Source organism: Babylonia areolata, chromosome 8 (assembly GCF_041734735.1).
Source record: "Babylonia areolata isolate BAREFJ2019XMU chromosome 8, ASM4173473v1, whole genome shotgun sequence".
Lineage (NCBI taxonomy): Eukaryota > Metazoa > Mollusca > Gastropoda > Neogastropoda > Buccinidae > Babylonia > Babylonia areolata.
In genome coordinates, this window is record NC_134883.1 from 6919766 (window position 1) to 7063944 (window position 144179).

The window sequence follows — 144179 nt, forward strand, 5'->3', positions numbered from 1 at the left end:
GCGGGTGAGCTGTAAGTTCTAAAGCCGGCTGTAAGAAAACACGGCGGGTGAGCTGTAAGTTCTTCAGCCGGCTGTAAGAAAACACGGCGGGTGAGCTGTAAGTTCTTCAGCTGGCTGTAAGAAAACAGGGCGGGTGAGCTGTAAGTTCTTCAGCCGGCTGTAAAAAAACAACAACACGCGGGTGAGCTGTAAGTTCTTCAGTCGGCTGTAAAAAAACAACAACACGCGGGTGAGCTGTAAGTTCTTCAACCGGCTGTAAGAAAACACGGCGGGTGAGCTGTAAGTTCTTCAGCCGGCTGTAAGAAAACACGCGGGTGAGCTGTAAGTTCTTCAGCCGGCTGTAAGAAAACACGGCGGGTGAGCTGTAAGTTCTTCAGCCGGCTGTAAGAAAACACACGGGTGAGCTGTAAGTTCTTCAGCCGGCTGTAAGAAAACACTAGCGGGTGAGTTGTAAGTTCTTCAGCCGGCTGTAAGAAAACACGGCGGGTGAGCTGTAAGTTCTTCAGCCGGCTGTAAGAAAACACTAGCGGGAGAGCTGTAAGTTCTAAAGCCGGCTGTAAGAAAACACGGTGGGTGAGCTGTAAGTTCTAAAGCCGGCTGTAAGAAAACACGGCGGGTGAGCTGTAAGTTCTTCAGCCGGCTGTACACGCCCCGGAATTCACTGCCTGTTTCAGTCCATCACAGCCCCCTCTCTCACATCCTTGGAAAACAAGACCTCTCAAAACCTATCTTTTTCAAACAGTCTCTACATGAAATGAGGCACTTTCCACCATGTCTGCGGTACATGGAGGAGAAGGAGGAATTTTGTTTAATGTCCCGTCACACATATCGGTGATTGAAGACATTTTGTTAAAGTATTTATGAATACATTTGCGTGCAACTGGGCAAATGAGGTTGAAATGAGGGTGAAATTTGAAAATAAATCTAAATACAATTACAGGAAATCATTTAAATGACTTCGTAAAAGAGAAGTCGTTAAACTGACAAGTGAAACAACTGATAATGAATGCAAAAAGTCAAAAACATCAACGTTCTCAGTCACTTGTGAGGACACACTTTCGTGTACATAAGGCTTCATCAAGCTACAGTCAAAAATGATATGCTTAATTGTCAGGTTACTAAAGCATATGCACATGGATCTGTTTCTTCCATGCATGTTGTGTGTGTGTGCGTGCGTGTGTGTGTGTCTCTGTGTGTGCGTGCGTGTCTGTGTGTGTGTGTGTGTGTGTGTGTGTGTGTGTGTGTGTCCATCACATGGATCCAAAGGGCCACATGTGTACAAATAAACACACTGTCCATTTTCTTTATTTTACCACCCCATACTCTCACCAGCAGTGTGTGTGTGTGTGTGTGTGTGTGTGTGTGTGTGTGTGTGTGTGTGTGTGTGTGTTGCCTGTTTTCTGTCTGACTTCGTGTGATTGTAAAACAATGCAAGACGATTGGAAACGCTACATTATCATTATTGTTAGTAGTAGTAGTAGTAGTGTTAATGTATTCTTGTTGTTATTATTGCAACAATCACAACAACAACAACAACAACGAAGACGAAGATGATGATTATGACTGACGAAGACGACGATGACAACAGTCACCAACAACGAAGACGAAGATGATGATTATGACTGACGACGACGATGATGACAACAATCACCAACAACAACGGAAACGATAATGATGACGACATGACGATGACGACAATGACAACACTCATAACTAACAACAACACCACCACCACCACCATCAACAACCTCCTCCTCGTGTGCTGAAAGCAGGACAGAGGCAGAGACAGAGCCAGCACCACGAGCAGGAGACGATCGGGGCAGAGGCAGCAGCAACAGCAGCTGCTGCAACGGAGCACGGGGAAACAGTGTGTGTCCGGCCCGGCCATTGACCGGTCCCTGTTGGACACCTGTACACGTACAGGCAGTGGTACCCTGCTGCCCACCTGCTCCACACCTGACTTTGAGGACACCAAGGTAGGAAAACATCGTTTATTGTAAATGTCATGGTATAGCGCTCTGGAGTTTCTTCTGTTGACTTTTTTTTTTTTAACTAGACTTTCTTCTTCTTCTTCTTCTTCTTCCTCTTCTTCTTTTTCTTCTTCTTCTTCTTCTTCTTCTTCTTCTTCTTCTTCTCCGCCTCCTCCTCATCCTCAGTCTTCCTCCTCTTCCACCTCTTCCTCCTCCTCCACCTCCTCCTCCATCTTCTTTTTCTCTCCCTCCTCCTCCTCCATCTTCTTCTTTTTCTCCTCCTCCTCCTCCATCTTCTTCTTTTTATCCTCCTCCTCCTCCTCCTCCATCTTCTTCTTTTTCTCCTCCTCCTCCATCTTCTTCTTTTTATCCTCCTCCTTCTCCTCCATCTTCTTCTTTTCTCCTCCTCTTTCTCCTTCTCCTCCATCTTCTTCTTTTTCTCCTCCTCCTCCATCTTCTTCTTTTTCTTCTCCTCCTCCTCCTTCTTTTTCTCCTCCTCCTTCTCCTCCATCTTCTTTTTCTCCTCCTTCTCCTCCATCTTCTTCTGTTTCTCCTCCTCCAACTTCTTCTTTTTCTCCTCCTCCTCTTTCTCCTCCTCCTCCTCCATCTTCTTCTTTTTTCTCCTCCTCCTCTTTTTTCTTCTCCTCCTCCATCTTCTTCTTTTTCTCCTCCTCCTCCTCCATCTTCTTCTTTTTCTCCTCCTCCTTCTCCTCCATCTTCTCTTTCTCCTCCTCCTCCTCCTCTTTGTCCTTCTCCTCCTTCTCCACCATCTTCTTTTTCTCCTCCTCCTCCTCCGTCTTATTCTTTTTCTCCTCCTCTGTCTTTGTTGTTTCTGCTGCCTTTTTGTTTTGCCTCTGTCTTTGTGGGTTTGATCCCGGCTACCCCTGTGTGTGTGTGTGTGTGTGTGTGTGTGTGTGTGTTTTCTTTCATTTCTTTTGTTTTGTGTGTGTGTTGGGGGGGGGGGGTCGATTATATGGTAGGTCTATGTAAAAGTGTGTTAAATTTGTTGATTGAAATCACAGCTTGGCTACTACCGTAGTGTGTGTGTGTGTGTGTGTGTGTGTGTGTGTGTGTGTGTGTGTGTGTGTGTGTTTCTCTGTATGTGTTTGTGTGCGTCTCTCTCTCTCTCTCTCTCTCTCTCTCTCTCTCTCTCTCTCTCTCTCGCCCTGCCTCTCTCCACCCCCACCCCCCTCTCTCTATTAACGCAAATGCGTGCGTGTGTGTTTCTCTGTGTGTCTCACCTTTCCCCTTGCACTTGATTGCTATCTTTGAATGTGTACTGATGCCCGTAGCCATCACTGACTGACTGACATATCCACCAGGTGCACCAGTGTGTATGCGCACACATCAACTGGTGCAGTTTACGAGTGCGCATGCTAGTCAGTGAGTAGGCGTATAATAAATTTATGTGCATGTGTGTGTGACTGAACTCTGGAGTTACTTACATGTACCTTCCGTTCGCTGTTCGCCTATTGCGACACTGCAGTTTAATTAAAGAGACAGACCAGAAGCCTTCTTTTTCCCCCTTATATATATATGTGTGTGTGTGTGTGTATATATATATATATATATATATGTATATATATATATTGTAAATATGATCGTAGTTTACCGCTGAGAGTGGGTGTGCGATCAGTAAGGAGAAAGGTAGGCGAAAAAAACCCAACCAAAATAGACTAGAGGGACAATACTCCTGCTTCGCTGAAAGTAACGTGACTACAAGATTGTTTCCCTTCAATTTTCACATGGCCATGAACAACCCCGCACCCCACCTGACCCCATTTCCCCTCCTCCAATCCCTATATTTATCTTTTCTTTCTGTTTCAATCAATTGTTTTTCTTTTGTTTCAGATGTAATTCTTTGACATCCGAGAGACACCTGCCATCCTACCTTTGAATATAGAAAGTGAATGAATGAGTCAATGTGGGCTGTAGTTTTGTTGATATTCGAGTGCACGGACAGAACTGAATCGTAATTGAAAATGTCCAGGATGTGGTTCCCTTAATGTCCATTGTGTCATAGTTTTATTGCTATTTTCATACATTTTTACGTGCATTATATTTTTCATGGATGTAAAGTGCTTTACATTCTTGTTTTCTAGAATGTAGCGCACACACTTTTGTTTTTGATAGAGAGGGGGAGTATGAGAGGGCTTGCTTCCAAAAGAAACACAAACACACTTTGGACCAGTTTGATCTCGTGTCAGCATTTAAAACAATAGATAGATACACTGTGTCAGCAGTTTGCGATTTGAAAGACCAGTTATAGGTTTAATCATGATCTTGTCAACGACTCTGTACTTATGTCAGAACTACAAAAACTGCTGAACAGTTTGGGGGGTATGCACACTTCAGTGAGTGGGTCAGCTAATGAGCAAACACAATGTTAACGTCTTCAGACTCTGTGCAAACTCTGTTCAAATGCTGTTGAAAAGGACCTCTAACCTCCAAACAGAAACAAATGTATTAATATTTAAAACAACATATCCACATTTATTTTCAAATCCAGTCATTCAGGTTCAGTTGCTAAACCCTGTGTTGGCGCGATGATATTGGTGTAGGTATACTTTAGTTTAATCTTAGCCAGTCGTGTCAAAACTGTTCGACATCTGCACTGGTTCGTAATGGGTGCAAAAAGACATTGTTGATCAGCCTTTGTGGTTGCAGACTTTTGTGTGTACCATTTATTGTATTATTGGCAATATTTCCTTAGTATTCTTACAGCTCATCACTGAACCGATGCATGAGTGGAGTTTGTGACATGTTGGAGCCAGCCTGAGTTCCTAGCTTGCTGCAATCATGTTGCTGTATACCACTCTGTGGTTGCGGGTATCAGTGTATTTCACATGTTCTGATTTACGACTGACCTATCAAAACCAACAATAATAACCATAATGACAATGCGGGAAAGTGATGCATGATGACTAGGATTTTAAAATGATGCCAGGACGCTTTCAACATAAAATGTGTACAATTATTTTTCAGTGACATCCAGCACGCACTCACACACATGGTACGCACACACACACACACACACACACACACACACACACACACACACACACACAGAGAGAGAGAGAGAGAGAGGGTGAACAGGGGAAGTACGTCAAGTCTGAAATGCAGCAACCATAGTAGAGAGATATACGTGGTGGGCAGGGAATTGGAGATAATGACCAGATCTGCAGAATATGGTTTACGCTGTACCCGTTGTTTCAAGTTCCTGTTCCAGCTCTGAATAAGTCGGGAGAAACATGAGGCCCATCACCATGAAGAACAAATTAAGAGATCGAGATACAGATGTACAGGTGCAGAAGTTCTGGAAGATATGGTGGAATAGAACCAAAACTATCATTGTTTGTTAATTTCCAGCTGAAAAACCACCGAGGCAACCATGTGTTTGTTCTGTATTGTCCATGTGTTCTGTGTGGCTTGTTCAGGATTCAAGTTAAAGAGGCTATGCCAGTCTTGAATAAAAGCCAGTTTGTTTGCATATTTCTTCTGTCTTTGCTGCTGTGTGCACATGTCAAATGATCGGTATAAGGACAGGCCCGGCGTTTCCTTTTTTGAGGAAGCTGGGTTTGTTCCAATGTACCTTTTATTTACCTGTGTGCTAGCTGAATCGGTAGCATAAGCAGCACTGACTTGAAGTTGTGTTCCTTGTGAATGGAGAGAGTTACCAGTCTTTACTATTTGTTAATCATTTCATCTCCTGGCCTCATTGTTTGTTAATTATCATTGCAACGGTTTCAGTTTCAAGGAGATGTCAGAGCGTGCGGACAGACCCCATATACGCTTCACTACATCTGCTATGAAGAAAAGTAGATACCTGACCTTCGCATAAATCGAAAGCGTTGATCAGGCATTGAAAGCCTATCCTGGGTTTGTGTAAAACATAATATGCATACAAATGAAATAGAAAATAATTAAAACGCATAGTCGCAGTTTTCATATCGACTTGGGCGGGTGCAAAATTACCCATGTGGCTCAAGCAGAAGATGGGTGACATTGTGATCGTCATAAAGTAGCTTGCTGTGCAGCACGATACATAACTTTCTTAGTGAATTCTGCTGTTGTATGTCAGTCGTAGGCCTTCTGCCAACAAAGTTTCAGATGATTGAAAATTCAGACAGATGCTATTATCTTCATCTCAAAATAGGCCTGTATGTAGGCTGGCTTGGAAACCAGGTCTTCATTGAAAGTTTTTTATGTCAACAGCATCACCCAAATTAGGAGCCGTTTGTTTAAAAACAACAACGACAACAACAACAACAACAACAACCCTCCCACACCCACCCACCCCTACACCCCCCAAAAATCCTAAGCTATCTGAGGTAAAGAGGAGAATAGATCTGAAAGGTTAAAAGGATCTAAGTATGTATGTGTTAAGGGATTCTGTCTTGTCTTCTTTTGACCAAAGGTCACTGGTACATGTCCTGAGCCTAGCCTGCAAGACTACATAGCCGACTATATCAATGAATGAGCACACGGACCATCAGCAGACTTGTAGTTCGGTGACCTAACTGAGCTGACACGACAATTTTTAACGAAGTGGTAGGCTGTAACTCAAGATATATTTTTTATTTATTTACTAATTATGAAAAAGAAGAAAATAAAAAAAAGAAATCGTATGTACAAAACGAACAAGACATACTCCAGTTCCAGACTCTGGTCAGACTCGTGCCCAAACACTGAGAGAATATATCGATACTTTAATCGGTGACGTTTGTTAGATTTTATGAGTATACCTATATTCAGGAAATTATCAATAACTTTATCGCTGCGCTGTGTACAGAATCAAGATGTTTAATGAGTATTCTCATGAAACTATCACAAGTATATAAAGACATATTTATGAGCTATACTCCGGAAATTATCAACACCGTTATCTCTGGTATTTAGTTATCGGTCTTATTCTATAACATAGCCACCTCCGTGACAAGATTTGTCAACCTATTGCCTCATCTACAACCTGTTTTGAGTCGTTTATGTGAGTTGAGGTAACTTCAAGTGCATTGTATATATGATTTATTACATGCTGCCTAATCGGCTGGTTGTATTTGGTTGACTTGACTGATAACGTGTTGTGTTTATCTTGTTTGGTTGCTTACGCAGCAGTGAATCTTTGTGATCTCGGTTGATGTGATGAACTATAAAGGGGGAAATGCCATTGTTTTTTGGGTTTTTTATCCGTGTCCACATTTATTGTTAGCATTGAAATTTTCCAAAGAAATGACACCTGTCCTGCTAGGTAATATATTTTTTTTCTATTCTTTGTGTGTTCCAGTAAATTGATGGATTTGACTGGTCGATAGACTGGTTGGCTGATGTTCTAGAATTTACTTTTGTTGGTGTTGTTGCTCAGTGCTGCTGTTTAGAATCAGTGCCTATTTTTAATCCGTTCTTTAACATTCACATCACACACACACACACACACACACACACACACACACACACACACACTACACACACACACACACACACACTGACACTACACACACACACACACACACACACACACACACACACACACACTGACACTACACACACACACACACACACACACACACACACACACACACACACTGACACACACACGCACACACACTGACACACACACACACACACACACACACACACACACACACACACTGACACACACACACACATACACACACACACACACACACACACACTGGCACACGCACGCACGCACACACACACACACACACACACACACGCACGCACGCACACACACACATGCACGCAAGCACGCGCCGCGCAAACACACACATACAACACACACACACACACACACACACACACACATATATATGTGTCTGATTGTGTGTGTGCGTGGGGTGGGGGTAGGGGTTAAATCGAAAGAATGAAGAAAAAAAAAAAGTCAGTAGGACGAATAAGACCTCGGAAAACTAGGCTGCTGTCTCTAATGTCGCAACGGAGACACCGATTCGGAATTGCACCGCCATTCCAGCAAGCGTTGAAAATGCTACGTTCAAATGTCATCCCATGGAAAGGTTTTTCAGACACCCACTTTTCACCTCTTTTCGGTGGGAATGGAGAAATAATCCATGGCAGTCCGTTCCATCAGAGCCAGCTGAGTGGCTGCGAACATACTGAAGTGACGAAATTGAATCTCACCCCAACTTTTTTAAGGACTAAGAAAAGATCGATCCAAAAACGGAGAAAGGGGGAGTTTCGTGTATGTGTGTGTGTGTGTGTGTGTGGGGTGGGGGTGGGGGGGCCAGGATGTGGGGGTGTGAGTGAGGACGACATGGGATTGATTGGTGTAGAGAGGTGGAAGGTAGACCGACCTCTGGATATGAAGGGAAAAGAAAAAGAAGGAAAATGACCAAGAAATGGAAAAAAAGAAATGAATAAAGAAAGGGAGAAAAAAAAAACGGAACTTTTTGTGAAGAAAGGAATGAAGAAAGAAAGAAAGAAAACGAAAAATGGATGTGAAAGTAAAGAACGAAAAGAAAAGAAAGAAGAAAACCCATATATCTTTTCTTTCTTTCTTTTTTTTTTTTTTTTTTTTTTTTTTTTAGTGTCAAGGTAAGTGTTCATCCTTTTTAAGGTCTGGCATATACATCTATATATGATTTTCACTCAGTCATTGACAGAACTCATACCTTTTAATTATGTGTGAAGGTCTGTAAACACGTGACACAGAACCGCATCCACTATATATACTTTCATCGACAGTTACAGAGCAGACTTAATGAATGTCCTCAAACGATTCGGGTGTTGTGTATTTAAGAAGCGAATGTACGGAGCACAATGATTGTTTTAAGGTGAAACAGATCAAATTCTAATTAGATCATCATAATATTTGCAGAGCGTTGTTTGTAGATATAGAATAAACAGAAATGAAACATGTTTACAACTTTTTATTCCTTCTTTTTTTCTTCTTCTTTTTTAAAAATAAAGTAACATTAATGAAATATAATGAAAAATCTTTAGAAATATTAAATTGAACCGTAAAGCTGCGAAAAATTAATGTACTTTGTTTGGATAAACTTATGTCCTGCGTGTAGGTTATGTAGGTCTTTTTTTAATTTTTTTTTATATTCTTTTTATTCATTTATTCTTTCTAAGAAAGTCGAACCCATGATGCGGGAAACTCGTATCAATCGTTTATATTGCGTAAACTGTTATCGATGTAATGGCCAACAAAGTTTTATTGAATTAAAAGAGACAGGGGTGAATTAACAGCGATCTATGCAGTTTCTGTTATATAACGAAAGGCAGTATGAAGACAGGAATGGTAGTGCACGATTATTCAACGTTTCTGGTCAAGCACTGATGAACATGATGAATGAAAGATGTCCAAATATTCGAAATTTGTATATGTTTATAGATACACACTAAAGTAAGAATTTTTTTTACAGTTAAATTCATGTTATACAACTACAGTACTGATATAGATGTATTATGTTCTATATTTTACATCTCAGCACAAGACTACAACGACAGCGGAAATGACAATCCCCCCCTCCCCCATCAAGCTTTCCAAATCCCGGCGTTTATGTACATGTCTATGTGTCTATGATTATAGTATATGTACAGGGAATTGTGGATTTGTATCTATACCCCAGTTTTTTTCTGATTTTCTTTAACATATTATGTTTTTCTTTTCTTATGTTCCTCGAGTCTACCTTTGGTTATCATTGATATCTGTATATGTATACAGATGTGGTGGAGCGTATATGGATTTGTCCGAACGCAGTGACGCCTCCTTGAGCTACTGAAACTGAAACTGAAACTGATATCTGTATGTTTCTGTCTGTTGAAATGTACAAGTGAGATTTTGAACAAATATATATATATATATATATATATATATATATATAAAAGCTACATTGACGAAGAAGTTTTCCATTTGATTTGACTTGGTTGGTGGGTTTTCTTGTTGTTGTTTTTGTTTTGTTTTGATTTTTATGTGTTTCCAAAGTTGTACCTCAGTGACACTGACATGCGCGCGCGCATGTGCATGCAGTGCATTGAAAGAGAAAGGAAGAACCGTTGCAAATAGACCAGGTCCAGCGGCACTGCCAGTGGACGTAATTAAATCGGGCCTGGAAATCTTGTGTGAAATGTCTGCAAGTCAAAGGGCACCTGGAGACAGAACGAAGCACATACACACGCAGGCTCTGTAGTACACATCGCCGGCTGTTGGTAATATAGACTACCAGTAATGATGTGATATATGACTTACACTTAAAAAGTCTCACCAGAACACACGACTCCCAGTGATGCAATTTGACCGCGCTGACATGCGTCGTCTACACTATGAATCGAAGCTATTTCCCCTATCATCAGTGATCACCCCAGACATAAAGCCTTGAGGAGGAGGAGGAGGAATTTTGTTTAATGCCCCGTCACACATATCGGTGATTGAAGACATTTTGTTAAAGCATTTATGAATACATTTGAGTATTATCGGTTAGGGGAGTGGGTGGGAGATGTGAATGAATGGAGGGTTGGGGGAAACTGGGCAAATGAGGGTGAAATGAGGGTGAAATTAGAAAAACAAAAATCTAAATACAATTACAGGAAATTACTTAAAGGATTTCGTAAAAGAGAAGTCATTAAACTGACAAGTGAAACAACTGATAATGAATGCAAAAAGTCAAAAACATCAACGTTCTCAGTCACTTGTGAAGACACACTTTCGTGTACATAAGGCTTCATCAAGCTACAGTCAAAAACGATATGCCTAATTGTCAGGTTACTAAAGCATATGCACTTGACATTAGAACAATACTTGGTCCGTAATGAATTTGATAATAGTCTGAGAGCTAAACTCAGAATTGGTCTGCGAATCGGACCAAAGTCTGAAAGAGTCAGCCGACGAGACGAGGTTTTATACTTGAATTCAAGCACCTGTAAAAGTCTCTTTCTAGTATATTGCTTATTTCCTTGTATGACAATGGGCAATATACTTTTATACTATCTGTATGATTCTTTGCTCCCCTCAAGTTTTTGCTGCCCTGTCTGCTTGGTCGTTATGAAGGAATCCAGTATGGGGTGGTATCCAACAAAAATCAACATTTGTACCCTTCACAAATAGGGAGTGCAGTAAAGCCTGGGTGGGAAAATTAAGTCATGCAACAAGAAGAATAAAGGGGTGGGGGGTAGTGAATAGAAAAGGGGGTGGCAATGCAGTGCTGACACTGAAACACCACAGCAGTGTCAACCTGCCCTGTCGCCTACAGTGTACACGATCGCATTTCATTGCACCTACAGTAGTCAGGGTACAATGGATTAGAGAGTGTGACAGGAAGGGAATCACTGAGTAGACTGACGACACTTCTCGAAAACAGATATTAATTTTGAGAAAGAGTATTCGTGGCAGGAAGCATATCATTGACCTAGTGCAAACGCTGAGGAAGAAGACACGAGGGGAAAATGATTTCTCGAAAAAAAATACAGTAAAAACAAAAAAAAAGAAAGAAAAAAAAGAGGACATTATTGAGGCATGAGAGACAATGAAAAAGGGAGACAGACAGATACTAGTAGTCACACACACACACACACACACACACACACACACACTACACACACACACACACACACACACACACACACACACACACACACGCCGTCACTCACACACACACACACACACACACACACACACACACACACTACACACACACACACACACACACACACGCCGTCACACACTGACACACACACACACACTGACGCACACACACACACACACACACACCGTGGCACACAAGGACTGACTGAAGAACTGACACCTGATATTGAACGACATGCGCGGCACCCGCGACACCCGTATCATATGCACTTGCACACCTGCATTACCCCGGCTGAACCAGGGCCACACACCAGGCCCGCCGTGTACACTGGACTGAGTACATAACTTGAGGCACGCGCGCGCGTGCAGGCACACTTACACACACACACACACACACGGCTCAAATTATATACCAATATCGGCAACCACCATCACCAGACTCAGTACACACTCAGTCACACATACACACAGAACACACACACACACACACACTGACACACACACACACACACACACACACACACACACACACACACTGACACTGGCTGACGGACACACGCACTGTACGCACACACGGCATATAGAAGTCTGTCACGATCAGTGTGGCATATATAGGTAGCTGGCTTGTCATACCTTCAGGCCTGTTAATGTGTTATGTGGGCTGTTGGCAAGTGGATCAGAACACGGTTCTACCAGAGACTGACGTACTATTAAAGTAGGTTTAACAAAGATAGAAACAGTGAGATAAATGGCCCGTATGGATGGCCGGGGTGGCGAATCTCACTGAGCAAATTAAACAGGGATGGCAGCAGCTTGTGATGCCATAGACACTGACGGCTGTGGGGATGAGAGGGGGCCGGAGAGGTGGGCCAGTGGGGGTGGGGGTGGGGGTGTTCAGTGGTGAGGGAGTGGTGTGTCAGTTTCAGGGGTGGGAGGGAGGTGGTTGTACTAGAACTGACTCGGAGGCTATGTGTGTGTGTGGTGTGTGTGTGTGTGGGGGGGGGGGGGGGGGGGGGGGGGGGGGGGGGGGGGGAGGGGGGGGTGATGGATGGGGAGAAGGTTGGAGGGGCGTACGAAACCTGAAAGAGAGCGAGAGGGAGAAAAGAGAAAAGAGGACATTGATAAGAGCTAGGCGTCCACGGAAGCAGAGTATGAGACACAAAAAACAGACTTGTCAAAAGCACGTCAGAAAAATTTGTGGCGCTGGGCGCAGTTGTAAGAAATAGTCTTTATCATGGCGTGGTTTTACAAACATTTTCTCTCTCGGTAATGTTTCTCGACTTCATCATTTTATTCCATATCCTCGAAACTTCTGTCAAGAGAAACAGACTTTTGATCTTGAACCGTTGATGGGACTTCTCACACGGTCTGTCACTGGCCTGAAGTGCCAGATAGTCACGTGACCGGAAGTAATTATCAAGAGAAATGGCGACTGCTGTCTGAAGGAGTCGATTATTCGTGGTTTGCCAGATAATTAATCTGCTAGGCGTATGGTTATCTGTCCTGTCTTGCACGTGCTTAGTTTATGTGAAAGACATGTAGGTTTTGCATCTTTTCCTGGATCCCTTTTGTGGTGGAATTGTGAAACCGTGTATGTGTGCCAGGCCGACTGTGTGTGTGTGTGTGTGTGCTTGTGTGAGTCCCAGTCAGCCAGTGTGGAGAAACACGGCGATACTCGTAGTGAACGCACTGCAGCGGATTGAAAGATCATAATTGATATCTTGGATGGTATGTAATATTTTATTCATACATTTTGTTTTTTCCTGTTGAAAGATGTGCGTTGTTTTTGAGATCTATGGTTTTTACTGGCGCCGAACGAACACTGAGTCAGAGAATGGCAGCTGCACCCCCCATCCCTATTTGCTTCACCTCCCTTCTCTGTTCTCATTTTGGTTTTCTTGTCTTTTTTGTCGATTTGTAATATGTCTCTTATGATTAAAAAAGAAACAAGAAAGAAAAATACTCAAGAAAATACCCTGGAATAAAAAAAATCATAGTTTCCAGTTTTGAAATTTGTTCAAAACGATTGGTTTTAAATTTCATTTCCAGTTGTTTTTTTAACCGATTTTTGCGGATTCTTCACACATACACACACACACACACACACACACACACACACACACACACACTCACACACACACACACACACACACACACACACACACACACACACACACACACACACACACACACACACACACAGAGGGAGAGAGAGATAGAGCATTCATCATTGTGTACTGGAAATTGGTCGGGGTTTTTTTTCCATTCTGACCACATAGAATTATTATACACATTTTTATATGCTGCCTTTTATGTAAGTTCTATATACTCACAAACACCACTCTCCTTCTCTTTCTAAACACACATACACACATGCACACACACATACACACACACACACACACACACAAACACACACACACACTAAACAGTGATGTTTTTATGTTGAATTTTATGCATTGACTTTCACGCTTTGAATATATATATATGTATGTATGTATATTTATCTATATATTCAAATTAAAAACGAAATGAAAAAGAATAAGAAAAGAATATATATAGATCTATCTGTTCAGACTGCATCCAAAGCCCGTGGTTATTTAGTTTATCTAATTGCCTTGATGAGTTGATCATTTGAACTGTGGCGGCATCTGCATCATCATAGTGACCGCATTTTCCGTACTAGTTTCCTGTCATGGTCCGGCAGTTTGCTCCCGATGGTGTATTGCTGACACTGTCACACTGTCTGTGAAGTCATGACCGGTGATGTTTGTCGTAAAGTCGTAAAGATGATGTGACTGTCTATTTCAGAGTTTAACTCACTTTGGCTCCTTGACAAAATTATTGTTCAAGTACTTCAAAGCGGGCCTACTGTGAGAAGGCAGACTGCTTAGGTAGTTTAGATTGGAGCAGATCCATTGTACCAAGGATATTACACTTGTACTGTTGTAGATCATCTCAAAGTCAAGAGCATCAATTAATAAAGTTTCCTCATGGTTGACATGTCTCTTGATGACAATGAACAAAGGGTTGTATTGTATTTGTGATCAGTTTAAAAGACAGCCGTCCTTACACCACTATGGGCTGCACCTCGTGATACACATAGTGATGATAGTGCTAGCGTAGTGCAGCAAAATGAGGCAACAAAATGAGAATGATTTTGAAATTATACTTAAGCGGGGCAGTAAAGTCTCTCTTCTGAGACTGACTGATAGAGAGCCAGGTGATATCAAGCGCGGAACAGTAACAACAATAAGCAGTTTTATGTTGCAGTATTTCCAAGAGTGAGAGGGAGGGAGCACAGGAAAAAAAAGATTATTTGTTGTGTCTGTTTCAGATTATTTACAAACTAGTATGAGATCTTTGGACAGAGGTGGTTGCTCAGGAATTGAAGAATGCGTCCATTACTTCTACAATTACTCTTGCTCCTTGGTATCTTTATCTCATCAAACTCAGGTATGAACATTTTATGTCATTTGTGTAATGTTGTTAATGATCATGTTTCAGGTTTGTGTTTCGAGGGTGAGGGGGTGGTACTGTGTGTCTTTGTGTATTTTTTGTTGTTTGTTTGTTGTTGTTTTATCTCCAGTTCATTCGGTGTTCTTTCCTGTTTGTTATACATATGTGTTTGGTGTTGATTCTGAACATTTTTTGTTCAGAAATGAACGTTTGCTAAGAACTTTGTTGTTTGTTTTGTTTTTATAGATCTCCAGTATTCACCATTTTTTCCTGTTTCTTATTAAGTGTTTGATGTTGATTGTGAACATTGTTTTTTTGTTTATAAATGAATGTTGCTGAGAACTTTGTGTATGCATACATCTAAAAATTTTCAGTTATTTAGAATGAGATTAATTCAAAGAACAATAACAAACATACCAAAAAACACAAAACAAAAGGAAAACAGTATTTCAGTAGCTCAAGGAGGCGTCACTGCGTTCGGACAAATCCATATACGCTACACCACATCTGCTGAGCAGATGCCTGACCAGCAGCGTAACCCAACGCGCTTAGTCAGGCCTTGACACACAAAAAAAAAAAAAGAATAAAAAAAGGAAAACAACAAAAACAAAAAGCAAAACCCCAAGGTAAATCCAAGGAAAAAAAGCAAACAACAAAACGATAAAACAACAACCAAACATTGAAACAAACAAAGCCAGACATACAAATATTTAAGCAAAAACAGAGAACACCTTCTCATTTTCTTGCATAAGTTATGATCATTGATTCATGTTGGGAAGTGGAGGTGGGGGAGAGATAAAACAAAACTAAACAAATTTTATTTCATGAGGGTAGTGGAGTAAGCACAGCTGCTTTGGATTTTTATTTATTTATTTATTTTTTACATCCAGCTCTCAGGGGCAAAAAACACACAAGGAAAGAAGAAGACAGAAATTATTATCATACTTGTAAACAAGTGAGAGAAAAAAAAGAAGAAAAAAGCTATCACATGAAGAGAAAACAACAGAAGAGAGACAGAGACACACAGAGAAAGAGAAGTCAACATCTGATTTTTTTTATTTTTTATTTTTTTTTAAAGACCTGTACACAATGTCACAAGTGTAAACAAATAGTTTGGACACATTTTTTTTTTTTTTTTTTTTTTTTAATAAAGAAATAAGAATTTAATATTACTGTATTGGGTCACTTTCATGTTGCACAGATTCAGAAAAAAGGTAATCATTGCTGTCAAAATGTTAATGTATATATTGGGAGCTAGAAAGTGTTTTATTGGATATATGTTAGTTTCCATAATTAATTGGTATAATTTGGTTTGATAGGCTTGGGGGCAGTCTCTGTTAAACTAAAGTGATAATTAAAAAGATTTTGATTTTTTACACACACACGCACGCACGCACACACATGCACACTCTCTCTCTCTTTCTCTCTCTTTCTCTCTCTCACACTAACTCATGCACAGTCACACACACACACACACACACACACACACACACACACACACACACACACACACACACACACTTGGTTGACATAATTTAACAGTCATTATACTTAAATACAAGTTATAGTGTAAATGGATAATGAAGTCTGAAATTGCTGAAACTGACAGTTTCTGTAGAGAGTAAATTATTACCAGTGCTATCCTTAGAGTGTCATATATATAGAGAGAGATATACTTTGTACTGAGTAAATGAAGTCTTTGTCTTCTCTGTGCACTTGTCATTCAGTATTTCTCTCTGTCTCAGCCTGGCTACCAGGTCAGTAATAGTCTGTACTATCACCACACAGCGTCATTTCACGTATTGTGCATATGCTGGTCATAGGTGTGCCAGTAGTATAGTATCAGTAATCCATCTCTTAAATGCAGTTACTGGCGCTTTTGCCAGTAGTGTAGTGTTGATAATCTATCTCTTATACAGTTTCTGGAGCTTGACCATTAGGCAGTGCCACTGAAAGGGCTCAAGTATGATGTACAGCTACTGTACTAGTGTTAAATTTAACACTCAGCTGTTTGGCGACTTTCATTTCCTCTGCCTGGCTATTTACATGGTGTTATTTAGCCAGACATAAAAAACAAACAAAAAAAAAAAAAAAAACGTGTGCCACTGCCAGCATCAGAAATGACTTCCACAAGCAATTATTGTTAAGCAAGCCCTCTCGTCTCATTTCCTTTGATTGCCCATTTCGGGCAATCCACATCAGGATACTGTGGCTTATGAGGCTAAGTCATAACAGATATTGAGATAATATGGCTGTGTATTTCAGACTTCCTCATCAGTGAACCAACAACAGACAAGTTGCTTCAGAAACAAAATGTATTAACCAGTGTCACCCACTGACTGCTAATTTTCAGTGCTCTGCAGTTTAATTTTTAGATGCTTTTGGCAGTTATTTCTCGACTTCAGTCTTTTAGGTTACTGGTTTGATTGATACCCATATCATAATATGTGTAAAAAGTCAAATGATGCCAATCAGTTCTTTGTGGTATCAGTTTTCAGTGTATAAATTTATCAAAATTATCATGTTACTGGAACTTTTCTTTTTTTATAACTTGAACTATTTACGGGGAAATAAAACTAATCCTATATCAGTGAAAATATTGTAGAATTTGTGTCACATCCTGTTTTTATGGACTCTGTGACTGGCCCATAGTCCTTTGTCAGAAGGGTTTGGTTGACCACTGCTATGTTTGCACTGGAAATTAGGCTCAAATCTTGGTCGTCTTGGCAGTGTTGACATAAGAACTCAGTGAGCCATTTCCCTATTTTCAGTTGGGCCCACAGATATATCTGAGGAAGGAAATAAATATGATGTCAGTCATGAATGTTTATCTGTTGAAGATTCTAGTCATGCAATATTTATTTTGTTTACTTTGTACAAGTTTCATCATACATGTATAGTTTTTTTGTTGGTTTTGTTTTTGTTTTGTTTTTTGTTTGTTTTTGTTTAGGCATCTTTGCTGAGTGAGACCTTTGTTCGTTGTTTTTAGAGGTACTAGATACTGAAACTTCTCTCTCTCTCTCTCTCTCTCTCTCTCTCTCTCTCTCTCTCTCTCTCTCTCTCTCTCTCTCAGTCTCTGTCTTCATCTCTGATCCTGACTTTACAAGTTGTTCAAAATAAAAGAAGTTTGCCATGTTCCATCCTATTGCTTTTTTTTTTTTCTGCTTATTTTCATTCTGCCTTGAAAAAACAACCACCACCCAACTCTCCTTTCTCTGGGTTCAGCTACTACCATGCTACCATTCCATTTATTTATTTATTTTATCTATGTTATTATCATTATCTTTGTTATTATTTCAAACTTCTCAGATTATGGTTTGACATTTTGTGGGAAAAAAAAGGCTGTATGGAGAAGGGGAACTGGGAGGAAGGTGGCATTCCCCCCCACCCACCTGCTCTTTTTGCTTCTCTCTCCCTACCTCCCCCATCCTCTGTTCTTTCATGCAGTTCCCCTACAGCCACCTCTCCTGTATTGTGTGTGTGTGTGTGTCTGTGTATATATTGGTATGGACTAGCTACTTTTAGGTTGTTTTTCTTTTGGATACAGTTGTGTTCCTCTCAGCATGGAATGCCAGGAAACATGGATTGGACTGCTCCTCCATTCTTCGTTGCTTTAGAATTCAGGGCTGTCTTGCTCAAACTTGAAGCGTTTCATTGCTATTACTAGTATTAGTGTCAGTCTCTCTGATCTCATACTTTGTTGTTCACATTGCCAGCCATCAGTGCCAGATCTTTCTTGTGCTTTTCACTGGTTCCAGTCTCTTTCATTCTTTTTCTTCTTCTTCTTCTTCTTCTCTCTCTCTCTCTCTCTCTCTCTCTCTCTCTCTCTCTCTGTGTTTGTTCTTTAGTTTAACGTCTTTTCACTGTAAGTGATATTAGAGGAGGGAAGGAAAAAAATCTAGGGGGGTGGTGGGGGGAATTACTGTGTACGCATACGAGTAAGTGAAAGTGTGTGTGTGTGTGTGTGTGTACATGTTCATATAATACATGTGTGTGTGTGTGAGTGCATTTGCATGCATGTGTGTGTGCTTGTGTGCAGACAAGCCTCTCAGCTTGGCATACTTTTTCACATCATAGTTACTGTGCATGTGTTGTGTGTCTGCTTATGTTTGTCTCCCACTCTTCCAGTCATGGAATTTTTTCTTCAGTAACCAAGCAGTGCTTTTGGTACAGTGTAACTGTTAGGAAATGCTGCAAGCTTTAGTTTCCCGTCCATTGCTGGCAGTTGATAGTGATACCTTTTCTACCTGTCTACCCCACCTGCCCTTACGTCTGCTGGTGGAGATCGTGTGTGAAGGAGCTGGGTCAAAAGAAAGGATTGTGTCAAGATATTTCCTACAGAACTGTCATGGATAGGGTCTACCTTGTCAGTTGATCTGGTCGGAGACAGTAACTGAGAAAGAATAAGACTAAGAGTGATCTTTTTTAGTTTTTATGACTTGAGATGAAGCTAAGCAGTGCTACCACTGGTAATGACAAAGAAAAAAAAACGCCCCAAAGACAGGAAAGCAAAAAAAAAAAAAAAAAAGAACCAGTTGGAAAAATTTACAAATTCGTTTGGGTGGGGGTGGGGTATTTTTTGTTTCGTTTTTGTTTAACTTTTAAGGCTTGCTTTGATCTCAGTGATCCATTCAAGTATTTTTAGTGACAGAAAAAATGGGGAGGAACAATAGGAATATTTTTTTTTTTTAATACATCACGACAATCAGGAGTATACAATGCTGTTTGTTGACTTGCTGTGTTATTTGCTTACTAATCTTAGTCTCTCATGATCTCTCTTTCAGTCAGCTGGGTTGTTTTTCTCAAATATTCTTTTATATTGTTTAAATATTTTGCAGTTAGTATTGTAAAAAATAATAAGTTTCTTTTATCAGTTTTAGATCATGATTATTTTGATGGTACACAATATTCAAGAATATATATATACATTGTTTATATGTATACCTGTACAAGTTAATGAATCCATAATACTAATACTAGCAGTAGCTTCTAAGGAAGCATAAGCAATACACAGATGTATTTTTCAGTACTATTGCTATCCCAGATAAAATGATTGCAGGTAGATTTTGTTTTTTCAAAGGAGTATTTTTAAATGTTTGCTTTTGTCACTTTTAACAGTGGCAAAAGAAGGAGAAGTACAGTGGGTACATTGTATAATTGTGTTCGTTCAGTCATTGACTCGCTGAGTGTTAGTGTTCACAGACTGGTCTTGCGTTTAGTGTAACATCACTTGAGATGTGAATGCAGACACACACACACACACACACACACACACACACACACACACACACACACACACACACACACACACACACACACCACTTCTCTTCCTTCCCCACCCACCTCTCCACACACACACACAGATTGTGATAGAGGCGCAACCACACATGCTCTTGACCCCATGACTGACATCACTGCTGAAACTCTTCCTGAGGAAGACCCACCCAGCAACTGGAGACAAGGTAGTCCCCTGTCCTCTTGGGCCAGTTCATCACAAAAGGAACCCTTTCTTTCCCAGCCGCCTAGGTCCTCCACAGGACCCCTCCCCCTCCACACACACACACACACACACACACACACACACACACACACACACACACACACACACACACACACACTCGTCCCCATACCTCACCCCCTACACACACACACACACACACACACACACACACACAAGACCCCTCCACCTCCACACAAATACACACACCCACCCCTCCCCCTCCACACACACACACAAACACAAGACCCCTCCCCCTCCACACACACACACACACACACACACACACACACACACACACACACACACCCACCCACCCACCCACCCACCCTATTGATCCTTCCCCAGCCCCAGCTCTTTGAACTTGACCATTCAGACTGTGTCAGCCAATTGTTCTCCCCACCCTCCTGCTCTCCGGATCCTAGTGCCCATTGTTGTGGGTAGGAGCTATGGCACGATGTTGGTGTCAAAACATCATCAGAATGTGAGTGTGGCTTCATGAAATTGTGCCCGTTTTGAAGAGAGGTGTCAACGTTTTCTGCTGTTGATTTTAGCGCAGGGCTGTTGGCACTAAAAGCAGAGGAACATTGTAAAAAGAGTATATATATATATATATAAAGGGATGTTTCAGTGTTATTGTTGCTTTCCTAAAATATCAGTAGCCTTCAAAGAGCATTGTAAGACATCAAACAAATAAACAAACAAGATTCAAAAAGCAAACTTTTAATGTTTATTTGGGACAAGCCCACATATCAGAGAGCCGCAAAAATGAAAATCGGCATTTTGCACAATTTTGAACTTAGTTAACAATTTTTTAGCTGAGTTGAAACTGTCAGTCAATTTTTAGCTAATTTTTAGTTTTCCATAAGTATGATTTTGGAAGAAATCAACAGCCATGATGATAACAGAAAAAGGAAACAAGTGATGGTTTTCTGTGAGTGCATTTTTTATATAAACAAGCAAGGGTGTTTTACCACCACTTACAGTACAGACCATTTCTGTATGTTGACATCAAGTATGATTTATAAGATGATCCATAATGAGAAACAAAAAAAATCCATCCAGGCACCTGAGCAGTGTAATCATTGATGAACATTTCAACAACTTGCGCCAGTTAACGCTAACACTAACAGTGGAATTATCCACACTGAAATTTGCATTGCGCCCCCAGACAGCATGTGTCGTCCCTGGGTGCACAGACTCCAGGGAAGCTAGCTGTCTCTGTGACAGTGCATGCGTCTGAAATTCCCATAACTTTGACACTTGCACGTTACCATGAATAAAGACCCCAGAAGGATCTAGGAGAGTCTGAGAGGATGGGGGGGGGGGGGGGGGGGGGGGGAGGAAGAATGAAGAGTAATGAGTGGTGCAGTGTGGCAATGGCAGGACACCAGGGCTTGGTGGGAAGGGGTGGGGGTTGGAAGGATGGGAGGGAGGCGGGGCTAGGGTGGTGGGGGGGGGGGGGGGGGTGGGGAGCAGACATGAGGGATAGGAGACAGCCAGTGGAGGAGGAGGAGTTTAAAAATAGAGAGCTCCGTCTGTCTGGGAAGTTCTCTTTTGATACTGTTTTAAAATTCCCTTGCTTTGCTGTGACATTTCAGTTGTTTTTGTTTGGTTTTGGTGTTATATATATATATATATATATATATATCAAACAGTATTATTCTAGACAACAAGCAAGTACTGGTGTTACTCTAATACAGCAAAAGCCACACAATTTCAGATATTAATTAATGTTGATTTGATTTCTAACCTTTGATTTTGTTTGTTATTGATTCATTTACTATGTTGTTGGTGTTGTTCTTGGTGGTTGTGATGGTGGTCATGTGTGTGTGTGTGTGGAACTGGAAGGGTGACCACTACATGTATATATTTTGTATTTGTATTTGTATTTCTTTTTATCACAACAGATTTCTCTGTGTGAAATTCGGGCTGCTCTCCCCAGGGAGAGCGCGTCGCTATACCACAGCGCCACCCATTTTTTTTGTATTTTTTCCTGCGTGCACTTTTTTATTTGTTTTTCCTATCGAAGTGGATTTTCCTACAGAATTTTGCCAGGAACAACCCCTTTGTTGCCGTGGGTTCTTTTACATGTGCTAAGTGCATGCTGCACACGGGACCTCGGTTTATCGTCTCATCCGAATGACTAGCGTCCAGACCACCACTCAAGGTCTAGTGGAGGGGGAGAAAATATCGGCGGCTGAGCCGTGCTTCGAACCAGCGCGCTCAAATTCTCTCGCTTCCTAGGCGGACGCGTTACCTCCAGGCCATCACTCCAGATATATATATGATGTCCTTTCTTCAGCAACCGCTAAAGAGTGGTACAAAATCATAATTAATGGGAAAAAAGTATTTGGAACAATATAATTAGTCGTATTAGAAACCATGAGTTCGAGGGTTGATTGGTCCTTGTTTATTGTTGATGGTGATGTCCATGAAAAATTGAAATAGTCATTATATTCCTCCACCTACTCCTCCTCTTCCTGTTCTTTCTCTTTTCTCCTTTCTTCATTCAGATTCATTGACTCACTTGTGTAAACAAAGTGACTTAGTGAGTCTATGTTTTAACCCGGTGTTCGGTTGTCTATGTGTGTGTTTGTGTATGTGTCTGTGTCCGTGGTAAACTTTTAACATTGCCATTTTCTCTGCAAATACTTTGTCAGTTGAAACCAAATTTGGCATAAAAATAGGAAACATTCAGTTCTTTCCAGTCATCTTGTTTAAAACAATATTGCACTTCTGGGATGGGCACAAAAAAAAATAAAAAAATAAAAAAAAGAAGCCAGATTATATGCAAACTGAATTTACTGTTATATTTATATTTTTTAAATTCTCTAAACTTGGCACTTTGATCTGATATTCTGACACAACAACAAGAGCAGTCATTTTTATCATTTTTTGAACTTCATTTGCTAGGCATGGAAGTTATATTTATTTTGCATGTCTTTGGTGCAGAGAGTAAAAAAGGGAAATTAATCTGTAATTAATGCTAGGGGGCTTAATTTGCTTTAAACTGATCTTTCTCATCTTCAACATTACGTTTTGAAATTATACTCGAATCTGTCGTTAGGACTTTTTTTCTTTTCTTTTCTTTTAACCCGAAGCTTTATAATAACAAATACAGAACACATTTTAACGATAAGATTTTTTTTTAAACACAAGTGAGTCTTGAAGGCCTTGCCTCTCTTGTTTTCTCTCTGTTCTTATCTTCTCTTATCATCCTCTTCATCTCATTGTCATTTTTGGTTTGTTTGTCTTTTTTCTCTTCCCTGTGTTTTTCTTCCTTTTTTTTTCTCACTAGTTTTTCTCCTCTTTCATGCATTCCTTTCTCTCCTTCACACAGACCTCCTTCTCACCATTAGCCTTCACAAAACAGCACCTGACTTTCTCTCAGTTACTGACAATTTCATTGACTGAAAGGAGTGTGCATAGAAGGGTAGACCCGGCAAAAATGTTGAAGTTTGATGAAAGTACATCATGAATTATTCACAACATTTTGTGGTTCACACTTAGTTACTGTATGCAGTTCAGTGATAATGAAGGCGGTCACAGGTGTCCACCCACCCACCCACTCATGCACAGTACCTATGGAGAGTGATACTAAAGCAAGCAAGCAAGATGGTTTTAATGAACTATCTAAAATGCAAGATGATTATTATGAACAACCTAAATCTTTGATGAAAAAATATTTCTCATTGAGGGAATAAAGGAATGATCATTATAATGATGACTTGTTTACCTCTTGATAAAATACAATGACTGCAAATAAAAACGAATCATACAAACACATGTATTTTATTGTTCAACAGCTTTTTTTTTTTTCCTTTTTTTTCTACAACCAATTCTAAAGAAAACTATTCACAGAGAGAGAGAGAATGAACGAACGAACGAACATTTTTATTCAATAAAGGCGGTAGCCCCTCATGAAGGGGATCAGTGAACACAAATTGTTACATTCCAGAACAATGTGGAACAGAAAACATTTAACTACAATTCTAGCAATGCGCATGCACACACAAAAAGCACAATTAATCACATATCAAACTGCGGATTTTGAATGCCTTATACAAGTATATAGCGAACTGTTTTAGAATGGTTTCATTTGTTGACATTAGCAAGGAAAGTCGAAACAGAGATGGATGTCTATGATATTTTTGTGGAATTAACTGGAGAGAGAGAGAGAGAGATAGAGATTCATCAGTCTCCAGGGCAGGGGAAGCACCACTGAGTCAATATGATGTTTGGTTGTGCACCACGGAGCGATATTTAATAAGGAAAACCCTGTCGGCCCAGCCAGACCCTTGGAAGTGGTATTGATTGAGTTTGCCTCAGCCTTGTGGGCAGATGTGCTTTTGAGGCCCATCCCCTGCCTGCCTCTACACCCCCCCACCCCCCACCCTCTCTCTCTCTCTCTCTCTCTCACTGCCTCTGTCTCTCTATACTTCTGCTCCCTTCACTCTCTGTGACTCTGACTGTCTGTCACTGTCACTCTGTCTCTGTGTGACTATTTGTCTTTCTCTCTCTCTCTCACTTGTATCAGGTTCTGTCTCTCATTCATCTGACACTCTCTCTGTCTCTCTGTGTTTCTGTCTGTCTCTGTCTCTCTCTCTCTCTCTCTCTCTCTCTCTCTCTCTCCCTCCCTCCCCCCCTCTCGCCCTCCATCTCTCTCAGTGTCTCTCTCTCTCTCTCTCTCTCTCTCTCTCTCTCTCTCTCTCTCTCTCTCTCTCTCTCTCTCTCTCTCTCTCCCTCCATCTCTCACAGTGTGTCTCAGAGCTCATTCTCATGCTTCATGTGCATGTTCCTGTGTCTCTCTCGACCCCCTCCTTGTCTGTCGCCATCTTCGCAGAGCCAGCCGCCCATCCAGCGTGCCTCTGCAGAGCTATAATGCAGTAATCGTTCTCACGACGGGTCCCTCTTTCTCCCTCCATATCTCTCCGTGTCAGCCCGTCTGTTCCTGTCTGGAACTCGGTGGTCTCGTCTCCAAAATTAGTTCCCTCCATCTGCCCCTCCCTCGCTGTCAATATCTGTCTCTTCCCCCCCCCCTCCCCCCCCCCCCACCCTCGTCTTCTTATCCCACTTTCTCCTCCCACTTCTTACGCGTCAGGCTCTCTTTTATTACCCACCGCAACCCCCACTCATCCCCTCTCTCTCTCTCTAGAAGACAAAATCCTGTCTTGTCTGGCCGTCTCCGTCCACACTCCCTCCAGTTCCAGTCTTCCTCCTTACCCCGATTCGCCATTTTTGTACCATGGATACTTTCTCAGAGAGAGAGAGAAATTCGTATCACTATCAGTTTCGATACATGTAGTTTTTGTGACCCGTACCGCCTGACTAATAATGATCATCGTCTTCCTCCTCCATCCTCCCCTTTCTCCCCTTTCTTTTCGCTTGAACCTTTCAAGCTTGGGACTTGCCGCCACTGATGACTGCGCGACTCTTTCCATTGCTCAAGGACGTTCACTGTTTGATTTTGTCACTGTCGTGCAGTGGAGGAGGCCGAGGACGTGCACGCACATTATGACTGTGTATACGTGTGTGCGTGCGCGCGTGCGTGCGGGCCCGCCCGTCGGCCCGCCCGCGCGTGTGTGTGAGTCATGCAGCTCATTAAAGTTTCATACAGCTGCAGCGCCTATTGTTCTTTTGTTGCGTTGCAAATGTTAAATGGAAGGATAAGGGGGAAGGATGTCGTCTTCCTACGTCCTACGTGTGGGAAGTGGAGGGTGTCACCTTTGTCTGTCTGTCTGGGTGTCGGTATTGTGACAACCCCATTTCTTTCCTAGTCAGTCAGTCTGTTCCCTCTTCTCTCTTCTGTGTGTGTGTCAGTGTGTGTGTCTGTGTCTGTGTGTTTGTTTGTGCTTGTGTTTGTGTTTGTGCTTGCATGATTGTGTTCATGCTCGCACTTGTGAGAGAGAATGTGTAGTAGTACACACACACACACACACACACACACACACACACAGATATATATATATATATATATATATATATATATATATATATATATATATAAGCTGTGTTATTTTGATCTGCTTTCCTATCAGTGTCTGTAGATACACACACACACACACACACACACACACACACACACACACACATATATATATATATATATAACACATATATATATATTTGTATATGTATATATATAATATATATATATACACATAAATACAGTTTCTTCTACCCCCATACCTCATCTTTCTCTCTGTGTGTGTGGTGGGTGGGGGGTTGGTAGGGATGAAGAGAGAGAGAGAGAGAGAATATGATAAACAAAGTTGTCTCATAAATGGGGAATTTGTTCATATAATTTCAATTCTGATTCATGCTTAGCAACTGAATTTTTGTCTTCCTCTTCCTCACACTCACATACATGTATACACACCACCACACCAGATAATACACACATCCACATACACAGACTTACATATTCCTTATTGTTCACTTGGATATTAACTTATTCTTCATTTGTTCACTTCACTTGGGTATGTTACCCCTCATTTGTTTACTTCACTTAGGCATGTTAATAATTTCTTTTTTGTTTATAAGTAAATGCTCAAAGAAAGTAATGACTTGTACAAGACTTAACTAGACACTGGAAAGAATTATTACATTTGTAAAAGAAACAGTTTGCTGGTGATGCTTGATGCAGACCTTCATGGCATATGGCCATTATGCTTCAAAGTATTACATGATTTTTTTTTTTTTTTTTTTTTTTTTTAATAATAATCTGTACCCTTCTTTCTGAAACATCAGTGCAGCAAGACAGAGCTAAACCTTTGTATATGTCTGAGTTTGTATACCACAGTTCCTGCATTCACCAGTGTAGACTTAGAATGATAAATCGACCTGTCAGCCTTTTCATGTGTGACCATTTTTAGCCAGCCGTATTGGCAGCCGTACTTCTTTGGGGTGGAAGTCAGAGACGATAGCAAACCGTTTGTAAAGTCCTACACACACACACACACACACACGCATGCACACACAACTTGTCCCCATTTATGTCCACCTCACTTAAGTTGTCTCATTGGGTAATTTGACACATTTTTTAGGCTTTGACCAGCAGCCTTATCAATAAAAATTTTCCCGCTTAGCTGGACCTCATGCAAGTTGAACACCCCCTCTTCCCTCCCCACTCCACCTGGCCCCCCCACCCCACACCACCCCTCGCTCACACACTTGTAATCATTCATCAGAGGCCAGGACGCCTGACTGGGGTCCCCAGTGAAGGTTTTGGCAGCCAGCTAGCTAGCTGTATGCTTTTTTTGTGTGTGTGGCCTGCACACACTGCTGGTTGTGTGGGTTTGGCCAAAACGACATTGATTTGTTTGCATGCTTCTACCAGTTCTGTGTACCGGGGGAACTCGTCTGTGAAAGCACTCAAGCAGGCCAAAGCTTTGCTTTGAGCAAACGCTCATCTGAAAAGGAAATCATTCAGAGCTTTGCTACAGAAGCACAACAAAGTTGGGTTGTGTTTTTTGTTTGTTTGTTTGTTTTTTTAAGTTTAACAAAAAAGGAAGAGAATTCCAAAAAATAGGGAAAATCTCTGGCAATATAGAATACCAATGCTTTGAAGGTTCCAGGCTGGAATGCTCATGGGAAGAAAGTGTGGAAGTATTGGACTGTTAGTGTTACTCTTTGGGCTAGATTTTTTTTTACTTTAGTTCTCTTTGGTCTAGTCCGTGTATATGTATACACACCACACATGTATGTAAACACTTTGCAGGTATGAGCAGCAGCGAATAGAGGAATCTCTTAATAAGTTTTGTAGAAAAAACACATTTGCAGTATAATCAATATTATAATAATTTTCCAGGGAAATTAAAACAAACAGCAAGAAAGATAATAGTATAGGCTAGTGGTGGAGAATGATCGAGGTAATATTGCTATTAGTATAGCAGAGGGCTTCAGCTTTAATGTGAAAGAAACTATGTCATTGTGTGTATGTATAATATGTATGGATGTATGTGTGCATGCATGTGTAACATTTTCTGTTGTGTGTGATCTGGCAGTCAGCAGAGTGTATATATATATATATATATATATATATATATATATATAACACAAGTCAAGCTGCATAATTATGGTACATATGTGTTGGTATTCATTTGCAAAAGTTTGTGTTTATCAGCTTTATGCAAGACTGAGTGAGCATTGAGGTCTGAGTCCTGCATTCATGATGCATTCAAAAAGTCGAAAACTCAGCTGCCCGTCTTGTATTGAAACACCCTAGTAAGAGTAAGACAGTAAGAGTGACCGTCATTTGGACTCTTCTGAAACAACTCCACTGGTTGCCAGTACTGTCCAGGATTGAATATAAACTCTCCACCCACTGCATTCATGCTTTCTCTGATCATTCACCCATCTTTCTGATCTCCTCACTGTTTACATTCCAGCAATGTTCATCATCAGACGGTTGCATTCCCCAAATTCCCTCTGCTATGACTAGGTCCTTTAGTCAACGATCCTTCACATTCACCACCCAACTTGGGGTCCACTGGAACTCCTTCCTTGCCATATGAATTGGATGCCATTCTTTCTCTGTCTCTGGACCTTGCATTTGGAATGAACTTCCTCTTTCGCTTCATCATGTCTCCGCACTCAGCTCTTTCAAGTCTGGCCATAAAACCCACCTCTTCACAAGATAGCCTACCTACCTGCCTCGTCCTTGTCTTCAGTTTCTTCAGTTTTAGAGTGATACATGCGTGTGAATGACTGGTGTGAAAGCGTTTAGATTTGTCTCTGCACAAGATTCAACACTATATAAATACTATCATTATAATAATAATAATTATTATTATTATGAATTAAGACGCTCCCACTCCCACTCTCAGTCCCAGTATATTTCCAGCCTAAGGACTAACCTCAAGACTCCAGTTCAAAACTGCCTTTGGTTTAATTGACCTGATGCCTGTGACAGTGTGGGGTGTGTGGTTGTTTCTGTTTTCTGAGGTGTTGTGTGGAAGGGATGGAGGGAGAGTGGGACTGATTTTTAGGATGTTGTAAGGTTTTTTTTGTTTTTTATTGTTTGGATGTTGGGATGTATACAGCTGGCTTTGGATGTTCAAGCTGGTTTTGAGGTATTAGCTGTGGACATTTGAGTTTAGTAAACGTACTTTTGATGCAATATCTTGTCATAATTTGTCATGTTTGCTTTCTTTGTTGGACTAATCTGCATGTTTTGATGGATGATATTTTTTTTTATTGGAACCATTGTAACTGTGAGGTGCTTAGAGCAGAATCATTTTAATACTAATAGGCACTACATATGAACTTATTCTTGTTTATTATTATTAAATGCACACACACACAACACACACACACACACACACACACACACACACACACACATATATATATATATATATATATATATATATATATATATATGCCAATACAACAATGCAGAAGATAGGGCAACAAAAACAACAAAAAACAAACAAACAAAAAAATAAACAAACCCGAAACAAACAAAAAACACAAAAAACAAAACAAAATAAAGCCAAAAAACCCCCCCCAAAAAAACACAAGCACCACACACAAACACACAGACACAGACACACACCAAAACAAAATAAAATAGAATAACAAACAAACAGAACCTACTACTAATCATAATCTGATTCAGTCAACGTGTGAAGAATGTTCACAATCTTCTACAACTTTTTACTATGTATAAAAATAAATCTATGGAAGTGAACATAAATTTCAGAAACTATATGACAGGTGATGTATAGCTTTAGATTACTTATATTACCCACCTAAACCATTCCCCGCTCCCAGTCCTGGCCGTCTCCAGCGCCTTAATTCAGTTGGACAAAAATGGTGAATTTGGCCTGTTCTTCCCCAGCTCTAGTTTGTGCACCAGGGGCATGTCTTCCAGAAGGAACGGTATTGATCATGTCTCTTTCGGGGAATCTCCTTTACAACCCCGGCAACATCCGTGGGTGATCTTTTGTAACCATTGTTTGAAAGGGAACTTTTCTGATGTCATCTGTCTGCCTGTGTTTATGACCAGGGCGTAGTGACGTTGTGGCTGTATGTGTAGGGGGTATGGATTTGACAGGAGGCTGTTTTGAGTGTCTTCAGAGGGCACAGAGAGAGAGAGGGGGGGGGGGAGATTTATAATGACTTGGTGGAGGAGTTGGAATGCCTTTATTTTATGGTTCTCTCTCCGTGAGCAAAAATATTTGAGCAAGAGTTTCCTTTTAGTAATATTGCCATCAATCTTTACGCTTTAGGGCACCTTTTTCATCAAGGGAACTCATTTTGTGTTTCAAGAAATAAGCTGCAAATGCTTCATATATAATTTGTTTGTTTGTTTGTTGGCTGTTTTTTTTTTTTTTTTTTTTGTTGTTTTTTTTTTTGGTGGGGAGGAGTGGGGGTTATTTTGCATTGTTTAAATTGTAAGTAAGTAAACTGTCTTTCAGTTTCAGTCTTTCTTTCATTCATAAGTCAAATCCTTTCTCTAGGAGAGAGAGAGAGAGGGGGGGGGGGGGGGGGAGAGATGAAGCTGGATCGAGACAGTGACAGAGACAGCTAGAGAGACATGTCAGAGAGACACAGAAGGAAAGATGCTGTGTGGATTTACTGCTCTTTTGGAATTAATTTCCAAATGGATCAGTATCAGTATCAGTAGCTCAAGGAGGCGTCACTGCGTTCAGTCAAATCCATGTACGCTACACCACATCTGCCAAGCGGATGCCTGACCAACAGCGTAACCCAACGCGTTTAGTCAGGCCTTGAAAAAAAAACACATTTTAAAATAAAATAAAATAAATACATAAATAAATAAATGCATAAATAAGTAATTAAAATAAAATAACACACACACACACACACACACACACACACACACACACACACACACACACACAAAAGGATGAATAAAGGTGTATTTTATCGTATTTGTATGTGTGTAAAACTGATGTCACACACATGCACATAAGCACACCTGCGTGCATGCAAATGCTCATGAACAAACTCGCACACACACACACACACACACACACACACACACACACACACACACAGAGTGTGAGCAGTCTTTCAGTTTCACCCTGCTTGCCAAACTGGACCAAAGGGGAAACCAGTTCTGTCAAGCACCCTTTGATGCCAACTGAGGCCAGTGACCTGACCCAGTCGTTTGGCCAGACCTGGACCACAGAGTATTTATAGGTTGGAGACTGCTCTGCGTCTGTGTCTAACACTTTCATGCCACAGTGCTGTATACTGAGGCTCGACAGTATTGCTGAACTTTTTTTCATTTCAAAAGTATTAAGGGTTATAAATCAGTGCAACACATAGTAAGGTTTATGCATGCACATATATGCACACGCACACACACACACAGAGACACACACACACACACGCATGCGCACTCTCTCTCTCTCTCTCTCTCTCTCTCTCACACACACACACACACACTCACGGCTCTCCATGATCAGCCCACAGTTATTTTTGTGAATACCATGTGACCCCGAAATGTAAGTGCCAGCACTCTCGCACACATGTGCGCGTGCACACACACACTCTCTCTTTCTCTCTCTCTCTTTCTCTCTCTCTCTTTCTCTCTCTCTCTCTCTCTCTCTCTCTCTCTCTCTCTCTCTCTCTCTCTCTGTCCATGTTGCAGTGCTCGTATCACACATGCATGCAACCCTTGTCTTATGCAAGCCATCTACAAATGAACCACGTGATAGAGGTGAGCACCAGATACCACAGGAGTGGAGGATGTGGAGTGCTGCTTGCAGAGCATGGCACATCTGGTCAAGGGCTAGCCTTTAACTAACTAAGAGATGCATACAGTTACATCATTAGCATGGGCAAATCCTGAGAAGAGAGTCTGGGAGTGTTACGATAGGTCATGTGGTGTGGAACTGGGGCAGTCTGAGAAGCTGTTGAGGACTTTCTTCCTTATCCATGCCATCTGCCTGGGAAAGACTTGAGGGAAAAAAAATGAATGCCTTAAGAGTTAGACAAGTTAGAGCTTGCTTTGGGGAGTCTTTGCAAGAAATGTGGGGCAACATGAAAATGGGTTGTCTTTATTATTTGACAGTGTGAGTTAATGAACCTATACTGGCTATAGTCTTATCCCATAATTGGTAATGTGTGAGTGATCTTCAAGTACATATTATGATGTCTCTTCTTCTGCGTTCGTGGGCTGCAACTCCCACGTTCACTCGTATAAATGCGTGTGGGCTTTTACGTGTATGACCGTTTTTACCCCGCCATGTAGGCAGCCATACTCCGCTTTCGGGGGTGTGCATGCTGGGTATGCTCTTGTTTCCATAACCCACCGAACGCTGACATTAATTACAGGATCTTTAACGTGCGTATTTGATCTTCTGCTTGCGTATACACACAAAGGGGGTTCAGGCACTAGCAGGTCTGCACATATGTTGACCTGGGAGATCGTAAAAATCTCCACCCTTTACCCACCAGGCGCCGTCACCATGATTCAAACCCAGGACCCTCAAATTGAAAGTCCATCAATTTAACCATTCAGCTATTGCGCCTGTCATATTATGATGTCAAAAAAGTAAGTAATCAATAAAACACTGATTATTGATACATATACACACAAATGGGATGGAAGTCTGCAAATATTCAGAATAGAGATATTAAAAAAAAAAAAAATCTTCTGTTCACCTGCCTGGCTTCTCAGTTCTGTATTCAAACCCATTCTCATGATCGATTGTGATCTTGATACTCTAACCATCTATTTGTCTCCTGATTTGAAGTTATAGGGCAGTGTGGAATGAATCTATCGTGCCCATGTATTGTTGAAATGAAGCCATTTATGTAGGACCATGATATCCCTGGATATTACAGCATCCTCAGAACGAAATAAGGGAGACAGAAAGAGAGAGAGGGAAAGCATGTGTGCATGTGTATCTGTGTGGTTTATGGCAAGTAACACGACATTTCTTCTTCTTCGAGTTGAGTAGCCACAGTCAGCATGCTGAATTTTTAGTCCCAGTTTTCGCTTGGAGAGATGCTGTATTTTCCCATTGGTGGTGAGAAAAAAAAAGTATTTGCGCACATGAAAATTAATGTTCTCATGTAGTTGATGTACATTGCCTTTTCTCGTCCTCTAATTAGCGTGAGAATACTTTACACTGGGTCGCTAGGAACAATATTGCAGCCTTTCAAAACAGTGCAAGAGAGCGCTGAGCAGGAAAACCCGAAGTTCAAGGGGAATGGCAGTGTAATTTCTCCCATCGTTTTTATTTTTTGTGTATGTACGTGTGTTTGCGGGGGAGGGGGAGGCGGGATGAGGGGGAGGTGCACTTTAGGCAAATGACTGGTGTCGTGTTACCTGGTAACGAGATGGGGGATCGTCACATAAAGTGGCTGCCAGTGTGAATGGACGCGCATGTCACCTTGCCGGGACAGCAGCAATTAGTTCCTGAAGGGGCAACTGAGAACAGTTGTTGAGATGTAAAGGTTGGCAAAGGGGGGCAGAGGAGGTGGTGGAGGGGGAGGTATTCTGGGAGGGAGAGAAAGGGGGTGGAGGGAAAGGGGGCGGGGGAGCGGTTGGAAAGGAGAAAAGGAGGAAGTGTGATTCAGCTGGGGACCAGTATTCTTTATGGTTTGTTTTCACTCCATTTCGAGGAGTAATGACAACATTAACCTGGTTTCTCTCTCTCTCTCTCTCTCTCTCTCTCTCTATATATATATATATATATATAATATTCTCTCTCTCAGTATAGTATTCACTCTCTCTCTCATTCTCTCTGTCTCTGTCTGTCTGCCTATCTTGGTCTTAATGCCTGTGACAGTGCCTGGCAGATCCACACACATACACATGCACGCACACATACACGTGAATGCACACGCTCATGCTCACACACACACAGAGTTAATTCAAGGGATAATGAATGGTGTGACTCACTAGGAAAAGCTACCACACAACAAATTGATACTGTTCACGCTGCTGACTTTATAAGGGGGATGGGCACATCAAGCGCATAGTTTAGGTGCTGTATAAGCATCTGTGTCAATCAGTCAGTGACTTCCCAGTTAACTCTCTCCATACGAACGGCGAAAGAGACGACGTTAACAGCGTTTCACCCCAATTACCACCATCAAAATATTGCAAGCGGAAGGCTCTTATACTGAAGAGGTGAATATTGACAAAGAATACCACAATTCTGATGACAGAAGCTAAAGGTTGGGTCATTGAGACACCCACTGGACATCCGAAGGGTCTGTGTAGAGGAGAAGAGAGGGCTGGCCGTACTGAGTGAGTTAATTTGACAGTGGTGGGTACTGTGTTGCCATTGTTTAACCATTTTGTGCTGCTTCTTCCCCATCCTCCCCTCTCCCTGTGTCGTTTTCACATGAGGGTGTGTCTCCTCTCCTTCCTTCTCCTCACTGACTTCCAGTGGACATGCACACACATTTACTACCATACACATGCCTATAGTGTACGCACTCGCATGACTATAGTGTGCACACTCGCACACACATGCATGCACACACACACACATGCGCTCACACACCCTCCCCATTCCTCCCCCCCCACCCCCCACACACACTCATACACACGCACACTTGCACATACGTGCATGTATACATGCACACAGAGTTGATCCATTCGATAATGAATAATGTGACTCACCAGGATAAGTTGTAAGGGATTTTTTTTTTTTTTTTTTAATAACACAACAAATTAATACAGTTGATATTGGTGACCCCAGAATGGAAATGACGCATCAAGCACATTGTTTGGCAAGGTTAACTCCCCAATTTATTTGACTGTGACTGGTACTGTGTAGCCATTGTTTAACCACTGTGTGCTGGCCTCTTCCCCACCCTCCCCTCTCCATGTGTCATTTTGACATCAGGGTCTGTCTTCTCTCCTGCCTTCTCTTCACTGACTTCTTGTGTACATGCATATACATTTACCGCCATATATATATATATATATATATATATATATATATATACACATGACTATAGTATACACACCTGCACACGGATGCATCTGCACACAGGTGGGTGTGCACACACACACACATGCATGCATGCATGCATGCACACGTGCGCACAAACAGAGTAAATCCATGAGATAATGAATAGTGTAATTCATCTACATAAGTTATGCATATGCTACCATACACATGACTATGTTATACTTTTTATGACTATATATTGACTATGTCTATTATGCATTATTATGATTATACACACACATACTCGCGTGCGCGCGCGCACACACACACGCACGCACACACACATACACACAAATGTCAAATAACTGATTGCAATAAGCTCATCAATATAGACATGCTATCGAAATGCAGCCCATGGACTCGTATGGTAGGGACTCACATCACTGCACTGAATACCAGGCGCAAGAACATGCAGAACCTGGACTCAAACCTCACTTCCAACTTACAGCATTTCACATGTCAAAGCATTCACACACATGTATACACAAATGCGCGCACGCACGCGCGCGCACACACACGCACACACACACACACACACACACACACTCATATGCATGCACATACTTATGCACATGTACACACATTTAAACTCCCAGCACACACACATTCACACACACACACACATTATTGCATGCACATGCATGCATGCATGCATACACACACACACACACACACACACACACACACACACACACACACACACACACACACACACACAAATGCTGCCACATCAGCAAAAAAAAAAAAAAAAAAAAATCACTCAGTTACACCCCTCCCCCCGCCCCCTTCCACCTTCCCTCCCCCCTCCACACACACACACACACACACACACACACACACCAAATAAAAAATTTTAAAAAAGACACAAAAAAAACCCCACCAAAAAACTACTCCCCAAACCTGTGTGTCTGGTGAATCCATGTTCCCTGGGTAACACAGTCTCCTCCCTTCACATGGGGATGATCAAGAAGATTCAAGTGCTGTTAAACAGAGTGTAAACAGACTACAGACTCCTGTCAGTGTTTCCCTTCTATCTGATGTCTGGCAAAAACCCCATGGATGATGTTGGGAGGAAAAGAAATTTATCTCGATGAAGAAAGTAGACCAGAGGATATATGGGGAGATGTGGTGGTGGGGGTGGGTGGAGGACTGTGAAGGAAAAAGGCAGCTCTGTAGTCTCCTGTTTCACTTTTATTTTCCCCTTCACTTCTTTAAAAAAAAAAATAAATAAATAAAAAATTTAAAAAAACCGACTTAGATGGAAATCTTGAAATGATGCAAACAGAGAAGACAAATCTGGGAGAGAGGTGTTGGATTGAAGTTGTGCATAGAGAGAGAGAGAGAGACAGAGACAGAGATAGGAAAAGAAAGAGAGAGAGAGGTGAAGGGGGTTTAGGGGGCGAGGTTGCAGAGTTATTCAACTCAAGAGCAGAAGTACATTTGGAATATTAAATATTGATCTCAGACATTTGGAGTATATGTACATATATATCTATGGCTGCATTGTTCAGAAAAGGAAGGAGAGAGGGTGGAAGGAGAGAGGGGGAAGGGGAGGGAATGGTGCTCGTAGAAGCTGACAAAATCCTTTTTTTTCTTCTTCTTCTTCTTCTTTTTTTAAAATTTAATTTTATTTATTTTATTTATTTTTTATATTGAGGGGGAAGTTTATGGACAGACTCTTGAATTTCGGGGGTGGGGTGGGGGGGCTCTTGCCCTTCTGCAAGAGGGCAAGAAGTCAATGTCTTCAGGTCTTCAGGTAATACAGTTGTCAACACACATGCACACACACACACACACACACACACACACACACACACACACACACACACACACGCACACACACACTCAACACACACAACACACACACACACACACACACTCAACACACACACACACACACACAACACACACAACACACCCACACCCACATCCACCCATCCACCCACCCACCCACCCACCACCACAACCACAACCACAAAATTCCCTGTGGACCACTGGCACCCTAGTTGTGGCAGGATGGGCCAGGCTGTAGCTGTTTGTATGGGGTGTTTTGGACAAGCAGGGAAGGGGAGCAGTGCCACTGCAGTGGTGCAGAAGATGAGGCAGAATCTGTTTGTATGGGGTGTTTTGGACAAGCAGGAAAGGGGAGCAGTGCCACTACAGTGGTGCAGAAGATGAGGCAGAAGCTGTTTGTATGGGGTGTTTTGGACAAGCAGGAAAGGGGAGCAGTGCCACTACAGTGGTGCAGAAGATGAGGCAGAAGCTGTTTGTATGGGGTGTTTTGGACAAGCAGGGAAGGGGAGCAGTGCCACTACAGTGGTGCAGAAGATGAGGCAGAAAGCTGAGAAACAACAACTGGAAACTTGTGCATCGTTTAAGATATGATAAGATAAGAATAACTTTATTATCTCCAAATGGAGAAATTTGGTCAGGTGCATTGTCACAACATAGACAAGTAAACAACATGGGGACCATAACTGTAAAAGTCAACAACAGCTTTTACGAATATTACGAAGATACAAATGTAAAAAATATCTTAAACACCGTTTCATACATACATCCACACACTGCAGGTAATAACGAGTATCCTTAATGTAAAAACAGAAAGAATTAAGAAACATTATTTGAATATAATTATAAACATAGCCCACTATACTGCACATTGATTATAATAGACAGATAAGATAAGAATAAAGATACGTTACGGAAAACCGCAACCAGATAATCAGCACCCACCCGCACCCACCCACCCCCCACCCACCCCACACACGCGGATTACTTGATTAAACAAGAGTAATAAACATATGTTTTCAAATAAAAGCATTTCACATATTCGCTTTTAAAAACATTGCAATTAATTATTACATCGTAATTATTAACAGAAATATATTTTGAATATGGACGTTAGCGACGAGTAACAACAATGACCACAAACAACAACGTTCATGTGTTATATAGTATGTCAGTTAAAAAGACCATTTTAAAGAAGTAAAGTAAGCTTGATTTACACCGACTGTAGTCAAATTTATAGTGGGAGAAAAGGGGGACACATGCTCGCGTGCACTCACAAAACTCTCTCTCTCTCTCTCTCTCTCTCTCTCTCTCTCTCTCTCTCTCTCTCTCTCTCTCTCTCTGTGACTATCTCAGTATCTTGTCTGTCTGTCTCTCACAAAAAACAACAACTGAGAGATGGAAAGAAAACTAAAGTGAAGGCATGAAGAAAGCGAGTCTGAAGATGAGGCATGTAAACAAGACACTGGACTCTGAGAAAAGGGACAGGTAGCCCTGTGTATTTGTATGGTGGAAAGGATAAGCATAAGGTGGTGAGTTGTGAAAAATAGAGTGGAGAGAGTTCACTGACCTGCTCTTACGTCTCAGTAAGAGTTTTTATGGAATGCCGCTTGTCCACAAGCTATGCATCATGTAGGTTTTTTTGGTCTTTTTTTTTTTCTCGGGAGGGGAGGGGGGGGGGGGGGGGGGGGGGGACAATGAAGCTGACACAAACTGTGGAGAATTCCACTGTCTCTGATTTTGTTTGTTCTGGTAGTGTTCGCTCCATAGTCTTAGGTTTTCTTTGATGTTTTGTATGCTTTCCTTGATATTTTCTCCTTCGTCCCCTACCTTCACTAAAAGAAAAGAAGAAGGAAAAAAAAAAAAAGTATGACTTGTGAGTTAGGTGTCTGAACTGAGAATTTCTAGCAACTGAGAACTTTCCAGGTTGATTGGTTTGGTCCACGTCAGGTTTTCTCTGTGTGCACATACCTTTTATACAATCTTCCATGCTCCTTTTTGCTTCTGTCAAGAAATATGTTTTACAGATCATCTCTCTCTCTCTCTCTCTCTCTCTCTCTCTCTGTATTAGAAAATATGTTTCCAACCCTCCAGGACAGTGGGGTATGCAGTCTGTACAACCTTCCCAGCCTGGGAAGTTTTAGCTGTGCGGCAGGATTTTTGGATGATTTACAATTAAAGAAGAAGAAAAAATGATAGGTTGCACTGATTTCTTACATATTTCTTCATCTTGAAATGTTTGAAATGAATGTTTTAAGATATTATCATCATTTTGAGATCAAAGTGCATGTTTATGGCTTGGAATAATTCCTTTATTTTTTGCCTATGCATCGACGCCGTGGCCATTATCATTAAAAAGCAACAGCAACAAAAGACAAAAATAAAAAGCACCTCAAAATTGCATGAAAATCCATCCGAGTTGTATCCCTTCCCTAGTAGCATTTTCATGGTAAAAACGTTGAACAGTCGGCTTCTTCAGTCAGTAGTGATGTTCAAACAGTGCTCAGGCATAGCCCCAAAGTCCAAGCAGCGTCCTTGAGCATTGGATGTATTGAGTTTAAGCATGAACTGAAACACTGTTTTCCTGGCTTAGAATTAAATGACGCCTTTTCATCCCATCCAAAGGATGTTTGCAGTATCCTTGATCACTGAGTATAATGAATTCTGTTTTCCTTGCTTTAGTCATTCATTTTAATAATGTCTGACTGTGATATTTGCAGATGGGACGGCGGGTGAAACACTGATCCACAGGAAGGGCGACAATGTGACGCTGACATGTGTGGAGATCAGGGATGACGAACAGTTTGGTGGGGTCCTGTGGTACAAGGGCACGGTGTTTCAGGTAAGATGTGGTGCATGGAATATTTGCTGCTCATCATAGTGAAAATAAAAATAGATAGATTGATGGATGGATGGATAGATAAATTAATGGATTTATATATTTCACAGGTTCTGATCCCAGTAAGAATGATTTATTAAGATTCACTCCAAAAGTAGATACTTTTGTAGTATATACTTTAGTAGATACCATATCAAGAGTGCACAGTCACTCACAGAATTAACCCTCCTAAACTCAACCCCACCTAAAATACACAGAGGCACAGTTTTTTTGTTTTTTTGTTGTTGTTTTTTTAAAGGACTGGGTGAGACATGAATGACTTGGTCTTTCTAATGTTGTTTCAACTGACCTTCTGTTGGGACCATTAATCCTTTTTAACCTCTAGTGGCAGTGCACAGGTGTCAGTTTGATTTGAGCAGTACCTGCACATAGGTGTCGTTGATTTGACCAGAGCAGTGCTTGTGTGTGTGTGTGTGCGGCGTGCAGGTGTCGATGGACTCGGTGAAGAAGGTGACCTACGCCACGGACCCCAGCGTGCAGGCCAAGGTGACGCTGGAGGAGGACCACAGCCTGACGGTGATGGGCATGGAGTCCACCGACACCGACAACTACACATGCCAGCTCTTCGTCCTCAACACCACCCTGGGCCAGACCCAGACCAACAACCGCTCGGCCACCTGGCGACTCGTCGTGCAAGGTCAGTGATGAATGATGTCAGGAGATGGAGGGGGAGAAATGTTTGACTTCTTGTGCGAGGTCAGGTCGTGTAGAAGATGGCGAAGGGGAAATGTTTGACGTCTTGTGCGAGGATATTCGTGTAGGAGACGAAGGGGAAATGTTTGACGTTGTGCGAGGTCAGTCATGTTGGAGATGGAGGAGGAATGTTTGACCTTGAGCAAGGTCATTGATGTAGGAGATGGAGAAGAAATGGTAAGTGATAGTATCAGGAGATTGGAGGAGAAAATGTTTGACCTCGTGCAAGGTCAGTGATGGTATCAGGAAATGGAGGGGAAAGGTTTGACCTTGTGCAAGGTCAGTGATGATATCAGGGAATGGAGGGGAAATGTTTGACCTCGTGCAAGGTCAGTGATGATATCAGGGAATGGAGGGGAAAGGTTTGACCTTGTGCAAGGTCAGTGATGATATCAGGAAATGGAGGGGAAATGTTTGACCTCGTGCAAGGTCAGTGATGATATCAGGGAATGGAGTGGAAACGTTTGACCTCGTGCAAGGTCAGTGATGATACCAAGGAATGGAGGGGAAAGGTTTGACCTCGTGCAAGGTCAGTGATGGTATCAGGGAATGGAGGGGAAATGTTTGACCTCGTGCAGGGTCAGTGATGATACCAGGGAATGGAGGGGAAAGGTTTGACCTCGTGCAAGGTCAGTGATGGTATCAGGGAATGGAGGGGAAATGTTTGACCTCGTGCAAGGTCAGTGATGGTATCAGGGAATGGAGGGGAAATGTTTGACCTCGTGCAAAGTCAGTGATGGTATCAAGAGTCAGAGGAGAAATGTTTGATGTTGTGGAAGGTCAATCATGTACTCCAGGAGAAGAAGAAATGTTTGACCTTGTGCAAGGTTGTGTGATGTGATGCGCTAGAAATTGTGCATGGTTAGTGTAGTTGTTCCTGTGTGTGTGTGTGTGTGTGTGTGTGTGTGTGTGTGTGTTTGCTTAACCCCAAATTCCATTTTGATGTAGGAGTCATAAACTTAAGACACTTAAGTTGGAAACCCCTCATGTGGATTCTAGATTTTAATTTATGTATTAGTTGTTTGTTTGTTTTTTAAAGGGGACTGACAGAAAATCAATGACATATAAATTCCATTTTGCCATGGAATGTCAGTTATGGGTGGCTTTACTTGATTTATTAATCTGTGAAGTTACGCTTGTGTTTAGTCTGTTTTTATTTTTGCAAATCATTTTCAGGGATTAAAAACATTTTATGAAACTAAACCAAACTGAACGTCTTATATTATTAAGAAAAAAGATCACAGTATCTTTGAGATTTACTACTAGTCCAACAGAATCTTAGTTTCAAAGTAGATTGAAAGAAGAAGATTTCCATCATCTGTTGCTGTTACAATTGTGTTTAACTTGAAGAAAAAAAAAGAGAAGATTTTCATGTGTTTGAATTCAGATTTCCATTTTCTGTGCTCCCAGATGGGCTTCAAAAGAAATTCATAAGAATTAATTAATAATGACATTTTTAAGTGTGTACATGCTGATTGTTGAGATAAAGAAAGAGAAAAAGTTGCCAGTATTATGGGAGGAGAACATTTTTTTATTCTTGTTATATATTTTTTTCACACTCACTCTCTCTTTCTCTGTCTGTCTCTCTCTCTCACTGTCTCTGTCTCTCTCTCTCTCTCTCTCTCTCTCTCTCCTCCACTCCCCCTCCCCCTCTCTCTTTGTTATTCACACACATACACACACTGATAGACAGACAGACAGACAGACACACACACACACACACACACACACACACACACACACACACACACACACACACACACACGCACACACACGCACACACACACACATGCACACATGCACACAAAGAAGATAAAACAAAACAAACAAAAAAATATACACACACAAAAAGAAACCACCAACTGCAGTATATATGCTAAAACAGTCCCCTCCCACAACCCCCGAACCCCCCCCCCCCCCCCCCCAACTCCCCCAACCCCCACCCCTACACAGACATGTGATCAGATAAAACAAAACCCAAAAAAAGAACAACAACAAAACACACACACACACACACACACACACACACACACACACACACACACACACACACACACACACACACACACAAATCCACCGACTGCAGTACTTGTGCTAAAACCTTGCACCCGCCCACCTGTGTGATCAGACGTGCCGAGCGCCCCAGGCCAGGCCCAGCTGGAGGACGTGCAGGCCCGACAGGTGACCATGCACTGGGCCCCCAGCGACAGCGACAACTACAGCCCCATCTCCAGCTACATCGTGGAAATCAGGTGACTTTGGGGGGTGGGGGCTGCAGCAGTATCAGTATCAGTAGTTCAAGGAAGCGTCACCGTGTTCAGACAAATCTATATACGCTACACCACATCTGCCAAGCAGATGCCTGACCAGCAGCGTAACCTGTGTCCAGTCAGGCTTTGAGAGAAAAAGAAAGAGGCGGTAAATGAATTTAAAAAAAAATATATATATATATATATAATGAAATAAAAAGAAAAAGAAAAGATAATCATAATAATAATGATAACAATAACAGTAATAATAACAGTAATAATAATAAATATAAATAAAAAGACAATAATGAATAATCAATAAACAAATAAGCAACCATTGTTTAAGAGCACAGTTATGGTCGAACTCGAAATAAGAAGGACTGGTTGATAGCATGGAGTTTATGTAATCTCATGATGATGGTGGTGGTGGTGGTGACTGTGATTATTGCAGTTGCTATTTATTTTCGTCCTTACCATCATTGTCATCATCATCATTTGCCTTACCTGTTATCTTCACAATTGATGTTTCTTGTTTCTTTACCCCTTTTTGGTTTCCAGAAAAGTCTCACCCCTGCAGCGTGATTTATAAAGTCGTCTTCTTTTTCTTTTTCTTCGTCCGTTGGCTGTGGACTCCCACATTCACTTGTATACACAAGTGGGCTTTTACGTGTATGACCGTTTTATCCCCAGCATGTAGGCGGTCATTCTCTGTTTTGGGGGATGGGGGGCGTATCCTGACAGGGTCACGCTGTAATATTCAATTACGAAATTCTACAGACTATAGTCTGAAATCAGACTGAGAGGAGATTTGGAAAGAAGCAAACTTCTTTACACTTTTTACGTGTGATTGTGAAGGTAATAAAGTGGGTGTTCAGCCTGAAAACAACAACAGAAATCGCCAGTCTGTATAAATATAATGTTATATATATATAATATATATATATATATTAACCACCCTGTATATATGTCCTGTGTGTGTGTGTCTGACAGTGAAACCAACAGCGCGGACGACTCTGGGAGGAGGGAGGTGGTGGTGGCGGGCATGACCCTGAAGGCCACGGTGCAGGACCTGACCCCGGTGACCTGCTACAGGGTGCGGGTCCGGGCCAGGAACGGCATGGGGAGAGGGCCCCCAGGCCCCACCAGTGAGGCCTTCTGCACCAAGCACGAAGGTAGAGAGCAGCTTTCTGTTGGGGGGAGAAGGGTGGGCGTGGCGTGGAGGGGCGTGTGTGTGGGTTCTGACTTGTGTGTGTCAGATTCAGACCTGTTTACCATACTGTCTGAACACTCTGGGGGAAAAAAAAATTAACGGATTTTAGGCTAGTGTATATTATCTCCCAGGCTTTTTATTTTGGTTGGGGAGAGGGGGTTTTGGAGGGTACCGGGGGGGGGGGGGGGGGATGTGGGTTCTGACTGTTGGTGTCAGATTGAGACCTGTTTATCCCTACTGTCTGGAAAAAAAAACCTTTTAAAAAGATTTCTTTTATTTTTTTTTGGGGGGGGGGGGGGGTACTGATTTCAGACAATATATTTTCATTGTTCTAGCATCTTTCTGCGAGGGGTTGTGTAGATTCTGACTGTTGGTGTCAAATTTGGACTTGTTTGTAAAACCTTTTTTTTCGTCTATAAACTGATTTCAGACTACATATATAATTTACAATGATAAGGAAAATGAGCTAGATGAGGAGAGAGAATATGGGTATTGAAGAAATAAGTTCTGTTACTCTTCATAAGACACAGTGCACCTTTTGCTCCTTGTGCTTCCCATTGTGAGGCACACATGTTAACAATGGACACAGACAAGTAAACCCAGAAGCTTTAAAAAAAAAAAAAAGACCTGTTTTACTTTTAGCCTTGGCAGTTACTCTCATTGTTTAGAATGGGTAAGCAGGCCCGATATGAATGCACTGTAACATACCAATAGGGGGTTCATTTTGATTCTGATCATAGTCTGCAGTGACTTCAGGGTTTCTGATAACACATAAATATGCGTCCCTGACACTTTGAAGATGGAAACGATGCCATGTGTGTTCACTGAGCGGGTCCCTGGGAAATTCTAAAAAATTGTGTAGTACAGACACACAAAAAAGAGTTTGTATAAAGTGCATCAGAGCTGCAGTCTGCCTTTGTTTGTCTCACACTGCAGATTTGATTGGAATGTTCAGAGTGACTTTTCTGAAGGGAGTTTAGGACTCCCTAGAACTGGGAGAAGGGTCCCTGAGGACCCCAAGATTTTTGATTGTCAGAAGCCCTGTAGCTGGCATTGTCCATGTGTATGATATTACATAACACAGAGAGATGTGGCATGCGTTTGGCATGATTCATAAGGATTTATGTTGTAAGAGTAACCATGAAATTTAAGGTTTTGATTCAGTGTGTTTGAAAACATGTGTGAGAGGTTAGTTTAAAAAAAAAAAAAAAAAAAAAAAGACGTGAAGGTATATAGTAAAACATGAGGAAACTGAAATGTAAGTTGTAACTCTCTGTGTGAGTGTGTATGTGCTTTGACATTAATGATTGAGACGTTGCAACTTCCCCCACCCCCACCCCCACCCCACACCCCACACCCCATAACACTAGGTGATCGTGTTGTTTTTGGACTGTGATGCACCTTATACTAATGTATGGCCCATTAATTTTATGATATTGAAGGGAATCTAACAACTGCTGGCCGTAAGTAGTGTCTTTGGTTCATAACATGTTGTGCACATTTGTGTTGTGTTAATCCCTCACATGTATTGATGGTGACTTGTTCACCATTGCATGTTGATTTCATTTCTTTGTATTCTGCTACTTGGATATTATGTATTGTCTTTTGTGAAGCTTCAACAGATTGTGCATGATACACAATAATGTATTGTCAGTGACATTAAAAGGAAATGTATTGGGTGTGTATCTGTGTGTGCCTGCATGTGAATGTGTATTATCTGTGTGTTTGCGGGTTGGGTGGATAAGTAGGTGTGCTTTCATTGCTTGTAAGTTTGGTTCACTTTACCTCACTTATTGCTATATACCAAGCATGGAGAGCAAACGAACAGGCCCAGTTTGCATCAGTTCGGCATGAAAAGTATATATCCCCTAACAGGGGGTATTATTCAGACTTCTCCTGTTGATGTTCAAACTGAATAAAGAAGTTCAGTTATGAAACTGGAGGCAGTGAGTACCAGAACATTCTGGAAACATACGAGTGGGCAATCGACAATGAGGACAAATAGGATTGTGGTTGAAAGAAAATATAGTTTTTCAGTACATGATATGCAGATACATGACACATGTGAACATGCATACTCACGCATGCATGTATGCATGTGCACACCCACATCCACACACACACACACACACACACACACACACACACACACACACACACAGTCTCTCTCTCTCTCTCTCTCTCTCTCTCTCTCTCTCTCTCTCTTGCATGCGCACATACTCATGTGCATCAAAACTGCTAAAAACATCATCCAAATAAAATGCAAGCCTGGTAATTTCTTTTCTAACACAATTGTTCATATTATGATCTTAAACACATCCAAAAACTTGAATCACTTTTTGTTTTTATATGGATGGAAAACTACATAATCTGTACGTTCAACTGACCATGTTTAACTCTGCAATTTTAGGTTTTCAGCTGAAGGATTCTAACTGCATTTTTGAAAATTTTCAGAATGTTTCAGTTCCTTTGGATTTTGTCCATGTTTTGATGTTTAAATTTGTGGGCTTATTTCTGGAAGTGCTTTGATCTTTGTTTCGCTGGCTTAGCATTATGCTGAGATTATGTTTCTTTATATTTTACTGTTTATCTTTTGTTTTTTTAACCGCAGAGAGGAGTTCCGTGTTTTGATGTTCAGTCTTGTGGGCTTATTTCTAATAATGATTTGACGTTGTTTAGCTGGCTTAACGTTATGTTGAAAGGTATGTTCATTTATATTTTACTGTTTATCTTTTCTTCTTTTTTTTTTTAACATTAGAGATGAGTTCCAAGATATCATGAACAGTCATCTTGATGTTCGTGTGTTGGCTTTCACTGACCTCAACTTGTCTCTGCCATCGCTGGTGTAACAGCTCAATCGACCCATTCGCTGGATTTTATCAGGATTATTCTAGGCTAGCCTCAAATGACCCCTGAGGCCGTTAGTGGCAAATCAAGATCAGCCCTCACGCACCCCTCGTTGGAAATTACCCCATTTCTGTGGGTTCCCATCAGTTCAATTTTGCATGATGTGTAGCGTATATGGATTTGTCCAAACGCAGTGACGTGTCCTTGAGCTACTGAAACTGAAACTCAATTTTGCCCCAACTAGTCACTCCTCACCTCACCTCACCTCAGGCCCATAACTAAGTAGTCGTTAGGGGAAGCCTGAGGACCGCAGACGCAACCTCCCTTCTCCATCTGTCTCTGTCAGCAGCCGCCGGCAGCAACTCACGTGTGTGGAGTCCGGTCCGTTGTTTGATGTTCTCATGCCAGTTCTTCCGCTGTCTTCCTCTTCTTCTCCCACCCTCGATGGTGCCTTGCATGATTGTTTTGGTCAAGCTGGTGTGTCGAGTGTTGTGTCCAAACCATATCAGCTTGCGTCTCTTCACAGTTGAAAGGAGAGGTTCCTGAGGTCCAGCAAGGTTCTCAGTTCTGCTTCGTACATGTTCATTGGTCCTGTGCTCGATCCAGGGAATTTGAAGGAGCTTCCTCAGGCATTTGTTCTCGAAGTCACTCCAGGCTAGTCTAAATATACACCCAAAGGCTGAGCGGATTTGACCTGAGGGTCAGAAACCAGTGGGGGTAAGAACTGCCTTCTCACAGGTCCTGCTGAGGATGAGGCTATTAGCCTGAAACCTGTGTCCAGGCTAGGCTGACAAAAAGCACTGGTTTCCTTCAGGATGGGACTGTCGCAGTGTACCCCTCATCTTTGGGAGGCTCATGGAAATGAGATGAGCATACTGTTTCAAAGAAAATTTGATGTTCCCACAGGCTGAAGTGCAAAGCTGTGGATACTGGCACCTCTGGAAGTAGATGTGTGGGTTTTTTTGTGGTTTTTTTTTGTTGTTGTTGTTGTTGTTGTTGTTTTTTCCCTCATGATTTGAGGGGCTCCATTAGGGTTGAAAGAGTGATTCCAAAACGGGTCAATTTTGCAGTTCCACATATGCAGCAATCATGCTGTGAGTTACCTTCAGTCATGCAAGGTAATAGAGCCTACACCAGTGAGCATTACAGCACATCCCACCCTCTGTAAATATTAAACAAAATGAACAGTATGTACAAAAAGAAAGGTTTTTGTACTTTTTTTTTTCAGTGGTGCTGTTATGTAATGGACACAATGTTCATGTCACCCTTTCTAAGTTTACAGTTTGGGATGACTGTTACATGTATGTGCTGATGATTCCTTGCTTTATTGTGAAGAGAGCAAAGTTATGGAAAGCATTGCTGAGGGCTTCGCTGGAGCCTGCTTACAATTTAGGAGGTGCCTGGGCAGAATTGGCAAGGCATTGGACTTGTGATCCAGTGTTCACCAGTGATCAGGGTTGGGGGCTCCGTTTCAGCATGGTGTTGTGTCCGTGGGAAAGGCGCTTTTACTCAGCTTTACTTCACTCCACCCTGGTGTGATTATGGTGCCAGGCTTCACTTGAGGAAGGTTAAAATGGCAGGAGGAGGGGGTTGGGCTCCACTTTCATATGCCAAGGCGTAGACACTGGATCTGAATTCACTGCCTTGATGGTTGTACAAGGCTGTTGGACATGAGCCTTAACCTTAACTGTAACTTTGTATTGTCAAAAGGAAATGTTACGACCATCAGAATGCGTGAAACTGTCTGATTTGTTTCCTTGTTTGATTCACTGAGTGTTTGATCTTGTTAGTCATTCTGTTCATTTGTTTATGCTTTTCCTTGTGTTGATCCTTCCTCCTAAAGGGATGAAAGGAATAAGGATCATAGTTCATTGTGTGTGTATGTGTATGTGTGCGTGTGTGAGAGGGAGAGAGGGGTTGATGTATTCATTGTCATGAGAGGGAGACAGAGAGAGAGAGACGGAGAGAAAGGGCAAATTATGTTGTCCCAGCCTCTGTTTTGCATGAAGTGTTCCCAAGTCTCTGTAAATGTGTGCTTGTTGACCCTTGTATGGCAATGCAGTGCACACTGCCAGTGGGTCGTGTATCCCATCCTTCAGTCCCTGTATCAGCTGCTCTGTATATTGTGCTCTCTGTGCTTTTTGTTTTCTTCATTGTACACTTTGTGCTTCTGCATGTGCAGTGCGCATTGGAACAGCATCACTGAATCACTACATGCACTCTTCCAAAGAAAGAACACTTGCATTATTTCTGAATTCTTGACAAGGCTTTGCCTTTTGTTTTGCAAGACAGCCTGCAAAACAAAATGGTTCCCGCTTACTTAATTGATTTCCAGAACTGATTATGTATATAAAAGCATGAAGAACCTATACCCCCACCACCATCTCAGTCTCATTTTCAGATCTTAAATAGCTGGGATGTTCAATCACTGGTTGAATTTGAATTATTGGAAAAAGAAAAAAAAAGTTTTTCAAAAGATGAAATAAAGGAACACTGACGACTAAATCATGCATGCAAATGACTGAAAACAGAAATCGAGATAGTTTGGAAAAAGATGCTTCTGCTGTCGGTTTTTTTTTGTTTTTTGTTTTTTTTCAGCCACTCTCCCTCATCCCTCTTCCTTGCAGTCCTCAGATGATTTGTGCCTTGTACTAAATGCTGAATACCAGTGTTCAAAGCATTGCCAGTTTGAATGAAAGCAAACAGTAAAGGCGGCATGAGATCACAGCAAAAGTATTGAAACAGTGAAAAGGATTGTGGTCATTTTTTTTTTTTTGGTTTGTTTTTTGTTGTGTGTTTGATTTAACTCCTTTTGTAACTCCTTTTGAAAAATTTATATATAGGAGTCTGAAAATTATTGCTATCAAACAGAGTCAGACATGACATTTGTCCTTTGAATCTCTTATCCAGTATGTTTGAGAATTGGATTCCATATTTATATAAAAAAAATAAAAAAAGCCCCTCTGTCTTCTCTGTTTCGCCCCCCCCCCCCTCCTCCCCTCTCTCTCTCTCACTTTTTCTTCCCTTTCCCTGTCTCTCTTTTGTATTGTTCCAAAGTTATCTTGCTATGTAAGTATCAGTAGTAATGATCATCAGTAACCGATGCTAATTTAGGCTTGGCTGAGTGCTGAATATCATGTGTGAAGCTGTCAGCATTGAAAGTTTGGAGAACAGAAGCAAAGCTACAAAAGTAATGATTTTGCATCTTATCTTTCACGTACTCACACAGACACACACACGTACACATGCGCACATGCATGCTCACACTTTTTAAAATTTTAAAACAAAAGTTGTATTACTCAGTGGCGCTCTGTTCTGTTAAACCTATTAAGAAGTACTGCTTGTTTTTGATGTATGTCTTTAACAAAAAGAAAAGAAGAAAGAGACAAGTATTAAATTTGTAATAATCACACAAGACAATCTTTTGTTAACAGTCTTTGTTTTGCACTTTAAACTGTTGCACCTTCATTTGTCACATAGTGTAGAATAGTTTTGCACTTTAAAACTGTTGCTAACCCATTTGTCACAATATGTTATTATGCACTCTCTGAAACATTGCTGATAAATGTTGCAACAGCATTTTGAGAACCTGTAGTTTTAGGCTTTTATATTGTTGCAGCAGCATTTGTCACAACCTGTGATACAAGGCTGATACAATGTTGTACCACCAATTGTCACGATGTTTCATTCTCCACTTTAAAATGTTGCAGCCACCTATGTCACAGTATACTGTTTTGCACTATGAAAATTGTGGCACCACCATTTGTAAAAAACAAACAAACCAGAAATCAGTTATGGTTTCAGTTTCTCAAGGAGGCGTCACTGTGTTCAAATAAATCCATACGCATTACACCACATCTGCTAGGCAGATGCCTGACCAGCAGCATTACCCAACATGCTCAGTCAAGCCTTGAGTGCATGCATATATATTTGCGTACTTATTAGAGTGGATTTCTTCAACAGAATTTTGCCAGAGGACAACACTCTTGTTACCATGGGGTTCTTTTTCAGTGCGCCAAGTGCGTGTTTTATTGTTTCATCTGAATGACTAGACACTCAGTTCGATTTTCCAGTCAAACTTGGGAGAAAGGGTTAGAGCAGGATTTGAACCCAGACCCTTTCAGACTCTGTGTTGGCAGATGAGCGTCTTAACCATTCTGCCACCTTCCTCCGTGGCTATCATAATGTTGCAGTATCATTTGTCACAATGTGTTATCTTGCATGCTGAACTGTTGCAGCTCCGTCGGCCCCACCGGACATGTTCCAAGCTATCAGCCCGTCCAACTCTGACATCCGAATCTCCTGGCAGCCCCCCCAGATGGACAACCCTCAGGAGATAAAGGGGTACAAGGTGATCTACAGCCAGAGGAACCTCAAGGCCCAGACCATCCATGTTGAAGACCCCACTGAAACGGTGACTGCTTTCTGTGTGTGTGTGTGTGTGTGTGTGTGCGTGTGTGTGTGTGTGCATGTGTGTGTGTTTGTGTGTGTGTGTGTGTGTGTGTGTGTGCGTGCATATGTGTGTGTTTATGTCGTGTGTGCGTGTGTGTGTGTGTGTGTGTGTGTGGAGGGGGAGACATTCAGGAAGGTTGGGAAGGAGGGTGAAAGTGTGTGTTTGGTGTGGCATCTGTGGGCAAACCTGAGACAGTTTGAAATGAACTGACATGCCTGAGTGCTTTGTGTGTGTGGTGTGTGTGTGTGTGTGGTGTGTGTGTGTGTGTGGTGTGTGTGGTGTATTTGTTAGTTATTCGTTGTGTCTTTCCCAGTTTGATTACTCAAACAAGGTGATGGGAAGCAGTGAAAATGATAAGAGAACCTATGCACCAGATAATTATGTTGGCAATAATTATGGTAATGATAATGGGTTTCTTTAGCACACCCCTCGTACAGACGTCTTGTCAATGATTGGAAATGAGAAGATTTAAAAAAGCAATCCAAAAACATTTTTTAAGAGTTTCAGCGGCCCAAAACACTCATATATGTGTAGTGTACATGAAACTACCAAACACAATTTCTTTAAAAAAGAGAGAGAGAGAAAAGAGTCATAATCACATTTTTATTACATTTACAGTGAAGTAATGGAAAATGATAGCAAAATAATAATAAGAAGAAACATCCATGATTTACTAATTTTTGCATGATGACAGAGCTTGATGCTGCAATGACTGTAGCCGTTCACATGGTACACAGTGTCCATAGGATGTTTTTATTACATTTACAATGAAGTAATGAAAAATGATTAGCAAAATAAGAAAAAGAAAACAAAATCCGTAATTTAGTAAGTGTTGTATTATGACAGAGCTTAAAGCTGCAAGGACTGGAGCCGTTTCAATAGTACACAGTGTCCATAGCAATAACATTTACAATGAAGTAATGAAAAAATGATAGTAAAATAAGAAGAAGAAAAGAAAGAAAATACACAAAAAATCATCCATTATTTACCAAGTGTTGCATGATGACAGATCTTAATGGTGCATTGACTGTAGCCGTTCACATGGTACACAGTGTCCATAGCATGTTTTTATTACATTTACAATGAAGTAATGAAAAAATGGTAGTAAAATAAGAAGAAGAAAAGAAAGAAAATACACAAAAAATCATCCATTATTTACCAAGTGTTGCATGATAACAGAGCTTAATGGTGCATTGACTGTAGCCGTTCACATGGTACACAGTGTCCAGAGCATGTTTTTATTATATTTACAATGAAGTAATGATAAAAAAAAAGATACCAAAATAAGAAGAAGAAAAAAAAAAAACCCATCCATAATTTCCTGAGCGTTGCATGATGATTGCAGAGTTTAATGCTGCAAGGACTGGAGCCGTTCACGTGGTACACTGTGTCCATACTGGCCTACAACGACAAAGGGGACGGGCCAGTGGCCGAACTGGCCGTGCAGACACTGGAAGGAGGTGAGCGAGCAAGCAGTGTGGGAGGGCTTGTCAACGCCTGGGGAGGTGGGGGCAGCGTCCTGTCTGGCGTTGTTGGAGGCATGGTGGTGGTAGGGCGGTGGGGGTGAGGGGGGGGGGGGGGGGGTATGGAGATGTACTGTATGTGTGTGTGTGATTGCATGTGTGTTTTTTGCTGTAGTTTAGTGTCTTGTTGTTTTTTCACAGGTTTTGTTTGTTTGATTGTTTTTCATTTCAGATATTGAATTTCAAGAACAAGTATCGTTGGTTTAGGGTTCATTGAAAAGTTACTTTCTTAGTAAGTGTACTTCAGAACAACAGCAGGGCTTTGCACAGCACTGACTTGTATTAGTTGTAACAAGTGTCACACAACACAGCAGATAATTAATTACACAGCAGAATACAGCAAAAAAACAAGTTTTCCCCCGTGCTAAATAATAAAATAGAATTGATTGGCATGTGTGTGTGTGTGTTTGTTTATACTATGATTATTGTTTATGTTGTAATTTTCGTGTAAAACACCAGCAATGTTAGTTGATATCCTCCATAAGCATTATTTATGCTGTTCTTGATTCTTGTGTGTGTCTGTATGTGTGTTGATTAGTGTTCATATTTACATTTCTTCGGGGCTTCTGAGGTTATGATAAATCAAAAGCAGCAGTCTTTTTTTTTTTTATCACTTTAAAAAATTTTTTATAACTCTACTTTAACTCCCTGTAGAAGTATACACTGTACAAAATGTTACGTTGCAGTTCCGTCCAGTCCCCGTATCACTCACATCACTGACCGGGAAGCCACCTCGTTCTACGTTCACTGGGAGCCCCCCAAAAGACTCAGCGGGCGTCTGACGGCGTACGAGCTTCACTGGACGTCTGATGACAACATCACAAAGACCCGCATCATATCAGGGCACCTCACCAACCCCATGTCTGCCTTCATCACTGGCTTACGTGAGTCGTGGGGCGTCGGGTGATGGATGGGATGTGGGTGTGGGTATGTGCGTGTGTGTACATGCAGATGTGGGGGATGTGTTTATGTGTGGGTGGATGTGAGAATGTATGTGTGGGGAGGGGTGGGGAGGGGCTGTGGATGTGAGAATGTGTTTGTGTGTCCATGTATTTGTGGTTGTGTGTGTGAGATTTTGTATGTGTGTGCACTTGTGTTTGTGTATGTGTGTGTGTGCGTATGTGAGCGAGCACACGCGCTTGAGCATGTGTGCATGCTTGTGTTCATGCATGGTATCAGGGATTGTTTTTCCTTTGAGAACTTTACCTGTCATAATGAAGTATAAGTGTTACTTGAATGTTCTTTAGTGCAGAGGAAAATATGTTCCTGTTATCTTTGTTGATAACTATTTCGGCAGAGTTGTGACACATGCTGTTGAAAAGGTAAACTGTTCATGACACATGCTGTTGAAAAGGTAAACTGTGTTATAAGGTAAACTGTTCATAACACATGCTGTTGAAAAGGTAAACTGTGTTATAAGGTAAACTGTTCATAACACATGCTGTTGAAAAGGTAAACCGTTCATAACACATGCTGTTGAAAAGGTAAACTGTTGATAACACATGCTGTTGAAAAGGTAAACCGTTCATAACACATGCTGTTGAAAAGGTAAACTGTTGATAACACATGCTGTTGAAAAGGTAAACTGTTCATAACACATGCTGTTGAAAAGGTAAACCGTTCATAACACATGCTGTTGAAAAGGTAAACTGTTCATAACACATGCTGTTGAAAAGGTAAACCGTTCATAACACATGCTGTTGAAAAGGTAAACTGTTCATAACACATGCTGTTGAAAAGGTAAACCGTTCATAACACATGCTGTTGAAAAGGTAAACTGTTCATAACACATGCTATTGAAAAGGTATATTTGTTCAAAAAATACAGGGTAGGTATGACTTCACTGTAAGGAAACATGCATTGTTTTCTTTGTTTTGGCGTATACTTTCATGCAGTGTAAATAACAGGATTCAGACTGAGCCACTGCAACAAAATGTTGATTGTACATGATGATAGAATTCTTTTTACTTATTTATTAACTGTCATGGTAGCTGTGTTGAAAATGCAGTGAAATTAGTTAAGTTGATGAAGGGGGGGAAGATGACTGTGAAGTTTCATGCTCCCTGAATCATCATGAGAAACGTTTGCTGATAAAAGTACACAGACTGGACAGTCTTCATTCTTCTGTGTACACGACACAAACACTGAGTGTGTTCCTGAGTGTGAAAAGCTCTCGGCAGTTAGGTTGAATCCCTTGCACGGTATGTCTTGTCTTTTCCAGAGCCGTACACAGAATACAAAATTCAGGTGGCAGCGTTCACTGGAGGGGGGCGTGGAAAATTCAGTGAGAAGTACCCTGCCCTCACCGACACTGCTGGTAAGTAGGAACCCTGAAGCTGGATCCCATCGACTGGCTTAAGGCCAGACACGGTAGTACAAAAACGTATGAAATAAACTTGAAGTTTATGGCTTTCTGTGACATGGTATGCAAAGATATTGGACTAAACATGTCTAAAAAGGTCATTTTGTGCAATTTGTCATGACGGTTTCCATGGAAACGAATCCAAAATGGCCGACAAACAAAAAATTTAAAAGCTTATAACTTCGGTACCTTTATAGATATGTTATTTCTGTTTGTTTTATTTGATTTATTTGTATTTTTCTTTATTATAGTGCAGTGGTATTTTGGAATTTGAATAAATACATTTATTATTATTTTTTTTGTTGAAATGAGTATAAATTCCTTGACATCATTTTTTTCAAATGAGTGTATATTCATTCTTTTACTAGTACTATACAAACCACTGCACTATAATAAAGATGAATACATAAAGAAATAAAGTACTAAGTTTGAACATGCTATCTTTTAAAGTTTTTGAGCATTAGCATTTTGAAAAATGGTATTACGAGGACAAAACACAAACCTGAGAAAACAGGAAAAGAAAGAGATGTGCTTGTACTCACAAGAAATCACACATGTTGATGCAGTTTAAAGTTTTATTTAAGTGAATATAGTACCCAGGTGAAACGGACTATAAAGATTAGATGTTGAAGAAGTAAATTATGCGAAAAAACGAAAATCACAAAAAATAATGATTTTGGTCAAAATTTCACTACCGTGTCTGGCCTTAACTCTCTCCATATGAACGGCGAAAGAGACGAACGATGTTTACAGCGTTTCACCCCAATTACCATCATCAAAATATTGCAATCGGAAGGCTCTCATACTGAAGATGTAAAATGTTGACAAAGAAAACCACAATTCTGACGACGGAAGCTAAAGGTTGGGTCATTCAGACACCCACTGGACATCCTATGGGTCTGTGTAGAGGAGAAGAGAGGACTGGCCGTACTGAGTGAGTTAACTCTTTCACCACCATTGGCGAATTTTGTTGACTAAGACAGTGCACCGCCATTGACAACTTTTGATGACATCTAGGGTTCATATTGATAAGACCATTTTTCACATTGTAACAAAGGTTGACAGCTGCAGCCAGTTTCCTGCCAACAGAACAATGACTAACCTTTGCTCCCTGACCCAGTTTGAGGTGAACATGTCCATTGTGTTGTTTTGACATAAACTGAAGCCTGTGACTGAGAGCATCATTTCTGGAAAAATGGGGAGTGCTTTTCACACAGAAACTTGGTTATGAAAGAGTTAAAAAAAAAAAAAAGAAAAAAAAAGAAAAAGAAAAAAATTGTTACCTGTGATTTTTGGTCAGTTCATTCTCTCTCCTCTGCTTACTGTCACTGTTTACACACTTGCATCTTTGCTTTTATGTTTTTCTTTGGAAGCTCTTTTTTAGTTGAAATGGCATACAGTGAAAAACTAAGAGACAGCCGTGAAATCTGAGAAAGCAGGAGAGAGAATATTTGAAAAACAAACGTATGTGAACTTTGGGCAAAATCACGTTACTTATGGGTGAGGTGTAAAGTGTGTGTTCGTGCCCTGGCCAGCACACAGGGTTTATTTATAAATACTAAGCTATGGTTTCTATACCCACCTCTTTTTGATGCCCAGCAGGATTCATGAAAGTGATTTGTTTTCCAGAACATCTCTGGACAGTGACCTTTTTTTTCTTTTCTTTTTTTTTTTTTTTTTTTTTTGTCCCCTTGCAATGAAGGTTATATTTTCTCTTCAACATCATCACCATGACAATTTTCCTGTGACAAGTTGCATATTACACAAGCACGGTAATAATTAGCAAGGGTATTTTCACACACACACACACACACACACACACACACACACACATGAGAAAAAGAAGAAAAAAAATATCACTTATAATGTGACACCCTGATTCCCCCAACTGGCTGCACACATTTGACAGTCAGATAACATAGTCACAGGAGACATAGAGCTACAACTGCCGCATTGCTGCCAAGTTAACATATGGTGAATGTTTTCTATTAATAGTAAACAGAATTCTTCTTTTAACTAACTAATTATGTCAAGTTATCATGAAACAATAATGCAGACACATATCATTTCTTGGGCACTGCTTCTTTTTACTAATAGACCCTTTTTTTTCTTTTTTTTTTTGTTGCCTTGACATTTTGCTGCGGTTAAGGCCACACAAGGGCAGTTTCTCAAGTTGGTCCATCACAGTTCCAGGCATTCAGTAGACTGTAGTGCAGATTGTGTCTTTTCCCACAGCTCCTTATTCATGACTTTGGTTTATCATGCATTGATGATCGTAATTAGGAGAGTGGGGCTGTGTTGTTCCTGGGCCTAATGCTGTGGTTTGGTTTATCATGCATTAATAATCGTAATTAGGAGAGTGGGGCTGTGTTGTTCCTGGGCCTAATGCTGTGGTTTGGTTTATCATGCATTAATAATCGTAATTAGGAGAGTGGGGCTGTGTTGTTCCTGGGCCTAATGCTGTGGTTTGGTTTATCATGCATTGATGATCGTAATTAGGAGAGTGGGGCTGTGTTGTTCCTGGGCCTAATGCTGTGGTTTGGTTTATCATGCATTGATGATCGTAATTAGGAGAGTGGGGCTGTGTTGTTCCTGGGCCTAATGCTGTGGTTTGGTTTGGTTTATCATGAATTGATAATCGTAATTAGGAGAGTGGGGCTGTGTTGTTCCTGGGCCTAATGCTGTGGTTTTGGTTTATCATGCATTGATGATCGTAATTAGGAGAGTGGGGCTGTGTTCTTCCTGGGCCTAATGCTGTGGTTTGGTTTATCATGCATTAATAATCGTAATTAGGAGAGTGGGGCTGTGTTGTTCCTGGGCCTAATGCTGTGGTTTGGTTTATCATGCATTGATGATCGTAATTAGGAGAGTGGGGCTGTGTTGTTCCTGGGCCTAATGCTGTGGTTTGGTTTGGTTTATCATGAATTGATAATCGTAATTAGGAGAGTGGGGGGGTGTTGTTCCTGGGCCTAATGCTGTGGTTTGGTTTATCATGCATTAATAATCGTAATTAGGAGAGTGGGGCTGTGTTGTTCCTGGGCCTAATGCTGTGGTCTGGTTTGGTTTATCATGAATTGATAATCGTAATTAGGAGATTGGGGCTGTGTTGTTCCTGGGCCTAATGCTGTGGTTTGGTTTGGTTTATCATGAATTGATAATCGTAATTAGGAGAGTGGGGTGTGTGTTGTTCCTGGGCCTAATGCTGTGGTTTGGTTTATCATGCATTGATGATCATAATTAGGAGAGTGGGGCTGTGTTGTTCCTGGGCCTAATGCTGTGGTCTGGTTTGGTTTATCATGAATTGATAATCGTAATTAGGAGATTGGGGCTGTGTTGTTCCTGGGCCTAATGCTGTGGCTTGTTTGACAGCAGGGGTGATGGAAAGACAAAATCATAGCAAAGCAGTAAAATATGAGGAGACAGCTTAATCATTCCAGCTTGCGTCTCCCAAGTCAACAGCATTGTTACCGCCAGACATTTTTGCACTAAACTGTGTATCATCACCATCATATCATACGAGTCAGCTTACAGGCTTGATTGGTAGATTGATATGTTTGTTTTCTTTGTTTTTATGTTTTTTTGTGGACAAAACTATGCTGTTTTTTTTTCTGAATATGTACACGATATATATATATATATATATATATATATATATATATATATATATAATTTTTTTTTTTTTTTTTTTTTTTTTTTTTTTTTTTTTTTTTTTTGTGTGCATTGACTAAGCTATGCTGTTTTGTCTGAATAGGTACACGATATGTTTATTTGTTTTTGTTTTTGTTTTTTCATTGACTAAGCTATGCTGTTTTGTCTGAATAGGTACACGATATGTTTATTTATTTGTTGTTGTTTTTTTTTTGTTTTTTTTTCATTGACTAAGCTATGCTGCTTTGTCTGAATAGGCACATGATATGTTTGTTTTGTTTGTTTTTTTCATGGACTAAGCTATGCTGTTTTGTCTGAATAGGTACACGATATGTTCATTTTTGTTTTGTTTTTTTTGTTTTGTTTTTTCATTGACTAAGCTATGCTGTTTTGTCTGAATAGGCACATGATATGTTTGTTTTGTTTGTTTGGTGGTTTTTTTTCATGGACTAAGCTATGCTGTTTTGTCTAAATAGGGACTAAGCTGTGTTGTTCCTTCCAGCACCCAGCGCCCCCTACATCCGCAACGTGACAGTACTGTCTCCCAACAGCGTGTTCCTGCAGTGGGACCCCCCCGCTGTGTTTTATCGCCGGGTGGATAAGTATGTGCTCAACTGGCGGGACACCAGGGGCAACGAACCCGACACCATGGTGCCAGGCACAAAGACGCAGGTTCCTGTTCATGTTTATTTGTTTGTTTTGTTGGGGTTTTTTTTGGTGATTTGTCCTTTATTCATTTACTTTTTTTTCTTTTTCTTTTTTAATATGTATATATATATATGTATACTGTGATACAAATGACGGTAAGAGACTGATGTTGGTGATTTTTTTTTTTTTTTTTTTTTTAAAGAGCAAAGCGTTTCTGATTTTTTTTGGTCAAAATGTTAATGAAAGAGAAGGAGCCTGTTTTACTGAGAAATGTTAACACTGGCTTTCTTTTCTTTTTTCACGCTGATAATGGGATCAAAACCTTGGACCCCCAGATTGAAAGTCCTGTACTTTAAATTGTTTGGTTATTTCTCCCGTCATTTTGCATAATGATGCTGTGGGTAGTCTGACATGTTTTATGTTCTCTGGGTGGCATATATTAAAAGGTTTGCAGTGATATGTGTGATGTTCTCAGGGCAGCAAATACTGAGGGGTGGGTGGGGGGAAGGAACCTACAGTGATATATGTGATGCTCTCTGGGCAGCATATATTGAAATGTATGCATTGATAAGTATGATGTTCTGTGGGCAGCATAAACTGGAAAAAACTGCAGTGATAAGTGTAATGTTCTCTGGCCAGCATAAACTAAAAAACCTGCAATTATATGTGATGTACTCTGGGCAGCATAAACTATTAAAAAAAACCCAAACAAAAAAACAACTCCTGCAGTGATATATGTGATGTTCTCTGAGCAGCATAAATATAAAAACCTGCAGTGATATATGTGTGATATTCTCTGAGCAGCATAAACCAAAAAAAAAACAAACCAAAAAACCCCCTGCAGTGATATATGTGTTGTTCTCTGAGCAGCATGAACCAAACCAAACCAAACAAACAAACCTGCAGTGATATGTGTGTTGTTCTCTGAGCAGCAAAAACCTAAAAACCTGCAGTGATATGTGTGTTGTTCTCTGAGCAGCATAAACTATTAAAAAAAAACACAAAAAAAAAACAACAACAACAAAAAAAACTTCCAGTGATATATGTGATATTCTCTGAGCAGCATAAACTATTAAAAAAAAAACAAAAAAAAAAAACCTTCCAGTGATATATGTGATATTCTCTGAGCAGCATAAACTATTTAAAAAACCAAAAAATTTGCAGTGATACATGTGATATTCTGTGGGCAGCACATACTGAAAAACCTACAGACCAACATGCGCTATGAGTTGAAGGTGGCTGGCGTCACTCAGGCAATCTTCAGCAAGCAGTACCTGGTGGGGAAATTCACGGAACCCGTCACCTTCATGCTTGGAGGTATGTCCTTGGTCTTTGCCTGCCCTTTCTTCTTCTTCTTCTTCTTCAGGTCCTCTCTCTGCATCATGCTTTTATTTCCCATTTTTAACACCATTTTTTATATGTGTGATGGGGTTTTGATGATTTATTCATTGTTAATGGACAGAAATCATGCGTTCTTCAATTTATCATTTTTTCTTCAGTTTTTTCCCCCATTTATCTTGATACCATTAAATACTGTCATTGACATGCTTTGGTCTTCATTTTATGTGACCCATGATGTTATGAAGAATGTTGTGTTCAATTTTTGTGTGGCAGAAGTTGATTTTTTTTTTCTTTTTAACATATCCCTGACTCGTTTATTTAGGTTCTTTTTTTTTTCTTTTTTTTTTTCTTTTTTTTCCACATTTGTGTCTCCTGTTGTTAAAATTATAAATGATACAGTATACATGTTTTAGTTCTACCTGTCTGTGATCCTTCCTGTGATTTCGTCAGTGAAAAGTTTCATTTTCTTCTCCTTGAATGAATTGTCCTCCATGGTCCTGAACTTTCTGTGCTGCCTTTTCCCCTTCTTTTGTTCCATTGCGGGGGTTTTTTTCTTTTGTTTTATCTTTTTTTTAAATTGTTTTTATTTAATACCTGCAAGATGAGTTTCCATTTTTATTATGTAGCAAGTGGTGTGAAGAAGCGTGCTGTTGTACATCAGTCTTTTCCTTCATCACTCTGCTGCATGGGTGAGATACCACATGCATCGTCTTTGTTCACAGAGCAAGAAATAGTTCCTGTTTCGAGTGAATTGTGATTTCACTTCCCTTTTCTGGCCACCTTTTCTTTTCATTTTTGTTTGTTGTTTGTTTGAATCTCAGTTTTAGGATAGACACATAGAGTTGTAAAGCATGGTTGACAGATGGTCGTTGTTGTGTTTGAGAAGATGTTAGTTAGTAGATGAATCCTGGTATTGTATTGACTTCATCATTCACATGCGTTTTGCACCCCCAGAGGAGGAAAACAACCAGTCCACTGGTAGGTACACTTAGTGTACATAGTGGTTTCATGTTGTGGTGTCTTCTGTTTGTGATGTGAATCACTTGTCATCATTTTGAGTAGTTACGAACCAACACAGCACAGTAAATTTTAAACATATTTATGTATTTTGTTAAAAAGAGCAGTAAAGAAGAAATATCTGTTTTAAAACCCTTTCACCGCCAGTCAGTTTAAAGTGCTAAATTCCCCTGTGCTAAGCACAGAAAAGATGTTAATTAAGATGGCTGAACTAACATAGTGTTCAATTCTCTCAATGTCTGATTTATGTAGAATCAGGGCAGGTTCTTGCAAAGGAAAAAAAGAAAAGCCACTGCAGGCTTTTTTAACACTAGCATGTTTGTGGGCAGACTTCAGTACTTTAGCAAAGTCTACACACACATGTAAAAATATCCATGAACTGTGTATAGCATACATGCAGCTTCTGTTCAAGATGATCAGTTTTGTAGTTTCTTGTATTTTCTTCTTTTTAACATTTGCCTTTTGGTTTCCTTTAGAAGCTTTAAATAGTGAAACAAATTTATATTGGGTCAATTTTAAATTCTGAGAAACTGACGTCAACTGATGGGTGCAGTGGCTAGAGCACTGAATTCCTACCAAAGTTTCCTGAGTTTGATCCTAGTTTGGCGCACCTGGTGTGTTAAGGTGTTTTTCCAATCTCCCAGATCCACATACCTGTAAACCTGCAAGTGCCTGGACCCCCATGTGTGTATGCACATGCAGAAGATCAAGTACACATGTTAAAGATCCTGTAATCCATGTCAGTGTTCGGGTTATAGAAGCAAGAACATATCCAGCTGGCACACCCCTGAAAATGGAGTATGGCTGCCTACATTGTTGGGTTAAAAACAAAAATAAAACAGTTAGAGATGTAAAAGGTTACATATGTGTGTGTGTTTGTGTGTGTGTGTGTGTGTGTGATTGAAGCCTGACGGAATGAGACAGGAAACAAATGATGAGTGCCCAAAGGCAGCTCTCTATCAGCTGTACCCAGGTAGGCAGCCTGTTGTGCAAATGACTCTGTAAAGCGCTGAGAGCTTGGTTTCTGACCGAGGATAGGATAGGCACTTTCTAAGTATCCATATCATATCATATCATATCATATATAATATCACATCATATCGTATTTTGCATCTGCATTTATTAAGGCAGATAGATGTTGAAAATGATTTCCACACAGCCTGTGATCAGTTCAGAGTATTCTCAAACAAAGACCAACAAACCCCGTAAGTATTGTGTTTTGAAATGAAAAATATACCCCCAAAAGATGAAAGCTAATGAAGAACTGTAAGAAAGACCAATGTTTGATACAGTTTGTAATTATTCTATATAGCAGACATGGATTACCTGTAAACTGAAGTAAATAAAGTAGTGGTGCATTCTGTGTGCGGCTACATGGTAAAACTGGTTTGTTGTTCTTCCTGCACAGTTAGCAGTTTGTAGCATTACTTTTTTTTTTTTATTGTGTATGGTTCAAAATGATGCAGTGTGTTTAAGCCACTATTGTATTAGATGCCAGAAGATTGAATCTGGCAAGGCAATGATGGCAAAGTTTTGTTTGTGCTCTTGGCTTGCTTCAGCAAAGCATGATTTAAACAAGATTGTGTGGTGTTCGTGAATGAGAATAGTGTCAGTCATTTAAAGAATTAGTATGGATATTTATAGCTGCTAGTTCTTTCACACTTGTGGTCTGCAACTACCCCATTCACTGGTTCAGCTTTAAGTGTTGGGTGTATTGTGTATGACCGTTTTTACCATGCCGTTACGCATTTAGGCAGCTGCTCTCTTGTTTTCATGGTGCATGTTGGACATGTACATGTTTCTATAATCCACTGAAAGCTGATGTTGATTTATGGATTTTTAAATATGCACATTTGGTCTTCTGTATCATATGCAGGAAAGGATTCGTGGCACTTGCAGAGCTGCACATACATTTAAGCCCTGTTGCAACATTCTTGAAGCTGCTGTTCAGCGCAGTTTCCTCAGAAAAGGCACAGGAAAAAAAAAATGTGATGAGTAAACTGAACTGACTTCCCTGACTTTATTACAATGCATCCATAATGTGACCAGGACAAACAGTTTTTAGGATCCGTCTAAGAACACTATATGAAAAGATGTTTAAAGAAATACATAAAAGAAATAATTTACCTTGACCAGGATTTGAATCCAGGACCCTCAGATTGAAAGTCCTGAACTGTTACCACTGGTTTCCAAGACTAGGATAGAGGTTCAAGTACACAGCCCATTTGAATTCTAATTTGATTTCAATTCAAGATAAAAAAAAAAGAAAGAAAAAAAGAAGAAAAGAAATACATTGACATGATAGCTATTAGATTGGATAAATCCCCAGCATTAAACCATGGGGTACTGTTGGGATTCGAATCATGGACCTCAAGGACCTTTAGGATAGACTTGAAATGTTTTAACCACTCCTCTAGTCACAAATGAATTGTAACCTATTCAACTTGAAATCAGACAAACTGTTGACATATTGCGCTATATGCAACTACTCTGTTTCCCATTCAGTCAGTACAGTGAAAATGTTGGTAGGTTTGTGCAATGGAAGGTTTTTAAACTTGAAGTGAAAAGCTTGAAGCGGTGACTAGTTTATATTGTACGTTTTTTGTTGTTGTTTTTTTACCCTTGACTTGAAGTAGATGCAAACATGGCAATAGCCTTGAGATGGCCGTGGTGGTCTGTGAGGCTCTAAGCACCATAATTTGATTGATAGGTTTGTGCAGCAAGTAGAAGGGCTTGCAGAATGCACCTCCCTTAATGGGGGGGGGGGGGTACACTTATCAAATTTCATTTACAGCATATTACATCAGATCTCTTGGCTTATTCTGCTTTCGTTTGTGATAATGTGTCTGTGTTGGTTTATTGCTGTTGTATGTTTGAAAAAGCATGTTCTTCAGTATTGGGATGTTTGCTTTGATTTTGTTTTGTTGTTTGTTTGTTTGTTTTTGAAAGAAGTCCATGCTCTTGAACAAGTATTTGCATGTACACACACCTAAACACACACACACACAAACACACACACACACACACACACACACACACTTTTTCTCTCCCTCCCTCTCACAGAGTGAACCCCCCCCCACACACACACACACACACACACACACACACTGCAGGCGCGTGCACATGCACACACACCCACACACCCACACACACACACCCACACACTAACACTAACACTAACACACACTAACACACTCACTCACTCATTCACTCACTCACTTAAATTTTAACAGGTCAGTGGTGTTTGTTTCTTTTCATAGACAGATGATTTCTAGTCATTTCAATTGTTTGTTGTTTTTATTTATTGTGAAAATTTGATTTTTCATCTGCTTACATTTTTTAAAGGTCTGGATTACCATTTAAAAAGTGTGTGTGTTTTTTTTGTTTTGTTTTTTTTGCTATGTTTTTCAGTTGTTTATCATTAAGCTTCCTTGTGTTTCTTATCAGTGGTTTGAATGTGTCAGCATTCCAGAAGTTGAAATTCTTTTTTTCTTTCTTTCTTTCTTTCTTTCTTTCCTTCTTTCTTTCTTTTTTTCTTCCTTTCCTTCTTCCTTTCTTTGATTTACTTGTTTGATTGATATGTGTATTTACTTATTTATTCATTTTGTTTCAGTGTTTTTTGGTTTCATGTTCATGTTGTTGATTTCCTTTATAATCATCATGATTATTCTTGTTTAAGTTGTTATTATTGTTGGTACTGGTGGTGGTGGTGGTGAATCTTATTGTGTTATCGGTGATGGTGGTGGTGGTGATGTTTCCAGCCTGGAACATAAAAGTATGCATGAGTTTTTATCTTACCAGTCTCTTTTACTGAATGATTTATGTCTTCATGTCTCTAATCTTACCTGGCTGTGTCAGTCTGACAAGCAGGACCCATTGTATGACACCTGTATGGCTATGTCTGTCTGTCTGTCTGCACTGTTTGTGGTTGTGTGGCTGTTGAATTGGTCTTACCTCTGTGTGTGTATGTGTGTGTGTGTGTGTGTGTGTGTATGACATTTCTTGAAGATGAATATTTCTGTTTTACAAGGGACAGTTCATTTGCTTTAACCAAGTTTTAACATGATGCTGGAAAAGTCTGTGGTGTTACAGTGGCTTTTGTAGAAAACAGTGCTTGTGGAGAAAGAGAGAGAGAGTGTGTATATCTGTGAGTGTGTGTGGGTGCATGCATTTACATTGGGAAGGAAAGGGGGAGAGAGAGAGAAAGAGAGAGATCATTCATTTGTATAATTTTTCTCTTGTCATGCTTCACAATAGCCTCTCATCTCGTTTTCTTTCCAGTGGAAAGCTTGGACGAGATTGTTATACGCGATCATTTGGGTACTCAGAGTCATGGTAATACTTCAGCGTGCATTTTTTTCCCACTCTGTGTGTGTCTCTGTTGTGCTAAACCTTGTGCAAGTTCAGTGAGGAGCATCTGCATGAAACATTTTTTTTTTTTTTTTGGTTTTATTGGTGTGGGGGGGGAGGGGTGTGGGGGGGTATGAATGAGGGAAATACCTGAAGGACATGATTTGAAAGAAAAATTCATTTTATATGTAATGGAAAATGTCTAAAAGATTTTCAGAAAGAATTAATTTTTTTTTTGTATGTGTGTGTGTGTGTGTATAAATAGATTTAACGGGTGGAAAGGCACTGTCAGAAAATGTTAGGAACAAATGTTCCGCATGCCTTTTTGTTTTTAATTTATTTTGTAAATTTAAAAACTGTTTTAAAGAAGAAAAAAAATCACCGGAGTATTGCACGAACTAAACTTGCACTTTGATGGTGTGACTGCATGATAGTAACCATAATGACCACCACTTCATGCCGGTTTCCTGATCATCAAATGTTCAACCAACCTGTCAGCCTCCCTGAAGCAAGTGAATATGGATGCCTAGCTTCCCCTTCCAAGCCCTCTCCCCACCCCCCAACACTCCTCTCCAACCTTCCTCCACCCCACCCACCCCCTCACCCCGACCGCCCCACCCACTCCTCAGTGCCTCCGTGTTTCCTGATCTGCATTGCCAGTTTACCCCCCACCACCACCACCATCATCATCAGCATGACCATTGAAAGAAAGACAAAGAGAGAGAGAGAGAAGGAAAATGACTGATGAAGGAAAAAAGGTTTTCAATAGTTGAACCCAAAGCAAAAAAAAAAAAAAATAATAATAATAATAAAATAATTCCATTCCTTTGCAAAATTGTAAGAGTTTTCCTGGTGCTGAGCTATGTTTTTTAAGTGCTGTGACAGTTAAAGTTTCATCAGCATGATTATCACAAAATAACAGATGTGTTTGAACGTAAAAAAAAATATTAAAAAAAAGTCAGTAGTTCATCTTTTCTTCTTCTTATATATATAAAGAAGAAGAAAAGATGAACTACTGACTTTAAGAAAAAAAAATTTTTAATTTTTTTAGCATAATGCTGGTGGAATTTATTATAGTGAGCTAAGTAGCTTTTATTTTTCCTTCCTTTTGTGAAAGTTCTTGGTCCAGTATGTAGGATTAAGATGAAAATTTGGATGACTTGGTGTAGCATGTGTGGTTTGTAGAGGTTAGTTGGTGTGATCTGTGTAGCAAGATTATCGTTTCAGCTTTTTTCTCTTTTTGTGTGTGTGTGTGTGTGTGTGTGTGATTTTTAAAAAAATTTGTGTGCTTATTTTGCTTTTATTTTCTTCTGTCTGCATTGAGTGCCTTCCTTTGCTTTTGATTTTTTTTTTTCTTCTTTTTTTAAAATTTCTAATTTTTATACTGAAATACTAATACAGTCAGAAGTAGTTGTAGATGGGTGTTTTTGTTTTGATTTTGTTTTATAATCTGTTCTTGTTGTGCTTCTTTTTTTTCGTGTTTTGCAAATAATGTTTTGTTTGGCTTCAGTACAGTAATTTTATCTAGATCATCTGAAAAATGCTGTGTACCTAATGATGTATTTCTGAGTTTGTATTTTCAGTGATGAGATTTGTTATTTGGGTGGTTAATATATATATTTTTTGTTGTTGTTTTTTTTTTTTCTCATTCTAAAGACAGTTATATGTTTATGGTTTATACATTCTGAACGTCATTTTGGAGAATTTTTCTTTGATTTGTTTGTTTGATTAATTGTTTTTTTTTATTCTGGATTTTTTTTTTTTTTTAAATAAAGAATTGTCGTATATATTTTGGGTACATACAGTTATGCAGCCAGTAAGGAGATAGATGTATTTGATATTGCTAATCAGTTTACAAGTGAAATGGTGGCTAAGTGGATAGGATGTCTTCCTAAGAGGTGAAAACTCCACAACTCCACACTGTAATTGTTCATGGACCATTGGCCGTGATTTTTCTTCACCCATCAAGGAACTGCAAACAGTGGTCTGGGTGCTAGTCTTTTGAAAAAGAAGATCAACCTAGTCTTGTGTGCAGATTTGCTTGGCACACTTGTGTACCCGAGTCTAGAGTATCTGCAAACTTATCATAGATACTTAATTAATCAAATCCGCTCCTTCACATATTTGATGAAGACTGTTATTGATGTATTTATGTATGTTTATTTATCTGTTTATTTGTACAGTTGTTCATAACTTTTGACCCTTTCTGATATTGAGTTTATTCCAGTTCAAAGGCTTCAGCTAAGAGGAAAATATTGGAGGAAAGGGGGAAAAGTTTTTTGTTATCAGCACAAGCATACCTACCATTACTGAGGGCCCCCGTATGTGTCCCAGAAAATGGATAAAATAGACAGGTTATATGCTGCATGTCCAGGGGAAAAAATCCGACTGTAACATTTTTTCCCCCAAAATATCTGTTGGGTAGAAATTCACCCTCAGATGGCTTTCTGACCATTGTTGAAGACATTTCCTTAAGACTTACAGAAATGCTGCCAAATATTAGCAAAGCCACTTGATGTAAAGCTGGAACTGTCCAAACAGTACCAAAACCATTTTGTGAAAGTCCATTTGATTTCCGTCACCGGCGAAGTAACCGTGGCAAAACGAACCATTGCTCCTGGCTGTCAGATGACTGTTGTATGTTTGCTGAGATGTTCCTGAAAATAATACCCTGTCCCTGATTCTAATGTATGTTGTTCCTGAAAAACAAATTTGGGGGTAGGCATGCCTGTCAGTATGTTTTCAAACAAAATCTTTTGTCTTTTTCTGTTGAATTAAGTAAGGTTTGGTTTGGAAGGAAAAACAACCAGCTCTATTTTTGTTGATAGTATGTTTTCAGCAAAATCCTTTTCTTCTCTTGCTGAATTGAGTAAAGCTTGCTCCTACTGTTGATTCACGTGTTATTGAATTTACTTTGTAGCATTATGTCCGTAGTTTTTAGTGTTCGTCATGTTTGCTTTCAAGTTCTGCTGCTGATCAGTTATTTTACCGGTGTCTGCACTTGTTTGAGTTTCATTCAGACAAGATCCTGTGCTTTAATTTTGATTTTGCTTGAGCAACTCTGGTGTGTTCATTATTTCATCATTGTTTAAAATTAAATGTTGATATTGGTGTGTTTATCAGCATCAGACATGATGTTTGAGATGTATTGCATGTAACTTGTTTATTGCATTCTGTTATGCTCATAGTTAATTGATTTTGACACATCCAGTTTGGAGGTACAGAAATGTTTTATATATTTAAAAAAAAAAAAATATTATCTATGCTTTTTCTGGTAAATTGTAATTCTGATAACTTGATTGAACATTTGGTGCTCAGTTGTATATATTAATTTTTCAATCAAGAAAATCTGTCATGCACACTGTCAGATTCCAGGTAAGCTGAATAATGTTATTCTCAGGAACCAGTATTTGTCATCACAGTTTGGGACAAATGTATTTTTGGAATCAGTGGAGAATTATGTATGTGTCTGCTCAAAGTCATTTCAAGATTGAAGATGTGATGTTGATAAAATTTCTGAGAATAGTACATTATGTAAAGTGCAGTTTGATCAGTCACGCAATAATCACACATACGCATATAATAACATTTCATTTTCTTGTGTGTGTTTATATAATTTTCTCGTATTGTTCAGATCCTGGTATGCTTTACACATTTAGCTCTTTAAATTTTGCCAGCATTGGCAGCATGTATGGACAGTCACACATCAATTTGAAGTACCGTATATCCTTCAGGATCAGTCTTCTCATATGAATCCAGTTTATGGTCTTTGTATTATTGTTAATGCTTGCCACAGGTCAGACATGTTTTGATGTGGAGCATTGCAGGGCTGAACTGAGAGTGAATAACAACTTATCAGCAGGTAGTTTTCCCTCCTCAGACTTGAGAGTGAGACCTTGTATCTCTGCAGAGTGTGTATTTGTGCCCACAGCACATTTTTCACATATGCTCTTTGTAGTGGTGTTCTTTATACCCATGTAACCTGTAGGTTTGGGAAGTCTATGAATTTGATACAAATGATTTCGAAATCATTTCAGTTTATTTCATTTTGAAGTATATTTTATATTGTTATGTGTACTTCACTTTAAAAAAAAAAAAAAAGTTTCAGACTTTGAATTGGGGATAGGGGATATTTATGTCACGCATACATTTATGCACACATAGACAGAATGCAAACAGATACGCACATGCTTACACACATGCACACACACATAGTGACTTGGTGACAGGTAGACATACTCATGCACATACATGTGCTCATTATCTCTTTTTCTCGTATTGTTCACATACACATACACATACATTATACTCATGCACATACATGTGCTCATTATCTCTTTTTCTCTCTTTCTTTCACACACACACAGAAACACACACACACACACACACACACACACACACAGAAACACACACACACACACACACACACACACACACACACACACACACACACACACAGAAACACACACACACACACACAGAGACACACACACACACACACACACACACACACACACACACACACACACACACACACACACACAAAGAAAAAGAAAGAAGAGAAACAGAAACATGTACGTCATACATATACACATACATCCAACACAAGACAAAACACACGCAGTCACACATACACTCTTTCTGTGCCTCTCTGTCTGTGTGTGTCTCTCTGTCTCTGTCTCTGTCTGTGTGTGTGTCTCTTTCTCTTCCTCCCTCCATCACCTTCCTCCCTCTCCTCTCTCCGTCCGAATCCTCCCTTTCATTACATCTAAATAGGACAGAAAAAAAAAAAAGGGACGAAAGGTGTGTCATTTATCGTCCTGTTCATACACCTGACTTGTGTGCATGCTGTCACTGTGACACAGATCCCAACGTCCAGGAAAACAAAGGGGATGGGGTGCCCACAGAAATAGTGGCTGGCGTCACCTGTGCTCTTATCGTGGTCATCGTCATTGTGGCCAGCTTCATCGCCTACAGGTCTGTGATGGATGGGGGCAAGGGGTGGGGGGGGGGGGGGGGGGGGTGGAAGGGAAACTGAATTGTTCACGGTGAATGTGGTTGTATGTGTGGTGTTGAAGTGTTTATCGTTTCTATGACAAACGTGTGTGTGTTGTGTGTGTGTGTGAGTACAAAAAAGTGTGTCAACTCTGTGTGTGTGTGTGTGTGTGTGTATTAACTGTACAAAAAATAATGTGTGCTGCTGTGTGTGTGTGTGTTTGTGTTAGCTGTACAAAAATAATCTGTGCAGCTGTGTATGTATGTGTGTGTGTTAGCAGTACAAAAAGAAAGTGTGTGAGTGTGTGTGTGTGTTTGTTCATGTGTGCCTGTGTGTATAAACATGAAAGACGATACACATACCTGATGACAAAGAAACGGAATCCATTCGTGGGAGTGTTTCTGTATTATGTGGATTATCATATTGGGCCGTTTGACAGTTTTTTTCTCCCAGTTAGTATTATTATTGAATTAGTATTGGTATTGAATTAAGCTCACACCCCCAAAGCGTTCCATTGTCATTTTCTTGGGAATGCAAATACTGCAGTTTTTGGAGACCTCATGGCTGCAAGAGAAATTAAAAGGTTGATGTGAAGATTGATTAAATGATGTATTGATGTTATCCTTGATGTTGCAGGGAAAATGAAAAGGCTGGTGTTAAGATAGGCTGATTGATGTGCTGATGTTATCCTGGGTGTTGCAGGGAAATTAAAAGGTTGATTATAAGATAAATTGATTGATTGATGTGATTATTATACCTTTGAAATGTTACATATCTGTTTTTACTGTAAAGCATGGTGAGCCTGCTCTTGAAAGCAGGGAACCGCATTATATAAGCCTTCACAGTATTATTATTATTATTATTGTTGTTGTTGTCATTATTGTCATTAGTATTATCTTTTTTTTTCTTCTTTTTTTCTCAAGGCCTGACTAAGCGTGTTGGGTTACGCTACTGGTCAGGTATCTGCTTGGCAGATGTGGTGTAGCGTATATGGATTTGACCGAACACAGTGACGCCTCCTTGAGCTGCTGACGCCTGATACTGATAGTATTATCCTGGGTGTTGCAGGTCGCTGGCGTGTCAGAAGTGTTACCAGGCAGCCTATTACTACCTGGCCGTTCCAAGCAACATGCAGCCTACCCCTCCCACCGTCATCATGGTGGCTGAACCCAGTGGTCAGTCATGCTCTGTTCCTCTTTCCTCTCTCTCTCTCTCTCTCTGTTTTGTTTCTTGTTGTTTCTTGGGTTTTTGTGTGGGTTTTTTTTTCATAATTATTTTTAATTATTGCATTGGACAGAAAGTAGTAGCATCATTTGATTCACTAAAGTCTGAACATTCATGTGTTGACATTAACAAAGTATGTATGTTGTATATAGATAGATAGATAGATGGACACAAAGTCTGTTGTATACAGATAGATAGATGGATGGACATTAACAATAGATGGACATTAACAAAGTATGTTGTATATAGATAAATAGATAGATAGATATTCTACATCAGTGTAATTTATATATATATATATATCTCACATTCTCTTATCACGTTATCACCACCTTTATGCACAATTTACACATTCTAAATCAAACCCTTTTTTAATCTCTGCTGTCCCTGCAGAGCATGAACCAAAAATAAGTAAATGAATAGATAATGAATTAATGAATAGAACTGATAGCTGTTTGTGCTATAAGCTATTCTACTTCAGAGCAGTCATTTTGCAGAAAATACAATGTCTGCAAACTCTAAAACTAACCCTAATGTTGGGAATGAACGAACAATTGGCATGGAGATGAAATTATTAACAAATAGTACAGAGTGGTAACTCTCTCCATTCACAAGGTACACAACTTCAAGTCAGTGCTGCTTCTGCTACTGATTCAGCTAGCACACAGGTAAATAAAAGGTACATTGGAACAATGCCTAATTGTTTGTTCATTTCCAGTTGAAAAACCACCGAGGCAACCATGTGTTTGTTCTGTATAGTCCATGTGTTCTGTGTGTCTTGTTCAGGATTAAAAAGGCTTTGCCAGTCTTGAATAAAAGCTTATTTGTGTTTGCACATTTCTTCTGTCTTTGCTGCTGTGTGCACATGTCTGATGATTGGTATAAGGACAGGCCCAGCGCTTCCTTTTCGAGGAAGTGTCTGGGTTTGTTCCAATGTACCTTTTAGTTATCTGTGTGCTAGATGAATTGGTAGCGTAAGCAGCACTGACTTGAAGTTGTGTACCTTGTGAATGGAGAGAGCTACCACTCTTTACTATTTGTTAACCCATATGTGGTTTTTTGTTTGTTTTTTTGTTGCCATGGTTTTCTTTTATTCTTATTTCTAGAGGTTTGTTATCAAGTACTTGTGTTTGAAAGGTTCAGAAACTGACCTGAAAAAATTTGATGTGTTTATTTATTTATTTATTTATATTATATATATATAGAGAGAGAGAGAGGCAGAGACAGAGAGAGATCTACATGTATACATTTGAAATGATCTATCTTTTGTTTAGCACACTATATCAGTTGTTTTCCTTCTAAGACAGTGCACATGCCAGTATATGATGTAAGATGATGTCTTCCTGGTTTCTTTCTGCAGAAGACAAGGAGTACCCTGAGGTTCCTGTGAACCAGTTCCCAGCTCATGTGGATGCCATGCACGCTGACAGTGACTTTGCTTTCTCGCAAGAGTTTGAAGTAAGAATTTGCTCTTTGTCTTGAGGTATGGGTGTAGCTGTGTGTGTTTGTGTGTATATATATATGTGTGAGTGTGTTGCGTATGTGTGAGAGATAGAGAGTGTGTGTGTGTTCATTGGTTTGTGGTGGAGGGGTGTCAAAAATTAGAAAAGAAATAGCATATTTGTATAAGATTAGCATGAGGCTTTTTTTTTTTTTTTAATTATGGGGTATGATTATGAATCTGCAGCTGGTACAAGTTCAGCATGTATGAATCAACATGTGTGAAAGTTCTTTTGTCTAACAGTGATTTACACTGGAAATGAAGACAACGAATATCTGTTTTCTGTTCAGGATCTGTATCGCAACACGCGAACAGACTTCAAATGTGAAGCTTCCAACATGCCTGAAAATCGAAGCAAGAATCGTTACATCAACATTGCTGCTTGTAAGTATTCACATTTTTCTTTGATTTACATTCATTAGCATTATCATTAGGGTAAAACATAGTGAGCTTCACACTTATTTTGATTTTACTGAACTTAAGTGCAAACCATGTATTGATATGATATTGAAAGAAAAATCGGGATGGAAATGACATTAAAAAATAGCTTTGCAAAGCTTTTTTTGGTGTCTGGATAGGGCATAATGATGTTAATTCAGCCCTGATGTGAAGATATGATTGATGAAATGGAAAACAAAGGAGACCCCTATGAACAAGCACCCAAAAGGGTTATGGACTGTATTTATTCTTTTGCTCTGAGATTTGATTAACTCTCTCCATACGAACGGCGAAAGAGACAACGTTAACAGCGTTTCACCCCAATTACCATCATCAAAATATTGCAGTCGGAAGGCTCTTATACTGAAGAGGTAAATGTTGACAAAAAAAAACACAATTCTGATGACGGAAGCTAAAGGGTGGGTCATTCAGACACCCACTGGACATCCGAGGGGTCTGTGTAGAGGAGAAGAGAGAACTGGCCATACCGAGTGAGTTAAGGCCATGTTGATGAAAATGATAGAGACTGGGTTGTGCACATGTCTGAGTATTCCTGATTGGTGTATACCTTTCGGTAACTTCAGGTGCTTTTGGTATTGTTTTGTTTTGTTTGCTTGCATGTTTGCTTTTTCTCTTTTGATAACTGGGTAGGTCATCATTGCAGTTGATCACTCCCGTGTCATGCTGAAAAACGACGCGGCACGACTGAGGCAGGCTGACTACATCAACGCCAATTATGTGGACGTAGGTTTGGTTTTTTGGTCTCCTGTACACTTTCTTTCACATATCAGGCCTTTATAGATCTAAGGGCTGATTTTGTGCTCATACATATTCATTCATTGACAACTCAGCATAGACTTCTTCTTCTTCTGCGTTCGTGGGCTGCAACTCCCACATTCACTCGTGTGTGCATGAGTGGGCTTTTACGTGTATGACCGTTTTTACCCCGCCATGTAGGCAGCCATACTCCATTTTCGGGGGTGTGCATGCTGGGTATGTTCTTGTTTCCATAACCCACCAAACGCTGACATGGATTACAGGATCTTTAACGTGCGTATTTCATCTTCTGCTTGCATATACACACGAAGGGGGTTCAGGCACTAGCAGGTCTGCACATATGTTGACCTGGGAGATCGTAAAAATCTCCACCCTTTACCCACCAGGCGCCATCACCGTGATTCGAACCCGGGACCCTCAGATTGACAGTCCAACGCTTTAACCACTCGGCTATTGCGCCCGTCAGCATAGACAGTTTTCTGGGCACAAAACTTGGGTTGTTGAAAAGTGTCGATGCTGGATGAGACAAGAGTATCTGATGGTTCATTGGTGGGAGATATGTCATTTGGTTTTAGGGGTGCAGATGGATGTAGATTATGTCACTTTCAGCTTCCAGTGGGTGACACTAAAGATTAGGAGTAAAAGGATGTGTGGACGTTCTTTCAGGGACGATAAAATTGCAGCAGTTCCTGTAATTGTTGCTTTTAGGTCAACAAGTCTGTCAGTCTCATTTGTGTCCATCTGTTTTATGTGTACAGAAACAAATATCAGATGACTGGAAAGAGCAGTTCTGTCTTAGGAGTTGGATTAAATGTCCAGTCACACATACTGGTGATTGTAGACAGTTTGTTAAAATTTTGATTCCACATCAGACCTTGAAATTCAAATGCCTTTTACTTCTTCTTCTGTGTTCATGAGCTGCAACTCCCACGTTCACTTGTATGTACACGAGTGGGCTTTTATGTGTATGACCATTTTTACCCCGCAATGTAGGCAGCCACACTCCACTTTCAGGGGGGGCTGTATGCTAAATATGTTCTTGTTTCCATAGCTCACCGAACGCTGATATCGATTACAGGATCTTTAATGTGCGTATTTGATCTTCTGCTTGCATATACACACAAAGGGGGTTCAGGCACTAGCAGGTCTGCACATATGTTGACCTGGGAGATCGTAAAAATCATCACCCTTTACCCACCAGGAACCTGGAACCCTCAGATTGAAAGTCCAACACTTTAACCACTCGGTGCCCATCGGAATGCCGTTTACAGTTGAAGTGTGCATTGATGACCTCTTTGTCCACAGGGTTACCAAAAGCCCAAGGCGTACATTGCCACCCAGGGTCCTTTGCCACAGACCTTTGCCGACTTCTGGCGCATGGTGTGGGAGCAGAACTGCAGCGTCATCGTCATGATCACTAACCTGATGGAGAAAGGGCGGGTAAGTACTTGCCAAGACTTCCTTTTTTTTTATTTTCTTTTTTTTTATTTCTTTTTATTTTATTTTCTGGGTCAGACCAGCATGTTTCGTCAATATGTAGGTTATGCATCTGCTCCCACCTCTTTATGAATATGAAGCAGATGAGGTGTAGGATAGAGTGGTCATGTCATTTGTAAGGGTTCTTTTCATGTAAAGCACCCTGAGCGCTTAAGAGAGAAAGGGCGCTATGCAGATGTGTGGTGTTATTGTATGGATCAGTCCACACACTTTGACCCCTCCTTGAAACTGAAACTTTCTGCGTCAGTTTGGACTTCAGACTTTTTATGGGGAAAATGGTACTGAACTGCATCTGATGAGCATTGTATTTTCAGTGTCCATGTTGATCATCAACCTTATCTGTATTGATGGCGGATGTGTCTATGTTTTGTTTTGTTTTTTACAGGCAGGATTTTTAAATTTCTTATTCTGTCATGTGAGCAGCCATATTTATTTTGATGTTCTACTCTAATTTCTTATTTTGAAAAAGCTAGTATTTGTGTATCAAGGAGACTAAATTCAATTTGACCATTTTTTGTGTGTGTGTGTGCATTGTAGAGCTTGCTGAAATAAAGGAATGCTTTGAAATTCGCCTGATAACTCCTTTCTACACCCCACTACCTTCTTTCTCCCTCTCCCCTCCCCCACCTTAAGGCAGCCATTATAAGAGTGCAGAAGAGCAAAAAGGATCATTTTCAATATACTTCAGTTACTTGACCCTTGTAGTTTTAGAACAACACTGAGTAAGAATATCACTCACTGGCAGAGGAATCGACCTATGTGGCTGTGCTGACAGCATTGTAAAGTGATTCCTGGTGTCTGGTTGCAGCGGAAATGCGACCAGTACTGGCCCAGCGACGGTGTGGAGATCTACGGCAACATGTCTGTCAAACTGCTGAGTACTGTACAGCGCGCACATTACACTGTCAACATCTTTTCCCTTCGGAATTTGAAGGTAAAAAAGGTATGCATGCTTCTCTCCCCCCCTTGCTTCGTAGTCTCCTCTGCAGCTTTGGGTTTGTTTTGTTTTGGCGTGCTTGACAACCAAGGAAACGCATTGATCGTCCGAGGAAAGCAGGCGGTGTTGTTGCACATTTCTGTGCCGATCTCTGTTCCCTGTCTAACTTTGCTCCATTGAGGGCTCCCACTTGTACAACAAAGTTTACGCTCAAACCAGGGATGGTCGGGTTCACCGTGTAAGAATTTTCTGGGGGGGGGGGGGGGGGGTTATATAATCATCCTGCACAGTTTCCCTCTCAGTCTTTGCTGGAATATAGTACAGTAACTGACTCGCATCAAACTTGACTCAGCCATGAGATAAGTTCAGTCATTTTTTCAGATGGGTTCACAATGGAATAATTTTCTGTTTTCTTGTTAAATATCTGGCAGTGTTTCCTTCTCTCATTCTTTGCTGAAATATATAATACATTGACATCAGATTCTGACTGGACTGTGGAATGAGAAGTGCAGTCATTATCAGTGGATTTGAGTTCCAGAGTCATCATTTTCTTCTGTTGAATACTGGCAGATTATTTGAGGTCAGAGATCGTCCTTAATCAACAGCATTGAAAGAAATCAGGAGTGTGTGTGTGTGTGTGTGTGTGGATCCACCTAACTACAGGAATTTATAACTGTTGGTGTTCTGAGCTGTTGTAAAAATCTTTTATGAGCAACAACATTTCTCACTGAGGGAAACATTGGTCCAGAAAATAGCAGTGCATTATCTGCCTCACATCAGAATCTGCCCCTTTTTCCTGGTCATTCTTCAAAGAGAAAGCAGCGTGTGAGGTCTTCTTGACTTTGTCTGGGACCAGATTCATAGCTGTTGATAGGTACACCTTAAACATAGCAGTCTGTCATGAATACAGAGATTGCTTCTTGCGAAAATAGGTGAGTGATTGTGGGGAGTCATATTTGAAAAGAGAGAGAGATCTTCAGAGGTTTTTGTAGTGATTGGCCAGGCCTGTTCCAGAAATGTGGAGCTGGAGGTGTGTTGGTTCTCCAGCCTTAGCTAAGCAGACTTCTGACTGGCTGATTTATGTCATGTTCACAATGAAGAGAGTGGACCTATTCAGATGTTTACATGTCTCTTCTCCACTTTGGCTTATTACAGGTGACCAGGTTTGGTTCACAGGTAAACTTGTCTCGATGCAGACACATGCACGCATCTCCTGCTTCAGAACTCTGGGATTTTTGTGTGGCTCTACAGCCACTCTTTCTCTCTGTCCTCTTTCCTGCCTTGTCTCTCTCTCTCTCTCTCCTGTCTCTTCCTCACTCTTTTTCCGTCCTTGCCCCCTCTGCTGTGCGTTTTCAATTATACACATGAAGAATATCCAGGTTGTTGTTGGTTTGCTTTAAATCACAGTACATGGCAAGCACTCTCACTCCCTTCTTTTATTTCCCCCCAGTTTTGTATTGTGGCACAGCCCCCAAGGTCCAGCACTCCAGCTTGTGACCCCAGTAACTCATTGTCACTCGTGTGGGAGTAACTGGGGGGGAAACATTGCTCTTGAGTTAGATTGAAATTGCCAAGTGGCACAGCAGAAGCATCCACAGTGTTTTTCTCCTTCCACACAGAGGTTTCACTGCCATGTGTATCACTGATTCATTTGGCTTTCTGGTCCAAAATGCAACATCAGATCACAAAAGAGCTGAAGGAATGCTCCGAATGTGCGTTTCTTTCGTTGTTTTAAGTTTACTGGCATTTTGAATAGCAAGCGTTTGTGGCTTTTTTTTGTTGTTGGTTTTTCCCTCTTTTTTTCTTTTTTCTTTTTTTTTTTTTGTCTTTAAAAAAAAAAGAAAAAAAAGGGCTTCATTTAAAATGTTAACAGTCTGAGTACACTATGATATAAATCTATATTGGGACATTGTTGTCAAGAACGAATGAATCAGAATTCGTAACTGAAATATGGGAACTGTTGTTATACTGTTATTAGCAGAAAACTCAAGTCGCATGACATTTTTGAAAGACTCTTGTTACTCTTGAATTCATAAACAACACTCATACATGAGAAAGAATGCCCTGTGCACACAGACACATGGAAATAAACATGCGTAAGTCACACACACACACACACACACACACATGCACACACACACACACACACACACACACACACATGCACACAGGCAGTGGCATTATGATGGCAGTCATCCCATTATAACAGAAAGCTTGCAATCATTATGATTATGACAGGTCAATTGAGTACTCCACAATATATCTCTAATGTAAAAAAAATTCAACAGTGCAGTAAGATTTCAGCTCATTAACGTTAAAAACTTTGCATCAGACAACAATGTAACATTATTGATAGGATTTTATATAGCCACAGTGTCAGCTTCTGTGTTGGTGTGGAGACCTATACACTAAGCATGCAGCTGTTTTCTTTGAGTCTGGACTGCTTGGTGTAGCTCGGGCCATGAACATAGGTTTGCACATGAAGCATGCCTGTTTTTGGTGGTTTTCTTTTGATCCATGGACAAGTGGAGATCACCACACGCACTGCTCAACATGCTCATTTTTCTGTGGTGGTGTTTTGCTTTGTTCTTTTTTCTTTTTTTCCCCCTACTGTCTAGCGCATTCTGTTGTGCAGACTAAATAAATTAGCAACACCGGATGGCTGATTTTCTTTGTTCCTGAAATCTGTCAGTTTGAGTTTGTGTTGCCTTTGAATGCACTGAGAGGGTGTTTGATTTTTTTTTTTTTTTTTTTTTTTTGTTACCCTGGATTTGCTGTTGTGAGTTTTAACTGAATCCCGCAGCATGAAACTGATATACATATTCTGTCTTGCTTTGACCTTTTTTCTCCCCCATCTGTCTGTTTTATCACTTGATCTATGTATTTATCTGTCAGTTTCTCGGGGGTTTGTTCTTTTGTTTTCTCATGGTCGGCGTTTGTTTTTTTTTCTCGACTTACGCATTCATAAAAAGGATTGCATTTTGTATTACTCTAATGGCTTTGGTATATAGTTCTTGGTTTCTCCACCTCTTTTGAATCATCTTGCATTTTATTGTTGCTTGTTATTTGTTTCCTGGATTCAAGAAGTCATAATGAATTGGCTTTTCTTCAGCACAGGTACTGCAGTTCAAAATGCATGCCAATTTATACTCTCTCTCTCTCTCTCTCTCTCTCTCTCTTATATTAATCAATTAAAAATTAGTATGGGTTCTATGAGGAAATAAGCATAGATAAAAAGGAAGGGCTACATTTGGATGGTCAGTCTCGACATTGTAATTATTTGATGTGTTCGTATTGATATGATGGTCAGTCTCAACATTGTAATTATTTGATGTATTCGTATTGATATGATGGGTTTTGATGTTGAGGCATAAATAATTATTTCAGGATTCATCTGTACTTCAGTATGTGTTTGTATTGAGATGATGTGTGTTGATGTTACATGTGTAAATATTTATTATATGATTTATCTGTTCTTTGTTTTCTGTGCACTGTCCAAACCTTGGAGATGAACGACTGAAAAAAAGGCACATTACCCCCTTGTCACATGTACTTTAAGCGAAAGACAAAGAGCCAAAATGTTGCAAATCTTTTATTAGTTTATGTTGTTTCAATTCTGTTTTTTTCTTATTCCATTTTTATCTATTTTGCACCATTTTGTTCTAATTAGTATCTACTATGTCACCAGAGCTTTTCAGCTAATGACATGAAACACTTCAGTGTGTTCAGTGTTCTCTCTCTCCCTCTGTCTGTCTCTCTCTCTTTTCTCTCTTTGAGAACAGACGTGTGCATCGTCACACACGCACACACACACACACACGCACACAGATGTGTACGTACAGCCATGCACTTGATCCTAATGGTCAAAGTGAGAGAGAGAGAGAGAGAGAGAGAGCTCATGGAAGAGAATTATTTGTAGAAGTTACTGCAGGAATATTGTAGCCACAAGGAAACACGTCAACACGCTAAGCATAAAATAGGCTTGGCACGGAAAGGGACAAAGTGGCCTCTGGACCTTGCCTGCAATACGCTGTTTCGTTTCAGCCCCTCTCACATAACTGTAGCTGAATGGATGATTTCCAAAGGCTCTGGTATCGTGATGTGAACAGAAGCTTTTTTTTCTTTTTTTTTTTCCTTTTGCATTCGTGGGCTGCAACTCCCACGTTCACTCGTATTATACGCGAGTGGGCTTTTACGTGTATGACCGTTTTTAACCCGCCATGTAGGCAGCCATACTCCGCTTTCGGGGGGTGTGCATGCTGGGTATGTTCTTGTTTCCATAAACCACCGAACGCTGACATGGATTACAGGATCTTTAACGTGCGTATTTGATCTTATGCTTGCGTATACACATGAAGGGGGTTCAGGCACTGGCAGGTCTGCACATATGTTGACCTGGGAGATCGTGAACAGAAGCAGAGTGCTTGACCTTTGGTGATTTTTTTCTTCAACAGGGTTGCATAGCAAGAGAAAGACTAGTACCAATTTGATAGTGTCAGGAAAGCATGCAGTGTTATTTCGGAACAGTAGGACAAAAATGGAGAGGGTACAGGCAAAAACCTGTTCACTGAAGCTTACTGATGTCATTCAGCAATGATGAAGGAAAATAACTGGTGTTTGTCTTCTCTCACAAGATTTTTTTTTTTTTTTTAATATCTTTTCTTAATTATTGGACTTGGTGCCATAAGCAGTTTCAAGACATTCGAGGAGAATTCAGTGATAAATAGGTGCAACATTTTTTGTTTTCTTATGCAGTGGAACAGAAACTTGGTTTTCGTCTGTTTTTATGCAGATGCAGTTTGGTATGCATGATTAGAGGAGGACTGTTTTTTTCTTTTCCTTTTTTCTTTTTTTTTTTTTTGTGTTATAGTGTTTTGTGTTCAAATCCCATTGACAACATTTCAAAGGTGGAGATTGGGTATTTTTCAGTCTGTGAGGTCAACATTTATGCAGACCTGCATCTCTCTCTCTCTCTCTCTCTCTCTCTCTCTCTCTCTCTCTCTCTCTCTCTCTCTCTCTGTGTATATATATATATATATATATATATATATATATATATATATATATATTACACATAGGGACGATCACATATGTATGTCTAATATCCTGTTATCAATGTTGGCGTTAGGTGAGTTACGGAAACACAAACATACCCAGATGCACACCCCTGAAAGTATGGCTGCATATATGGCAGGGTAAAATGACTACTATTTGTAAAACTAAAAGCCCAGCCATGAATATGGGTGAACATGGAAGTTCAGCCCATGCTGGGTGAAAAGATCCTCAGTTTTAGGTAAAGACTAAAAGAGTATATGTTTTACAACATGCAATAACACATCTTTGTGTGGTGTCCTATGATAAGCAGACGAGGTAAATAAGCATGTTACTGATGTTCAGATATTTGATAGAGATGGAAGATTTGAAATAGGTCTAAAGACATTATTTCTAAAGTGTTTTGGACAGTCCCAATTGTCAGATAAATATTTATTCACAATATCTTGAAAGAAGACATTGGCATTTTCTGTCCAAAGTGTGGCTGGAACTGGATCAGGTTTTTGTATTTGTATTTGTATTTCTTTTTATCACATCAGATTTCTCTGTGTGAAATTCGGGCTGCTATCCCCAGGGAGAGCGCGTCGCTGCACTACAGCGCCACCCATTTTTTTGTATTTTTTCCTGTGTGTAGTTTTATTTGTTTTTCCTATCGAAGTGGATTTTTCTACAGAATTTTGCCAGGAACAACTCTTTTGTTGCCGTGGATTCTTTTACGTGCGCTAAATGCATGCTGCACACGGGACCTCGGTTTATCGTCTCATCCGAATGACTAGCGTCCAGACCACCACTCAAGGTCTAGTGGAGGGGGAGAAAATATCGGCGGCTGAACCGTGATTCGAACCAGCGCACTCAGATTCTCTCGCATCCAAGGCGGATGCGTTACCTCTAGGCCATCACTCCACTGAGCAGGCTTTGGCTCTGTACTGTGGCGATATACTCTGTCAAAGGGAGAGCAGCGCAAATTTTCACACACAGAGAAACTTGACAAACAATACATAAAATCAATTCTGTAGTTTTGTTGTGTAGTTTTGTTTGATAGATACAAATTGATAATTGTTCTAATGATAATGGTTTTGGAGATGTGTGTATGAGAGCGACACTCAGTGGATATTTGAGGGTGATGTGCGTATGTATATGCATGTCACTTGTTAAACCTGACTGAATGACATGGGTAATGAATGATGAGCGCTAGACAGCAGCTTTCAGTCAGTTCTACCCAGGAAGGTAGCCCTTTGTGCAAATGACTCTGCGTTGGTAAAGTGCATAGAGTTAGGTCTCTGACGGAGGATAGGTGCTATGAAGTATCAGTAATAATAATAATAATAATGATAATGTTCATGGCAATTTGTGTACGTGCATGTGTGTATTTGTAGAGCACTTCGAGCGAGTCTCTGACGGAAGATAGGCGCTATAATGTATCAGTGATAATGATATGATGATATTCATGGATTTTTTTCTTTTCTTTTTTTTTTTATCTGTGTGATAGCGTCATTCAATGAAGGGTGTGACGGAGCGCACGGTGTACCAGTACCACTACACGGAGTGGCCGGACCACGGCGTGCCTGACTACACTCTGCCCGTCCTGGAGTTTGTGCAGAAATCTGCCGCCTGCAACCCTCCGGACGGAGGCCCCATCGTTGTGCACTGCAGGTAGGCAGGCGTCAGATGTGTGGAACCGCTCACACAGCCAGGAGTTTGTGGAGTGATGGCCTGGCGGTGAGGCGTCCGCCAAGGAAATGAGAGAGTGTGAGCACATGCGATTGAATCCCACACTCCCCAGTGTTTTCTCCACCTCCTCCACTGGACCTTGAGTGATGATCTAGGTGCTAGTCGTTTGGGTGAGATGATAAACCAAGGTCCCATACATAGCATACGCTTAGCATGTGTAAAAGAACCCATGGCAACAAAATGGTTGTCCCTGGCAAAATGCTGCAGAAAATTCACTTTGATATGAAAACAAATACACTTGCAGACAGAAAAAAAAGAAAGAAAAAAAAAGTGGGTAGCACTACGTTGTAGTGATGTGCTCTCCCAGGGGAGACCTGACGAGTCTGAATTTCACACAGAAAAATTGGGTGTGGCAAAGAATAATACAATACAAGGTTTGTGAGAGTGAGACAAGTCAATATGCAAGGGCTGTCTAAGAGACAAGTGTTTCAGGAAGCCAGGCAGATGGCATCTAATGAAAGCTATGTTTTAGCCAAGCATTATAAGCTGCTTCCATGTGGGCTAGTTGGCCTTTGGGAACCATCCCAACACAGACTGTCCTAAAACCCTCTTGGCCAAGAGAGTGGGGATGTAACTTGGGCAATACACTCTCGACTATAATCAAATTCTAGCCCAAATAGTCGGAACAGCAGTTGCCTCCTCTGCTGTTCTGATGGTCATAGTCGGACACGACTTACTATCATATATATATATATAAGCTGCTTCCATCAGGACAATGCTAAAGAACTTTTTCAACTGAAATCCTGAGCTCAGAAGACCTTTATCCCATATTCAGTTCACCCACCTATTTGATTCTTAAGAGCCAGATGTGTGTGTGTGTGTGTGTGTTTGAGTACATTGGAGAGTGCATGCATAACAGTTTGTACTTTGTTTTATTTTCTCAAAGAAGCTATTTTTGATAGTGTCAAGCTGAAAATGTGGCAATGTTCAGAATGAACGTGCACTATGATTTGTGCAATGTTATCGTTTGTGTCTTTCAGCTTGTGTACAATAATAATTCATTACAAGAAGTGAATATACACAATACTTTAATATGAATCTCTCACCTGTTTATTGCGGTCATGTTTGACGTTTTTGTATTGCATACTTGTCAATGTATGTTTTTCACCTGATATAATTTCTCTTATAATGATAAGATGATAAAGTTATTCTTATCGTATCATATCTTATCTTGCTTATCTTATACAATACAGTACAATACAATACAATACAGTAGGTGGGTTTGTGAAATGCAATTACAATAGGTGGGTTTATGAAAACGAAAAGAAAAGTCATTTCTGAATGATCATCATAAGAAGTAAATCAAACAAATAAACAAATGTTTCCTGCATCAGTTGATCATTTATTGGAAAACAGATAATTGTGCATGTATGTGTGTGTGTGTGTGAGTGCATGTGATTTATTCCCTATTCCCTTTTCTGTTGTTTTTTTTTGTTGTTGTTGTTATTTTCGGACCGGTGAAGCAAGTCTCACATACAACATGCAGCACTTAAAAATTGAAAACTTTTTTCTTTAATGCTCTGTGGACTTGCATGCAACCGCTTAAAAAAAAAAAAAAAAAAGGAGAGAGAAAAAAAGGCAGTTTACTAACTTGATCCACTGTTGCTGTGGTTGCGTTGCAGTGCTGGTGTGGGAAGGACGGGGACGTACATCCTGATCGACAGCATGATCCGGAAGATAGGGGACCAGGGCACCGTGAACATCCCTGGGTTCACCCTGCACATCCGGCGCCAGAGAAACCTGCTGGTGCAGACTGAGGTACCTCACTGCCCTCTTTCACCTCACACTGTGCAGAACACACAACACTGGAGACTGATGTAGAGATACGTGCACATGATTGATTGCTTTGTCTCTCTCTGTCTCCATTGCTCTCCCCCCCCTCTCTCTCTCTTTCTCTCTGTCTCTTCTCTTTCTCTCACACACACATGTATACACACACATGCACAAAGTCAGACAGAGACATACACAGATATACACACACACACACACACCCTCATGCACACACACTTGTGTACACACACACACACACACACACGCACACACACACACACACGTTGCATACAGACACATTGTATACACACATACATACATATCTACATGTATTCTCTATTTCTTTGTCGCTTTTCCACAGTTCTATGCCCACTGGCATAGTTTTATACCTTTCATGGAACCTGCCGTTTCAGTGACAAAGAAAACAGAAAACAAAAAGCTCAGTGGCAGTGTTTTTGTTTTTGTTTGTTTGTTTTCCCAGAGAAATGTGGACACGAAAAAGATGGTAATTGTGTATACCATAGACAGATGAATGATTTTAATTTCCATGAAACTGAATTCCCACTGCTTCATGTGTGCAGTTTAAACTTTGATCCTTTTCTGTCTATTTCCGGCTGATTCTCACAGTGGCTGTCATCCCTTTCAGGACCAGTACATGTTTATTCATGATGCCCTGGTGGAGTACTTGATGGGCGGGGGTCAGACGGAGATTACTGACGAAAGCATTCCCACTTACGTTGCTTCTCTCACGTCCTCATCCAACGGTGTGGTTCCTCACGATGGTCAGATCTTTGACACCTGCAGCATGCTGGAGAAACAGTTCAAGGTAACACTCAGAGTCTGAATGAATCCCTTTGTCATATCAGAGAAACTAAGAGCAGTGAAGTCTGTGGTGCATACAGATTGCATGTAGAACAGTAGGAGATGGATTCGTGTATTAAGTGTATGAAAGAAAAGAGACTGTGTGTGTGTCAGAGAGAAAACTTTGAGGTGATTGATAGTGATGAGGTGATGCAGGGATAGTTGCTTGATGTGTATATTAGTCTTTTGTGAAGGACTATGACTCTCAGACTAGAAGGCAAGATTTCATGAGCTGTTAGTGCTGCAGCCTTTGGGGCTGGTTGGCTTTTGGGAACCATCCCCAACACCGACATGTCCTAAAAACCCTCTTGGCCAAGAGAGTGGGGATGCAATTTAGGCCAGTCACTCTTCACTATTATCAAATTGTAGCCCAGATATCTAGTCAAGACGGCAGTTGCCGCCTCTGCTTTCTTGATGGTCTTAGTTGGAAGTGACAGTAATACATAATAGAGGGATGAGATAACGCCATGGTCATTATTTAGCATGTACACATCCTTTCCTGAACACAGAAACATACACAAAATGCATAAATGAATACATGCTCACTGCAGGCTTTTATGCACAAATATGCCCATGTACTCAGTTGCATCTTCAAGGTCTGAGGGGTACACCTGCACCCATCCGACGAATGAGAAGTACACGGGCACTTTTAGTTTATGAATCAGATACATGTCAGTAAGAAGGCAAGAAGTGTATTGAAATATGTGTGTTCTGTCCCTTATCAGTCACTGCCGTTTCATTTTTATATTCCCCTGCCTGACTTTTGAAACTCGTGCCATCAGAGATTGCCAATTTAAAAATTCTAGAATTGCATTCCATCATTGTATTCCACAATAGTTTGAAGTACTATAATAATAATAATAATAATAATAGTAAACTAGTGCCATCAGAGATTGCCAGTTTAAAAATTCTAGAATTGCATTCCATCATTGTATTCCGCAATAGTTTGAAGTACTCTAATAATAATAATAATACATAGTTGTTCTGTGGCAAACATGCCTTAAAAAAGCATAACAACTGCTATCTGACAATGGAAAACATCCAGTGTGTTGATATGAATGCAAAAGCACACTAAAGATTATAAAAGCTATGAAGTAAATAAGGCTTAGATTAAAACAAAATGCATTTCATAGAACACACACACACACACACACACACACACACACACACACACACACACACACACACATAAATGTCCCTCCCTTACAGACACACACACTGACATTAAATATCAACTGCACTAAAAACAAAATTGCATAAGCATTAAAATATTTCTTATTTTCTAACATAGAATTCTGTTCGGACATACTAATATGCCTACATGCTTACACACATGTACCAGAGCTCTGTAACCTCACAAACACACGCACACACATACATACATACACACACACACACACACACACACACACACACACACACACACACACACACACACACAATTCTTGATAAAGTTTCTAGAGTGCATTTCTGATAACTGTGAATGGTATGAATCGACACAGCTGGCGACAGTCTACTTGCCAAGTGAAGACGACATGTCTTGTGCCCTGAAAGCAGTCAACTGCGAGAAGAACCGTAACCCCGACTTTGTTCCTGTCAACTTGAAACGCGTCATCCTGCCCGCTCGGCCAGGCATTGAGGGATCAGAATATATCAACGCCACTTACCTGCAGGTAATTGTCTGGGGGACCCTGGTTGAAGCAGCTCTGTGTATCTAGGTTGGCTGGGTGTGTTCAAGTGGAGGAAGCATGTGTGTGTGTGTTGTGATTGAAACCAGTCATAAGTGTGCTGGCATGATTGAGGCAAGTTTGTTTTGCTTTTTTTTATGATTGAAACAGGAGTGGGTTGTTGTTGTTGGGTTGTTTTTTTGTCCATGCTCATCGAAAATAGCCTGTTTGATTTCTGCAGGTAGAATAACAAAATAAATCTGACTGTGTGTGAGAGAGAGAGAGTGTTTAGTGTATGAATGTACACGCCTGTGTGTGAAAATAATGGCATGCAACAGTGTTGAAGTGGAGTGTGTGTGGTGTTGCAGGGCTACAGGAAGTCTGACGAGTTCATCCTGACACAGTATCCCCTGGAGTCCACCAAGGAGGACTTCTGGCGCATGGTGTGGGACCGCAACAGTCCCGTCATCATCGTCCTCACCTCCCCTGACGATGAGGTGAGACATTAATGAGGATTGTTGGTTCCACTGTTCTAGGCTATCCTTTCTTTGTACGTCCCCATTTCACCGCACCACGTCCTCCCCCCCTTCCACACGCACACACATACACACATCACTTGACTAATACTGCTTAAAAGTGGAAAGATGTTCAGTTAGATAGAAAAGAGGTAAGACCATCAGGTTGAGTTGAACAACATTTTGGCTGTTGCCCCAGAGGTTAAGTTGTTCAGGCCTTGGTTTGGTGAAGGTTGTGTTGTTTGAGGGGGTGTGAGTCCTGACTGACTGTCGGAAGGAGGGAGGGGGTATGGGGGTTCATCTGGCATTTGGAGTTGAGCCCTGATTGAGGTTAGAATCTACTTTAAAGGTTGAAGGTCCCTTGTTATTATACAGTCTTCAGGGCAGTTGAATTCATATCCACTGCGTCGAGGGCTGGGCATAGGAAGGCAGGGCCCAACCCTATTTTTCTACCGTTTTAACCTTCCCCAACCAGGTCAGGTCCCCATTCACACCAGGGTGGAGTGAGGAAGACTGGGAGTAAAGTGCCATTCCCAACGGCACAACAGGGCCGAAACGAAACAGGGCCTCAAACCCTGATCACTGGGAAACACTGGATCACAAGTCCAACGCCTGATTCCTCTATGGTGGCTCCAGTATCAGCTCACTTAAAAAATTCTCTTTGTGCCCTATGTCTTTTAACTGTCACTACTGGAGATGTCTACTGTTGCCTATCGTGTGCTGTCTTAGCAAGCTTCACCCCGGGTATAACTGTTCTCCCTCATTTTGTGTGTGTCTGTGTGCGTGTGTGTTCTGTTTCAACCGTTCAGATTAGAATTTACATTTTGCTAATGTTAATGCTAAGCAGAGGCTTTGCAGAAAAGTATTTTTTGTAGACAGCATAGTGAAAGATTACAGTGCATGTTTGTCAGTTAGAAATAGACATGGACAAGTGTTGTGTACGGCCATGGTGTCTGTCCTCTCACTTTCCTTACCTGTGTCATTACTGTGTATCATGTGCAAATTAAGTGACAGGCATTCCTGAATTTTCACAGCTGATGAGTTTTTCATGTTTCTAACCAACCGGTGTTCATTAGTTTTTATCATTTATTGATCCTATGGCAAGACTGAAAGGCTACTTTGTTTCTTTGCAGATGTCTGTGGCTTTCTTTCCACAAAATTAGGAATTAATAGTTGTCTGTACCGAGTACTGGTTTCTGCAGTTACAGACTGTTTACTTTGAGTTGGGTTCAAATTCAGGGCAGTGTAGCGTGTCAGGAATATTGTGCATATGTTTTAAGGCTGGTTAGTTATTCATGTCTGAACTACTGGGCACCATCTTGCTTTGTGACATCGGAAAGGGTCAGTCGTCTGTGCCTGGAGAAGGGAAAGGAAAGGAAAGCCACTTTTTAATTTTCCATTTCACCTTCCCCCCCCCCCCCCCCCTATTGTTCAGTGATATTCATATTGTTTTGGTACATGCTTTGGCTTGAGAACCAGTTTCTTCTTTTTCTTCTTCTCATTTGTCAGATGAGAACCAGTTCAAGTACACTGAACACTGAATTGTTCATTATTACATCAGCCATAGGCCCTGATGCAAACATTACAGGGTTGGACGCAGTGCTGATATTTAAAACATGAACAGTGTGGGTACAGAAGCTTACTGTTGGTTTGCAGGAGTTTGTGGAGTTCTGGCCGGAGAAGGGCAACTCTGTGGAGGTGGACGCGGGCAACTTCAAGCTGTCCATGAGGGATGACCCTGTAGAGGAGCAGGACTGTGTCACCAGGGAGTTCATTCTGGAGTCCATTCAGGTCAGAGATGTGGCTGGCTGTTGAGGGTGGTTAGAAAGTAGTGTGTGGTCATGTGCGCATGCGGGGAGTGGATGGGTGTATGGCGTGTGGTATATGTAGTTGTGAGTGTGTGGTGTGGTGTAGTTTTTGTTTTGTTTTGTTTTGTTTTGTATTTCTTTTTTATCACAACAGATTTCTCTGTGTGAAATTCGGGCTGCTCTCCCCAGGGAGAGCGCGTCGCTATACCACAGCGCCACCCATTTTTTTTGTATTTTTTCCTGCATGCAGTTTTATTTGTTTTTCCTATCGAAGTGGATTTTTTTTTTTCTACAGAATTTTGCTAGGAACAACCCTTTTGTTGCCGTGGGTTCTTTTACGTGCGCTAAGTGCATGCTGCACACGGGACCTCGGTTTATCGTCTCATCCGAATGACTAGCGTCCAGACCACCACTCGAGGTTTAGTGGAGGGGGAGAAAATATTGGCGGCTGAGCCGGGATTTGAACCAGCGCGCTCAGATTTTCTCGCTTCCTAGGCGGACGCGTTACCTCTAGGCCATCACTCCACATAGTTGTGGGCGTGTGGTGTGGTGTGTGATATGTGAAGGTGCATGGTGTGTGTGTGTGTGTGTGTAGTATGGTGTGTGATGTATGTGTGGTGTGGGTGTACATGTTTGGTGTATGTGTGGTGTGTGTGTGTAACAGTATGGATCTTGTTTTAGCACCCATTCATGTAAACATTTGATGATTGTATGAATGCTGTTTTCAAGGTGCTTTTTAAAAACAAACAAAAATGGTGGTAAAATTTCTAAGGTTTGGGAAGACTTTGGAAATTTGTCTTTTTGTCATTTTCACACAGCGTAACAAAGAATAGGGTAGAAAAAGGACAGAATGCTCTCCACTCTTTAAGTGTAATATGATCAGTTCATCATTGTCTTCTAGCATGTCTATTCAGATTATTGTTCTCAAGTTCAGCATTATTGAATACTTCATGTCATCTACTATGGAAAAAAAAAAGAGCAGATGGCTGACTTATGCCTAAACCCAATATGTGTAAAAAGAAACATTAACATAAAAGGAAATAAACAAACGAGTAAATATTTTGAAGTGAAAGATACATAGAAGACAAATGATTGAAATAAACCAAGAAAAAAAAAGTGCCACACTTAGGGAACGGGTGCACCCAGCTGTAACGTCAAAACATTGTCCTTGCGCTAAAAGTAACTCCTTGACATTGTCTCCAACAGTATGACTACATCTTCATGACCAAAGTGGTGAAGGTGAACTACTGGCCTGACACTGACCCTCCCCAACACAACATCTACAACCTGATAGAGGCGGCCATCGACTGGCAGAGAGCCAATGACATCGGGCCCGTCATCATCATGGACAGGTCAGTCCTGGGCTGGACAAATTGTTACCCATCATCATTCTGTCTTTCTTGTAAGACAGTTTTTGACTCACTTGTGTAAACAAAGTGAGTCTATGTTTTAACCCAGTGTTCGGTTGTCTCTGTGTGTGTGTGTGTGTGTGTCCGTGTGTCTGTGTGTCCGTGGTAAACTTTAACATTGACATTTTGTCTGCAAATACTTTGTCAGTTGACACCAAATTTGGCATAAAAATAGGAAAAATTCAGTTCTTTCCAGTCATCTTGTTTAAAACAATATTCCACCTCTGGGATGGGCACAAAAAAATAAAAAAGAAGCCGAATTATATGCAAACTGCATTTACTGTTATATTTATATTTTGGGTATTCTCTAAACTTGGCACTTTGACCTCTTATTCTGACACAACAACAAGAGGAGTCATTATTATCATTTTTTGTTCAAACAGGAACTTCTTTTGCTAAGCATGGAATTTTTATTTATTTTGCAAAGGTTTTGGTGCAGATAGTAAAAAAGGGAAATTACTCTGTAATTAATGCTAGGGGACTTAATTTATCACAAGTGAGTCTTGAAGGCCTTGCCTCTCTTGTTTTGTTTGTTGTTGTTGTTTTCGGTGCTGCCCCATCATCTGCATTGTTTCAGTGGCATTACTCCTGCACCGTGCATTCTGAGTCCGCCATACACAGCCACATCGGGGCCCATCTGTCCCAGTCCCAGCATCAGAAGTCCACAAGGAACTATCGATGTTAGGTCATCGGGAGGCCACACACCAAATGATATTCTGTACTTAAGTGATGTTCAGTGGTGCCTGTTCTGATCAAACGTACTTAAGACATCACTTACTAAGCCCCCTGCTGATGACAGTATTGTTGTATGATAGGATCGCCATGGTTTGGACATGTAACAAGGTCCAGTGGCTTTGCTAAAACAATCCTGCAAGGACCTGTTGAGGGTGGGAGATGAAGGGGAAGACAGAGAGAACGATGGACTGACAGCATTGCAGAATGGACAGGAAAAGCATTTGCAGAGACCCAGGTTTTAACTCACACCTGGTACACCTGTAGGAATCTGGTGAACAGTCCTTATGTGCAGCACCCCTGATTACTCTTCACAGAGTTGAGGGAGAAGATGAAGGATTGTCATGAAGTTACGCTTGTGTTACTTCCTGTCATCGTGGAAGTCATGGGGATTTGTTTTATTTCATTTTTGTTGCCTTGATTGATATTGATGTTTGTTTCTCTGAAAAGGGAATGTCTGTTTTTTTTCAATTTCATTATTGTTACTACTGTTCTCTTGCTTTCGGTGTATTGAGTTTTTTTGTATTTTAACGTTGGTTTTTATACATACATGTACCTTTTGATCTTCTTAGTGTCCTTGTAAAGCGCATCATTCTCTTTAGTTAGGCAGTATGTAAACATTCTATGATAAAAGGATTATGTGTGTGTTGTGGTGTTAACCGATGGACTGTGTGTCAAGGGATGGAGGGGTGTGTGTGTTGTGGTGTTAACCGATGAACTGTGTGTCAAGGGATGGAGGGGTGTGTGTGTTGTGGTGTTAACCGATGGACTGTGTGTCAAGGGATGGAGGGGTGTGTGTGTTGTGGTGTTAACCGATGGACTGTGTGTCAAGGGATGGAGGGGTGTGTGTGTTGTGGTGTTAACTGATGGACTGTGTGTCAAGGGATGTAGTGTTGGTGTTAACTGATGGACTGTGTGTCAAGGGATGGAGGGGTGTGTGTGTTGTGGTGTTAACTGATGGACTGTGTGTCAAGGGATGTAGTGTTGGTGTTAACTGATGGACTGTGTGTCAAGGGATGGAGGGGTGTGTGTGTTGTGGTGTTAACTGATGGACTGTGTGTCAAGGGATGGAGGGGTGTGTGTGTTGTGGTGTTTAACTGATGGACTGTGTGTCAAGGGATGGGGTTGGTGTTAACGATGGACTGTGTGTCAAGGGATGGAGGGGTGTGTGTGTTGTGGTGTTAACGATGGACTGTTTGTCAAGGGATGGAAGACGGTGTAGTGATGTTATGGGTTGGTGTTAACTGATGGACTGTGTGTCAAGGGATGGAGGGTGTGGTGTTACTGATGGACTGTGTGTCAAGGGATGGAGGGGTGTGTGTGTTGTGGTGTTAACTGATGGACTGTGTGTCAAGGGATGGAGGGGTGTGTGTGTTGTGGTGTTAACCGATGGACTGTGTGTCAAGGGATGGAGGGGTGTGTGTGTTGTGGTGTTAACTGATGGACTGTGTGTCAAGGGATGTAGTGTTGGTGTTAACTGATGGACTGTGTGTCAAGGGATGGAGGGGTGTGTGTGTTGTGGTGTTAACTGATGGACTGTGTGTCAAGGGATGGAGGGGTGTGTGTGTTGTGGTGTTAACTGATGGACTGTGTGTCAAGGAATGGAGGGGTGTGTGTGTTGTGGTGTTAACTGATGGACTGTGTGTCAAGGGATGGAGGGGTGTGTGTGTTGTGGTGTTAACCAATGGACTGTGTGTCAAGGGATGGAAGGGTGTGTGTGTTGTGGTGTTAACCGATGGACTGTGTGTCAAGGGATGGAGGGGTGTGTGTGTTGTGGTGTTAACTGATGGACTGTGTGTCAAGGGATGGAAGATCGGTGTTAACTGATGGACTGTGTGTCAAGGGATGGAAGGTTGGTGTTAACTGATGGACTGTGTGTCAAGGGATGGAGGGTTGGTAATAACTGATGGACTGTGTGTCAAGGGATGGAGGGTTGGTAATAACTGATGGACTGTGTGTCAAGGGATGGAGGGTTGGTAATAACTGATGGACTGTGTGTCAAGGGATGGAGGGGTGCGGGCTGGCCGGTTCTGTGCCCTGTGGGCCCTGCGAGATCAGCTGATCCTGGACAAGGTGGTGGACGTCTACCAGCTGGTCAAGCTCTACCACCTGAAGAGGCCTGGCATCGTTGGGTCACAGGTAAAAGAACCCATGACAACGAGAGGGTTTTAATAAAGTCCATGGCCACATTTTGTAGCAAAATCCACTTTGATAGGAAGACAAATACGCTTGCAGGCAAGAAAATGAAAGGGGGTGGTGGTGCACTGTTGCGATGCACTCTCCCCGGGGAGAACAGCCCAAATTTCATTGAGAAATCTGTTGTGACTAAGATTTATGCAATGCAATGCAGTGCAATACAATGCAGTACAATACAATACAGCACAAGACAAATCAAGACACCACACTACGCCACACCACACCACACCACACTACACTACACTACACTACACTACAGCACAAGACACTACACTACACCACACCACACCACACCACACTACACCACACTACAGTACAATACAATACAATCCCTCACTGAACTCAGGCCGTGGTCAGGAGCATTGATTTGCAGTAGTGGAGAGTTGACCGAGGGTTGGATCTACTGGAATTAATTACTGCTGGGCTACCCAGTTTTATTAGTGTTTTGGGGGAAGGGGAGTGTCCTGATATTTTTGGGAGCATATGTTATTATTTTAATCATTAAAAAACAAAAGGAAGACTGTTATGGAAAGATGAACTTTATTACCTTGTGCTGTATTGAACAGCTTTTGATATTCTGTTTGAATTTTTTTAGGTTTTTTAAATAATTTGATGAGCCCACTTGTCCACAAACGCCTTTCAATATTTTGTTTGAATTATCATTTTGATATTAATTTTCTTGTTGAGCCCAGTGATTTTTGTTCTTTTAAATTAATTTTCTTGTTGAGCCCAGTGATTTTTCTTCTTTTAAATGTTTAGTTTGAAAGTGGACATTATTTCTATATTAATTTTTTCTGTGACTTCAGACTTAGTTTGGTTCTCATGAGCATTACCGGTGTAGTTCAGTTCTCTTGAGCATTACCAGTGCATTATGCACTGTGTTTCTGAGCCAGTTATTTACATGTTGTTTTTTTAATCCCAGTTTTCCATACTGGCACCCAGTTTCTTTTTGGGAAGTCCAGCATTAGAAGATTGCCGTATCTTCAGATTGTGTGTATTGAGCCACAAGCTGTGGTTATTTACGGCAGAGGGTGTGTTGATATGCGTGTTGGTTGTGGCCACAAGCCATGGTTACTGACATGAAAGGGTGTGTCAAAGTGTGTGTTGATTATGACCACAAACCATGGTTACTGACGGCAGAGGGTGTGTTGACATGTGTGTGTTGGTTAAGGCCACAAGCAATGGTTACTGCCGGCATCGACATGTGTAATTTTTATGACCACAAGCCATGGTTACTGACAGCAGAGGGTGTGTTGACATGTATGTTGGTTATGGCTACAAGCCATGGTTACTGACAGCAGAGGGTGTGTTGACATGTGTCTTGGTTATGGCCACAAGCCATGGTTACTGACAGCAGAGGGTGTGTTGACATGTATGTTGGTTGTGGCCACAAGCCATGGTTACTGACGGCAGATGGGTGTGTTGACATGTGTGTTGGTTATGGCCACAAGCCATGGTTACTGACAGCAGAGGGTGTGTTGACATGTGTGTTGGTTATGGCCACAAGCCATGGTTACTGACAGCAGAGGGTGTGTTGACATGTGTCTTGGTTATGGCCACAAGCCATGGTTACCGACAGCAGATGGGTGTGTTGACATGTGTGTTGGTTGTTGCCACAAGCCATGGTTACTGACAGCAGATGGTGTGTTGACGTGTATGTTGGTTATGGCTACAAGCCATGGTTACTGACAGCAGAGGGTGTGTTGACATGTGTGTTGGTTATGGCCACAAGCCATGGTTACTGACAGCAGAGGGTGTGTTGACATGTATGTTGGTTATGGCCACAAGCCATGGTTACTGACAGCAGAGGGTGTGTTGACATGTGTCTTGGTTATGGCCACAAGCCATGGTTACTGACAGCAGAGGGTGTGTTGACATGTGTCTTGGTTATGGCTACAAGCCATGGTTACTGACAGAAGAGGGTGTGTTGACATGTGTCTTGGTTATGGCTACAAGCCATGGTTACTGACAGCAGAGGGTGTGTTGACATGTGTCTTGGTTATGGCCACAAGCCATGGTTACTGACAGCAGAGGGTGTGTTGACATGTGTCTTGGTTATGGCCACAAGCCATGATATACTGACATCAGAGAGTGTCTTTGACATGTATGTTGGTTATGGCCACAAGCCATGGTTACTGAAGGAAGAGGGTGTGTTGATGAATGTGTGTTGGTTAAATGGCCACAAGCCATGGTTACTGACTGCATGGGGTGTGTTGACATGTATGTTGGTTATGACCACAAGCAATGGTTGTCATGGTTACTGACAGCAGAGGGTGTGTTGACATGTGTGTTGGCTATGGCCATAAGCAATGGTTGTCATGGTTACTGACAGCAGAGGGTGTGTCGACATGTGTGTGATGGTTATGGCCACAGACCATGGCCATTAACTTGTGTATTGGTTATGACCATACGCCATGGCCATTGACTTGTGTGTTGGTTATGGCCATGAGCCATGCTTGCTGACGGCAGAGGGTGTGTTGACATGTATGTTGGCTATGGGCATAAGCAATGGTTGTCATGGTTACTGACAGCAGAGGGTGTGCCGACAGGTGTGTGATGGTTATGGCAACAGACCATGGCCATTGACTTGTGTATTGGTTATAGCCATGAGCTATGCTTGCTTATGGCATAGGGTGTATTGACGTGTGTGTGTGTGTGTTGGTTATGGCCACAACCACAAGTTACAGACAGTGGAGGGTGTGTTGACGTGTATGTATTGGTTATGGCCACAAGCCATGGTTACTGATGGTGTCAACATGTGTGTATTGGTAATGGCCACAAGCCATGGTAATGGTTACTGACTCAGAGGGGTGTGTGGACAGGATGACCTGCTGTACCTGTACAAGGCCCTGGCCTGCCTGAGGGAGAACCTGCAGGTGGAGGACTCGGTTAGCTCCTCCTCCCCCCGCCACCACACCGCGTCCATACGCAAGAACGGCACCTTGCCTCGCTCCTCCACCCTCCAGAACAGCTCCAACAAGAACGAGACCAACATCTGAAGCGCCAGCTTGAGAAGTGTTTGTGTTGACCCTCAGCCGGATCCCACAGTGTGTGGGTGTGTGTGGGGTTTCCCTTGCTGATCCCACAGTGTGTGGGTGTGTGTGGGGTTTCCCTTGCTGATCCCACAGTGTGTGGGTGTGGGGGGGGGGGGGGGCGGTTCTCTTGCTGATCCCACAGTGTGTGGGTGTGTAGGGGTTTCCTCTGCCTCTGTGAACTCATGGACGTCCTTGACCTTTACATAAACCCAATGTGGTCCCTGGTGTTGCTCGGCAAACATCGTCTGTTGTGTTGATATTGCTGTGAAACTTTGGGGGGGTCTTGAACCAAGGAGCTCTGTATCAGTGGATTTCGTTTCTTAAGGACTTCGCTTGTGGTACGATCATGTTCAGGTGTCTTAGTTTGTGGAACAAGTGTGTTACTTTACTTTTCGCTTATCTTTGTTTTTTGGGGTTTTTTCTGAAACACAGGTGTGGAAATTAGGAAGAATAAACTGTTAAGGTCTCTGCTGAGTTTGCAATTTGTTTAAAGTACAGTATGAAATTGCAAAGCATGTTTGGTTACAAGCAGAAAATGTCAAGATCTCATTCAAATTGTCACATGATTTCCATGAGCCAGTCATCTCTTCAAAAGGATCATCATTTCATTGTGGGTTTTATTTTTGGGATGGGTAATTTTGACTTCTGATGGAAAAGATCTGCTCCCTTAACCACCACCATTTTGGATCCGTACCTAAGCATTTGTCACCATTCATTTGGAACCAAATCGTCATTTGAGCGATGTGTAGATAAAGACTGCGGATGCTTTTTTTCTTTATATTTTAGCCATTGGTGGCTAAGATGACAGATCTGAGACAGTAAGTCTGCTGCTCAGTTGGGATCACCACACATGTGTATGTATTCTATTGTGACGAGAGATCAAGTTAGCTTCCTTTGTGGACTGGATCAGTATGTGTAGTTTTGTTTGAACTGTCGACTCTTCACTCCAGCCACAGTGTAACAGTAGTAGATGTGCACCCCGATGAGATGTTTGATCAGTGCCGAGTTGATTTTTCAGTGTCGTGTGTCCTGCTCCATTTTGCTTACTATTCTGCACAGTTTTGTGTGTGTGTGTGTGTGGGTGGGTGTGCCGCTTTAAATGTGAAGTGTTATAGATGTGTAAAGACTGAACAAACTGCTCACCTTGTGACATTGATTAGATGGTGCTCTGATGCAAGATCTTGTGTTCTCCCTCAGTGACTTAAGAAACGGTGTGGTGACACGGATATCATTCGCCCACAGTTGTCTGTCATTGTGCATACAGTGACGCAGGTAATACTGACTTTCATGGGGAAAGATTTGGAGCTGGTGTGCTCTGGGGCAGAGTTGATGGCGACCATGTAGTGAGATTTCACTGTGTCAGCGAGGCGTGCAGTGAGGTGAGGTCTGGCTGACATCAGGCTGGTATGGGAAGCTTTGGATGGGAACTGGTCACTCTCCATAAATCATCAAAACCTTTCCTCCAAAGATGGTTCTGATTGCTTTTTGTTTTCTTTGCTCTGTCTTGGTTGGGTTTTTTTTGTTTTGGGGTTGTTGTTTTTTTTGTTTCTTTTTTGGTCATGATCGATGTGTTTTGTTTCATTGTTTATTTCTCAGTGTATTTGATTCTAATTATTTTCACTTGAAGTGTGAGCTTAAATGGACATGTGTACATTGTATGCAAACATAAGCTCTGTGTGTGTGTGTGTGTGTGTGTGTGTGCATGTGTGTGTGAGCACATCTTCAAAATGGATGTGTTTGGTGTCAAATGGAGATCACATTTGGTTTGTGTTTGTAACTGGATGAATACGAATGTGACTGCATATTAAGTTAAAGGATTTTCATTCCAAGTTTAATCTTTCCTAATTTTATATACTCAGGCTGTAAATTATGTTCCAGGCATGTTGTATACTACTGTTTATTAGTGAAGTTGAAGTGTTGAATGTGTTTACAGACTTCATGCTTATTGTAGACAATAGATTGTAGACTGTACACTTTGGTATTATTGATGCATGTCTGCTGTTTCACTGGTGTTAGTTGTGTGTAGTTAACGCAGCAAATGGTTATTTTTCAGGGTAAAAGTATTCATGTGGTTTTATGCTACTTTTTTAGTTGCTGTTTTTATGGTGTTGGCATTCTACATTATGGTTGTCCAAATCAGATTCCACTTTCTCAGTGTGTCAGCAGTTTTGAAACTGCATCTCTGTAAGTACTATATGAAAGAAGATGCTGTAAGGCACAGTTTCTTGCAGAACACTCCAGTGCAGATTTTCTCTATTGATCATGGAACAGAGGTATGTTTTCATAAAGTTCAGATCACACATTGAAAGGATCCGAAAAATGAAGTGGACAGAATTATTGATTTTTGGATAAGTGACAGATTTTTACAACTTTCTCACCTACTTCATAGTTAGCTGTGTCAAGGGACTGCCAGTGATGTGCTGTTACAGAAAGCTTTTATTTTTATCCACTTCAACACTGTTTGATCCTTGAAAGTATGGTTTCTCAGGGTGCAGTTCAGTTTTTCAGTTTCAGCATCAATGAGGTGTCAGAGCGTGTGGACAGACCTATATATATACTACACCACATCTGGTGTATAAAAAAAAAAAAGAAGAAAAGGTGCAGTTCATCAGAGTTAGAATCCAAGCTTTTTTTAAACTGTATTCAGACACTGGAATTTTGTCATGTATTCGCTTTTGCTGCACTGGAGGTTGTTTCCACCCAGTAACATTTTGTTTTTCTTTTCTAAAACGCATTTTGTCATGCCATACTTATTCTTGGGTTGTCATATCTACCAGGGTTGGGTTTTTTTTTTATTCACTTAGAGAAAAAAAGTGCTTCGAGTGGGTGGTTTGCTTAAACACTTAAAGGCTGTTTACATCTGTTCTGGATAAGTCATTGATGCAGAAGAAAAGTTCTACAGAGTGATTCATGCACATGGTTCTGGCAAAGTCATGCGAAGTGAAGGAAGCTGGGAAGGAAGAGCAGTCTTCTGAAAAGATCAGTGGTTTCCGCAAAAGCTTTTTGAACACATCGGTGAAGAAATATGTGTGCATCGTATTCCATCATCATTGCGCGCAACTGAGACACAAGTAAGTTTGCATCAGCTGTTAAACTTTAAGGTACAAAACTAGTGTCTCAACTTTGACCTTTCCATGGGACCATTAAGCAAGGTCATGGTCACTGATGTAAATATCACTGTTTAACTACCATGATATGATGAACATTTCAGGGAGGGTAGCGCTCAACAAGTATCCATTATTATTAGACCAGTATGAATGTGTGTTCACTGCTGTTGTTCAAATCTGCACTTTTTAAAACTTTTTTGGTGATTCATATAAAAACCAGGTGGGTATCACATGTTAGTCTTGAAGGCTTGTCTCTAATCTCTTCTTTTTTTCTCTTTTTTTTTTTTTTTTAATTTTTTTTTAGCTTTACTTCTGTTTACTTCTATTTGTAAAACCCACTCTAATATGTCCATGTGACCATCTATGTGTGTGTGTGCCAATAGTAAAACTTAATCAGTTAATTGTTGGCAATTTTTCAGCAACCACGATATTTTATTCATGAAACATTTTTCAACAGCACAACTACTGTATATGAATCAGTAATAACTGTATGCACAGAAGATTTTTTTTGTATGTACATACAAGGTTTTACAGCAGTTGGCTTTGACTTATTTGTTTTTAGCAATTCACTTGAATTTATCAAGAGAACTTGGTCATGTCTCAGAATCTGAGAGGAATGATATGGCCACAAGGTCCACAAGTTTTTGTGAGGAAGTTCTCTGTGTATCAAAAAGATAAAGATAAAATATGAAGAACATAATTGAACTGTAGTTGACACCGTAAGGTGTGCATGCAAAGATGTTGCTGCTGCTTAGAAAAAAATAAAAACAAACCCACAACAACAGTACATAAACCCTCCATTGCTTTCTCTCAGGTATCTCGGGTGTTTACTGCGGGATCATTCTCAGGTGTCAAGCTATTCATGATTCACCTTTCAGTGAAATGGAGAAAATGTCGAGTTGTGGTTTTATTATCATTGGGCGAGAGCGTCCTTAGTTCAGTTTTAACCACACTGTGTGCAGTTTAGGTTTCTGTCAACTTTGTTTGTTTGCTGTTTTTAATCTTTTCTTGGAAGTACTCAACATCACCAGGATTCAAAAATAGCTGTATGAAACAGTTAAATGGTTTAGCTGTAGGGAAGAAGTATACAGTGTCTCACATTCCAAGAGAACCAAAAATGCTTTGTCTTGATTTCCTATGTTGGTCCATCATCGCACAAATCTTTTTTTCAATGTTGGTAATACATGACTTCATACATACTCTGTACGTTTACTTGTATTGCTTGCATTCAGGGCCAGAAATTCCTTCACATTTACTAATTGCCCTGAGGACCAGTTCTGTGTGAATTCTATACAGTACACTCTTCGATCAGTGTTTCAGTGAACATATGAACAAGAAGGAAAAGGTTCTTAAAAGGCATTATTTTGTATTAATCATTTAACATGAAAATAAAACAACCTTGGCTTCAGTAGTGTCATTGTGTCACATTTTCAAAGTGGTCAGTTAGGAGGTGAAAATAGCTGATCACCTTTTACTGTTCAAGCCATAAATTAGCCAGAGGGCGCGGTGAGACAGAAGCTGTTGGGATGCCCGACACATTCAGTTTCACTTTTTTCGAGGAGGTATCACAGCGTGCAGACAGATCCATACACAATGCACCACACCTGCTGGAAAAAAAGAGAGAGAGAGAGAGAGGGAAAAAAAACCAGGATCAGATTCTTTACCTATGCATAATTCAAGTGTACTAATGAGGCCTTTGGAGCCTAACCTAGGTTTGTATAAAACATTTTCATGTGTGCAGAAATACGGCATTTACATAATATATGCAGAAGACAACCACAATCATCTTGGAAACTGAGTGGCACAAGCAAATAAAATTATTGCTGCTCTCCCTACAAGGTAGAATTTCTTGTGAGCTTTTCCTCTGTTTTGGTGTTTCCAGGGGTGTTGGAATCAGTGTAGAAATCAACAGTGTGTCATCACATTGATTGTGTTAGCGTATGGATAGGTTATCACTGAATATATGGTGCTGCTTTCAAAAAATAGTAAAACCTGGAGATACATATCCAAAGGATTCTTTGATATGGTAAATGAGAAGAAGTGGCATCTGTACTGTCTTTGTTAAATTGTACAGATCTCGAACCAGTGTGACTTTTCGAGCCCTGGTGATTCCTTAATTGTTTTATGTGTGTCACTCATTCAGTAATGAACATTGTTTTCTCACACACAATTACATGTATCCTGCATGTAATATAGCCAACAAGTAATGTTAGACTGAGGGACAATATTGTTATAAATAAAACTGTTTTGAAATTACTGGTTAAGTAAAAGTTACATGATCAGTTTGGGAGCAAGTACCCAGTAAGTTTGACGAATGAAATTTAAACAGTGTTCTTTTCTTTTTTTATGAAATCCATGATGAAATGGAAAGAATATAAAAGCTGTCTTTCACTTACAAGTGAAATGGTATGTTTGTGAACTGTGTGTGTGTGTGTGTGAGAGAGAGAGAGAGAGAGCCAAATCACTTGTCAGGTGTGTGTATGTAAGTCTGAGTGTTTTCTAGGAAGCAAGGTCATGTTCTTATACTGTTACGAGGTAAGGAAACATAGGTCAGGAGTCAGTAGAGAGGTCAAGAGACCACAGAGCTCAGAAACCTAACATTCAGGACACCATTTAAAAACGTTGTCATTATCAGATGATATACACTCGCGTATCTTTCTTTGATGTAAAGTTTTCATGTCTAGCATTGTTTAGTTTAAAATATCTGTTCATATATGTGCTTTTTTTCTTTTTTTTCTTTTTTTATAGATTGTAATTTTTCTTTATTTTAGCAACCATGTTTTTAAAAAAATCATGTTACCTATCAAATGATGATTGTACTTGGCACAGCTGAACATGAGGAGTAGCAAATTCTGTTTTAGACGATATGCTTAGAGCACATATCATTTCATCAAGATGTGGTGTTTGATTTGGATACAACATGTTGCAGGATTAGTAGCAGGCTGTGTAGTTATGTTGGATATTTCATGGTCACTAACAGAGTTGCATATGTTCATGTTGTGGAGATAGTGACAATGCAGTGTTGTGCTCCTCTTCATTTTTAGTGTGGGTATGCTTTGGTTTCTTTTTCAGAGTGTGTGTGTGTGTGTGTGTGTGTGTGTGAGAGAGAGAGAGAGAGAGAGAGAGCGGCTACTAGTTCTGTGGGGACCTGATTTTTTTTTTTTTTTTTTTTTTTTTTTTTGTTTTGAACATTTGGGATCTGTGTCTTCAGTGACAAAACAGACAGGCGACACATGAACAGGAACAGTGCATGCCAAGTTTCTGCATTTAGATGTGATGAGAGAGAGAGAGATTATTTCCCCTTTACTTCTAAAATTTTTGTTTCTGTTTATCATGCCTTCTTGCTTAAAAAAGAAATCTGAAGAAGAAGGTAATTTCACACAGCATTTGCAGCTTGCCAGTAGATTTAAACATACATGATTTGCTTCTCAATCTCATTCTTCGTATCTTTCTTAAACATTATTTCCTACTCACTGAAGAGACTTTTGATATTTCTGCTGAGCAAATTACTTTCATGAACCCTGCATACACGGATGTATACATCTGTGTGTGTGTGTGAGCTACTTTTCTTCACTGCCGTCGAAAACCTTCAGCATTTTTCAGTTTCTCATCATTCCTCTTAGAGCTTCAGTTATCTTTTTTTTTTTTCTTTTTTTTTTTTTGTTGACATTATTCATTGTAAAAACGCTCTTCACCATTCTTCACAATATTCCTCCTCCATGTTCTCCATTGCTCCATCCTGTGTGAAAGAATGCGATGTTATTTGGTGGTATCATACACAGGGGTGCAGGAAAAGAAATCTTTAGGAATTTCACCGTTAGTTCACTGAGCATTTGACCCATCATTTTAACAGTGCCGTCTTCTTGAGTGTTTGACATTGTCGATTGCTTGGCCTGATTTTCTAATTTATGTTTATACAATGTGAACCACCAAAATTTTGGGACAGGGGGGGTGGGGGGTGGGGGGGGGGGGGTCTTTGATGTAAATTTGAAATGCCATCCATCACTGGGACTGGGAAATGAGTACCGGTGGAAGCTGTGACGCTGCAACACAAACAGTTTATGTCTAATTTTGTCTGTGAGTTTTCAGTTAACAAGAATAGAATAATGTCTTTTGTTTCTTTGTTTCTTTCTTTCTTTTAATATTTTTTTCATATTTTTTTATATTCAACTTTTTTCTCCAGACTTTTGTAGAAGGGCAAAGCAGTCTTTTGTGTTTTAAACATTTGACTGGGGTTGTGTTTCGCATTTAATGATGCTAACACAAGCACATGTGTGTGTGTGTGTGTGTGTGACGTGGACATGCTTATGTGTGTATGATTTTTGTGTGTGTGTGTGTGTGTGTAGAAAAGGTATGCTTTTGCACATCTGTCTTTGTGTATACTGTTAAAAGACAATGTTACTAAATGCTCACAAATATTGATCATGTTCTGGTTTAATCACATAATGTTTTAGCTTTAATCATTTTAATTTCTCCTATCTATTGGTGTCTTTTTAGCATTTTTCTCCATCTTGAGGAAAGTTTTATAAGAGAGAGATATGTAGAATAAATTATATACCTGTTACTAGCACTACTCTGAAATATAAAATATTTTTTGCATTAGCATGCTTTGTGTGTCTGTCTACATATATATATATATGCACAGTTTTCATGCTTTTGTGTCTTGGCCAGGGTAGCTGTCTCTCAATTCCTACTCTTTTTACACGCTGGTATATTGAGCATTCTGTGTAAACAGACGACAAATAAATGTAACCCACTGTAGGTTGGCATGGACACATTTTACTTTGCTGCAAGTAGAATATTAGTACGCACAATGATTCTTCTCAAATGAAACTGATGCCAGTGGAAATCGTGGAAATCAATACTCAAATCTGCCACTTTTTACAAAATCCTCATGAGTTTTATATTCATTGTATCAGTCAAGATCATTTGCACCTGTGTACATACCGTTGTAAGCATTTCTTAATTGTGGATCTGATTTTTATCTATCTAAAAGAAACTTTTTAAAAAAAAGTAGGGTATTTTTTGTTAAACCTGTTTTTTATCTTTAATGATTCCGTGCTCAGTTATTATATCCACTGGCACAGTTGGAGTTGGATGTATTGCACATGATGAAATTGCTGTTTCAGATCACATTGTTAAGGTTTTGTTGTATTATTCTTTAATTTTTAGTTTGTCTCTTGATCTTTAGGTGTTCTAGTAGGGGATGATTATGTTGCTTGTAATTATAGTGGATTTTGTTTTCTGTTTTATTTATTAGTCTTCCTGATTTATCTGTGTATTTCATTTAGTGTGTGACAGAATCTGCATAATACCAACTAGGGGTATTATTTAGGTGACTTGCAAGATGTAATCAAATAACTGGAAATGTGGCTTGCTCAGCCTTTCACCATGTGGAATGTGAATGGTTTTGATCATTGGAGATGTCTACGGGTTATACTGTGCTTGGACTACCGTCGCTTGTTTTATGTGTGTGTTTGTACACAGACTGATCTGTGTGTCTCTTGTTGTCTCTCAAGGCCTGTGTGTGCCAAGATTCCAAGCTTTTCTTTTCACCATATGTTGGTTTCCTTTCAGAGTTTTGCTGCCCATTACCAAGGAAAAAAAAAAAAAGAAGAAAAAGAAAAGAGGAAAAAAAAAAGTTCTTTGGATTAGATAGGCAGGTGCGGCATTCTGTCATTCATTGAGAACAGTTAGTGTGAGCTGTATTTTTGTATTGTTCATGTCTGGGTGTCTTGACGAAATGTTGGTTTGCATGTAGGGCCCAGTCTCTTTGCTTTTCTCTTCTCTGGTTTATGTTGTTGTTTTATGACAGTTGTGAGGGGAAGTAATGTATCCTAAAGACATTTGGGGTTCTACAGGGCCAGTATTGATGGTGTTTTCAGCCCCAGCAAGCTTCAGTGTGGTTGGCTGGATGATACACAGCAAGGATGACTCTAAAGAAAATGTATACATCTGGATCATTTTGTGTAGAGACTTGTCTGGTCAGGATTCCCTCAAATCAATCGTCTGTGTAGGATACATGTCTGAAAAATCACTGTTAACTTGCCAGATTATTGAGCATTTGTGGTATCCTTCTCCTTCTCTGCCTTTTTTCCCTGCTGTTTTAGTTTTCTGTCTGTATGTCTGTCCATCTGTCTGTCAGTTACTCTCTTGCTCTTTTCTTTCAGTCTTTTAATAGATTGAATGTATATGACTTACCTATATTCAGTATTTAATAATGCTGTTTAAAGATGGAAGTAGACTTAACTCACTCCATGCCAAGAGTTTTTGCCCTTGCCAATCCCTGAAAACCCAGGGTTTGTATAGGATGGGGAAAAAATTGTAAAAAAAAACCAAATAAAGACCCAGACAATTGATATTTAGTATATGTATGCAAGGAATGTTGTTCCATATGTGTGCAAAAAATCAAAGTATTTACTCACCATCTTGATGTTTATCGCGGTATCCATATTTAGTGTATATTTTAGCATTTTTGCACCCATCAGAAAGGTACACCAACATGTTCCACATCACATTCTAACACTATTTGAGGAACTGAAGACCTAGTGCATGGAATGAAGTATGAACAGGTGGTGAAGAAAGTTGAAATTCACACATACAAAAAAAAATATTGTCTCTACATAATGAAAATCAAAGAACAAAGAAAAAAACTCAACCGGCTGGGTGTTGACTGGCCAGTCAGCTGACAAACCTGGTATGCCAGTGAAGGGATGTGCAAGAGGGAAAAAGGAAAAATTGTCAGTCCAATCACTGGTGAAAACACTTGCAAAATCGTCCATTTCCTCAGTGGTTTCGTCGTCTGTATCTGTCTCATCTGCTGGCACATGTTCCTCACTTTCCTCTCCATTGTAAACACTCTCTTCAGAGGCCGAATCTGTTTGTAGTTCATCGGGATCTGGTTCAAATTAACTGTCCGAAGAATCAACATTATCTCCTTCGACATCAGAGCCTTCAGTTTGGATCATTTCCAAAGCATCTTCGACGCTGAGTAACATTTCACCTCTCCGACCGTGTCGAACACTTCGCCGTGACGCCATCTGGTCAAACAACTTACAAAGCTGACAGGGGGCACGCTTTGTTATCAACTGCGGTTGAGCTTATCGCGACACACACGCAGCGTGTGTGAATGAAAAGCTGACCAGAGGTGACGTAAGATATCACATCTGCTTTTGATTTTCGCATCCAACTCGTCACTCCGACAGCATGACTTTTTAAAATCCAAGTCCGCATATGCGGACATTGGCATCAAACGCTTTCTCCGACGATGTCCGCATATGCGGACAATGGCAGCGAGTGAGTTAACAGATCAAATATATGTGACTGAAGCATGTTGGATATGTAATAATGCTGTTTAAGGATAGAAAGAAATAGTATTAACAGATTGAGTGTATGTGACAGAAGCAGAGTGGATTCTGTAGTGCTGTTTTACAGAGAGATGTAGAATTTAACAGAGCAGTAATGTGTGCCAGTAGACAGTGGAGTGATGGCAAGAGGTAACAAGTCCACCTAGGAAGCGAGAGAATCTGAGCTCACTGGTTTGAATCACAACTCAGCCACCGATATTTTCTCCCCTTCCACTAGACCTTGAGTGGTGGTCTGGACGCTAGTCATTCGGATGAGACAATAAACTGAGGTCTCGTGTGCAGTATGCACTTAGCGCACATAAAAGAACCCACAGCAACAAAAGGGTTGTTCCTGGCAAAATTCTGTAGAAAATCCTCTTCAATAGGAAAAATAAATAAAACTGCACGCAGGAAAAAAATATTTTTTAAAAATGGGTGGCGCTGTAGTGTAGCGATGCGCTCTCCCTGGGGAGAGCAGCCCAAATTTCATGCAGAGAAATCTGTTGTGACAAAAAGAGAAATACAAATACAAAATGGTGAACTTTACTGATTTAGAACAGTATGGTTTTTTGTTGCATATTTTGTTGCATTAACTTGTGACCAACAAAAGACTAAGTGATAAGATTCACAGATATTTTTAGAGAGGAGATTACATAGGACTATAGTCACTGAAATGAAAGCTATCCAGTCCAACTCTGTGCTTATTCACTGTACTACAAGTGTTTAATCACTTCTTCAAGTTGAAAGTATTTTGAATAGTATGAACAGTTCTGATTAATCCTTTTAAAGTGCTGGTTATAGCTTATTGTATACATACATACATATAATTTTCATTGAGAATCATCATGATTCATTCACATGTTGATATGCTTAATCAAAAGTTCAGCAAGAGGGAGATATGTACTGTTAATGGGTTACTCCCATTAGATAGTGCACACAAAAGAAGATATTTTATCAAACATTTGCCTGAGAGTGTCCATGGTATGATGTTTTAAATATAAAAAAACAAATAAACAAGAACTGGTATCACTTTGCCTACTTGAGGTAAATGGTAGACATGTGTATTCCAGCCAACTGTCATGTTTGCAGGTCTCTTTTTGTAAGTTTATACCTATGTTATATATGTTAAGGTGACTCCATCATGAAATGTATCACTTGTCATGTTGTGATTGTCATCATCATTATTTTTTGAATTATTATTACAGGGTTTAGGTTTGGAGTGGGTAATTGGTTGACACATGGATTTGACATGACTCAATGTTTTGGCAGCCAGTCTGTCACTTCGCTTTGATTTTTCAGCAAGTCGGTTTGAGCAAAGGCCTTTTTTTTTTTTCTTTTTTTTTTCTTTTTTTTTAACTAACATTGCAAAGCAAACAAGACCAAAGGCCTTTAGTAGCTAATATTACAAAACAAAGAACCTCAAAACATGCACAGAAAACAAGCCATGACACTCTCAAAGCCATGGTAGTTTGTCTGTTGTACAGTGGAACACAGCGCAGTGTGTGTGTCTTTGTGTACAGATGTGCATGCTTCAAAGCCAAGAAAGACAGAAAGTTGATATGCATCTCAGAGCGTATTCATAAGCACTCTGTGTGCTTGACTGCACATAAATCAGTTAGAGGAACACACATGAATGCACACGGTTATTATCAATTCAGCACACAGTGCAAATTTGAGAAATGGCAGCAAGAAACAGCCACCACCTGCTTCGTTTTTCAGCTTTGTTTGCCTCCCACTGAGACAGATTTCACCAGGTCATTATGACCCAATCCTTTTCTGTGGTGTGTGTTTGTGTGTGTATATGTGTGTGTGTGTGTGTGTGTTGACTGTCTCGAGGTAAATTTCCCTGATCCGAAATAGTGCGTAAGTATGCACGTACTTGGGTGCATGCTTGAACAGGAAACATTTCCTTTGCAGGAGTCAACAACACCATAACAGCCACACACACACACACACACACACACACATATATATATGTGTGTGTGTGTGCGCGCGCGCACACTTTAACCATTTGGTGTGTGTGTGTGTGTATGAAAAAGAGTGCGGTAGACAATGTAAAATGAAAATACACTGTGTGGTGGGGGAGAGGGCATGGAAGATTGCCAATGTGGGAGGAAGGGGGTATTTTTCCCGATCCATTGATTTTATGATGACAGAGTGCTGAACCAGACCTAAACTATGTTATTATTCCAGTCTTTTTAAGTATTATCACGAGCAATTGACTCCCTCTAAGAATCTTTTAATGCTAGCTAAAATCAAAATGCCGGACTAATGATTAAAGGGGATGATGTGTGTTAAGGTGTTTTCTTTCACTCCTCTTTCGTGGAGTGGAGAGATTGTTTATTAAGAAAGTAGAAAACTGAGTCTACAAGAGACTTCTTCTTTTTTTTCCTCCCTTCATTTTTTCAGGCAGATTTGGAAAATGTTTTTTTCTTGCTCACTGTTCTTGTTCTGTTCATGTTGTGGACCTGTATGTCCAAATAACAAAATGATATCAAAAGAGTTTATCAGACTCAGAGACTTTTTTTTTTTTTTTTTTTTTTTTTTTTAATAATGAAATCACATAATCATGACTTCTTTTTTTTTTCATTCTGAAATCATTCATTTGACATGCATCCACCACAAAACAGTCAAAATTCACATTGGGCACACTGGTTGAAGAGAGAAAAATGCTAGGTACCAAAATTCATTTGAATGCATCACAAATAAATCTGTGAAATGAATCAGAGAAAAAACTTGATATTGCTCATATCACTGATTATTTTTTTCTCTATTTTTTTTTTCTTTTCTTTTTTTCAAAAGTTTGAAACACCTATTGCATCAAGTGTCTTTCACTAGAAGCAGGTAACATAGGTGTCAGGTCTGAAAAGGTGTCCATTCAATTTGTCAAAGATTGTTGGCAGGTATCTTTTGTTGTGGATTGTTGTCATTTGTCAAAATAATGCCCTTGTTTTTTTAGAAAAAAAAAAATGTACTGTTGAAATGAAGGTCTTTTTGTAGTTGATATTGTGCACTTTTTAAATGGAATGGTGTGGGGGCTGCGGTGGGTTTTGGGGCGGGGGTGGGGGAGGAGCAGAAGCAGAGGGGGTGGGGTGAAGAGGACAGTGGTTCAATGGTTAGAACCCCTCCCTCTTGCAAATCCCAGCTGAAAAGTATGTTGCAGGTTTTAAGTGTATTTGAGGCTAGAACTTTTTGTCTCTCTCTGTCAGCTGTTGACTGTTGTTTTTGTTTTTGTTGGGGGGGCGGGGGGGGTCTTTTTTTTTTCAAACATCTTGATTTTTCTAGCATTCAGACGACTGAATGAGTGAGTTTTTGAAATGATCAAGTGCAATATTGTTCTCTCTTTGTGTACATGTCTGTCTGTTTTACTGTTTGTTATCTCAGTCTTTGTTTATGTATATCTGTCCGTTGGATTTCTGTTACTCTGTTTCTGTTGTCTCTCCTCTTCACATGTGTGCGGACATGTGCACACACACACACTCTCTCTTTCTCTATCTATCTGTCTGTCTGTCTGTCTCTTGAATGCATGCATGCATCTAGAGTGTCACTGTTTTACAGAAAAATAATTCTACTTAACGTCAGTGTCTGTTGTGTCTGTGTTTTGATATTTTGTGTCGCTGCACTGTGTAGTGTTCTCACTGCTATTTACCTGCGTGTCTGTCAGTCATCGTCATCGAGTCCCCCGTATTGGATGTTTTGATGTGTGTGTCTGTACAAATATTATTTATATGACAGCTAATTTTCATCACTATTATTTACTGCATGTCATTTTCATATTCAGTATTGGTTTTGTTTGTTCTTGTAGTGAAGCCTGTTTTGGTGTGTCTTTGTTTGCCATTGGTATTTATGTGAATCATTTTTTCTTTTGCCATTGGTATCTTTTTTTTCTTTTTTTTTTTAATAAAGAACATTCATAAGTAATGTCTGTGGCTGTGTCCTTTTCTGTCCTTCCATATCCATCAGAATTCTTCTAAAAGGATGGGAGGTGTGCGCACACATACATGCACACACACGTGTGCATACACACGTGGGCATACACACATACATATACATGCACACACACATACACAAACTTCACATCTACATTGAAATTGTGAAATATGAACACAGGAATAACATGTAACATACTAGATCTTATTTATCATGAATGTGCAACAATGAAAATTCACTCTTATACACATATGGTACCACACATTCACACTGGCACTAGCAAATAAAGACATGTAAATAAGCGCACTTGCGCGCGCGCACACACACACACACACACACACACACATACACACCATTCTCAGACAAAAAAAGGAGCACATCTCCAGCATGACTGATCAGCTCAAATGGCCCACTCTCCAACAGCGACTTCTAACGGCAAGAGTGGCCATGCTGTAAAAAACTGCAGCACGACGAGATTGACAATGAACAATCTCTTAGGCAGAAGATTATTAGCCCACCCACAACAGCTGTCCCAGATCTACTGTAGGCCTCGAGCTCAGTTGTATGGAGGGGAAGGAGGCGGCCCTTTCAGCTCAGTGACTGTAGGTCACAGTGAGGACAAGCAGGATTTCTCCGTCCCAAGAAATATGAAGGACTGGAATGTCTTGCTACAGACAGTCGTGGATGCCAGTACTGCTGACACTTTTATAGCTACCAGATGCTATACTTACCCCTCCCCCCCGACACACACACACACACGCCACCTTTCTTCCACCTGACATCAGTTGCTGTGGTGCTAGCAGGAATGGTCTAGCTTACACACTTTCACTTTCACTGCGTTGACGGCCACAATCATCAATTTGATTTTTACGCCGTTTTTGTTGGGTTGCGATGAAAGAAAAACAAACTACAGAAAGCGACAGACCTATTAGTGAGGATGAAAACCTAGTCCTACTCTAAGTGGGTTCTCCGGCAGGCTACTATCACTTCACTTTTCGCCCTTCCGAGCTAGCCGGTCCCTTGCTGATCTAAGACAGCAGGGCCCAAAAAATAAATTTAAAAAGCCCAAAAGTATTGGGGTAAGAGAGGGGGTGGGGAGGAGGAGGGTGGTGGGGTAGGGGACCTATTACCTAATTAACTACTGACTGGGGGGCACCCTAGACTTAAAGGTGTCCAAGGTGTCTGCTGCTATAGTTGTTTCAGGCAGGTTGTTCCAGTCACGTATCGTTCTGGGGAAGAAGGAATATTGCCTGTATTGGGTTTTACACCGGATCTGGTCGAGCTGGCGGGAATGTTTCCTTCTCTGTCTGAGTGGGGCTGGCACGATGCAGCTTTTGTCGACGATCGCCTCCCTCTCCGTCCATTATTTTTCGTAGCATGGCAAGCCTAGCTACCTTCCGTCTGTGCTGCAGAGTCGGCCATTGCAGTCTGTCGATCATCGGTGACATTAGATGTGTTGTGGTACCGGTTGACCACAAACCGTGCTGCTCGTCTCTGGACAGCTTCGATCTTCTTGATGTTGTCTTGGGTATGCGGGTCCCATACGGTGCACGCGTACTCCAAGATTGGTCTGACGAAAGTCTTACATGCTGTTTCTTTGAGGCGCACTGATGGGATCTTCAGGTTTCTTCTGAGGAAGCCGAGGATCTTATTGGCTTTTGCACAAATGGTGTTGGTGTGCAGGCCCCAGCTGAGATCACTTGTGATGGTAACGCCTAGGTATTTGGAGGTAGAGACAGTTTCTAGGATATGGTTGTGGAGGGTATAGTCGGATTTTGCAGGACATGATGATTTTGTAACTGGGAGAATAGTACATTTTCCAGGATGGAAAGCCATGTCCCAGCTGTGCTCCCATGCTTCTAGCTTCTTGAGGTCTTCCTGAAGTAAGTTTTGATCAGTTTTGGAGGCCTTTAAACGGTAGACAGCTGTGTCATCAGCAAACATACGTGTCAGTGAGGAGAGTTCTTCTGGCAAGTCATTGATGTACGCCAAAAATAGCGCCGGTCCTAAAACAGAGCTTTGTGGGACCCCAGACTTCACGCTGACCCGGCTGGAAGCTGCGCCCTCCACTACCACCGATTGTTGCCGGTCTTTCAAGAAAGCTCATATCCATTTGTTGATCTTTCCATGGACGCCGTAATGTTTCAGTTTGCGGATGAGGAGGCTGTGGTTTACTTTATCAAAGGCCTTCGCAAAGTCCATAATGATGACGTCCGCCTGATTTCCTTTCTCTACAGTACCAAACAGACTGCGAACTGGTCCCTTTTTTTTTTAAGGAACGGGGATATGATTGTTGCTTTTTCCTGCAGATCTCCCTGTTAGTGACAGAATAATGAACAAATTATTCTGGTCACTCCATGGAAGGAAGACAACCTGGCATTATCGTACGCGCATGGAAGAAGCCCGCATGACGTGTATATTTCAATGGACAACGTGAATCGAAACGGGACAGATTAAACAGATATAACAACACTGACTGGACCATCACCGTGCATAAGACAGTCGGTGACGCAGGCATTGCACGTGAAACAATTCTAGCGCACTTCAGTTTACACCCATTGGCGTGACCACTGACATTGTAAACTCGATGTCGAGTTTTTTGGGGGGGTTTTGTTGTTAAAAAAAAACACAAAAAAAAAACTGATTAACGCTGATATTGCAACAGACTGTCTTTCCAAAGAAATGTGTAGAGCTTTATTACGTCACACGCAAACAAAGATCCATGACTTTAAAAAATATAATTAAAAAAAAACAAAAAGCAAAAAAAACAAACCAACCCTATCACTCAAAGACCTGCAGCTGTCCGGAGCAGAAGGCCTGGTTCTGATTGGCTGTCAAACCGGCGCGGGCGCGAACGTCGTCTGCTCTTTCTGCTTCGTTTTTTGCTCGTCAGTGCTTGATTCAGTTTTCTCTCTTTCTTTTCGCCACCTACGCTGTTTCAATTGCGACACCAGTCTCCTGGTTATCATGGTGTGTGTATACAACGTGATCTTCACTGTCATCGTGATGTTCTTCAACGGTGAGTAAACGGTTTTATTTTTGTATCCAAAGTTCAGGGACCCATTATATGTCCGTAAACAGATGAAACTAAGTCAGTTTACTTTATGTAGATGTTGTAACCTACCATCAGCGTGGTTTTCGACTCTACTTCGTGGTTATTTTGCTCGGTTTAGATGCGGATTCAATCACTGAACCCAACGTGCCGCCATCTTGCTCTTTCTGTTTTGTTCCCCCAAACCATGAAAATCGTAAACAAAAACATGGCGGCTGGAGACGACAAATTAAGGTCGTTTCGGGTCCCTTTTATGTGTCATTTCGCTTCGTTTTGTGCCTGTTGTGCCTATTTCTTGATTAGAAGGGTCTATTCACATAGCATGTCATTTCTGATGTGCATCCATTGCAAAACACGCGAAATTTTACGTTTAAAAAGGTGCAAAAATAGCAGGCCCTGCGAGCGCAGCACTATCAGCGCATGGTGGATCTTCTTCTTCTTCTTTCCGTTACACGACCAACATCGACTTGCCGATGACTCTGTCGTGGTTCATGCATGCTGGGTATTTTCGTGTCTCCATAACCCACCGAACGCTGACATGAGTTACAGGATCTTTAACGTGCGTATTTGATCTTCTGCGTGCGTGTAAACACGAAGAGGGTTCAGGCACTAGCAGGTCTGTACATATGTTGACCTGGGAGATCGGAAAAATCTCCACCCTTCACCCACCAGGCGCCGTTACCGTTTTTCGAACCTGGGACTCTCTCGCCTAAACCACTTGGCTATTGCGCCCCGGCCGTCACCATCACCATCAAGGCCTGCCCCAACCACTCATTAAATATATATATATATATATGTTTTTAGCCAGCCCTTTCCTGGACTGTTAGCAAAGGCTGGCGGGACTATCCCTTCTTCACCATCAAGGGACAGTCCTTGTACAAAATTGTTTTAATTTTGTGTACCTTTCAAGCGCCCCCCCAGTTTTCCGTTGCGACGATAGCCAATTTTGGCAACGTACAAATCCAGATCCAGAATCCAGACCCAGATCCAGATAAAAAAATTAGGACGCTAAGTGATAGTAATAAGAAACTGCAGTGAGAGCTGGACGGGAACGAGCGATGACGTCACGGAACAAGGATTGTCAGAGTTATTTCCCTTCGTCATTTCGGTCCGCTTCACTTGTGTTGAATCAACAAATCGACGATCCAACTTGCTCGAGCATCTCGTGCTCTAGATCGATTAACATGTGTAAAACGGTAAAGCGAAAGAAAATAGGAAGAACGTTGACAAGCGTGTTCTAGAGGCAAGATGTCCATACATCGACAAACTTAGCTTTGTGAATGGCTTCGACCAGTACGGTTCAGTTCAGAGTGATTGTGTCTGGTGTCTGCATGTGTCACTTTCACTCTGTTGTGTGTGCGTGTGTGTTTCTTCTTCGATTTTACGCCTGTTCACTGAGACAGAAAAAAGTACACAGGCACGCACGTTCTGTTAGTGTGCTGTCAGTATGTGTGCTTGTATGCACAGATCAAAACAAAATTTAGATCAGTCGCTTGTGAGTGTGTGTGTGTGTGTGTTTCTGAGTGGTGTGTCTAGTGTGTTAGTGTATGTGTTAGTGTGCCAGGTGTGTGTGAATGATTCACTACGTGCCTTGGTGTGTGCTCAGCTGTGCCAGTGTGTGTGTGTGTGTGTGTGTGTGAGAGAGAGAGAGAGAGAGAGAGAGAGAGAGAGTTTGTGAACGTGTGCCACTCTGTGTGTGTGTGTGTGTTTGAGAGAGAGAGAGAGAGTGTGTGTGTGTGTGTGTGTTTGAGAGAGAGAGAGAGAGTGTGTGTGTGTTGTGTTAGAGGGAGATAGAGGGAAGGAGAGAGAGAGAGAGAGAGAGTGTGTGTGTGTGTGTGTGCATGTTTGTGTGACTTACGTATGAGTTGGGTGTGGAGGTTGGTTTGAGCTAACAGCTCAAGCCAACAGCCCAAGCATACATATACACACCCACACTATCACAGCACAATACAGAGTACAGGACAAAATTCACATAAGTTTACTTCAGAATCAGATAAGGATAAGATGCCCCCCGCAATTTTAACTTTTCAATATTTCCTCCCTATATTCTTCACTTTTTTGTGTCGGGTGTTTTCAGTTATTTTCACTCTGCTGTGTCCAAGGTGAAGAGATGGGGCCCAGTAGGATGAGACTGCAACATATCACAAGCAGCCCTACTTGAAAACATAATTAAACCTTTTATGGTGACTTTTGCAGTCAATCTCTTTCTCACAAATCACACGCACACGCGCACACACTCAAACTCACTCTTTCTCTCTCACTCTCTGTCTCCCCCACTCCCCCCACACCTTTTGAGCTCAGCTCAATCAAATTGTTCATAGTAGAAATATGTGTTTGATTCTATGAATATATAGATATATGCGTGTCACTGTTTGTGTGTTGTGTGTGTGCACACATCAGTCAATGTGTGTGTGTTGTGCACATGTGTGTGAGTGTGTGTGAGTGTGACACATCAGTGTGTGTGTGTGTGTGTGTGTGTGTGTGTGTGTGTGTGTGTGTGCACCGGCATCCAGTTTGATGTTCACATTATATACTGATCTGAAGACACATGTCTTGTTTCAGTTTTCTGTGTTTTTCTTTGAAACAGTTATTAAGCAGTGTGTTCCAAATTTATAACTGAGCAAGATCTACAATGACACTGAAAAGCAACTGACAACCTAGGCCTACATTAATTCTCTCTCCTTTGTTCATCAGAAGGGAACTCGGGTCGAGAGCAATGAAACTAACAATTACAGACACAGGTGGAGACTGATGAAAATAAAGACACAGATAACTAAAATCATAACAGCTTATTTTATAGGCAAAGTCCTGTAGTGAAGTCATATGATAAGCCAACCGATTGTGGGCCTTCATCTGAACACGGGTCAGAATTCACTTGAAAACCTTATGTGTGCCAAAGCTTCAACACGTGTAATGAAAATTAGCCTATTTCGAGAGAACACTTCAGAATTCACTTTATTTCGTAGCTAACAACATTGTGTTGTCTCCGCATAAATGTCTTGAACAAACACGCAAATGTTCACTGGTATTTGCAAACGTCAATGTGGTGCGCCGGATAACTGCGGTACATGCCTGCCTCCTTGTTCTGTGACGCAGCACTGACTGCATGTGCGCGTGTACACAAATGCTCACAGTCACCACACACACACATACCTATCCTCACTGACGAATAAAGAACACAATAAAGTATATTCTCACCATTATGACAGAAAAATGAAGGCTCGTGTGTTTTCATGACTTTTAGGGTTACTTTGGAACGAAGCATTGTAATGAAAGTTCATGTGTTTTCATGACTTTTAGGGTTACGTTGGAACGAAGCATTGTAATGAAAGTTCATGTGTTTTCATGACTTTTAGGGTTACTTTGGAACGAAGCATTGTAATGAAAGCTCATGTGTTTTCATGACTCAGTTTAGGGTTACTTTGGAACGAAGCATTGTAATGAAAGCTCATATGTTTTCGTGACTTTTAGGGTTACGTTGGAACTAAGCATTGTAATGAAAGCTCATGTGTAATTATTTTAACTTTATTTTTGCGTCTTTATGCAAACGTGAGAGCCACAATCTGTTTTGTGAGTGCTGCCATAATGCTTTCTCTGTGTTCCTGAAACAACACCAGTGTTCAGTTAGGCGCCAACACGGTTTAAAAAAAAAAAAAAAAAAAAAAAAAAAAAAAAAAAAAACGCAATGAGCGCGTTCAAAAGTTAGCTGCGCTGAGAATGCTCTCGATGCGTGCTGTTGTGTGACCTGACGGGCTCAGAGAACAGCTCTATCCGTTTCTGTTCATGCAAACCATGCGAAGCTTGAACAAAAAGGATGGCTGTCTGAGACAAATGACACTTCGTGTTCATGATAAAGGTCTTATTATTACTTATTATTATCGTGTTGTATTACGTGCGTGTATATATATATATATATATATAGAGAGAGAGAGAGATATCAGGACAGCCGATAGTGACTACACACACACACTCTCTCTCTCTCTCTCTCTCTCTCTCACTGACACACACCATATATATAAAGGTAATCAACATTTGACGGTTGATAAGGAAAACTTAATAAGTCCAGAGTATAATGATTGAACTCCTCAATGCACATAAATAACCATGTCATCACATTCTTATAAAACATATTTAAAATACGTACACATCCTACCAATGCACATAAAACAGCACACACACAAAAAATATATATATTATTGCTTATTTTAACTACCATTCATTCCCCCCCACCCCTACCCCCTTCTCTTTCTTATTCACGGACATGAACACAAGACGAACAAACAAAACACACGGCGAGAACTGCCCGTACAGTCACAGTCACCATCTACCGCCTTCGCACAGGACACTGCGGCCTCCGAGCACACCTGAAGAGGATTGGAGTGGCAGCCACATCCCTATGTGATTGCGGCCAGGCTGACCAGACCCCATCCCATATTCTCCAAGACTGCCCCCTGTATGAGAAGATGCGGCAGCAGTCCTGGCCTGGGGGTGCTGACCTCAACACCAAGCTCTGGGGGACGGCAGCCGATCTTCACCGGACGTCCGAGTTTGTGGCATCCCTCGGACTTCGACCCTGACTGCGTAGCTGTCGAACGCAAAGAAGAAGAAGAAGAAGACAGTCACCTCTTACCTTCAGCCAATGGCATGATGCCAGAGCTGATCAAGGTCCCTCCCGCACTGACCACGGCCATGTCAGGAAAAGTTTTCCCTTGATAAAAACAGCTCGGTAGAAGAAAGCGTGTTGCAAATTTAAATACACATATGTATCAGCTGTTACACAATAGTTCAGAAATTATGCTGATTTCGTATCGTTACACTTGAAAATTCACTTATACCATGGGAAATGATTTTTAGACGGGTCGGTATTATTCATCAAATTAATATATTTTTTAATGACTCAAGGCACAAAGAAGCTGCTGGTGTCGTCCTCAGTGTGAAGGCCCTTGCTTTTAATTTACATTTGCCCGAGAAGTGGTTTTCTCGGTTGAAGTGAGTATCCCGGCTTGGTGACTGTTAGCGCGCATTCTTTTTGCGCAAATGGTATGTGATATGCTACGTCTTTCCCGATAAAAGCACATTTACTGACAACGCAACAGAACACATATACCAGCTGATATCTATCGTGTGTAACAACTTAACACAACAAGTCACCAATATATATTGTTGTGACGACACCAGCCAGTTAGCACCGATGCCGTTTCAACATCTACAGCTAAAGATCTTGGAAAGGAAAGTAATGTGAAATGGTGAGTTGGGGGTTAACAGGGTAGATGGAATGGGTGAATGTGAGTTGGGGTTAACAGGGTAGATGGAAGGTGGAATGGGTGAATGGTGAGTTGGGATTAACAGTGTAGATGGAATGGGTGAATGGTGAGTTGGGGTTAACAGGGTAGATGGAATGGGTGAATGTGAGTTGGGGTTAACAGGGTAGATGGAAGGTGGAATGGGTGAATGGTGAGTTGGGATTAACAGTGTAGATGGAATGGGTGAATGGTGAGTTGGGGTTAACAGGGTAGATGGAAGGTGGAATGGGTGAATGTTGAGTTGGGGTTAACAGGGTAGATGGAATGTAGAATGGGTGAATGGTGAGTTGGGGTTAACAGGGTAGATGGAATGTGGAATGGGTGAATGGTGAGTTGGGGTTAACAGGGAATGTGGAATGGGTGAATGGTGAGTTGGGGTTAACAGGGTAGATGGAAGGTGGAATGGGTGAATGTTGAGTTGGGGTTAACAGGGTAGATGGAATGTAGAATGGGTGAATGGTGAGTTGGGGTTAACAGGGTAGATGGAATGGGTGAATGGTGAGTTGGGGTTAACAGGGTAGATGGAATGGGTGAATGGTGAGTTGGGGTTAACAGGGTAGATGGAATGGGTGAATGGTGAGTTGGGGTAAAAGGGTAGATGGAATGGGTGAATGGTGAGTTGGGGTAAAAGGGTAGATGGAATGGGTGAATGGTGAGTTGGGGTTAACAGGGTAGATGGAATGGGTGAATGGTGAGTTGGGGTTAACAGGGTAGATGGAAGGTGGAATGGGTGAATGGTGAGTTGGGATTAACAGGGTAGATGGAATGGGTGAATGGTGAGTTTGGGTTAACAGGGTAGATGGAATGGGTGAATGGTGAGTTGGGGTTAACAGGGTAGATGGAATGGGTGAATGGTGAGTTGGGGTTAACAGGGTAGATGGAAGGTGGAATGGGTGAATGTCGAGTTGGGGCTAACAGGGTAGATGGAAATGGGTGAATGGTGAGTTGGGGTTAACAGGGTAGATAGAAGGTGGAATGGGTGAATGGTGAGTTGGGGTTAACAGGGTAGATGGAATGTGGAATGGGTGAATGGTGAGTTGGGGTTAACAGGGAAGATGGAAGGTGGTATGGGTGAATGGTGAGTTGGGGTTAACAGGGTAGATGGAATGTAGAATGGGTGAATGGTGAGTTGGGGTTAACAGGGTAGATGGAATGGGTGAATGGTGAGTTGGGGTTAACAGGGTAGATGGAATGGGTGAATGGTGAGTTGGGGTTAACAGGGTAGATGGAATGGGTGAATGGTGAGTTGGGGTTAACAGGGTAGATGGAAGGTAGAATGGGTGAATGGTGAGTTGGGGTTAACAGTGTAGATTGAATGGGTGAATGGCGAGTTAAGGTTAACAGGGAAGGTGGAAAGGGTGAATGGTGAGTTTGGGTTAACAGGGTAGATGGAATGTAGAATGGGTGAATGGTGAGTTGGGGTTAACAGGGTAGATGGAATGGGTGAATGTTGAGTAGGGACTAACAGGGTAGATGGAATGTGGTATGGGTGAATGGTGAGTTGGGGCTAACAGGGTAGATGGAATGGGTGAATGTTGAGTTGGGGTTAACAGGGTAGATGGAATGGGTGAATGGTGAGTTGGGGTTAACAGGGTAGATGGAATGGGTGAATGGTGAGTTGGGGTTAACAGGGTAGATAGAAGGTGGAATGGGTGAATGGTGAGTTGGGGTTAACAGGGTAGATGGAATGGGTGAATGGTGAGTTGGGGTTAACAGGGTAGATGGAAGGTGGAATGGGTGAATGGTGAGTTGGGATTAACAGGGTAGATGGAATGGGTGAATGGTGAGTTTGGGTTAACAGGGTAGATGGAATGGGTGAATGGTGAGTTGGGGTTAACAGGGTAGATGGAATGTGGAATGGGTGAATGGTGAGTTGGGGTTAACAGGGTAGATGGAATGTGGAATGGGTGAATGGTGAGTTGGGGTTAACAGGGTAGATGGAAGGTGATATGGGTGAATGGTGAGTTGGGGTTAACAGGGTAGATGGAAGGTAGAATGGTTGAATGGTGAGTAGGGGTTAACAGTGTAGATTGAATGGGTGAATGGTGAGTTAAGGTTAACAGGGAAGGTGGAAAGGGTGAATGGTGAGTTTGGGTTAACAGGGTAGATGGAATGTAGAATGGGTGAATGGTGAGTTGGGGTTAACAGGGTAGATGGAATGGGTGAATGTTGAGTTGGGACTAACAGGGTAGATGGAATGTGGTATGGGTGAATGGTGAGTTGGGGCTAACAGGGTAGATGGAATGGGTGAATGTTGAGTTGGGACTAACAGGGTAGATGGAATGTGGTATGGGTGAATGGTGAGTTGGGACTAACAGGGTAGATGGAATGTGGTATGGGTGAATGGTGAGTTGGGGCTAACAGGGTAGATGGAATGGGTGAATGTTGAGTTGGGGTTAACAGGGTAGATGGAATGGGTGAATGGTGAGTTGGGGTTAACAGGGTAGATGGAATGGGTGAATGGTGAGTTGGGGTTAACAGGGTAGATAGAAGGTGGAATGGGTGAATGGTGAGTTGGGGTTAACAGGGTAGATGGAATGGGTGAATGTTGAGTTGGGGTTAACAGGGTAGATGGAAGGTGGAATGGGTGAATGGTGAGTTGGGGTTAACAGGGTAGATGGAATGGGTGAATGGTGAGTTTGGGTTAACAGGGTAGATGGAATGGGTGAATGGTGAGTTGGGGTTAACAGGGTAGATGGAATGGGTGAATGGTGAGTTGGGGTTAACAGGGTAGATGGAAGGTGGAATGGGTGAATGTCGAGTTGGGGCTAACAGGGTAGATGGAAATGGGTGAATGGTGAGTTGGGGTTAACAGGGTAGATAGAAGGTGGAATGGGTGAATGGTGAGTTGGGGTTAACAGGGTAGATGGAAGGTGGAATGGGTGAATGGTGAGTTGGGGTTAACAGGGTAGATGGAAGGTGGAATGGGTGAATGGTGAGTTGGGGTTAACAGGGTAGATGGAATGGGTGAATGGTGAGTTGGGGCTAACAGGGTAGATGGAATGTGGAATCAAAGATGAATAGTGGAAATTAATGGAATTTTAATGCACCCCGTAAAAGAGAAGTCGCTAATTTAACATGAGAAACAACTATGATGGATGTAAGAAGTCAGATGATGAAAAGCACGCGTGTAAATCATAAAGTGTATTGTTGACAAACAGTGGAGAAGTAATGGAGCCCTTGCGGTATTCCCATAATTATTTGTAGACCTAGACGTTGACAAAGTTACTCCCACCTTCGCTACAATATGTCTTCCACTTGGGAAGGATTTCACATAGTCATAAACATATCCAGACAGACCAGTTTGTTTTAGCTTATACAGTCTGCTATGTCACACTCGGTAGTAAAATTTAGTAAGGTCAAAGAAGGTCGCAAGAATATTTTTTCGCCATGGGAAAAGAGGAATGGGTCTGTGGTATAAGTATATATATGTGTATGCTTTTAATGTATGCTTATAAACATGCCTTTCTTTTCCTTTGTGAACAATGCCTTCCTTGGCTCTTCATGACAACGCTTTCCTCACCATTTGAAAGACAGAATATCATTTCTTACCTTTAACATAACATTGCCCTTTGTATACCTACTTCTTGGGGAAAAAAGTCTTTATCTATTGTAGACACTATCACTCGTACTCCCTTTAGCGCGAGAGTATTGGTAACATTATCAAAGTGGATTTTTCTTTTTCTTTTTTCACAGGGACAACCTTTTTGTTGCCGTGGATTCTGTTTCGTGCGTTAAGTGCATGCTGCACACGGGATCTCGGTTTATCGTCTCATCCCAAAGACTAGTACCCACGCCATCACTCAACTGGTAGGGGGTAGCGTAAAAGTCGTGGTTCGTATGAATTATAGGACTCAAACCCGTGAACACTCGCTTCCTAGTCGGGTGCATAACCATCAGGCCACCACTGTACTCAGTGCATATGTGTTTCATACCTTTAAAAAAAAGAAAAAGAAAAAAGCAACAACACTGCCAGCTATGCATTGTAAACAGTGCCTTTCTGACCCCGGCTACGAAATCACGAAATGTTACATTTTGTTCCCAAATCAAGCCCTTTTTTTCAAAATAGTTTGTTGACAGTGTACATTTTTGTTACTGCAGCTCAGACGAAAATTGTTGTTGTAGTTACTGGCCGGTTCTCTTTTGTTTGTTTCTTGTTGTTTTGAGGGGGCGAGCGGTTGGATTGTTAGAATACCAAATTTTGGAAAAGCTATTAACAGACTAAGCGGAGGTGAACACCGGACTAATCTGTGGTACTGAATCTTGTATGACGAGATACCACCATATAAGGAACTGGTCGTTTCATGGTATGACAAATGCCTGTAGCCCAACGGTGTTATGTTAGCAAGAAAGAGGCTATGTCTTCTGGCGATGACTTCGAAATCGAAGATTGTACGAAGTCAGTTTAACTCTCTCCATACGAACGGCGAAAGAAACGACGTTAACAGCGTTTCATCCCAATTACCATCATCAAAATATTGCAAGCGGAACGCTCTTATACTGAAGAGGTGAATGTTGACAAAGAATTCCACAGTTCTGACGACGGAAGCTAAAGGTTGGATCATTCAGACACCCATTGGACATCCGAGGGGTCTGTGTAGAGGAGAAGAGAGGACTGACCGTACTGAGTGAGTTAATCCTCCTTGTGCACAAAGGCATTGATGGCTGCGAGTCCGACTCGATATCAGCAGATCTTTCTGCAGTGGCTGTGGGGGGAATGCCTGGTCTGTGGTAGGTTCTGACAGTTTTGGACACTTAGATATATGTTTACATCATTGTTTTGGCCCTGTTTTTCCGCCTTGTCTGTCCCCGGCCGGCTCTTCTGCTCCAGGCTGACACGACAGCTTGCTTCGAACTGAGGTGCTGGCGGGTTGGTGGATAGTGCCGCAGAAATATATGCTCTATGTCTACGGCGGGATGGTGCCTGTAGTGGCCCCTCGATGAGAGAGTGGCAACAAAGAACCAAGGTATATGAAAGCAGTTTTATCTGCCCGACACACGGAATTCCCATTATCATTCCATCAGTCTAGCGGCACGCTAACCTTACACAGACGATGATAGTTTATGGAGAGAGAAAAAAACCCTTTTCAGTGTGCTTGCCGTGACGGCGGTAACTGAGCGTTTTACCTGGATTTGACCTTTGGTGTGAAAAGATCAAGGTCTGGCCGGGCCGGTGAGCGGCAGTCTGTTCTTACCCCTGCAGGATTTTACCCCGGGTTCAAATCTGGCCAGGCAGAACCGACTGATCTCCCTAAATCGATTTAGACCTTTCTCTCAAGTTGTTATGTGGGGTAATTCTGGGCTAGCTGGACATGCTGTCCGGAGTTAATTTGGCCCAGTTATAATTGAGCCCCCTTCATACTTTTCTTCCATTATCCCGTGATTGACACACTGATGCGCACGAACCAGCCACTGATATAGGAAGAACAGACCAGAACCGCCCACAGTGATACAGTACAGTTGAAAATGCTTGTTGCCTGTTTCTTTCACGGGTGGCATAGTTTTGATTAATGCCCTTTTGGGGGGAGGGGGGGGGAGGAATCGTTCAACATTTTAAGTATGAGACTGATCGCGGTATAAACTGACAGTTTATGAAATCAGTCTTCTTTCCGCCGGAAATATATTTTGTCTTGCTTGTTTCGTTTAGCGTTGATAAGCTGTTTCATTACACAGATCTCAAAAGCGGGTTTCTGCGGATTGAGTCTGCAAGGTTACTTCGCCTCCTGTTCTCCCTTATCTTGGCCCTCCAAAGATTCAGTGCCACCAACCTTCCAACGCACCATTCGCCCACTCCCGCTGGCTGTTTTACTGCTTTACCTGTCCTCGCCTCACTCTGAACCCCCACCCCCCGCCCCCTGCCCGTGACCCTCGATTCGCATCCCTACCATCTTCATTGTAGAGAATCCGAGAGCGTGTTTTCTGAGTTTTCCTTATATATATTCCCCCATGTATATTTCCCCCCAGGTGTAGGTTCTCCTATGTCTGATTCTACTTAGTGAATTTAAGTACCCCCAGGTCTACACTTGTTTCATCAATACACTTTTGGGTAGCAATGGTCAGTGGTCAAAGTAGGTGATAAGTGCAAATATTGCACACAGAAAAGTTCGCGTACTGCAGAACAAATGTTAATGAAATCTCCACACATCTGGATGATAGTCACCGTACTAATAGGTCAGTGAATAGTCAGACCAGGTTAAGAAGTCTTAGTTTTGCAGTAGCATGATAAAATGCCCCGTTTTGTAGACTTTTGGATGATGGTCAGTCGTGGTCAGCAGTGGCTAGTTAAGTCAAATTCTATGAGATCCGGCCTGGTACTGAACAACTGTCTTAAGATAATACAGTCTGAACAGTAAGATAGTGGTCAGCAGCGTTCAGCAGCCTAAAACCTACCGAGGCGTCACAATGATGCAAAATGTGACAAACCAATGCAATCTGACCATGCAGCGAAAATAGAAGTGGCAAGTAGTGGTCAGTGGTGGTCAGCAATAATAACCGGAAGTCATCAATTGTCAGATCCTGTCAAGAAGCCAAAATACCGTATAACCGTCACCAAGTAGTGCAATTTGGTCAGCAGGTGGTATGGCAGTGGTCAAAAACATGCCAAGAGATACGTGGAAAAAATAACGCAATCTGCACATTTTAGGGTTGTGGTTAACAGTGGTCAGCAGTGTCCATAGACTCAGAGGAACACTGATAAGACACAGAAAAATGCTATCTTGGAAGGGAACATAGAGCTAGGGGGGAACTCAGCTTGAAGCTGAAACACCGGATCCTCTCCTCACAGCTACCAACAAAGCAGAACAACGTGGAGGCGAGGCGGTCGTGTTTCTGTCTGTTCAGCCTTTACTTCCTGTATCCACCGTTATTCATTGGACGACTGCCAGTATGACCATGACCTTTTGACCCCGTTCAGAGGGAGAGCCATCACCGTGACCTCGGGGGGAGACTGATTCACCGTCGACGTTATGGTATGTGACGAGGGAAAGCAGGAGGTGGTATAGGTACTCGGCATCTGTTTTACTGATGCCACTGCACGGGCAGAGAGCTGAGTGCGTCAGTCACTTCAAAGCATAGCTTTTTTTTCTTTTCTTTTTTTTTTTCTTTTTAACCTGTTTAGTACACAGCCTCTCGAGATTGTAGCCTCTCTTGCGTACCCGGCGTGTGCACCTATCAGTATTTCGTTAGTGGTCCGTCCATATGCGCTCGCGCGTACACAGTGTAACTGACACACAGTACAGTGTGTTGTGTGTGTCAGTGTGTGTGTGTGGATGTGTGTTTGTTGTGTGTGTGCGTGTATGTGTCAGTGTATGTGTGTGTGCGTGCCGTGCGTCTGTATGTGTGTTCATGTGTGTGTGTTCATTGTGTGTGTGTGTATTGTGTCTGTGTGTGCGTTCATTGTGTGTGTGTGTGTGTGTGTGTGTGTGTTTTCATTGTGTGTGTGTATTGTGTCAGTGTGTGTGTGTGTGTGTGTGTTCATTGTGTGTGTGTATTGTGTCAGTGTGCGTGTGTTCATTGTGTGTGTGTGTGTGTGTGTGTGTGTGTGTGTGTTGTGTGGTTGTTGACTGCTCCAGGGCTACAGCGTGCGTATCCTCGCATGCATTCTTGATCGGGAAACACATTCTTTGCAGCAATCCGATCAAAAACACAACAGCAACCAGAACGACAATATGACAACACACACACACACACACACACACACACACACACACACACACGCACGCACGCACGCGCGCGCGCACACACACACACACACACACACACACACACACACACACACTGTTTCGCCGTTTCGCACTACTAAAATGTGCGACAGACAAACTGCAAGTAAAAGCACACTTCTTATAGAGCCACTTGTGGGGTTCGATGTGACGACGGTCGAACACTGAGCGGAACGGCCGGGAAGAAGGGTGACGTTTTTACACAGAGACTCGTTGATGTTTGAAACATGACCCATTGGCATTTGTGGCGAACAGGTCAAAATTATGACCCATGGCGTACTGGACCAAACATAAACTCTACCCCCACCCCCCACCCCACTGACCCCCATCCCCACTGACTCACCCTAATACCTCCCCCACTACCCCCACTGTCCCCCCCACCCCACCCACCACACCCCTCCAAAAAAAGAAAAGAAAAAAAAAAAAGTAAGTGAAAAATGTAGGAAACAGTTCGGTTCAGTTCAGTTGCTGATCTGAGGAGGCGTCTTTGCGTTCGGACAAATCCATATACGCTACACCACATCTGCGCTAAGCAGATGCCTGACCAGCAGCGTAACCCAACGCACTTAGTCAGGCCTTTAGAGAGAAAAAAAAGAGGATAAACAATAAGTGGATACACAATTAAAGTAATGATGTAAGTCATCTTTATTTTAAAAAAAAAAAAGAAGAAGAAAGCATGCAGATAGATCATGAACTGAAACTAAGTGCTGGGAAATGAATATATAGATTAATTAATTAATTAATCAATTAATTTGAAAAGGTAATAGAACAGAATAAATGTAGAAAACAAAAACAAATAGATAAAATTTGAAAACAGAATTTGGTGATCGGTTGACAGTAATAATTCAGTTTCTTGAGTTCTTCCACAGCCGGCTGTGCTGTCGGATGCTGGATAGCGCCAATGGAACTGATGTGCTTGTTCCAGTTTCTCGGTTGAAGAACACACACACACACACACACACACACACACACACACACACACACACACACACACACAGAGGCTATGAATGAACGAAATAGACAGACAGGCAGACAAAGATTTACGATTCTTTGCAATGAAGTACACTGTCTCACTCTTGTGTGTGTGTGTGTGTGTGTGTGTGTGTGTGTCTTGTCTGTCTGTCTGTCTGTCTGTCTGTCTGTCTCTCTCTCTCTCTCTCTCTCTCTCTCTCTCTCTCTCTCAAGCGAATGTGAATGTATAGGGGGGGTGGACGAGGGTGGAAGGGGAGTGTGTAAGTGTGCGTGCGAACGTGTATGTGTTCCTCTTCGTGCTGTGTGATTCATTGTTGAACGTTTCTTCAGTCGTGCCCCACCAGCACCCTTATGTTGCTGTCGGAGGCAGAGCTACTTGGGTCAATGACCGGAGACGTAGAAAATAAATTTTGTCATTGTACCTTTGTTTGTCTCTGTCTGTCTGTCTCTCTCCTTCTCCATAAATCTCTATGTCTCTGTCTGTCTGTCTCTCTCCTTCTCCATAAATCTCTATGTCTCTGTCTGTCTGTCTCTCTCCTTCTGCATAAATCTCTATGTCTCTGTCTGTCTGTCTGTCTCTCTCTCTCTCTCGCACGCGCGCGCGCTTGCCAGTGCTTGCTTGCTTACTAATGTTTGTCGCGTTGCATTGCTGAATGGGCTGAAAAGCTGAAAGTCATTAAATTTCGTTTGTTTGTTTGCTCTCTCTCTGTCTCTCTCTGTCTCTCTCTCTCTGTGTCTCTTGTCTCTGTCTCTGTCTCTGTCTCTCTCTCTCTCTCTCTCTCTCTCTCTCTTACTGTTCTCAATATAAATAAACGACCTACCGCTCCGTATGAAATCCGTCTGCGAACTTTTTGCGGATGATATACAATCCACACTTTTCATACTGACATTGTCGCTCTTGCAAAAGACTGACAAGAACGTACTGATGACCTCGTTAGATGGACCGAACTAAACCACATGTCTCTTCACCCTCGGCAAAAAACAAAATGCATATTAATCACAACCAGACAAAAGAGGCAAAACGCTATACATAATCTTCCTTCCATCCAAATTAAAGGCGAACCTATTGAACAGGTCAGTGATCATAAAGTTCTGGGGATCATAATTGACAACAATCTCACTTGGAATCCTCACATAAATTTCCTTTGCAAAAAGACAGCCCAGAAAACCCATCAACTATCCAAAATCAAACATGTCCTTAACCTTCATTCACGGAAATTATTTTTTCAAGCGCATGTCCAGTCTACAATAGATTATGCATCAGCACTATGGGACTCCGCAAGTGCGAATACCATGAAGCCATTACAGAATCTTCATAAACGGGGGCTCAAGCTGGTACTCCTTAAAAAGACTACCTTTTTAGACTCAGACTATAAACAAGCGAATATTCTCCCACTAATCCGTAGATTAAAGTACGATAAAGGAATCATGATGCAAAAGATTATGACAGGTAATGCACCAAGGAATCCCCCCCAAAGTCCATATCCCAATTCCAAGAATTGACTTGTTCAAATCCAGTCTGGTTTACTCAGGCACCACCCTATGGAACTCACTCCCAGAAACAATTAAACAACACCATTGCCCAACCACCTTCAAAAAACATTGCCTATACCACCTTATGCCATAATGTGTAATGTAAATCGTTCATTTTATTGATACTGTTTGTCAAATGTGTATGGTTGACTGAGAACCTTCCTCACCCTCTATCCCCCATTCTGATGTGTAGTGCGGAGCGTGTTGTGTGTGTTTGTTTCTTTCATTTTGTTCATTTTTTTCCTATGCATTTTTTTAACACCATGCTAGTGCCTGTAAGCCGTGTGTGTGTGTGTGTGTGTGTGTGTGTGTGTGTGTGTGTGTGTGTGTGTGTGTGTGTGTGTGTTGTGGTTGTTTTGTTTTGATTTATGTATATTTTTTCTTCTGTATCTATCTCTACTAACACCATGCTTTCATTTTATTAGATGTTGTGTAGTGTAGACCCTATCCACGGCGGGGACTAGATGTAAAAAAACACACCAGTGCTTATCTATTATCCTCGAAATAAAGAATTTGTCTTGTCTTGTCTCTCTCTCTCTCTTATCTGACTGGTTGTTTTACTGGTTTTATCGTTACTGATAGTGTGTGTATGTGTGTGTGTGTGTGCGCGCGCGCGTGTGTGTGTGTGTGTGTGTGTTAACGAGTGTGCGTGTGTCAGTTTGCGCGCGTGCTATCATCTGTGAGAACATTCAAAGTTTTCTTTAAAATGGTTGGGCAGATGGTGGATGCTGGCGAAGAGTACTTGCAGCGTGCTTATAATCATTACTCCACTGCCACGAACTCTGACGATATATTGTTTCAGGAGAAGAAGGGGGAAAAAAAAACAAAAAAAAACCAACAGTCCCAAAGAAATATGGGTTGCACGCAAATTCTTTTGCGCCAGCCCCAGCCCTATATTCCCACCGGAGTTTCGGTGGTTGTAAGGTCACAGGTTCAAAGCCAGTCGAGCGCCAGCGAACGAGAAGATATCTGGGCCCATCAGGGTTCTGACACCTGTTGACAAACAAGACTGATTGTAGTGAAGTCACGGAAAAGCCAGCTAACAGGAGCGCGGGCAACAGACAGGGTTGTATAAATATTAGTATCTCACATCTTCAGCTCTGTGGGAATAGGTTGGATGACATAACTTTTTTTTTTTTTAATGGTCAAGGTTAAGGTTTATTACAGAAAATATTCCGCGAGGGTACACTGGAAAATTACGAACCGAAGGGAACAAAGCAAAAACAAAAACAAACAAAACAAAACAAAAATGAAAACAGCAAAAACCATGGCGACGATGTAAGTGGTATGATGCTCAGTAATGTGGATCGGGGGAGCTGTAAAAAGACCTATCCAGAAGAAAACGCATTAATTCATCGCAGCCGGGTGGACAGCGGCAAAATCGTTAAACCGCGGGTCAACAATGCAATTTCATCTGCCGTTTTAAGAGGTGATTTGTGTTCTCGAGTGGTAGTCGTTGTTTCAAACCACTCATAAAGTCAGGTTATTGAACAGTAGTTTCATGGCACAGCTGGGGTCACCAGTGAAATGAAAACCCGATAAATGGAAGGCAGTTAGATAGAGAAACGCCAGGACGCGCGAGACGGACAGGGGGGATAATCAGTTCAGTTACACACCCATACCACCGTGGGAGGTAGACTAAAAGAATCTTGGTAAAAGTCGACTTACGTGGGATAAAAGAGGCGACGTATCGAGCCACAGGCTCTTCTTCAGGCAAATGAAATGAGTGAGTGACAGACAGAAAGATACAGACAGAGAGGGAGAGAGTAAAGTTCAGGAAAGGAAAGTGATGGGTAGTCACAGGACAGGACACAAAAAACAAAGAAGGGTGAGTAGAACTGCCAGTGTGAGTGTGTGAAGGAAAGAAAGGGCTCTGAAAGGGAAGGGGAAAAAATGTGGGCGGGGGGTGAGAGGGCAGGAGTGAGGGAAGGGGGTGGAAGAGACTGTTAGTGTTAGGGACATATGAACAAGAAAGTAAAATAATAAGTGGAAAAAAACCCACTGTGACAAGCACAACCTGCAGATAGAGAAATAACAAAAGCATGCACACGCACGTTATTGCATTGTCTTCAGTTTAAAGATATTTCCTTTTTGTTTTGGGTTACCATTTCAGAGCGCTTTTTTCTTTTCAGAGGCTGATCAGACATTTGGAAATTTGATGGTGACTGACGAATCGCCCTCAGGAGCAAGTACGTGGGTACGTGGTATCAGGGTTATTCAATCCGCTGTTCACCTCTTTTAAAACAAAATTCAAAGGATACTGAGACGGGTTTTAAGAATCAAAAGGCTTCCTATTCTCAGTCCAATTCTCTGAAACCTTCTTCAGGCAGACTGACACGTACAACGTGTCAGCGCATTCAGTGGCACTTTCTATTCTTTTCCAGCAAGGGAGGGGTCGGCGGGAGGGGGAGGGGGAGGGAAGGGGGGAATGGAGGGAGGTGGGGGGGCTGGTGATAAAGGAAATATAAGGGGACGCGGGAGGTGGGGGTGGGGGAGGGAAGGGGGGAATGGAGGGAGGTGGGGGGGCTGGTGATAAAGGAAATATAAGGGGAGAAGGGGGGGGGGGGGGGGCTCGGGAGACAAAACTGAATAAAAATCATGATCCACAACGAAGAATGGGGAGTTGATCAAAGAAAGAGCCTTTGAGTTGGGTTTGCTCTTGGATTTCACTTCATATGGGTGTGGTGAAAATAATAATAATAAAAGACATTAAGGGTTTTTTTTTCCACTTTTGAATATAGCGCCCATAGTTTACAATACACGGATCCCAAGGGCGAAAAATTTCCGCTATGCCGCACCACGTGTACGAACTTTGTGCCTGTAGTTTTTCGGCAGCTGCGTGGAATTTTACTGACATTATGCAGTCGGTGTTCATCAGTTTGCATCCGCTTTGTGGTCTTCTTGTTTGTCTTGTACTTTTTCTTCTCCTCGTCCTTCTTAGTCGTTCTTCTTCTCAGTTTTGACGTCTGCGTGTCTGCCTCTAGAGAGAGAGAGAGGAACACGGACATTGTTTTATTGACATTGACAATATTGACGGTCCTTTTGGCAACGGGGCAATATATGAACAAAGGAATAACGGTGGTATACAGAGAAATAAATATACTGCTGAGAGTAGAAAAGAAAACAAAACCAACAGGAAACAGAATTATGAATGCTAACATCGACAATCACATTCATGCATTCCTAAAGGCCGGCATATTATCAGTAACCAGGCACACACACGTGCGCTCACAATCCACTTTGTTAACGTTCACACGCGCACACACCGACACTTGTATTGGTTATTCAGTGCTTGTCAGTGCCTTACTTTTTGTTTAGTTCCTATGATCATTGCTTCAGTTGTGTCCGCATTCAATTGTAACTTATTTCGAGTCGTCCAGTTTTGTATGTCCGGGAAGCAGTTGGATGTTTCTTGCAAGAGCGACGACAATTTTCCAGGGGTATCACTCTTCTGGAGTTGAGTGTCATCAGCATAAGAATGATGACTGACATTATGGCGGCTTATAATTTCAGCGAGAGCAGTGTACAGTGTGAAGAGCACTGGGCCTAAAACAGATCCCTGTGGGACTCCGTGTTCGATTTAACGGGTTCAGATTGGAAATGATCAACAATGACAGACTGGAATCGATAATTGAGATACGATTTGAACCAGTTTAGAACAGTGCCGTTGATACCAAATGTAAAATGAAGACGAGAAAGAAGGATTGAATGGTCTATCGTGTCAAAGGCAGCTGACAAGTCGAGAAGAGTGAGAAGGGAATTTTTTCCTGAGTCGGACGCTAGCAGTAGATTATTCAGGATGCGGAGGAGAGTGGTTTCGGTACTGTGGTCAACGCGATGGGCAGACTGAAATGGGTGGATGAGATTGTTGAAACAAAAGCGGTTGTTGAGCTGCTTCAGGACAGCTTTAAAAAAAATATTTTAAAAAAAAAGCCCAATTTTCTTTTCCAGAATCCAACTAATTTAGCATCATTTCATAAGCTTCAAGTGTCTGCTTATTCTTGTCAGTGGGATCTGTGCTGATCTAAGCCAGTATCTAATACATTTGATCTTTGTCTTTATAGGTAGTTGCTATCGACCAGTTTTACTATATGGCATTTTACTGGACGAATACAATAAAACCGAAAGGAAGCGTTTGTTTGCACATGTTTGAACTTTTCCCATCTCTTGATTATCGTACAGTTCCAATATTTCTGCTCCATAGTTTAGAATTGGTTCAATTTGCGAGTCAGATACTCTCCAGAATATAGAAAAAATCGACACAGTTAAGTTTTTGCTGTTGTTGTTTTAGAGATCTTAGAATCTACATTACCCCCTTCTTTCCTTTTCTACAACTGTCCTTCCATGTACGTCGAGGACTCAACTTAACTGTAAACGGAAGACCCAGATATTTATATGAATTTGTTACTTTAACCTCACAGTCTCCATCAAACCATTTTTCGTGGACTGAAAGATGCCTACCATTTCGAAAAGCCATTACGTTCGTTTTGTCCTGATCAAACCCATCAGCCTCGAACTTTAGTGCATCCAATTGACTTTGTGGCCCTACAGCATAAGAATAATGTCATCAGCAAACAATAACAACAATACTTCAACAGCACAAGGAATTGATTGTATGCCGTGTCTTCCCTTATTTGTCACCTCGTATCGGAACCCGCACTTTTACCTGTTTTCAAACTCACATAGAGAGAGAGAGAGAGAGAGAGAGAGAGAGAGAGATGCACGTTGGAAAGCAAACAGATCAGGTGGTTGATATGAGTGAAAGACAGAGAAAAATGAATAGTTTGATGAGAAACATTTTCAACACAGACAAGAAAGAAAGAGTGAAAAGGAGCAAGTGTTATTATGTATCTGTATTGATAGCTCGTGGTTTTGCTTTTTCTGTTATGGCAAGCCCCGAAGTGGCGTGGCGGACATGTAATGAAAATGGCTACAACGCGTCTGAATGGCTCGGATGTGGCTGACGGGTGTGAATAGTGTCTCGTGTGTGTGTGTGTGTGTGTGTGTTGGGAGGGGTGGGGATGGAGTGGGGGTGTTTGTTTGTATATGTGTTTGTGTCAGTGATATAAATGTGGATTCATTTAACTGATCTGGAAATACCTTTTCCAGACTTTTTTAATGCTACATTTTAACAGACATGCATACATGCATTGATAATGACAGGGGAAAAGAAGAAATAATGAGAGGGGGGGAAATAAGAAGAAAAAGAGAGAATAGCAGCTGGGTAACAGGGTTAAATCTGATCAGAACAAAGAGAAGAAAGGTAACAGCAGACAATGGGCAGGGAAAAAAACGAAATGCTGGCAAGAATACATCAAATAAAGGTAGACATATAAAGCAGGACGCAATTCAAAAAGCTTTATGGATGGTAAGTTGCCAGTCAAGTGTCGTAAATCATCGCTTTACACTGAAATGCAAGATGCAAAATATAGCTACATCAGTATCGTATTTGCAGATAAGTCTGTTCATAACAAGTATTCCTCATCTTAATTTGCATTCACAAACAGGGCTTTATATGGAAAACATCTGGTTTATCATTATTATTAGTCATTATAAACAAAGTTTGTCCAAGCTATACACTCCTCGACTGTATGTTCATACAGTATATCCATATTTCAGTTTACTACCAAGACATGTCCTTGTCTGCAGAGCAGGCGCAGTTTTGTTTCACTTGCAGCTTGCATTATTACACTGAAGTATTGTTAGCCAATAATGAAATGAAATAGAAAGTGATATCAATATATATATATATGTGTGTGTGTGTGTTTTGTTGTTGGTGTTGGTCAAATCCAAGCATGGTTAATGGATCAGTTACACGCAAATTCTGGACATCTGACATCCACTGGTGCTTGCCAGAAATGTTGGATAACAGTGCATTGAAACATTCCTTCACGTAAAGCTGGGAGATGCCTCTGACTTGACCATTCCATGGATTTTTCAACAGAAGATAAAAAGAAACAAATACGAAAATATACCTTTTCATACATGCTATCCAAGATCATATTTGATAACATGCTAACAACACCAAATTGCCAGTGGGCACAACACGCCTCCAAGGTGCAAGAAAAGAATACAAGTTAGTAAAATTGTCCAACAATCAAGTCTAGAGAAGACAAAATATTGAACGCTCCCCCAAAAAAATGTAGGTGACTGGACCAGCAAGGCACAAGGGACACAAATGGTATAATTGTACAGGCCTTGGCCCTTTACAAATGGAGTGCACAAACATAATGCATCACTAACTTAAACTCTGCCTCCTTATGGTAAGAGCTTTATGTATGAAGTTCACAACATTCATCACTATTGGTTTGTTTTCCGCAGCCATCAGCAATGCAAATTTAAACATAGATGTCTGTGATATTTATAGGGAATTAAGTCATTCCTGGGTTCACTGTATTTTGGACACTCAAGCAGGAAAACCAGCAAGACAGATAATAGTAAAGAAGAGAAGACAGAAAGGAAATACAAATGGCCGAGAATGCTGCGAACGTCTGACGGGCGCAATAGCCGAGTGGTTAAAGCGTTGGACTGTCAATCTGAGGGTCCCGGGTTCGAATCACGGTGACGGCGCCTGGTGGGTAAAGGGTGGAGATTTTTACGATCTCCCAGGTCAACATATGTGCAGACCTGCTAGTGCCTGAACCCCCTTCGTGTGTATATGCAAGCAGAAGATCAAATACGCACGTTAAAGACCCTGTAATCCATGTCAACGTTCGGTGGGTTATGGAAACAAGAACATACCCAGCATGCACACCCCCGAAAACGGAGTATGGCTGCCTACATGGCGGGGTAAAAACGGTCATACACGTAAAAGCCCACTCGTGTGCATACGAGTGAACGCAGAAGAAGAAGAAGCTGCGAACGTCATCTTGCGCTTTCCCGCCATGTATGCCGGCAATTAGTGTTCACCGGCGACCATCCATCTCCGGCCAGCTTTTTGAATTGTCTCGTGTCGACAGATGAGACGGATGGCTGGGCCAAGGGACGCCGGAACTCTTCATTGAGTTGTATTTGTATTGTATTTGTATTTCTTTTTATCACGACAGATTTCTCTGTGTGAAATTCGGGCTGCTCTCCCCAGGGAGAGCGCGTCGCTACACTGCAGCGCCACCTTTTTTTTGTATTTTTTTCCTGCGTGCAGTTTTATTTGTTTTTCCCATCGAAGTGGATTTTTCTACAGAATTTTACCAGGAACAACCCTTTAGTTGCCATGGGTTCTTTTACGTGCGCTAAGTGCATGCTGCACACGGGACCTCGGTTTATCGTCTCATCCGAATGACTAGCGTCCAGACCACCACTTAAAGTCTAGTGGAGGGGGAGAAAATATCGGCGGCTGAGCCGTGATTCGAACCAGCGTGCACAGATTCTCTCGCTTCCTAGGCGGACGCGTTACCTCAAGGCCATCACTCCACATGTTGTTGCATGAATCCCAGTACTATTCGTTTGATCCCTTCTGAAGAGTGTCGTATTGTTTCCTGCTGGCAGCAGCTGGCCGGGTTTGATGTGAACGGAGGTTTGGCATATCTCTCTCCTTGTTGCAGCGGTAACAGAGAACAGGATGTCCGGGAGGAGGTGAGTGGGTTCAAACAAACAAAACAGTTTTTTTCTCCAGGCACACAAACTGCGCATATATTATGTCGTTCAGTCGGGTTTTTGTTGTTGTTGTTTTTTTTGGTTTTTTTAATCGCCAGATGAATCCGTGATATGAATGCATGGGATCTTAACAAGGACATGTTAAAGTTCTAACGTTGTGTTTGTGAGTTCAGCCGTGGGGTGTGAAAGACGTTGGGACAACTTTGCGTTTGAAGTGCCGATTATAGTTGTTGTTATTTGAGGAAGGGATGTGTGTACGCTCGCGCATGTGTGTTTGTATATAGATAGAGCTACCTGCGGCCACTTAGCTGAGGGAGTAAACCCGGACAGAAAATCCGGTGCGGGGCCCCTAAGGCGGTTGGATGGCAAACTTTGTCACTTTCCGGCAGTTCCTGCGGCCGCGTTGGCACCAAAACGTAACAGCCTTGCTGTTCCTTTGGATCTGTCAGCGAGGTGGAGAGGGGGGACTAGCTGCATGGGCAACAGCCTGTCTTCCATATTACATTGCCCAGGCTTATATCCGTCCATCCATCCACAAACACCTTGCACCTACAACCTGGAGAGGACACTCCAGCCTCGCTACTAGCACTAGCGTCGGAACAACACGTGAAGCAACAGTTACCGGTTATAAGTTAGCGCTTAACTGGCGTAGAGCCAACGCCAGAGGTTGCTTTTGACGGTGGGAGGGACCCTCGCGTCCCACTGGACAGCTACCGCCCGCCCAAGCTGGGCAGCCCCCAGCCAATTAGGTGCTGTCCCGCCACGACCTGCCTTCTTCTATTGGTGTATGAAGATTAGGAGAATATCCGACAAGCAGGTCGTTAATTTCCTCACCAGGCAAAAAGAAAACTTCAAGAAACGGATCAAAAATGAAACTGGCCTGTTGGAATGTCCGGACAATGATGCCTGGGCTCTCCCAAGATCTGCAAGACATCAGTGACGCCAGAAAGACGGCCGTCATAAACAGCGAGCTGAAGAGACTAAATGTGGACATTGCCACTCTGCAGGAAACACGGCTGGCTGACTCGTGAACACTAAAGGAGAGGGACTACACCTTTTTTCTGGCAAGGAAAGAGCTCCGATGCCCTAAGAGAGTACAGAGTAGGCTTTACAGTCAGGAGAAGCCTGCTGAACATGATCGAACCAGGCAGCGGCGATTAAGAACGACTCCTGATTCTCCGCCCCAACACCTCCGAAGGCTATGTCACTCTCGTCAGCGTATATGCTCCAACTCTGTCCGTCTCTCCAGACGCCAAGGATGAGTTCTACGAAAATCTTGCATTAACCATAAGGAACATCCCCAGGACAGAACGACTTGTTCTCCTGGGCGACTTCGATGCCAGAGTGGGTGCAGACAACGATTCGTGGCCCTCTTGTCTTGGTTCCTTTGGAGTGGGGAAAATGAATGAGAACGGACAGCGACTACTTGAGTATTGTGCCTGCCATGAACTCTGCATCGCCAACTCCTTCTTCAGGACGAAGCCCCAACACAAAGTCGCCTGGAGGCACCCGCGCTCAAAACATTGGCTCCAACTGGATCTGATCCTAGCAAGACGAGCTGCCATCAAAAACCTTCTCCACACTCGCTCTTACCACAGCGCAGACTGCGACACGGACCACTCTCTGGTATGCTGCAAGATCAGACTGCAACCAAAGAAGTTCCACTGCTCAAAGAAACAAGGGAACTCTCGCATTGACGTCAGCAAGATGTCTCAGCCAGACCTTGTAGAACAGTTCGCAGAGGCCTTTGAGAGAGAATTCGATGCATTGCAGCCCAGAGACTGCCACATAAAGATGGGAAACGCTACGAGACACCATGCATCGCATTGCTATGGCCACTTTTGGGAAGAAAACCGCGAAATCCCACAACTGGTTTGAGGCCAAATCATCAGAGATGACTCCCATTATTGAGCCCAAGCGCGCTGCACTCACCGAATACAAACAGTCACCCAGTGAGAAGAACCTGCAAATCCCCCCGCCCCCACCCGCCACCCCAAACTGCACAGCCTGATTGAGTCCTTCCACTCCACAAGAAGGGATCTACCTGGACCAGATCAGATGGCAGGCTCTTCAATCTCGCCCGCCTCAGAGCAAGGACAAAAGTCTGCGAAGCCCTCATCAGAGACATACTCTTTGCTGGCAATGCCGCAGTTGTGACCCACACCCAGCAGGATTTGCGGTCACTAATGGACCGCTTCTCCCAGGCTTGCAAAGATTTCGGTCTGGTGGTGGTGGTCTCCACTCTGGGAAGGACGCTCACTCAGTCTGGCTCTGCGACTTAGCTATTATTGTCGTTAGTAGGGAGCTTAGTAGGTGGTGTCCTAAGTACGTTGAATCAGAACAGGCACCACCAAACACCACTGAAGTGACTCAGCAGCAGTGAAGGGTCTCCTCTGGTGTGTGGCCTCCTGGCGACCTAACATCGATGGTTCCCTGCGGACTGCCGACGATGGAACTGTGACAGACGAACCCGGGTCTGGTAGTGTATGGAGGAATGTAAATGAGCGGCGTGGGAGAAATGCCACTGAAATGGTGCAGATGATGGGGCAGCAAAAAAAAAAAAAAAAAGATTTCGGTCTGACCATCAGTCTCAAGAAGACAAACGTCTTAGGCCAAGACACGCCATCTCCACCAGCCATCACCATTGATGACTACGAGCTTGAAGCTATTCATCAATTCACTTACCTTGGGTCCACCATCACCGACAACCTCTCCCTTGACGCCGAGATCGACAAGAGGATCGGGAAGGCAGCCACAACGCTAGCCCACCTCACACAAAGAGTGTGGACAAATCCCAAGCTGACCACGAAGACAAAGATGGCTGTATAGAACGCCTGCGTCCTCAGCACCTTGCTGTATGGCAGTGAGGCGTGGACCACACATGCTCGTCAGGAGAAAAGGCTCAATACCTTCCACCTGAGAAGTCTACGGCACATACTCGGCATCTCCTGGCAAGACAAGGTGACAAACACCGAAGTCCTGACTCGCGCTGGCCTCCCGACCACGTATACCATGCAGAGACAGCGTCGGCTGCGCTGGCTGGGCCACGTTCGCCACATGGAAGATGGTCGCATCTCAAAAGACATCCTTTATGGAGAGCCCGCCACGGGGCAGAGAAGCATCGGCCGCCCACAGCTGAGATACAAAGACGTTCGCAAACGTGACATGAAGTCCTGGGAGAACCTTGCAGACGACCTCAACAGCTGGAGAAGCACTCTCAAGAATCAGCTACGGATTGGTGAGGACAAACTGTCAGTTGCTGCAGCAGAAAAGCGAGCTCGCAGAAAAGGAACGGCAGCCAACAGACCAGCATCAGCTTACACATGTGACCGCTGTGACAGAGACTGTCTCTTTCGCATCGGTCTCTACAGTCACAGGCGACGCTGCTTGGGCCAAGCAGACAGCCTAATTAGACATTAGGTCGGATATACTCTATCCATTGTCAGCCATGACCGAAGGAGGCCTACTACTATATAGATAGATAGACAGATGCGTACAGAGATACATATAAAGTCATTATATATGTATATATATAGTTGTTCCCGCTTAAGTCGACCTTGCTTTGGTCGACCCATCGGGCAAGTCAACACATTTCTGTGGCCCCGGCCAGCCGCCTTCTTTATCTCTGTGAATTTTCCTCGCTTAACTCGACCTCGTGTTAGTTACGGATTCCTCGCATAAGTCGACCAAATTTTTGTGCCCCAGTCAAGTTTCCACCGACACTGAAAACTGAATGTTGCGAAAATTTGCCACGTCAAACTCGATATAACGTCCCTAATCTACCCCCGAACGCGCCCCGCCGCTCCCATCCCCCCCCCCCCCGCCCCCCCCCCCCCCCCCCCCACCCCCAACCTCCGCCCTTCCCCTTGGTCCTAAATCATCCCCTCTCTTCAATTTCGAGTGGTGTTATATTGCCCCAACATCTTTCCTACCCCACTGAACTCGCAAGCACAACGTTAGAATGTTGTCCTGAATCGCCCCCTTGGGGACTCGTGAGCGTCCTGACCGACACACAGTTTTCTGTCCTTTTGCAACGAGACCAGCACTTCCACGCTTTCAGCTTATTTTGTTGGAAACGTAAAACCAAGGTACGTATGATTATTTACTGAGGACCTCAACACGTTTTGCCGTCATACAACCATTTTTCATTGCCCTCTGAAGCGACCAGCACTCGTTGAAAAACCAGACCTAAGATGGGAGTAAAACAAAATATTTAAAAAATACCATTTGTGTTCCAGTAGGCCTAATTCTTGATTTAAAATGTTCGATTAGTTTTGTTTTAAACGCCCATACAAATCCACTTCTCTCTCTCTCTCTCTGTCTCTCTCTCTCTCTCTCTGTCTCTGTCTCTCTCTCTTGTTTTATTGTCTTTCTTCTTTAGTCTTAGTTTGTTTTGTTTTTAATAATTTTGAAGAAAAACTATTATAGTTATTATTTGTTGTTATGGGGGCATGGTGAAAAGAAGCCTGCAGCTTATCCATTTACCCTCGATAAAACATTGAGTTCGAGTTTCTCTCTCTGTCTGCCTCTCTCTTTCTCTGTCTGTCTGACCTCCTATCTCTCTCTCTCTCTTTGTATGTGTGTGTGTGTGTGTGTGTGTGTGTATGTGTGTGTGTGTGTGTGTGTGTGTGTGTGTGTGTGTGTATGTGTGTGTGTGTGTGTGTGTGTGTGTGTATGTGTGTGTGTGTGTGTGTGTGTGTATGTGTGTGTGTGTGTGTATGTGTGTGTGTATGTGTGTGTGTGTGTGTGTGTGTGTATGTGTGTGTGTGTGTGTGTGTGTGTGTATGTGTGTGTGTGTGTGTGTGTGTGTGTGTGTGTGTGTGTGTGTGTGTGTGTGTGTGTGTGTGTGTGTGTGTGTGTGTATCATTGGACTCGTGTAACTGATCAGTCGGTGTAAAGAACAAGAGAGATTTCAGAAAATAATAATCGGGTGATTCTCTTTGAAAACATGGTCGAAAGTCAAACTAAAGAAACATTTCAATCGAGCTCCCCGAGACCGA

At 41.5% G+C, this 144179-nt stretch overlaps 3 protein-coding genes across 5 annotated transcripts in view; all 3 read left to right on the forward strand.

The window, feature by feature from the left end:
* LOC143285021 (prestin-like) overlaps positions 1–6231 on the forward strand; it is a 48990-nt gene extending 42759 nt beyond the window's left edge. For both annotated transcript variants that reach the window (XM_076592194.1, XM_076592195.1), the window contains exons 19-20: positions 1773–1976; positions 3822–6231. In XM_076592194.1, the coding sequence (XP_076448309.1) occupies positions 1773–1976; positions 3822–3827 (210 nt within the window). In that variant the 3' untranslated portion in view covers positions 3828–6231. The remainder of the gene's footprint in view (positions 1–1772; positions 1977–3821) is intronic.
* Positions 6232–13008: 6777 nt separating this feature from the next.
* LOC143285023 (putative receptor-type tyrosine-protein phosphatase mosPTP-1) lies at positions 13009–98625 on the forward strand. 2 transcript variants are annotated; one of them, XM_076592197.1, is made up of 30 exons: positions 13009–13266; positions 14876–14994; positions 39960–40081; positions 40565–40775; positions 42960–43083; positions 44071–44252; positions 45733–45753; positions 51376–51551; positions 52936–53050; positions 53800–53997; positions 55335–55430; positions 59626–59795; positions 60962–61088; positions 66411–66464; positions 71345–71456; positions 72544–72650; positions 74060–74157; positions 74491–74584; positions 75303–75382; positions 76721–76855; positions 77721–77846; positions 84391–84554; positions 86255–86390; positions 87049–87228; positions 88766–88936; positions 89299–89427; positions 91102–91236; positions 92460–92605; positions 95398–95533; positions 98413–98625. In XM_076592197.1, the coding sequence occupies exons 2-30, from the start codon at positions 14934–14936 to the stop codon at positions 98587–98589; spliced, it is 3783 nt and encodes a 1260-aa protein (XP_076448312.1). In that variant the 5' UTR covers positions 13009–13266; positions 14876–14933; the 3' UTR covers positions 98590–98625. The 2 variants fall into 2 exon arrangements, with proteins under 2 accessions (XP_076448312.1, XP_076448313.1); XM_076592198.1 differs by lacking the exon at positions 66411–66464 and having other exon boundaries at positions 77721–77855.
* Positions 98626–143130: 44505 nt separating this feature from the next.
* The window catches only part of LOC143284495 (sodium- and chloride-dependent glycine transporter 2-like), a 64197-nt gene continuing 63148 nt past the window's right edge, over positions 143131–144179 (forward strand). Inside the window, exon 1 of the mRNA XM_076591184.1 lies at positions 143131–143267. The gene's annotated coding sequence lies outside the window, so the exon portion shown is untranslated. The remainder of the gene's footprint in view (positions 143268–144179) is intronic.

Excerpts from the sequence above, each read along its gene's own strand:
- LOC143285023 (XM_076592197.1), top strand. The coding sequence starts at position 14,934 with ATGCGTCCATTACTTCTACAATTACTCTTGCTCCTTGGTATCTTTATC. Across the intron at positions 14,995-39,959 it reads CTTTATCTCATCAAACTCAG|ATGGGACGGCGGGTGAAACA; the intron begins GTATGAACATTT and ends TGATATTTGCAG. Across the intron at positions 53,051-53,799 it reads CGTGCAGACACTGGAAGGAG|TTCCGTCCAGTCCCCGTATC; the intron begins GTGAGCGAGCAA and ends GTTACGTTGCAG.